General features: G+C 34.9%; 3 protein-coding genes, 1 long non-coding RNA gene, 2 other non-coding genes and 3 pseudogenes across 6 annotated transcripts; all 9 read right to left on the bottom strand.

The window, feature by feature from the left end:
- Positions 1–2986: 2986 nt before the first annotated feature.
- On the bottom strand, positions 2987–8197 carry LOC120132493 (annotated as a pseudogene).
- Positions 8198–10109: 1912 nt separating this feature from the next.
- Positions 10110–12251, bottom strand: LOC120132491 (annotated as a pseudogene).
- A 17167-nt stretch (positions 12252–29418) lies between these two features.
- LOC120132492 (rRNA 2'-O-methyltransferase fibrillarin 2-like) lies at positions 29419–29901 on the bottom strand. The gene is made up of 2 exons (XM_039149239.1): positions 29719–29901; positions 29419–29650 (listed from the first exon to the last, which is right to left on the bottom strand). Exons 1-2 carry the CDS (start codon positions 29884–29886, stop codon positions 29474–29476), a joined length of 345 nt encoding a protein of 114 aa, XP_039005170.1. The 5' UTR covers positions 29887–29901; the 3' UTR covers positions 29419–29473.
- Positions 29902–30185: 284 nt separating this feature from the next.
- LOC120132801 lies at positions 30186–30256 on the bottom strand. Its single transcript, XR_005517043.1, has one exon. It is a non-coding gene; the product is annotated as a small nucleolar RNA snoR60 (small nucleolar RNA).
- Positions 30257–30403: 147 nt separating this feature from the next.
- Positions 30404–31470, bottom strand: LOC120132494. The gene is made up of 4 exons (XR_005517005.1): positions 31436–31470; positions 31164–31293; positions 30999–31076; positions 30404–30894 (listed from the first exon to the last, which is right to left on the bottom strand). It is a non-coding gene; the product is annotated as an uncharacterized LOC120132494 (long non-coding RNA).
- LOC120132802 lies at positions 30463–30535 on the bottom strand. The gene has a single exon (XR_005517044.1). It is a non-coding gene; the product is annotated as a small nucleolar RNA snoR60 (small nucleolar RNA).
- Position 31471: 1 nt separating the features above from the next.
- LOC120132604 lies at positions 31472–31875 on the bottom strand (annotated as a pseudogene).
- A 21217-nt stretch (positions 31876–53092) lies between these two features.
- LOC120132721 (transcription factor LAF1-like) lies at positions 53093–54307 on the bottom strand. The gene is made up of 3 exons (XM_039149417.1): positions 54172–54307; positions 53768–53897; positions 53093–53678 (listed from the first exon to the last, which is right to left on the bottom strand). The coding sequence occupies exons 1-3, from the start codon at positions 54305–54307 to the stop codon at positions 53093–53095; spliced, it is 852 nt and encodes a 283-aa protein (XP_039005348.1).
- Positions 54308–60767: 6460 nt separating this feature from the next.
- LOC120132573 (berberine bridge enzyme-like 18) lies at positions 60768–62500 on the bottom strand. Its single transcript, XM_039149312.1, has one exon. It carries the CDS (start codon positions 62496–62498, stop codon positions 60924–60926), a length of 1575 nt encoding a protein of 524 aa, XP_039005243.1. The 5' UTR covers positions 62499–62500; the 3' UTR covers positions 60768–60923.
- Positions 62501–106263: the final 43763 nt, after the last annotated feature.

The raw sequence follows: 106263 nt of genomic DNA, 5'->3' as shown, positions 1-106263 counted from the left end.
GCCATGCATTCTAGTTCCCATGACCCCACAGCTCTCTCTAGGAGATCAAACTTACATCGGGTGGGTGGATGATTGTGGCTGAAATGGCTAATCGTAGTGTTAATTTGCCTGGCTTCTTGCAGGGCCTGATGGATAAATAGTCCATCACTATCGTTTAAAAAAGCACTTGTACATCTAACATCAAGGTTGAACGATCAATGGTTGCACTTGTAAACGATGAGAGCTATTGACAGCCTCTCACATCCATCGCACACAATGGAGTATGGCAAAATACTAAATCTGAGCGGGTGGGGATGAAGAGCATCTCTTTGTATTAGATGGGGCAACTCGGCGCATGATTTGTGCATAAAAAACCAATAATGATCAACACATATTTTACAATAATACGCAGGACCATGGATAATCTCCGAGCACGCCTTCCAGTACACACTGCCATCCTCTTTCTTAACTTGTATGGGGCTCAAGCTGTGCCAGTGGGGAAAATGTTTCATCTCATCCATTTCACTGCACAAAAAGGGAACAAAAAACAGTGCAAGAGTGAGAAGACTGATTGAAAGTTGACGCGTTTAATATATAAACAATCAATTAATTTTTGTCCGTTTTAGTATCTAATTTTTTTCTTCAAAACATAATGTTAAAATTTGAACGGGGTACTAAAATAAAATAAAAACTAAAATTTAGGTATTAAAATAAACTAAAAATAATAGTTTAAGTACTAAATGCTTCATTTATCCAAAAAATATTAGTATTAACATAAAAAATAATTTTAATGAAATAGATCAAATTTTTTTTAAAAAAATGACTACCTTAAGAGTAAATTCGTTTTGATTAGTGTAATCGTTGAAATTGATGTTGTCTCCGGAGGTTAATACAACTCTTCAATATTAATACACTTTGAATATCGAAGTAAAAATCAACCAGTATTGCTCTTCTCGTAAAAATGGAATTAAGAAATAATATTTCAAGAAACAAAATAAACGAAGATTGTAAGAGAAAAAGAAATTTTTCTCTTTCTTGTATACGGACATGAGAAAACCAAAATCTATTTACACTCAAAGCAGGGATAAAATGATAAAATATCTAATAACAATTATAAAATAATTAATTATCATAAATATTATTTTAATGATTATAAATTATATTAAATATTTTATAATATCTAAAAATATAAAATATAAACAATGGATAAATAATATTTTATCAAAAAGATTGTCTAAAAATATACATAAATTAATCAAATCTAAAAAGTTTATATCCAATATGAAATTCTTTGCACTACTAACATAATTTACTTATTCTAAAGTAGAAGGACGATTATTTTCCTTCAAGTGAAGAAATCCAAAGATTTTATGTTTCTCACTACACAAGAAAGTTATATTATTTTAGGGGGCAAGAGTCAGCTGGAAGCAAATGTGCTGGTTGAAGTCTGAAGGTGGCTTGGGTCTAAAAAATCTGGGCTGCAGGAACAAGGTTTGTTGTTTTTTGCTAATCAGAAACATCCTTGCAAATACTGGGTCTCTCTGGGTGGCCTGGATTAATGAATATGCCCTGAAGGGGGCTACTTTTTGGGAAGCTGGTTATAAGCCTCAGCTCAGCTGGATCTTGAGGAAGCTACTTAAGTTTAGAATAGAGGATGCTGGCTTATTCGGCAGTGTAGTTGACTGGAATTTGGTTAAAAGCTATTGGGTGTGGGAGAAGTTGAGAGACAAGAGGGAGAAGGTCAGTTGGGAACACTTGATATGGTTCCCTCTCCATATCCCTAGAATGTCTATTGTCGCTTGGATGGTTTTTTTTTAACAGGCTGCCAACTAAGGATAGACTTATTCATATGGGGATTGAGTTAGATGGGCATTGTGAGCTCTGTAGTGATGAGGTAGAAAGCAGGGATCATCTGTTTAATGATTGCATATTTGTTGTTAGTCTCTAGAGTAAAATCATGCAGACTTGCAGAATTCCCCATAGGGTGTTGTGTTGGAATGATACCTTGGCCTGGGCTGCTACCAACTTTAAGGGGAAATCCTTGCTAGTCTGCATTCTGAAGCTAGCTTGGATTAGTCTTCTGTACTTTGTCTGGGATGAACGTAATCTCAGACACTTTAGAGGTCATTCTCGGGTGCTTGATGAGGTCTTTGACGTTATCAAACAGACAATCAGTGTTAAGTTGCATGGTTGTAGCATTAACAAAGCTGATAGGGTTAATTTACAACTTTGCCTTGATTGGAACATCGGCTAGCTTGTTGTTTGCTACCGTTCTATTGGTCGCTCGCCTGCAGACATGTGTGAAGCCCCTAAGCGGTGGCTATTCACGGGACGTTTCTTTATCTTATTTTGCAATTTACTGTTTGCTTTTCTTTTAGTTGTCTTTCTTGAGTTGTTTTGCTTAGGCTGCTTGTAGGGAGTTGTTGTTTATTTACTGTTGGTGGGTTGCTTCCTACAGTTGTATCTGGTATTAGCTCTTTCTTTGGGTAATAAAAATCAAATTATCAAAAAACAAAGTTATATTATTTTACTTTGGTAAGGTTATGTAGAAATTTAAATACTTGGAGTGTTTTCTAGCACACAAGAAATTAATATTCTATTATCTTTTCTTCTTTTTGCTTTCTCTTTTTAAAGTTTATAACATTAATTTCCTTGCGATTGGGACGAAGTAGGATTTCATAGAGAACGAACTTGAATTTATAAAATTTTATGGAATTGAAAATAAACTTTTAATAGAAAATATATAAAATAATTTAAAATATATAATAGTTTTGAAATTTTAGTGGGAGCGACTGCCCCTACGCACCTCCTTCTTAAGATACTTTCTCTCACTTTTAGTGGATTTTATTGACTAGATTTAATGATCGGTATTAGTGTTCAACGGAGATCATCTTAGATACGTGCAATTGCAAAACAGATGTTATATAGTAGGGCGTAGTGATGGGGACTTTTAAGAATTTTTTTATAACATACGAACATTCTATTAGGGATATGATCTTGTTGGTCGTGTTTGAAACACTGTTTTTAGCTAAGCAGAAAGTTGGAACTTATTCTTTACGTTACTGTTAGCTCCTTAGACTTGAGTTACATCGAGGCAGCTGGGTTCTTCGTTGTGGCAAGATTTCCATCGTAACTGCATTTTAACGCATCTTGTTTTCTCACTACTCGAGGCCCCACTGGCACCTTCCCAGCTTTCGGACGAATGTCCTGCACATTGTCTCTTTAGAACTTTATATCATGCAAGTCGAGTTTACGAGGCCTGAAAATCTTGAATGATGATACTATGTGTTAATTTTCTGGAGAACGATACCTGGTCGAAGACAGCAGTTGGAATTGCAAGAGTTGCAACGGCGTTTGGTGAGTCTACCATCCCGGAGATCCGTCCTTCGCAAGGGCAGCAGGATAGAAAAAGGTAAATCTGATGATCACCGTTGTTTCTTATGGATCAGCAAAAGTCTTAGTTTCTTCAAGTTCAATGATGAGGCAACATACCTGTTCTTTCGAGTACCCGAACTTGGAGAAGTAGTCGATGGCGTTGAGTACCGCGCGCTTGTATGCAACACTTGCATCAAGGAAATGTTGCCTTCCACTCTCATTCACACTTATTCCTTCGAAAACTAACCATTCCGAGAATCTCGGTTCGACCGGTCCGATCTCAAAGATAGGATTTACATGAATAAGGGTTGGTTTCATTGGTGTGAGGAACTCTTTCATTCCACCTCTTATGATTTCGCACCTGTTATATCACACTCCAATTACTTAAACCACTGAATGCACGAAACAGCCTGAGAACTATTGTTGATTTTAGTCTAAATTATTGTAGATGGAGCTAAATAACTCACTGAAGCTCGAGAAAATCACTCATCTCAATTGCTCCGCAGAATGAGACATCACCGTCACCTTGGAAAAATGCATGTTACCTGTGCTAAGGTTAGCTCCTTCAACAAAAACAGGAAGATATATTTTTGAACCTCTACTGAGGTTTTTGATGTCACAATTTCCACCATTCTCTCTTCCCGGAATAGTCCTCGCCGCCTCGTTTGCGATCTTTTCCCACTCGGCAGTCCCCTTTTTGATCTACAAAATGTCCATTTGTAGATTACATGTTATCATATTATCAATCTATGGTTAGAGATTACATATTTTGAACAAGGAAACTGATGTAAATGATCAATGAAACTTACTTTAAGTCCATAAAAATATATCTAAAGTTTCAATGTTCTAATTTTCTCTCCTTCGACGACTGTCTAATGAAATTAATTTTAAGGTATAATGTTCGCTTTCTTGAAAGAACTTTTCTCAATATTCAAATTTTTGAACAAATGACTACAACTCAAATTTAAGAAAACATCTAATCCAGAGCCTTTAGATGAATTTTTGTCAATTTTTTGTGGGTTTCGTGAAAAACTAATTCGATGTGAAAAGAGAAATGCAAATGTTTTGACATGGATCTTACCGTGAATGAAAACTGATGAGAGATTGACTATGTTAAAATTAATACAAGTAACTTAATATACAAACTAAAGTTTAATGTCAACACCAAACTAACACATCAGCTAGGTGTTAATAGTTTATAGGCTCAATGTTCAATGTTCACTGTTATACCGTCTAAACTTCAATAGCATATGATATAATTATTCTTATATATTATTATTATTTATATGCCAAAATTATTGACAAAATTTGAATTGTTAAAAACATTGATATATTGAAATGTGACAAATTGAGATTAAATATCATATCATGTTCATTGGTCTATATTTAATGCACATTCCATTAAGGCTATAATTTGGCAGTGTTTAAAAGATTGTTTTCAGCTAAGCCAGAAGTGGGAGTTTATCTAGAGGTGGGTATACGGGCCACCCGCTCGTTTAGCCAGTGGGTTTTGACGGTGCAGGCTTAAACGGAGCGGGTTAAAACGCCCGTATTCATAAACGATTTTGAATTTTAAGGTCCGCGGCCCATTCATTTAACCCGTGGGCTAAACGGGCTTACCCGCTGCCCGTTAAATAAAAAAAATTAAATACTTTAAATGCAATAAAAAATAATGTTTTAACTTACTACACCTTTAAAAATGATCGAGCAACTTGAAAAGGAAGATATCACCGTCAAAATAATAAATAATATTTAAATTTTATTTTAAATAGCCGGAAATGATTATAAAATAATATTTTTTTATTTTTTTAATCATTAATATATATATATATATAATGATATAATTACTTAAACTCAAATTAAAAAAACAATATTAACTTATATCACCAAATTGAAAAACAAATAAAACAATAACCACATTATACTTTTATAAAACACGATTATTCAAGGCTATAATATGAAGACACAGAAGTGTCTGAAAGCAGAAATTCAAACATAAAAATTCAACAAAGTCAAACATTATACAAATCTAACAAGAAAGTTGTCAAGTGGTCCTAATAATTGTATTTTATGGATACTTTAGAGAAAGACTAAAACATAATATGAAAATATAAAATAAAATACTTACAATATAAGAGTAAATTTAAAAGATACAGTTATACTAAAATTGGTAAAATATAAGTCATTAATTTGTTAAAATATATTTATTTTGTAAAAGTTTTTAAAAGTTGGAAAGTATATTTTCAATTTTTTCTTTTACTTTTCTTTCTTATTTTTAATCCAAATATTACGTGTCATGTAATATATTATTGGAATATCACATGACTTTTTATAATTAAAGAACAAAATGTATAACATATTTCATGAAAAAAAAATAAAGGTCAAAATTAAATAAAAAATCTTTAAATACAAAAATGATAATGATGTATATTTAAATGAAAAAAATATCAAGCAGCGGTAAAATTACGACAAACGCCCTAATAAATTTAAGAAATACAATAGTTATAAGTAACATCATATATTTATAGGTAATTTATTTTCTTTTTCTATAAAATTCTTTTAAGTTTATTTTCTCTAAAATTTTATGAATTTTAAATTAAGCGGGCTTTAGCGGGTTTCGTGGGTAGCCCGCGGTTATACGCATTAAACCCGCGGGTTTAATGGTCCAGGCTAAAAAGTCCGCAATTTAAACGATCTTTAATTTTTGAGGCCCGAAATCCGCACGGGTCACGGGTTAAACGGGTAGCCCGCGGGCCTTAGCCCATATACCCAGCTCTATGTTTATCCTTTACATCACTTTTGTTTAATCCATAGTTGTTTCCATGTGCATAATGCCCCACTCTGCATAAAAAATGTAAAAACCCTAGATTACAGTTTCTTGCTCTTAGTTTCGTAGGCTTAAAGTTACATCAAGGCAGCTGGGTTCTTCGTTGTGGGAAGATTTTCATCGTAACTGCATCTTAACACATCGTGTTTTCTCACTAACCGAGGCCCGACTGGCACCTTTCCAGCGTTCGGACGAATGTCCTGCACATATATATGCCACTGTCTCTTCAAAACTTTATGTGATACAAGTCGAGTTTACGAAACATGAAAATCTAAAATGATGGTGCTATGTGTTAATTTTCTGGAGAACGATACTTTGTCGAAGATAGCAGTTGGAATTGAAAGAGTTGTAACGGCGTTGTGTGAGGCTACGATCCCGGAGAACCGTCCTTCGCAAGGGCAGCAGGATAGCAGAATGTAAATCTGATGATCACCATTGTTTCTTATGGATCAGCAATGGCTTAACCATTGTTGATTTGTTCGAGTAGAGGCTCGATACCGAGGGATCAACGTACCTGTTCTTTCGAGTATCCAAACTTGGAGAGGTAGTCGATTGCATTGAGTACCGCACGCTTGTATGCAACACTTGCGTCAAGGAAATGTTGATTTCCACTCTCATCAACGCTTATTCCCTCAAACACCAACCATTTGGAGAATCTCGGTTCTACCGGTCCGATCTCAAAGATGGGATTTACATGAAGAAGGGTTGGTCCCATTGGCGTGAGGTACTCTTTCATTCCACCTTTTATGACTTCGCACCTGTTAATAAACCACACACCCATTACTTAAACAACTGAATACATGCAACAGCCTCAGAATTATTGCTGATTTTAGTCTAAATTATTGGAGATGGAGCTAAACAACTCACTTAAGCTCCAAATAACCACTCATCTCAATTGCTCCGCAGAATGAGACTTCGCCGTCACCTTGAGAAAAATGCATGTTACCTGTGCTAAGGTTAGCTCCTTCGACAAAAACAGGAAGATATATTTTGAACCTCTACTGAGGTTTTTGATGTCACTATTTCCACCACTCTCTCTTTCCGGAATAGTCCTTGCCGCCTCATCAGCGATCATTTCCCATTCGGCAGTCCCTTTTTCGATCTATAAATGTGCATTCCCATATTACATGTTATCATATTATCATTTTATGATTAGAGATTACATGTTTTGATCAAGAAAACTGATGTAAACTACCTTCCCTAAATGGTAGCCTATTGTGGATGGAAGATTCGCCAATGGTCGTGTATGCAAAACTTCACATAGTTTTAGGGACTTATGTTTCTCTTCTACTTCTCTTTCTCTGTCATTCCATATATTCAGGAGTTCCATCCACGGCGCCATTCCGATTATTCCCGGATGAGTCAACACCGGAAACCTCACCCCTGCAATTTGTAGATGACAACAGAATCGAAGGAAAGTGTTTGAAAAGCTTATAACTAGTGGGTACGGATCGAAACTTCACCCGGTATATGAGGAGAGTATGCATAAATCCCTTCGAAATACCAAATAGCTTTCGTTGCACATGGGAAATGGTCTGTCAAAAACCCTCCACCATTTTCCCTGTCGTAAGTAGCCGTATAACCCCATTCATCACCAGGCAAAGGACCCAAATTACATATTTCCACCGCAAGAAGATCACCAGGCATGGCTGATATGCCATCCTTGTCTTCAACTCTTATAGGTCCGCTCAGATAATGAATCTGTGCATCATTAATGTGTCATTTTGATCATATAACAGGCTAGTTCAAAGATGATTTAGGGGACATAAAAATTAAAGATCATACATGATTGTTTACTTACAGTGGTGAGGTCCATGAATTTGACATCGGTTGCAGAATCATCATCTTTAATGGCACCTCCAGTCCACCATCGCTACTCTAAAGAGCTCACTGGCCTTAACATGGGAGACCGGAGGGATGTCGAGTTGCCGACGATTGTGAAGAGGAAGAGGTTGTTCCCATGGCCTCTTCTTCAAGTCAATTGGCACCACTAGTCTTGGTGTTGGAGGAGCCATGGATAAGAAAATTTTGAACACGTGTCATAATATTAATTTTTATTTCATTTTGATACCCATGTTCAAAATTTAACGTTAATTTTTTTAAAAGAATTGAAATTTTAGGTATTAAAACATACCAAAACTGATAATTTAAGTACTAAATACATGAAGTTTTTACAATGGGATACTAAAATGAAACAAAAACTAAATGTTAGATATAATTTTAAAAATATTAAAAGTTTAGGTATTAGAACGGAACAAAATTAATAGTTTAAGTATTAGATGCGTAATTTACTCCTTTTTATTTCCTCCACATTAGATTGGAGAGGTTTTCTAACGAGACTTCAACCTATCTTTTTGTTTTATAATTTTCCGATCTTTTGAAAGCTATAAAGCATTCCTTTTAAAAAAAAAAATGAATTGCATTTACATAGATTTCTTATAAAATTAATTTATTAATTTAATTATTATATTATAATTTAAAAATATGATTCTCTACCTAAGAGATTAAATATATCTCTTATCATTGCAAATTCACAAAATAAAATACAAGCTCTATTAGAATTTCTGTATTTTTAATATATTATTGATGAATAGTTTAAATATTTATTATTTTATCTTTAAATACTTCTTCAATTATGTACGTTGGAAATAAAATTATATATGAAACAAATTCAGGGAAATTAAATTGGATAGGCAGAGAATTAATTTTTTTTCAGGGTTTTTCAGTAATTTAAAAAAAAATCTAATTCCACAACTCCCGCCCATAAATAAATTTATTTTTTATATTCATAAATAGGGAGACAAGTGAAGCAGTAAATTGCTTTAAGATGGCTGAAAACTATTTATTTGAAAAATGGAAAGTTATTATTCCTTCTTACCCATCATTCCTTTTTATTATTAGAGTAGGTAAAGGTATTAATTATATGTATCAAATCAATATATAAAATATTCTTCAAGTATGAATGCAATTTTTTATATTCTTATGGAAAATTTTATTTTTAATTGCAAAAATTATGTTACTTTCTCTTAATAGCGAAATTTTTTAACAATTACTATTCAATTTACGTTTAATATCTCAAACAATTACCCTCAAGGCATCTCAATAGTAAATAAATTATTGTTATTCTTTAAGATTTTGAGTTCGAACATAAGGAATGTCAAAGATGTGAGCATGCAATATTAAATTGTTAAGAGTTGTCTTTGAACGGATATTGCATTCTACTTATATCAGATTAATAAAAAAATCTTACAAATAGTTAAAAATATTTAAAACAAATACTACTTGTAATCACTTTAGATTAATAAAAGAATCTCAAAAAATGAAATAAAGAGTATAAATTAATATTTTTTTATTACCAACGGAATTAGTCAAATGATAAATCGTTTGATATCATTAAACGGATCTAGAATTTGAGTCATTGTGTATGCATAAATTCCTCGTTAGAAATCTCAACAACCAAAGGCAGGTGTATGACCCATATCAATCGGGATTAATTAAGATACAACTTCAAGAACCAAAAGGGTAATAAAGAATATTTTTATTAGAAGTAATAATATACAGTTCATATATTCATCATCATAAGTTAATAATAATAGTTTGGTTTTTTAATAAAGAATTAGGTAACCATAATTACATTGCAAGAAACTATGTGGTTTACAAGAGAGTTCCAATCAAATTCCAATACGTAATATTCAAACAACTAGACTTTAACTAACAATAAAAATGCGAAAATAATTATAATAATAAAGAAAATAAAATCCTGGAATTTCGGTAATATAAAATGTGAGAGCAAACTACAAATCATGCTATATCCACGTCAGCATTATACTGAACACTTGATATCACACACAAAAATGAAAAATAAAACACATTCAAGAAAATGTTGGCGCAGAACTTTCCTCATATCCAAACACTTCTCCTACTTTTCTCATATTCATTTTCATACGAGGAAAACGTTAAAAATATAATAACAATTAATTTTATTATTAGGGAGAGAAAACGAGTTAACGCCAAGCAGATGCGACGGTGAGAGTTTGGCCCAGCCACCCAAAGCTAACACCTCCGTTTTCTTCTTTAACGGTGAATCCCGGGTTGACTAGCTTACCTGAATTGAGTTTAGCACACATCGTGTCTGCGATGGTTTGACTCAGCGGCCTTGACTCGAACCCCGCCATGCTCATCCGGGCCCGCCACTTGCCGAAAACCTCGCATCTTTCAACGCGATCCCTCCCCTCACAAGTAACTGAGTTGGCGATTTTGCGTAATAGCCCTTCCTCCATCATCGCTCGTTCCGGGTTATCCCTCGAGACAGTCGACTCAACCGAGTCGAACAACACCCCGTAATATCTGCACGATTCACCCACGCGCGATACGAACGGCGCCGTATTCGTGTTCATTTCTTGCTCCACTAATGTCACCACGAGCGGCGCCAATCCTTTCACTCGACGTAAGAGCTCATCTCTTGGGTTATCAACGGAGACGCTCTCGTCAGGCATCCGATATAGCTTGAACGCGAAATTAACTGCCAATGGCTCGCCTTGTTCAATACCCAGCGAGTCGCGACTCAGATCGCTGAGTTTAAGACTCGACACCACATTGAATTTCAAAGAAACTCCAAATCTTTCTGCGATTTGACTCAACTTATCGCCAACCGTGTTCAACCTTTCATCCCCACCATTATCTGCTATAGCAGTGATCTTTAGCATTGAAGGCTTACCATTCCCACGCTCAGACAGCGCGTGGAGAAGATTCATGTACTGCCCTCCTTGCCCAATATCGAAATCAATTACATGAAATTTATTACAGCTTGGTTGGTCTGAAGTAGCATCGAGGATAGCCAGATTAGCAGCCAAGAATCCAAGCTTAAAACAAGGAGATAGATCATAAAGCATCTGAGTCGCGGCAGCGTGTTCCCTGCTAAACAACTCAGCCACCGGTGGTGGGTTTTCAACTGAGTTAACCCTCGATTTAAGAGATATCAACATGCACTCCATCAACCTCTGCTCTGAGCTCCCTTTCGAGTTAACAGACTGCGTTAATCGGGTCAGGATCTCGTTAACCGCGTCAATTTTTCCCTCGGAAATAGCTGCCGCGCAATCGATTACTGTCTGCTTAGAACTAGTCGAAGCTGGAGAAGCAATTGATGATGTGGAAGAAGACGATGAAGTGGTTGAAGAAGTAGGCGACAGGGAAATCGGGTTGTTAGGGCTGCTGGAACCGATCAAGTTCTGTATAGTTTCGGACCACTCGCTGTTGGTATTGGTAATAACCGAAACAGCGTCTCCTTCATCGTTGTCGTCGTCTAACAGTTGTTTCTCCAGCTCCTGAAGCTGGTTCATCATTTTCTTCTCCGGGTCTTGCGGCTGGGCAACCCGCGTCGAAACCGGATTCATGTACGGCCCGCCTGGTAAATCGGGGTTAACAGCCAGGATTGTAGAGCCGCCGGAGGTGTTGTCGAGGGGAATTTGTTGCGACCTCAATTGTTGCAAAAGCGGTAACCCGTATCGCTGCGGCATGCAAGAAGGAGACGAGAGAAATTAACCGTGACGTCCGGCGACGACAAGTTGGTCGACAAATCGATGGGAGACAAGGGAGAAATTGGAGAAGTGTGCTGGTATGTTCTGGGCTTAACTGAACGGAGATGAAGGTGTGCAGGATGATTGTTTAGGAGTTTTTGCGTTTGGAACTCCGCTAGTGTTCGCTTCCCGATGAGGCCAGGCGCCGGTCGGTTCATGATCTGAGACGTTGGGTCCATGAACATTCCGGAGACCTGTGTCCGGTACGGTACAGTCGCTTGGTTGTTGTTCATGGTGACAGTGGTACTCACAGATCTGCCGGTTAATCCACCGACAAAATCCGGGCCACCGCCCGAGAATCCCGAAGCCATATCCCCTCCCCTCTGCTTTCCCTCTTCAGATAAAAGATCTACAGAGTAAAAGAGAAAGAAACAACGAGTTCAAAGAATTAGCTTCCTGAGAAACGCATGACAAAGGAGAGAGAATGAGAGAGTTTCGCTTCTGGCGAATAAATGGCTAACTGAATATAACGGAGGGGAACGAACGGTGGGCATGGGTTTTTCCATTTAAATTAATGTCAACATACACGATGAAATGCAAGCACCAAATCATGGCCTAACTTATTGTGATTTGGCAGCGTATGCTGATTAAATCTTTTTTTACACTAAATTTAATTACTATAATTTATTTGGTGGAGTGATATATAAATTCTGAAATTTGAGAATATCATAGGAAAACTTTTATTTTTGTTTGAAATTAATGTCTCGAATACAATTATTTGACATTAGATATCTAAAAAGAATAAAATTTAATTGTATTTAAATAACTATTAAATGGGTAGAATCTAAAGGAAAGTGGTTCCACGCGATAAGCGAAGATCGTCGGACTTGAAATTCAAATGGGTGTTTGGTTGGGTACTTGATCACCTGACAGAACAGTAACCAACTGTTTAAAAAAAGACTGCGACAATAACCAAGAAACGCAATCCAGAACCAGAACACAACCCCTCGAGTACGTGGAGCGATGAGGTTGAGCCTTGATGGAAATAACGGCAACCGCCCTGTGAATTGGAAATTTCTTTATCACTTGTTCGCTGATTCGAAATTCCAGTACCTCGGTTTGTCCTAACCTCAACCGACGACTCCGGCTGATTCTGACATGTGTTGCCGACACGTCTGGTTTGGGACCTTACATCTCTGAGTAAAGAATTTCGTTCCATAGAGTTGCCTACGTCGGCAATGGTCCAACCTTAAAACATTCGTTTTCGCACCTAAAAATTATAAAGTTAAATTATTTTATGCATTAAAATCTAAAACAGAATTTATAGCAAAGAAACAGCTATTATCCTCGTTTTCTTATATGACAATTTTGAATACGATAACTATTACCGGATAACAAGAAAATCACTATTTCTAATTATTCAAGACAAATTAAATACTTATAAGATTTAGATTTAACTGTTTTTTTATGTTTACCCAAACTTTTTATGTGTCATAGGTGTAAATTATTATCTAAAGCTTAAAGAATAGAATGTTATTTTCAGAGTTTGACATCCTCATGTACTTAAATAACCTATGATCTTCAACAGTTCCTACCTCTTCAACAGAGTGTGATTTCATCGTAGAACTCATGATTCAATGTTTTTCTTCCTTTATATTAAAGTAAAAGTTGGTAAACACCAGAGCAAGTAATTTGGAATTACAGAGCACGGACCAAACAAATCATACTTCAAACCCTAGATTCTACAGGTATATTGGCTCTAAATATACATAACGACAGCATAAACTGCATTCATTATTTTATTAATTATAATCATATTTAAAAATATTATATTTCGTGGTATATAAATACAAGTTTGAATATTCAGAATCCATATGTCGATTGTATTATATATTCGTATTATATTTAAAATTAGGCTTAAGAGTTATCTTTATTCCTTAATAGATGCAATTTATTATTCTCGGCTCTATCGTATTTTTTCATCAATTTTGTTCAATTACATCATTTTATATCTTATCCCTAAATTATAAACTCTAAGGTATGGCTTAGAGGTAATTGAGTTATGGTTTAGGGTTTAATATTTATAATTTAGGGTTTAAGTTAGGGGTATGGTATAAAATAATACAATTGAACAACTTCAATGAGTAAATTGATTCGAAAATAAGATAGAGGAGAAATTGATATATTACATGGTCACGAATTACCTTTTTACCTTAAAATTATTAAAACTACTAAGAAATTTACTTTTTCAAACGGGGTGTGTTTAGATTTAGGGTTTATTAGTAGTATATTATAGATGCTGTTAATATAAGTTATGTACTAAAATATATTAATTAATAAGACTTCACAATTCCCTACAATACCCAAGTGCTTTTAACACTTTGACAATTTGCAAAAAGGTTTGCGTGTTAGGCAAAATCAGTCACGAAAAGCAAAATTAAAACTGCCTTTTTTTAATCTATTTATATTTTCTTTCGCCAAATTGGATCAAAAACCTTCACGTCAACACGTGTCAAATACAGATCACATCTGCCATTTGTCTGCTTCCCAGCTTATATCTCATATCAACCATTCATCTGTCATATTTGATTAAGAAAACTCCATCATGAATAAAACTATTAATATCTGTCAACACACATTTTTCGTCCTACTAGGATTCAAACTCCTAAAAATATGATAGAATTTTAGGATTCAAACTCCTAAAAATAGGATAAAATTTTGCTAGGATTCAAACTCCTAAAAATAGGATAGAGTTATACTATTATATAAATTCCTAAAGATAGGATCCACAAGCACTATAAATAGCCATTGTAACTCACCATTGTAGGACACGATTTACACACAAAACATAGAGGAAAGCACGAGAAGATACAAAGGCAAAGCTATTGTAAACGATTCGAAAAATAAATAAAAGACAACCGGCAAATTACGTAGTACCGAAAGGGCGGTTCAAGGGTGCTAATCCTTCCTTGACCGTAATCGACTCCCGAATCCGACATATCTTTGGTAAGACGCAGATCAGGTAAGATATAAGGTATCCGATTAACCTATTTATTTTTTAAATAAATAATCGGTGGCGACTCCAATCACATTTTTCAAGTCGAAGCCCAATTCCGGGGCCCAACCGAAAGACGATTACGACAGCTTGGCGACTCCGCTGGGGACACAGGTAAGTGAGTCAGGCTAAGGTAATTTCCAGTTGTCTTTTTAACGAAAAGGGTAAGTTTAAATTTTAAGGTAACCTTTCGATCCTTATTGCTTACTTTTGATTATATTTTTTTTCGAGTAAATAGTTGTACTAACCGTTTTCTCAATGATTTCAGCCCTTAAAGTCTTTTTTCATCTAAAGCTCTAAACCCGAGCTCTGAACCCATTTTAAATGGGGGTGAAAGCGACGCATTCGTGTGAATTTATTCACCGCATATGCCTAGCAAGTAGCCTTCGGGATTCATATACCTTATGTCTTCGTGTGAATTTATTCTCCGCATAGACATAAGGGAATGTATCCTCTCGAGTTTAACTTAGTCCACACAAGCCTGTGATGGGTTTAGGACTAAGGGTCTGGCAAGCCCAATGGGGCACCAGCAAGGAGAACTCGGGTACTGTTTTTATAACCTAAACCGGGAGACTTTGAAGAATTAGAGCCTACCCCAGAACCTCATTTCCAAACCTAGGATGTCTGAATTATTTCATGTTTTACTTTCTGTTCAAAGCATGCGAACTAGACAAATATGCGATTAGGATTTGTTTGAAATTAGCATGCGGGATAGAGATCATGTCCGAGTAGGAATACTAAGCATGTTCGGGTAGATATCATGTGGGGTAGGATTTTTCATTTTTTTTTATTTTGTTTTACTTCACTAATTTTTTTCTCTCTCTTTTATTTTATTTCCATCATTTGCATCATTCGAAAGAGGTGTTGATCCACAAAAAACGTGTTTGTTAAACATGAATAATCTGCATTAATGGACAGAGGGGTTGTAATACAAGAGATGAAAATACAGAGGACAGTCTACAGGGCGACTATGTGTCACATTCAATCCAAAAGACGTGGTACCCGCAATCGAAGAATATGTCACTTTGCTACATTGTAAAGGACTTCGAATGGACCGGAATTTACACTGAGCACACTAAAGTCAAATTTTTTAGAAGAGTAGGGGCAAGACAAGGAAAAAGTTACTGACCCGGAGATTCCTTTCAAAAACTATGAGAACAAGATGAATTCCAGAAACAAGTCGATAAGCTTCAGATGGAGGGCTTCAATGGCACTTTTGTTAGAAACAAGCTCGGCAGAAAGTGAAGGTCGGAGATGCAGTCCTTCGAGACCTTTTTTGGGGCAAACAGCTTGTCGCTTGCAAAGGAGCCTGAACGGTTCGACAGGATATTCAACCGGTGACAGACGAATGCAGAAGACTAGTCAAAATGTCAGAAGCTGTTAGGATATTTTTGTCTCTTAAAAGATAAAATACTTTTGTCCCCAATAAGGATTATTCATAATAACAGGCACATTTTTTGGATCAATGCCTCGAGCATTTCATGCATGATGCATCATGCATTTAGACATATTCTGCATTTTATTATTTTCCTTGCATTCGCATCAACTAACGGAAGAATGTCTCAATAAAGGAATAAATACTGGATACACCGCCTCAAGCGTTGGACACACATCATCCGCATAACATCCGCTTGAAAAAAAAAAGGACAAATAGAGGCCAGAATCGCTCAAATCGAGGAGAACATGACAAGACTACAAAAAGAACTGGAAGATAAGATGACTCAAAACAGTCAGAGTATTTTGGAGTCCATCAAGAAAAACCAGGAATCCTTGGTTGACCAAATAGTGGCCAAATTATCATGTTTACAGCAAGCTAGTGTAGTAGGGGGAAGTCCCTCCGAAGGGGTAACCATATCACCAACCTCACAGGTGATTATGTCACCCGAGATCTTACCCAGACCACAAGAAAATTCTTTTGCTGTCAAAGGAAAAGATTCATCTGCTGTAAAGGTGCAAACTTCCAAAACTAATCCTGATAATCATCCGGGTGATTACAATATCCCGGATTTCAATGAAGATGACAAAGCGAAAAATATGGAAGAGAAAATCAGGATGATAGAAGATCGAATGAAGATGGTCCAAGGGGACCATGATTATTATGGAGTGGACGCAAGAGAGTTGAGCCTGGTTCCAGATTTGGTGCTTCCACCAAAGTTTAAAGTTCCTGAGTTTGAGAAGTTCGATGGGAACAGCTGCCCATCAGCCCATATCACTATGTTCTGTCGGAAGATGACAGGATATGGAGGGAATGATCAACTCATGATCCACTGCTTTTAGGAGAGCCTATCTGGTTCATCTATCCGTTGGTACAATCAGCTCAACCAAACTCACATCAAGACATGGAAAGATTTAGCCAAGTCTTTCCTAGAACAATATAAACATATCAATGATATGAGACCAGACCGGGTTATGCTGCAAAGCTTGGAAAAGAAGCACAACGAGAGTTTCCGACAATATGCACAGCGATGGAGGGATTTGTCTGTGCAGGTTCATCCACCCTTGGATGAAAAAGAGACTAGAAAGTTGTTTATACAAACCCTGAAGACACCTTACTTCGGACACCTGGTGGCAATTATATATGGAGGTTTCTCAGATCTAGTTATGGCTGGTGAGATGATCGAGCTAGCTATAAAACAAGGAAAATGAGGGATATATCAACAATGTCAGCACCTACAACGCCAAAAAAGGTGTTACGATCTCAAGTCCAAAAATTGTTGCAGCTGTACCGTCTAGTACTTCTAAACAAACTCAGAGAGAACCAAGGAAAGAAAGATTTGCATCAGTCCAATCCCAATGACATATGAGGAGTTACTCCCAACGCTAGTTGAGAAGAATCTTGTGACTCCAGTTCAATCCAAACCTAGAGAGGCCCCATATCCTGAAGGTCATGATATTAACGCCGTATGCAGCTATCATTTTGGGAGCTCAGGACACACCACTGTGAATTGTGGGCATTGAAACGTAAGGTCCAAGATTTGATCAATTCAGGGGCATTCACTTTCAATATGTAATGGGCATTCTGATCGAGAGTCAGATGGGGCATCCGTCAGGAATTTTGTTGCATTATCAATCATATCATCTTGTTTGAACTTGTTTTTCTTTCGTACTTCTTATGCGTAAACATTTTTAAGTCACTTGACGTTTAAACATTTTAAATAAAATGCTTCATTCTTAGGAAATGAACAAATTTTAATCTTGAATTCTTTGAATATCACCTTAATTAAAAACTGTTTAATAATTGAGGTTGTAAATCTTTGACAAATGACAAGATTGAACCCGGCAAAACAAATACCCCTTGGTCCTAATTTAAAAGATCATCAGATTACATGTTTTTTTCTCTTACCGAGCTAAGTTTTCTCTTCTCATGAGTCCATCCAAGGTCTGGCATTCAGATATGCATTAAGAGCGAACAGAATGGGGCAACTAACACATGAGATTGCAAAACTAATTGGTTTATACCTTTGTTTATGACGTTCAGTGAAGATAATGATCTTCATAGATGTAATAGTCGAGTAAGCAAATCTAGTTTAGGTCAGTTGTTTGGAAATTGAACTCTAAAGATGAGATCCCTTGACTTTCAAAAAACACCTAGACTATAACAGGTTCTTCTTGACAATCTTAAGAAATTAAATCCGTAAAGCTGAGCTATTCCACTAAGGCAATTGGTTATAGAGGAAACTCGAAAGCCCTGGCTTTATGAATAGATTATGTTCAAACTATGACACTGCTTGGACACTTGGCAATTCGGTGTTTGCTCCACTGCTTTTGTCAGGCCAAAGACTTTGTGATGAGACGAACCCTTCAGTGATTTGTCCCTCTAAAGCTGAGCTATTCCACTAAGGCAATTGGTTATAGAGGAAACTCGAAAGCCCTGGCTTTATGAATAGATTACATTCAAACCATGACATTGCTCGGACACTTGGCAATTCGGTGTTTGCTCCACTGCTTTTGTCAGGCCAAAGACTTTGTGATGAGATGAACCCTTTAGTTAAACCTGATAAAATGATTATAATAATAAGCTATCCCTCTAAAGAAATTGGTTGAACGCCCCGGCTTTATGGATTCAGCTAGCCAGACAATGGCAAAATAAATCAAATTTATCTAAAAAAGAAATTTTCGGTAATAATAGACTAAGGGAGTTGAGAAACACCTGTTATAGTCAAATTCACACGAGCACTCAAGAATTTCATTTTTAGACCGATATTTCTGCACTACCTTTGTTAGAAGAACTTACGAAACTTGAACAAATGGAAGATTTCAGAGAACTGAAACAGAAGTGTTCTGAAAGGTCTAGTCATTGATTATGCTAGTTGTGTCATTTTGTTCGCCTCCGATCAAAATACCAAATCAAGAAAAAGGGACATGCCATGATCTTCACGATAACCAAATCGATGAAACAAACCCACCTCTAAACCAACTTTTCGATCTTGATATTTGTCAAAGATTTGCAGCTATCAAAGATTAAAATAGTGTTTGATTCTTTTGATATCCAATGAACTCATGTTTTATGATTTGCTTCAATTGTGAAACCTAGAAAGAGGTAACATTTTCAAAAAGTTCCTTTTGATATTTTTCAAAATTTTGAAAATTCGAAAGAAGAAAAGCATTTTCAAACAAGATAAGTTCTCTGGAAGCATATCTTGGAATTCAACAAATAATCGCTCCGAAGCTCAAGATCGAAAATGAGGCAAAGGAAACCATTTTTTGGGCAAAATTGGATAGGGGAAGGAAAATTTGTATTGAGGTCTGCAAGAGTACACCCTGGTGGAAATGAAGACAAACTGAGTCAGAGATAGAATGAAGACTACACACGCAACCATTCCCCTCACATCTCAACATATACATCAACATGTACATACATGATGTATGAAATTTACATCTTTGCATTCATCATCATGAGCAATAAAAACCTTGATTTTTTTCCTCTCTTGAGGGCAAATTCAACAGTAAATAAATTTCATCTTGGCATACATCAAACATCCATCATCATGATAGTTACATCCCGATACATTTTACAGATATTTCAGGAGAAGATGGGATTGTCTTGCTTAAGACAGTCTCATTTAATGCAGATGATTATCTCACTTGAGATTGTTTTTCTTAGAACAGACTTTGTCTCACTTAAGACTGTTTTACTCGAAAGAATATTTATTTCCCTCAAGATTGTTTTTCTTAAAACAATATTTTATCTCGCTTGAGATAGTTTCCCTCGAAACAGAAAGTTTTGTCTCACTTGAGACAGTTTCTCTTTAAACATAAACATTGAAAACATTTCCCTTGAAATGAATTTTGTCTCTCTTGAGATAGTTTCCCTTGAAACAAAATTTTGTCTCCCTTGAGACAGTTTCTCTTGAAACATAAACATTGAAAACATTTCCCTTGGAACAAAATTCCGTCTCCATTGAGACAGTTTCTCTTGAAACATAAATATTGAAAACATTTCCCTTGAAATGAATTTTGTCTCTCTTGAGATATTTTCCCTTGAAACAAAATTTTGTCTCCCTTGAGACAGTTTCTCTTGAAACATAAACATTGAAAACATTTCCCTTGAAATGAATTTTGTCTCTCTTGAGATAGTTTCTCTTGAAACATAAACATTGAAAACATTTCCCTTGAAATGAATTTCGTCTCTCTTGAGACAGTTTCTCTTGAAACAAAATTTTGTCTCCCTTGAGACAGTTTTCTCTTGAAACAAAATATTTGAATATGTTTTCTTTGAAACAAATTTCGTCTCCCTTGAGACAGTTTCTTTTGGAACTAAGTTTTGTCTCTCTTGAGACAGTTTCTCTTGAAACAATTTTCGTCTATCTTGAGACAGTTTCCCTTGAAACAAAATCTTTGAATTTATTTCCCCTAAAACAAATTTTGTCTCCCTTGAGACAATTACTCTTGAAACACAAAATCTTCAAATTTATTTCCCTTAAAACATAATTTTGTTTCCCTTGAGATCGTTTCTCATGAAACAACAGATATCTTTGAGATCGTTTCCCTTGAAACGAATTCTATCTCTTTCAAGACAACTTCTTTTGAAGCATCATCTGAACCGTTACACTCAGCTCAGGCACATACTTGAGATGGTCGAGAAGCATTTCTCAAATCAAAAATAGAATGTGCACATCAAATTTGAACATTTGAAGAATTCAAGATCAGGGATCAAAAATTGAAGATTCAAGAATCAAGATTCCAGACAGGCAACTGGAGATCGAGATTTCTCTCCAGAGCCCCAAGATAACATATGTTGCATATGCATTTTAGGCACACCTAAGAGCATTGCATCCATAGCATCACATATATGCATAACTTTTTCAGGTTTTAGCTAGAGTCAATTTCAACTTCGCGGAGAATGATATTGAACTCAAAGCGACACGATTTGCTCGAGAGTGGATTTCAACTTCACGACGAAGGATATCTAGCTCGAAGCCAAACTTCACAATAAAGGGGTCTCCACGTTTTCAACTTCACGGCGAAGGGAATTGTGTCCACCCGCAACATACAATACTTGGATTTCAACTTCACGACGAAGGATACTCAAGTCAAGGCTCAACTTCACAACGAAGGGGCCATATGCGATTTCAACTCCACGACGGAGGATATCGTGGCACTCGAGACAACACAAGTTCAACTTCACAACGAAGGGACGACTGGTTGTCAACAAACAACTTCTCAATTTCAGAGCCAATTTCAACTTCACAACGAAGAATATTGGACTCCAGACAACGCAAGTTCAACTTCACGGCGAAGGGACCGCTGCCTGTCAACAACAACTTCTCAATTTCAGAGCCAATTTTAACTTCACAACGAAGGATATTGGACTCCAGACAACGCAATTTCAACTTCACGACGAAGGGACCGCTGCTTGTCAACAACAACTTCTTAATTTCAGAGCCAATTTCAACTTCACAACAAAGGATATTGGACTTCAGACAACGCAAGTTCAACTTCACGACGAAGGGACCACTGCTTGTCAACAACAACTTCCCAATCTCAGAGCCAATTTCAACTTCACAACGAAGGATATTGGACTCCATACAATGCAAGTTCAACTTCACGACGAAGGGACCGCTGCTTGTCAACAACAACTTCCCAATCTCAGAGCCAATTTCAATTTCACAACGAAGGATATTGGATTCCAGACAACGCAAGTTCAACTTCACGACGAAGGGACCGCTGCTTGTCAACAAAATTTCATTCAGATTCAATTTCAACTTCACAACGAAGGATATTGGACTCGAGACAACACAAGTTCAACTTCACAACGAAGGGACGACTGGTTGTCAACAAACAATTTCCCGATTCCAGAGCCAATTTCAACTTCACGACGGAGGATATTAGACTTGGAACAATGCTACTTACTTGGATTTCAACTTCACGACGAAGGATATCCAACTCAAAGAAGGATTATTGTCGAGTTCGACTCCATTCAGCTCGATAACACATCAATCGCACTACTTTCCGGTTACAGTCGAGGTTTTCAAGTCGAGAAGAGGACCTGGGTTAGCCGTGCCTTAGTGACAAGCAACCATTTTCAAACAGCATAGCTTAAGTCAAGAAAAAGCTATCTGTCAATGAAGATTTCTGAGTTCGATTCCGATCCAAGGTCTTTAAACCGAGAAGAAGACCGAAGGGTAACGGGAAGCCACGTGCTGATTCAAATTCCGAACTACGGCTTTAATTTCATATCATTTCAAGATGAACTCGACTTCACGATGGAGGAGTCATCCGTAACTCAATTCGACAGGGAGTTATTGAAACATCAGAGTTAATTTTTAACTCCACTAAACGAAAAGTGTGTCTTTTAATCTTTGCCCTATCCCCGTTACACGACTATGGGCAAAGAGGGGCAGCTGTCAACACACATTTTTCGTCCTACTAGGATTCAAACTCCTAAAAATAGGATAGAATTTTAGGATTCAAACTCCTAAAAATAGGATAAAATTTTGCTAGGATTCAAACTCCTAAAAATAGGATAGAGTTATACTATTATATAAATTCCTAAAGATAGGATCCACAAGCACTATAAATAGCCATTGTAACTCACCATTGTAGGACACGATTTACACACAAAACATAGAGGAAAGCACGAGAAGATACAAAGGCAAAGCTATTGTAAACGATTCGAAAAATAAATAAAAGACAACCGGCAAATTACGTAGTACCGAAAGGGCGGTTCAAGGGTGCTAATCCTTCCTTGACCGTAATCGACTCCCAAATCCGACATATCTTTGGTAAGACGCAGATCAGGTAAGATATAAGGTATCCGATTAACCTATTTATTTTTTAAATAAATAATCGGTGGCGACTCCAATCACATTTTTTAAGTCGAAGCCCAATTTCGGAGCCCAACCGAAAGACGGTTACGACAATATCAAAATTATGTTTATCAAGTAATTTATTTTTTAAAACAATAAATTGATAAAATGTTTAAAGAAGGACGTTTTTTACAATTAAATTTAATTATGTTCGGCATTAATTCCTTTCTATGTTAATTAATCTCTAATTAATATGGTAAAATTCAAAAAGGAATGATCAATAAAAAAAAACGTCATTTAATTTAATAACCAATGTGGGACCCTGTTTGGATTTTTTTACCGGGGATAGTCTGTTCACGTTGTGGGAATCCATCTGCCGCCGTCTATTAGGTGTTGGACGCGCTAAGCCCACACGTAATCCACGCTCCCGTAAAATGTGTTGTTCGCTCTCACAGACGCCGAGATTAATGTGGACGATTACGTAATTCAGAAACGAACTTAATTTTGATTTTTGAATACTTATAGCATGTATGTCCACGTTATTGAGAAACACAAGAATCCATTGAAAAGGACTGGTCCCATTTAGCCCTAGGATTTATAGACCCAAAAGCTGACCATTTTTCATTAATTTTATTATTTGGAAAATATTTTTTAATTATATTATGTCATATTTGAGGGATTTATGTTTTCATGTTACATAAGTTTATATTATTTTCTTTTTAATATATTTTTATTGTCCATATTATATAAATAAAGACTTATTGTCTTTAAGAAATATATATATGAGCTTGAATTTGAGTAAGGAAAATATAAAGGCTACAGTTAGTTGGAATTGGGGGAGGATCTTTATGAAGGGAAATGGGGTGCAACCCACTCAAAGCCAATTTGAGAAATGATTAAATCAAGTTGGCTTTAAAGGATTCATGTGAATCATCCCACCCTTACAATAAACAATTTTGTTATAACGAGGAAATATTAAATACATAGTTAGGAGAATTTCCTATAATCATTTAAACAAAATTATTAACTTAATATCACAAGGACAAGACGAAGAAAGATTAAAAATCTAACAAAGAAACTCGAAAGAAGATAGACACAAATATATCCAATCGCGTTAGCAAACGAACCACAAAATGATATCAAACTATTGAAAGATCACCTACAAAATCACAAATAAAACTCGAGCAACATAAAAAGCTATCCATGAATGTAAAATATGTATCTAAATCTAATTTGAGGGTCTAAAACAAGGAATATCAACAAAAATATCAGATAAGTGTCATATTGATCAGTCGTGACGATGTCAAATAAACCATTAGAAAAAGACAAATGGAAAAAACGACCAAACGACATAAAAATATACCAAAAGATAAAAAATGTGTCACAAAGGCATATGAAAACGTGTCATACAAACAGACTTATTGAAGATAAAAAAATTAAAAGAAAATAAATATATGATATAAGAAATGAAAAGACAATAAAGAAATATTGACGGTCGGCAACCAACATTAAAGTTTGTGTCAGAGTCGATCAACAAAGATGAAAAATAAAAGAGATGAGTGACACACTAATAAATGAAAACTATGTTTTTTTAAAAGAGTCATATCTATAAACCATAATTCTTTTGAACAATGATAATTGAGTTTTTTTTAATAAAAACATAGGAATGAATAAACATTACGACTCATATAAGCATAAAGAAAAAAATGAGAGAAATAGTTACCAAGAAATTTATACAAAAACCAAAGGAGAAAATAATTTTAATGACCGAAAATGCCTTATAATATATGATTTTAATCAATTTTTTTTTATTTACGAAAATGACCAACAAATTTCGCAACACAGGTTCCAAAATCACAACGCGAATTTTAGTACTGTTTACCTATATCGGTAATTAGCGTACGAATTTGAAAATCGCATTGTGATAGTACAGTTTACATATATCGGTAATTAACGTTACGAATTTCAAATTCGATTTTCAAATTCGCAATGCGATTTTCAATTTCGTAACATTAATTACCGATATAGGTAAACAGTGCTATCGCAATGTAAACAGTACTATCGCAATGCGATTTTCAAATTCGCAACGCTAATTACCAATAAGGTAAACAGTACTATCGCAATGCGATTTTCAAATTCGCAACGTGATTTTCAAATTCACAACTTTAATTACCGATATAGGTAAACAGTACTATCGCAATGCGATTTTCAAATTCGCAACGCTAATTACCGACATAGGTAAACAGTACTAAAATTCGCGTTGCAAATTTGTTGGTCATTTTCACAAATCCAAAAAAAGTTTGTTAAAATCGCATATTATAAGACATTTTCGGTCACTGAAATTATTTTCTCAAACAAAAGTATTAAAATCAAAGATACGACGAAAAATGAAACTTTTCATTGAGAATGACGACCAACATTTTAAAAAGCTAAGTAACATTCATAAAAAAACGTGCATATGTTGAATAAGATATTTTACGAAGTGATAAAGGAGTGGTAGCAAACCAAACTATCTAGCAAACTGTTTCTCTACACAATTTTGATTATATCGGCAAACAACCTTTTATCAAATAGGGGACCTGACTAAACTTGATCACCGAAAAATTAATCAGAAGACAAATATTGTGAGGGCATATGTACGAGCACTAAAACAACTGTAAAAAATGTGAAAAGTGTACCAAAAATCAAAAGGATAGTTTCACAAAAGCATATAAAAGCATGTTACAATAACATATATTCTTGTTCAAAATTAAAAAAAAACTTAAAAAAATAAATGACATAGTATAAAAAATGAAAACTAATAATCAACGAGGACGATACTAATCTTAATATTAGTTGCCTAAGTTAAATCAATTAAGAGAGAAATAAAAACAACACAAAATATTAAGAGGAAAAAAAAGGTAATGTTACATGATAAATTAATACAAAATATTTCATATTCTTCTATTGTAATTAAAATTTATTGTCAATCGGTTCATTTTTTTATTAAGATGAGATAAGTGTAAGGTAATATATTTTTAAATTAAGTTTTTAATCTTTTAACATTAAATGTTCACACCCCTAACATGTATGATGTTCAAACTTTAGTCCTCAATGTAGTAATTAAAATTTATTGTCAATTAGTTACTTTTTTATTTGATTGGTTAGTTTGTATAAATAATCTTTATTCTCAAACTTTTATTTATTTATTTTTAATAAAATTATTTAAGAATCCTTAAGCTTGCAACATCAACTTCTTATGAACTTGCATGTTCTAATTCATTATATTCTTCTTTGCTTTCATGATAGCAAATCTATTAATTGATTAGTTCAATCAAAAACTACTTTTCCCATACTCCATATCCACACATTAAAATGTTTAAAAAAATATTTTAGATTACAATTTAAGTCAAGGATTTTTAAAATATTGTAAAATTGCATCAATACCATTGTAATAAAAACGCTTTATTTAAGTCATGGATTTTTAAAATATTGGTATGTTGGGCTTTTATTTTATTTTGCATGATGTTAAATTTAGTCAAATTTCTTATTCAAACTTTGACATTATGTTTAGGATCACAACGGGTCAAGTTTTTTGTCAATCTGACCTAATTTGAAAATATGCACTTTCCACTCGAATCTGACCTAATTCGAAAATATAATATATTTTATATTCGACTCGGTTTGATCCAAAAAATATATATATATTTTACCTGACTTTGACCGATCTATTTTTTAGAGTATAAATCTGACTCGACTTGACCGTTACAAATTAAGAATTTAATTAAAAAATTAAAAATATTACATTATTATCCTTGGATGGGTCGGGTCAGAGTTTTTTCACCATCCATCCGAATACGACCCGATTCAACCCCTCAAAAAATATGACTCGAACCTAAAATTTTTAAAGAAATATGATCGGATTAGATCAGATCGGGTCGAAACCAGTCACAGTCGGATGCGAGTGAAATTACACATCCCTAATTATGTTAGAGATGATGTGTATGTTTCATTTCTTTTAATATTCAATAAATTTATAAATATATATATCAAAATATTTGATGAAAATACATATTAATTAATATGAAATTTGTTCCTTTACATTACCAACATATTATATTACTTGTTATTTTGTATTTTTATATTGAGGTATATTTATCTAAAATATAGATTTGGGTACGTCAAAAAAGGGAAGAAATTGGGTTACCGTTTACCGGATGTAGCCAGTGAGATATTTCGTGTGGAGAAGGCTAGGAGTTGTCAAATCAAACAGGCTGTAGCAAGTAACCTCAGTAGAGTAGATACAGCTACAAAATATGACCACCGTCTACCTTATTTATTTATTCTAACCAGTGAGCGCCGTAGACGACGGCGTTTTTTCAATGATGGCGGATATTAAATTAATTTTTCCTTTTTTTAACTTCGACGGGTAAAAAACGTCAGTGTGCAGACCACGTGATCTTACAGATCTCAGGCTTGCTTTGCATTTATGAACTGCTTTCCGCTTTATTCCTCCATTTTTAACCTTTTTTTTTCTTTTGGCTTTTTATCGGTTTATCGTTTTTTTTTTGCCCTAAGCTTCACCGTAAAATGAGAATTCGAGTGACTGGAGGCTGGAGCTACCACCGTCGTGGATGGTGCACCGAATATTTGGAAGGAGTATTTGTTATTTAATACAATACATTGAAACATGTTTTCTTTGTTATAATGCATTTTCTTTTTATATTTAATAAAATATTTAAGCAAATAAAACATAATATAAAAATAATACGAATATAATACAAAAGCATGGATATCTGTATACATTAAATATTAACGTCAACGGAATTAATTTAAATGATAAGCAGTTTAAGTAGGTATCGAATTCAAATTTTTATACATGTAAAAAAATCTTTTCAAAAAATTCATTTATTAAAATTAAATATGTAATCTGAATCGATATAAATTAGTAAAACGAAGTCCCGACAACGTACCCAGAGTTGGATTAATGTAAAATTGAGCCGTCCGATTTAAAAGTGGTATTAAATGCACGGGTGGAGAGTGATATTGACATAAGGCTCAGCTTAAAAATCAACAACAAATTTATAATTTTCAATTCCCTTCGCCCATTATTTTCACATTATTTTCAATCCATTTTATTTTATTTTGGATTGGGACGGAACTTGAATTTTTCATCAGAATTTTAACAATTAAAATGACAGCGATTTGGATATTTATTTTTATTTTAATCGTTAAATTTTTAAACTTTGTGTTGGAGACAAAACTTTAATATCTCTTTAGTTTTAATCACTATTTTCTCACAATTGACGTGATATGAACAACTGGATCGGTATATCATGTCATTTTTCTTAATAAATTAACATTCTTTAGTAAAATAACAATATGTGTCATTATATTATTGATAAATAAAAAATAAATCAAATTTTATGCTTGAAGAATTTGAACTGGAGACCCTTTTGGAAGGTTCAAATACTTAATTAACAAATCAAAGTAGACACTTGTTACATAATTGTGATTAAAATTAAATTTACAGTCATATAACAAGTACTCAACCTAATATAGTGATTAAGTATTAGATTCTTGGTAAAATGATCAAACTAGACACTTCTCAAGCATAACAATTTGACCGACTCCAATACAAAATTTAAATGTACCATGATCAAACTAAAAGTATCCTAAAATTCCATGGCTATCAATATGTTTTACCCTAAAATATATTATTTACAAATGCAAAGCTCAAATGATTGTTTTTTGATTCATCTGGGTAAGTAGAAGACGGTAAATGCTCAAAGTATTTGGGTAAATAGAAGACGATATATGTTTAAAAATAATTCTCAATCTTTCAATATTGATCGCTTACGCCTTTAGTATCTATGATGAAAAACCTGAGTACTCAAAACAACAACAATTCATTTATCACATACACCACACTAATTCATTTACCACGTACAGCACACTTGGATGGGTTAACACTCACTCGCATATGCTTTCAATCCTAAATATTAAAATAAGCAGAAAACAAAACAATATTTATGAATACCAAAATCCGGTCTATACATTGTATATTGAGAATTCCAATTCTAGTTCCAAGTACCTTAGAACTTGTTTTAATAAAAAATAAGCCTCTTGGTCCTACCATGGATAGGGATCAAAGCACTAACTAAAAATGAAAAGTAGACCAATTTCGTTTCTTATATCTGTACCATTACATAAAAGGTGCGCCGAATGTAATCTTTTCAACAATCTACGCTAGTAAATATAAAACATATTTTAACTTTACATCCTCTATCTCCGTACGATCAATATTCAAAATAAAACAATTAGTAACTAATCATTTGAACCATAACCCAAAATACATTGTGCTGCAGCTCAGACGAAGGTATGCCTGATCTAAACCAGTCTCAACGAACGGTATTCAAAAACTACATTCTTCAAATGATAATCTAAAGTTCAACCAGAAAACATTGGCTTTAAAAACACATCCCAGTAAACATTATGTTGCAGCTTTCTGTTTCTTTGGCATTCGGTAGCCACCCACGACACAGGCATGGTCACGCTCGAATGGTTCGAGGGTCACTTGTTCGAAAGGTTTGAACTGTTCCTGTTGCAGTTTCTTAACTTCGCTCTGGAAAGCAGCCTCGGCCGGAACAGTTGAGTCGATGCAATTAGCCTGGAAATATTCAATCATGTTTATAGCCAACATGCCAAACGTGAAAGAAGCTTGTGTTACTGGATAACCTTGATTGAAATAACAAAATGACCTCCAGCTTTAAGGAAAAATGATGCATTCAATGCAAGAATCCTTGCCTGCAAAATAAAGTAAAACGAAAGGAGGAAGATTACATCTGTGCTAGTTGGACTTGGTGCAAGTATCTTTTTATAGGTTTCTTCATATCGCATGCCCATTTTGGAACATGCAAGTGAAATCCACTTAAGAGTGACAAGCTGAGTAAAAACTCAGAGTTTTGAAACATAGCATAAATCCGTTCCGTGCGGTGTGCCTAGCAGACAGATAAAAATAATGTGTGAACTAAAATAACAATCTTAAAAGACGTTTCAAAATGGCTAGTATGCAGCTTTAAAAAACAAGAATTTCAAAGAAAAGAATCTATACAATGGCTACTCTATAAGAGAGCAAAGAAGCCAGTGCTTATTGAGAAAAAGGATTGCAAAACACAGCACGGCAACTACAGGTAAATTGAACATGCATCAGAAACTCGGTTTTGCATCACCCGTGATGTCTTGAAGGGGAATCCGAGTACCTCATCATTTGCATAGCGATACCATCAAATAAAATGACAGAAGGGAAAACACGTGCAAAACAAATAGCTGCCTACAAGAGTTTCTGAGAGATAATTTTAAGTTTAAACTACTTGTATTCTTATTAGAAGACTAGAAAGAACAAATTTGCTTTTTTTTAAGAAAATGAATCTTCTTACAAAAATTGAAATTGTAAACTATTCAAGGTTGGTCACTTATTATCGCATCAGAAACTCGAGTTAGCATCACCCATGAAGTCTTGAAGGGGAATCCGAGTAGAGTTCATCATATGCATATGATACTTAAAGCTGTGCCTTAAGCCAGAAATCCAAGACTACTCTGTTTAAAAAACAGCTGGAAGAATCAAAACGGAAGAAAGCAAATAAACAAAACAAATTCAACCAAGAAACTAAAAGCCTATTCCTCCTGATTACATCACCATTCACTATAGGGGGAAAATAAGAAAAAAGAAATCAACAAAGCAAAACAAAGCAAACCTGATAGCAACATTAGAAAATATCACATCCACCATACCAACTAGGATCCTGTATTTGGCCGGATGCCTAGCATCTTCAATTATGGGTATAACATTTGTTTTTGTTCTCTTTTTGGCCATGTTAACCAAATCTCTACCACCCCGGTGAGAAAATTCCACTGCATCAACCACACCAGTCCGTCGAAACCAAAAAATCAATAAACAAAACCCAACAGATATAAGCATACAATTCATTCGAACATTCACTACACTGTATACTTACAGGACCAACAACATCAAATACATGAGAAACAGTTGTACCAGAAGCAGCTCCAGGGTAGAGAACCTTGGCACCAGGTTTCTAGATAAAACAAAAAAACACAGGTGGTGAGAATGTAAATCATGAAACTTCTACAAACAACGACAAAAATGAAAACATATAGCTTACAATCCATATATTGTCAACACCGCCAAGAATGGCGGCTGCCAACTTAGATCGTAACGGATTCCACACCCGGTATTCAACTTTAGCTCCATCTTCATTATGTTAAAGTAGAATCATGAAATAACTTCAATTTCTGTTAGAAAACGTAATCAAATATGTTTGTCCACAAGTAAATGAAAAAATACCCAAGTGGCTAGAACATATTCAATCAATCATCTTTATTCTGTCGTTGGAGAAGCTTAAAATAGAAAAAAAAATGGTAAGAACAATATTACCTGAACGGCAATCCTTTTCTCATTGTAAACAGCTTCACCAGGTACCATATTCTTAGCTCTTGGCCGCAAAAACTCCCTCGTGTCTATGGGGCTCAACTATGACCTTGCTTCCACCCTTCATTCCTCCACCGCGTCCTCTTCCTCCTCCACGGACGCCGCGGCCTCCGCCACGGGATTTCATGGCACTGCCACCCCTATCGCCACCACCTCTTCTTCTTCCTCTAAACCCAACATCACCTCTTCCCCGAAACCCGCCACCACCTCTTCCCCGAAACCCGCCACCACCACCACGTCCTGCACATATCAGTACATTAGGAACACCGTAAGCATAAACTAAACTCATGCAAAGAAAGCTAAGGGAGATTGATCACCTCTTGGAGGTCTCATACTAGGAGTGCTTGAAGTAATGAAAATGAACAACCAGAAACAGAGTGAGGCGAAGCAAAGTTTGCGGGAAATGCTAGGGTTTATGCTTCAGTTATATAGAAGAAGACTAGGAATTATAGCTATTGAGCGGGAAAATAGGTCATGCTGGTAGAAAAAGACAAGTAAAATATGAATGTTATTCGGTGATAAGGGATGATTGTCTCTTAATGATGGTTCTAAAAAATCAATAATAAAATGTAATTGTGTAAAAATTTAGTGATAAAATTGATATATTTCTAAAATTTAATGTATGAAACGACATCATTTTAGGTATTGATAATTGTTATTAAAACGACATGGTTTGTCTACGTCATCACAATGACAAAGATATATTCGTATCATTATATGGTTAAATTTAAGGTTCAAACACATAACTGAAGTTAAAATTAAAATTCAATAATATAATTAAAAAATTGAAAGATCCATTGTACAGATGATGCAAGACGTAAACCTAAGCGATATATGGTGTTGTTTACCCTAAAATTAAACAAATAATTGATATATTCATGTCCCCGATTACACGGTGTTATTTTGTTGAGTTTGTCGATTATTAAAAGTTATAAAATGATCATTTGACTATAAAATATTATTTTGATGAGTCTACTGAAAAAATTATAAAATGATCATTTGACTATTCATACGTTCCAAACTTGTCAATTTTTATTAAAAAATTAATGGATGTCTAAGTTGAACGTTAACTTATTTATTGTGAATGATAAAATCTGATCCACAAAATACAATTCAAATGGTTATCAGAACAAATTTTATAATATACTAGTCAACATATTAACATTTAACTTAAATATTTAAGAAAAAAAATAAGAATTTAGAATATACAAATAGTTAAGTGATTATTTTATAATTTTTAATATTTAATATACTCAACAAAATAATAATTTATAACTGAAGTATTTTATAATTTTAAATCATAATCGACTCAACAAATTAACCTGGTCTTTTTTGTAGTTTACCCTAAAACATTTTGTTTCATTTTTGAGAAAATAACCTCAGTAACCAAAAATGTCTTATAATATACGATTTTAACCAACTTTTTTTGGATTTGCCAAAATGACCAACTAAATCGCAATGCGATCGATAATTCGCAACGCAATCTCCGGTATCGCAAATCAGTTTCCAGATTCGCAACGCGATTCTGACTATCGCATTACGATTTTCCAAATTCGCGTTGCGATTTTCCGACTATCGCAATGCGAATATGTAAATCGTAATGCGAGTATGGCTATCTGTTGAGTTAATCGAATGACGAAATTGGCCAAGAGGGGGGGTGAATTGGCAATAAAAAATTTGTGGAAGCTTTTGCAGAAAATTGAAAGTAATTGCACAGCGATTTACAGTGGTTCGACTTTCTCAAAAAAAAGTCTACGTCCACTACCTTAGCTATCCACACTAAGGATTTTCCAACAAATTCACTAATTTGTTCTTTCTTTTGAGGCCAAAGAGATAACCTTACAATTCCCTCAAGAGTATACCCCAACTCTTGAGAACACTCTTTTCTCAAAGAGAAGATTACAAATTTGCAAACTTACAAGAAAACCTCACAAGGTAAGATGTTTGCACAATTCTAGAACAAAGAAAAAGAACACTCAAAGATGAATACAATTGAGCACAAAAAGTGTTCTTGAAAGCAAAATGAATATTGAATGAAAATAGGCTTGAAATGCTCAAACTTGAGGTTTGATGCTTTCTCTTTGATTCTCTCTTGATTCTAGTTGCTTGATGTTTCTTGTTTTTGATCAATGGCTTCTAAGCTTGCTTAAATACACCTTGGATCACTTCTGAACGTTGGGGATGATTAGAAAAGATATTATAGCCGTTTTAGTGTGAAAACATTTAATAAAACAGCTTGGAGCGTGGGGGAATCGGTTCCCCCTCATAGGGAATCGGTTCCCTAAGTGTAAAATTCAAATATTTCGACCGTTGAACAGGGGGGAATCGGTACCCCCTGGGGGGGAATCGGTTCCCTCCGAGCATACTGGAATTCTCGGAACAAAAATGTTTAGGGGGGAATCGGTTCCTCCTATGGGGGAATCGGTTCCCTCCGAGCATTCTGGAAATCTCGGAGCCAAACCATTCAGGGGGGGAATCGGTTCCTCCTATGGGGGGAATCGGTTCCCTCTGAGCAATCTGTAATTTTTGGCTTTGAATTGGTTCGAAATACTTTGTAAAATTATTTTGAAATTGTTTTATGATTAAAACTTAATTTTACACTTAAGTAAGGATTAAAAATGATTTTTGAAATATTTGGAGTAATGTTTTGATATTCGAATAGTTATATCGAATATACTTAGAAAATCATTTGGAAAATCTTAAAATCCATTTAACTTAATTTGTTATATCGAAATATTAAAATGTTTCAACAATCTCCCCCCTTTTGATATAACAAAACATTTTAGTAATTTTAAGATTTTTGAAATCAAGTTTTGAAATTACTCCCCCTTACTTTAACACTTCTTCAATTTATCATGTAAAACATTTAACACTTATTCTTCTCCCCCTTTTTGTTAAATCAAAAAGACATTGTAAAACAAGGTTTTGAAAATCATTTAGCCAATTGATTTATTAATTATAAGCTTAAGCTGCTAAGATCACAATCAAAAGAGAGGTTAGCCATTAGTTTCATAAATCAATATTCATAAATAATGTGATATGGCAAAATTGATCATATTACTAATGATAATGTAAATGATGCAAAAATGAATAAAACACCAAACATATAAGTTCACACCATTCATAAATCCAAAATCCAACAATCCACAAAATCAAACAATTCAAAATGTTGAAACAATATTCATTTTGTTCAAAGTTTTAAAGATAAACATAAAATTAAGCATCCGGATCGGTAGGAGGAAAACGGGCTCGCATAGCAGCCATCTCGTGTGTGAGTTCATTGATACAAGCGTTGGTTGATTCATTGTTTGCACGCATCTCCCGAAGAATCTCTAATTGTTGAGCTCCCATTGTGGATAAATGAGACTCTATAGAGGAAAAGCGCGAGTCCATGGTAGCGTATCGAAAATCGAATGTCTCCATAAAGGATTGAAAATATGGAGGCATTTGATGCGTTTGTTGTGCTTGCTCCTCGGGCTGCTCTTCGGGTTGTTCAAGTTCTTCTTCAGCTTCATCAATATCCCTCATTAATTGTTCAAACTCGGGATCTTCGTCAGCCTCGGGTGGAGCTTGTGAAGAACTAGCTCCCGGAGTAGAAGAACGAACCCATTCACCGGTTTCTTTGTCCTTTACCCATCCCGCTCTCGTTAAGGAAAGAAGATTTATTTGTTTCTTAAGAGGAAAAACGGCATCTAGACCGACTCTAAGCCCAGCTTTGGAAAACAGATTACTCAAAAAGCAACCGTAAACTAGAGATGAACAGTGTTTCTTGTTAGGAACAAGATTTACGGTTTCAACAATTTCAGCAAAAATAATCTGAGGTAGGTTAATTTTAATACGGTTTTTGAAACAATGTAACCACCAAATATCCAAAGCTCTAAGAGTAGAATAACGACCTCCGGATGGTCGAAACCACTAAGAAATCATTAGATGAAGAAAACGCTCATGTAGGTCTAAGACACTCGCACTATCTCTTCTTTTATAACGAGAACCTAAAATTTGTTTTTCATTCGAAATACCATCATTATCTAATCCAAATGTATTGGCTATATATGCCGGGTCAATATATAAGAATTGTCCTAGGAGGTAGGAACGAATTCCTATGGTTTCGGTTTCAGCTTGGTTTTTAACACATACGGCATTAGAGTAGAATATACGAACAAGTTGATGGTAAACGATGGGTTCAAGATCAAATAGTTTATCAAATTTCCATTCTTGTAAAATGGGAAGATATTTAAAATCGATAGCTAACATAGCTTGACGAGAAGGAATACGTTCTTCCCGGATTTTGTAAGAATCGAAATATTGATAATACCAATATCGGTGATTTCTAGACCCAGGATGATTGAAACACGAATTTTGGATAGTCAAGTTAGGATCAGTGGGATTGGGATTAGAAATTGGAATAGAAGGAGGATTTGGAGGTGGATTTGGTTGACGACTAGAACGACTAGATGAAGACCTAGGACGTTTAGGATTTGACATGGTGAACGAAATCGGAATAGATATAATAACCTGCAATTTTAAAACAAGTGTATGCAATTCAATTAATCCCAAAACTCAAATGAGTCCTCAATATTTCAAGATTCTCTGAATCAATCCTAATGGGCAAAGTTTTTGAAAAACTTTTGAAAAATATGGTTTTGAGAAACAATATATGTATAGTTTTTCATAACAACAACATAATTTAATCAAAACACAATAATTTGAAAAATAACATTTTTTTTATTATTTCGAAAATTTAAAAAAATTGAAAAATTCTTGTGTTTTTGATGAAATTAGTTGTAACATCTAGTTTCTAATCACTAAATGATCAATGCCCGATCACTATTTCAACCTAGAACTAATTGAAACTAATCATATGTTCAAAAATAATGAAATAAAGAGTTTAGAAAACTTTACCTTGAAAGATGAAGATTGAGGGGATTTAGATGTTGTTTGCACGATTTTAATGATTCCAACAGGTTTAGAAGATGATTTATGAAGCAAATTTCGATTAATATTGTTGATTTGAGGCAAAAATGGAGATTTGAGAGATTTAGAGTGGAGAAACGGCGAAGAGAGAGGAAGAGGGTTTTTGAGATTTTGGGGTTGTTCTGCCCGATTTTAGCAGAACCCCAGGGGGTATCGATTCCCCTGTGGGGGGAATCGGTTCCCCTTCAAAGGGGGAATCGGTTCCCTCAGGGGGGATCGATTCCCTCTGCACCAAAATGCTAAAATCCGATTTTTTAAGCACAAAATGCTAAATTAATCTTTTCTAGTGGTATTGGCAACTCATATATCAAAAATTAATTATGTTCAAACAATTAAATTAATCTTTAATCGATTTTTGAACATAAAATTAATTTTCACTAAGAATCACAAACTCCCCCTAACTAATAGCAAGAATGCAATCAAAAATTATTATAAGCATTTTTCAAGATTTATTAAAAGTGCTAAAATTATTTTAAACACTAAGTGAAGATAGGTTGGTCAAACCTAATTCTCTCCTAAGTGTCCAAAATCTTTCCTTGTCTAAGGGTTTTGTAAAGATATCCGCTAATTGGTGCAAAGTATCAACAAATTCTAGAACTACATCTTCCTTAGTGACATGGTCTCTAATGAAGTGATGTCTTATTTCAATGTGCTTAGTTCTAGAGTGTTGGATGGGATTTTTAGTGAGACAAATAGCACTAGTATTGTCACACTTGATAGGAATGGTACCTACTTCAATTCCATAATCAAAAAGTTGTTGTTTCATCCATAAAACTTGTGCACAGCAACTACCGGCTGAAATGTATTCCGCTTCAGTGGTAGATAATGCAACACAATTTTGTTTCTTTGAAAACCAAGAAATCAACATATTTCCAAGGAATTGACAAGTACCGGAGGTGCTTTTCCTATCTACTTTGCATCCTCCATAATCCGCATCAGAAAAAGCATGCAAGCTAAAGCTAGAGTCTCTAGGATACCAAAGTCCTAAACTAGGAGTGTCCTTAAGGTATCTAAAGATTCTCTTAACAGCTAGTAAATGTGATTCTTTAGGACATGATTGAAACCTAGCACACAAGCAAACACTAAACATAATATCCGGTCTACTTGCGGTCAGATAAAGCAATGAGCCAATCATGGATCTATATAATTTAACATCCACACATTTACCTCCTTCATCTAAGTCAAGCTTTGTTGAAGAGCTCATTGGAGTGTTATGAGGTTTCCCATTTTCCAGTCCAAATTTCTTGAGCATATCTTTGACGTACTTAGCTTGATTAATGAAGATTCCATCTTTTCTTTGCTTGATTTGGAGTCCCAAGAAAAATGAGAGCTCCCCCATCATGCTCATCTCAAACTCACTTTGCATTAGCTTAGAAAATTCTTGGCAAAGAACATCATTAGTAGAACCAAATATTATATCATCAACATAAATTTGAACTACTAATAAATCTTTACCTTTTCTCTTTAAAAACAATGTAGTGTCAACCTTTCCTTTTAAAAAATCTTTTTCAATTAAAAAATTTGACAATCTTTCATACCAAGCTCTAGGAGCTTGTTTTAAACCATAAAGAGCTTTTGTCAATTTTAAAACATGATCCGGAAAATTTGAATCTTCAAAACCTGGAGGTTGTTCCACGTACACTTCTTCTTTTATAAAACCATTTAAAAATGCACTTTTAACATCCATTTGATATAATTTAAATTCATTGAAACATGCAAATGCCAATAACATTCTAATTGCTTCCATCCTAGCTACGGGAGCGTATGTTTCATCATAGTCTATGCCTTCTTCTTGAGTATAGCCTTGAGCAACAAGTCTAGCCTTGTTCCTCACTATATTACCACTTTCATCAAGTTTATTTCTAAAAACCCATCTAGTACCTACAGTAGATTTATTACTAGGCCTTTCAACTAATGTCCATACTTTACTTCTCTCAAATTGATTTAATTCATCTTGCATAGCCATAATCCAATGTTCATCTTTTAATGCTTCTTTGATGTTCTTGGGCTCTATGCATGAAATAAATGCAACATAATTACAGATATTTCTAAGAGAAGATCGAGTAGTTACCCCTTTTGATGGATCACCTATAATTTCACCATCCTTGACATAGTTGTACTCTCTTGGAAAAGATACTTCCCTTTCTTCAATGGTTGGATTCTCGAGGGGATCATGAGTTTCCTCATCTTTTGTTTCTTCCTTTGATGATGATTCTCCAACGTCATTTCTAACGTCATTTGCTTGTACAATACCTACATCATCATTAACAGAAGAATCCTTCCTCGGAAGGGGATTATCATCGAAAACAACATGTATAGACTCTTCTACAACTAAAGTTCTTTTATTAAATACACGATAAGCTTTAGAATTTAAGGAATAACCCAGAAAAATTCCTTCATCACTTTTAGCATCAAATTTACCAAGATTTTCTTTACCGTTGTTTAAAACAAAACATTTACATCCAAAAGGATGAAAATAGCTAATGTTAGACTTTTTATTTTTGAGAATTTCATATGGAGTTTTCTTTAAAATTGGCCTAATCATTACTCGATTCACAACATAACAAGCGGTATTTGTGGCTTCCGCCCAAAAATATTTTGGCAAATTATTTTCACAAAGCATGGTTCTAGCCATTTCTTCTAAAGTTCGATTTTTCCTCTCAACAACTCCATTTTGTTGAGGGGTTCTAGGTGCTGAAAAATTGTGGCTAATACCATTAGAATTACAAAACTCAATAAATCCAAGATTTTCAAATTCAGTTCCATGATCACTTCTAACACTAGTGATAGAGTAACCTTTTTCATTTTGGATTATTTTTGAAAATGTGATGAAATTTTCTAATGCTTCATCTTTAGTACTTAAGAATAGAACCCAAGTGTATCTAGAATAGTCATCTACCAAGACAAATGCATATTGTTTTCCTCCCAAGCTAGTAGTTCTAGTTGGCCCAAAAAGATCTAAATGGATCAATTGTAATACTCTACTAGTTGATACATCATTAATAGATTTAAAAGAAACTAGTTTTTGTTTTCCTTTAGCACAAGCATCACAGATTTTATCATTATCAAATTTAAGCTTAGGCAACCCTCGAACTAAATTACCTTGAATTAGCCGTTGCAAAACACTCATACTAGCATGTCCTAGTCTCCTATGCCATAACCAACTATCATGTTCATCCTTAGCAACTAGGCATAAATTAGTCATATCAATAGAATCTAAATGCACTATGTAAATGTTTCCTATTCTATGACCAATAAGCATAATCCGATTAGATGCAATGTCAATAACTTTACAACCATTAATTTCAAACAAGACATTGAATCCCTTATCGCATAATTGACTAATACTTAAAAGATTATGCTTTAATCCATTCACATATAAAACATTTTTAATTTGTATGGAAGAGGTATTACCTATTGTACCAATACCTTCAATGTGACCTTTTGAATTATCACCAAAAGTCACTTCTCCTCCATTTTTGACGTTAAGCTCTATGAACCGGCTTTTGTCTCCGGTCATGTGTCTTGAGCATCCACTATCAAGGTACCATGAGTTTGAATTTGTTTCCCGTGCTTTGTAGCAATGCTCCTTTCCCTACAAACATAGATTAATTTTTGATTTTTGGTACCCAAATTCTTTTGGGTCCATATTCATTAGTTTCCAAAATCCTAGTTCCCTTAGGTATCCATTTGTGTAGGATATCTTTATCTTTAGTAGTAATGAGTCCTTTAGGAACCCATATACTTTTAAAGATTTTACCATTTAAGGTTCGTTGAGGATTTCTATGATTGTAGTTTCTAAAATCTTTTCTAACAAAGTTGGATTTTGAATTTTCTCCTTTTTCAAAACGTTTTGTTCCAACTTTATCAAAAGAAGTTTTAAGATCATCAATTTTCTTTTGATGATCATCATTGACCTTTGAAAGTAAATTTTGCAAATCTAAATTTTTCTTTTCAAACTCTTCTAGTTTGATTTGCAAATCTTTGATTTTACTTTCAAGATCATTGTTGGTTTTGGATATGAGTTTATTTTCATTTTTCAACTTTGAAACATCATTTTTATATTTTAAAAATAATTTCTCATAATCCGAAGCCAACCCATTATATTCCTCTAATAGCTCATCATAAGATAAATCATCAAAATCAGATGAGTTAGAGGTTACCTTAGAATCTTCCCCAAATGCCATTAAGCACAAGTTTGCTACTTCTTGTTCTTCTTCATCGGAACCTTCTTCATCGCTCCATGTAGCCACATGAGCCTTGCGCTTATTTTTTGATTGACCCTTTTTCTTCAATTGTGGGCAATCATATTTGACATGCCCCGGCTTTTTGCATTCATAGCAAATGATTGGGTCCTTCTCTTTTGGTTCATTTTTGAGGCCTTCGTTTCGTTTGAATTTTCTTCCTTGGTAAGGTCTCATCATTTTTCTGAACCATTTGGCAAACAATGCCATTTCCTCGTCATCATCATTAGAATCACTCTCATCTTTTGTGGATTTGAGAGCAACTCCAATGTTTTTCTTCTTCTCCTTCTCCTTTGGTGTCTCTTCAACTTTATCAAGGTCCACCTCATCTTCAAGCATCATCTCATGAGTGAGGAGTGAACCGATAAGTTCTTCAAGAGTTAAGGACGATAGGTCCTTAGACTCGATGATTGCCGTCTTCTTTGATTGCCATGATTTTGGGAGGGAGTAGACTAACTTCCTCACAAGCTTTTCATTTGAGATGATCTCTCTATATGATTTGAGACCATTGACAATCGTTGAAAATCTATCCGTCATAGCTTTGATGTCTTCATTTGGTTTCATCCTGAAATTTTCATAGCTATGCGTTAGAATACTAATTTTTGATTTCTTTACCTCATCGGTACCTTCATGTGTGACTTGAAGCTTGTCCCATATTTCTTTGGCGGTTGTACACGATGAAACTCTTCCGTATTCATCTGGTCCAAGAGCACAAAAGATAATATGGATGGCTTTGGAGTTGAGCTGGAACATTTTTGTATCTCCTTCACTCCACAACCTTGGATGAGTGATAGGCTTAATTTATCCTTCTTCTACGGCATTCCATGCTCCCATGTCACTTGCTTGAATGAAGTACATCATTCTATTCTTCCAATAGGCGTAGTTAGCTCCATTGAAGAAAGGAGGCTTGTTGACGGGCATCGAATCGAGACCGGAGTCGAAGTTTGAAGCGGAGGCCATTGATGACTTTAATAATCGATATAACTCTTCCCGAATCGACTCAAGAGGCGATAAAACCTTCAAATGAGTTAGGCTCTGATGCCAATTGTTGAGTTAATCGAATGACGAAATTGGCCAAGAGGGGGGGTGAATTGGCAATAAAAAATTTGTGGAAGCTTTTGCAGAAAATTGAAAGTAATTGCACAGCGATTTACAGTGGTTCGACTTTCTCAAACAAAGTCTACGTCCACTACCTTAGCTATCCACACTAAGGATTTTCCAACAAATTCACTAATTTGTTCTTTCTTTTGAGTCCAAAGAGATAACCTTACAATTCCCTCAAGAGTATACCCCAACTCTTGAGAACACTCTTTTCTTAAAGAGAAGATTACAAATTTGCAAACTTACAAGAAAACCTCACAAGGTAAGATGTTTGCACAATTCTAGAACAAAGAAAAGAACACTCAAAGATGAATACAATTGAGCACAAAAAGTGTTCTTGAAAGCAAAATGAATATTGAATGAAAATAGGCTTGAAATGCTCAAACTTGAGGTTTGATGCTTTCTCTTTGATTCTCTCTTGATTCTAGTTGCTTGATGTTTCTTGTTTTTGATCAATGGCTTCTAAGCTTGCTTAAATACACCTTGGATCACTTCTGAACGTTGGGGATGATTAGAAAAGATATTATAGCCGTTTTAGTGTGAAAACAATTAATAAAACAACTTGGAGCGTGGGGGAATCGGTTCCCCCTCATAGGGAATCGGTTCCCTAAGTGTAAAATTCAAATATTTCGACCGTTGAACAGGGGGGAATCGGTTCCCTCCGAGCATACTGGAATTCTCGGAACAAAAATGTTTAGGGGGGAATCGGTTCCTCCTATGGGGGAATCGGTTCCCTCCGAGCATTCTGGAAATCTCGGAGCCAAACCATTCAGGGGGGAATCGGTTCCTCCTATGGGGGGGAATCGGTTCCCTCTGAGTAATCTGTAATTTTTGGCTTTGAATTGGTTCGAAATACTTTGTAAAATTATTTTGAAATTGTTTTATGATTAAAACTTAATTTTACACTTAAGTAAGGATTAAAAATGATTTTTGAAATATTTGGAGTAATGTTTTGATATTCGAATAGTTATATCGAATATACTTAGAAAATCATTTGGAAAATCTTAAAATCCATTTAACTTAATTTGTTATATCGAAATATTAAAATGTTTCAACACTATCGCAACGCGAATATGTAAATCGCAATGCGATTATTACTATCGCAATGCGATTCTGACTATCGCAACGCGATTCTGACTGTCGCAATGCGATTTTCAAAGCGTCATTATTATCGCAACGCATATTTTTTTTCAAATTCTAAACACGAATATTAATATATCGGAACACTGAACCGTCCACAGTATATCCCGTAATCGCAACTCATAACCTAAAACCCTAAATCACAACTCAATCCCATCTCCATCTCTCACTCTCTAAGGCGACATCCGTCCCCATCTCCGACGAAATCAGTCCCCATATCCGACGAAATTCGTCTATCTCCATCTCTCAGAGCCACCCTCACAATCATTCACGGTCAGAAATGGAAAATCAACCAAATCAACCACTGAGGGTTAGTTTTTTTAAATTATTTTTATTTTAAAATTTTTGCATTATTATTAGGTTTTTCATATTGAAATTGATGATAAGTTTACTGGTAATTTCAATAATAGATTAACCATTTCATTTAGATTGCTTATTAAATTCATTCGATTGTTGTCAATACTGCTAAATTGTTTAGTCTTTAAATCCTGTGAATTTAGTATTTGTCTTTTGGTTGAAGTAATGCAATCTATTCAAGTTTCAATTTTAGTATTTGAAACCGAGAATCACAACACGAAATGAAAATCGCAACGACAAAATCGTAATGCGATTTTAGTTTCGCGTTGCGATTGTCATTTCGCGTTGCGATAGTCAAATTCGCGTTGGGATACTCAAATTCGTGTTGCGATAGTCATTTTCGTGTTGTGATTTTAAGTTTCAGAAACTATTCTTCTTCTGCAAATTGAAACTTGAATGAATTGCATTACTTCAACAAAAAAACAAAGACAAATACTAAATTCACAGTGTTGCAAATTTAAGTTTGAAGAATAAACTACTACTCTTTATGTTGATTGTTGTTCTTGATATATCTTCACAGTGTAGTTTTTGGTATATCTAACTTGATATGTTTATTGTTTTTGTAGAACTTTTATTCGGCTCAATTGACCTTAAGAAATAAATTAAGCCTGGCCAAAACAATTGCGTCGAAGCTTTCACCTGCACAAAGAAAAATATTTAAGGATACTTGCTTCGGGCCATGGCTGAAAGTACAACATCCGGGTGGAGATGCTATGTTGACCCATCTGTTTCTTCAAACCATGACTAATGATCTACCAGAGACTATACAACGCCGTGTTGAAGAGATATGATTTGATTTTCCACCGGCGTATACGTGTTTTGGGCGGGAGGAGTTTTGCTTAATCACCGGTCTACGCTTCGGACACGATGATGTAGGTCGGTACACTAGACATATTACCCGCCTATCATGGTTATCCCAGGTTTTTCCTGAGCTGTCAATGGAGAAGCCGAATTTACACGTGGAAGACTTGACGAGATTATTGAATAAGAAAGATGGTTTTACTCGGATGGATGAAGTTGATGTTGTCCGAGTATGCCTTCTAATACTTTTGCATGCCGGCTTTTTAGGCAGAGAGGCCAGACAACCTATTCCTAATGATATAATTAAATTGGTAGAGGACCTAAATGCATGGAACCTGTTTCCGTGGGGTTCGTATCTATGGAAAGCTACATGGAATAAGTTGTCGTCTGCCTTTGATGATCGAAAAAGTTTGCGTGGCGATGGTTCCAAATACACTTTGTCAGGCTTTATTTGGGCCTTTAAGGTAAGAATTTTTATATAATGTTTCCAAAATTATAATTAATTATTATTTAACAATTACTAATGTTTGTTATTATATTGTTTGTAGATTTGGATATTTGAGGCCTTTCCCGCCATGCAGACCTATGCATTAAAAACTGCTAATGATATTCCTAGAGCTATTTCCTGGAAGAGGAAACGGACCTTGCAGCAATGGGAAGATTTACTACCGTATATGACAATAAATAATGTAAGTTAACACAAATACTATCATATGTTTATAAACAAGTTATTACTAGTACACGTTTAACTTTGTTTGAGCTTTTATATTGTTAGGAGTCCAACACTCCATTACAGAGGCTGACACCCACGGAAGCTGAGCTTGCCACTGATTGGTGGCAAGCTAGTAAGCATTTTTTTGATGGCACGAATGATGAGAAGCCTCCACTTCGAGAGCCATCACCTGATCGACCCGACTATACACCTCCACAACGAGAGCCATCACCTATTCTGTCACATCATCGAGCCTCTTCTCCACCATCACCTCATGATAGGCGACCGGCAAAGATGCCACGGTGTTTATCTCCCTGTTCTCCACCTCCACCTCCACGGGATGAGTTAGGGGAGTTACGTGATGAGGTCAATGCCTTGCGTGAAGAGGTCGGTACTTTACGCGATGACAATGGAGCATGGCGTGTTGAGATGTCTACTTTACGTGGTGAGGTAGCCGCTCTACGTGAGATGGTAGCATCGTTGCAGAATGAGGTTCATACTCTACGCAACGAGGTAAGTTTAATATTTTTCATATTTAACTTGATGATAAATTTACTCGTAATTTCACTTAGATTAACCATTTCACTTAGATTAACCATTTCACTTATATTGCTTAGTAAGTTCATTCGGTTGCTGCCAATACTGCTAAATTGTTTATTCTTTAACCCTGTGAAGTTAGTATTTGTTTTTGGTTGTCTTTTGGTTGAAGTAATGCAATCCATTCAAGTTTCAATTTGCAGAAGAAGAATAGTTTACTTTCGCAACGCGAAAATGGCTATCGCAACGCGGAAATGACTATCGCAACGCGAAAATGACTATCGCAACTCGAATTTGACTATCGCAACGAAATAATCGCAATGCGAAATGAAAATCGCATTGCGATTCCCTCGTTGCGATAGTCATTTTCGCGTTGCGATAGTCATTTTCGCGTTGCGATAGTCATTTTCGTGTTGCGATAGTCATTCGTGTTGCGATTTTAAGTTTCAGATTCTATTCTTCTTCTGCAAATTGAAACTTGAATGAATTGCATTACTTCAACCAAAATACAAAGACAAATACTAACTTCACAGTGTTGAAAATTTAAGTTTCAAGAATAAACTACTACTCTTTATATTGTCATTGAACCTACACTAAACCTATATGTTGTCCTTTTAAATGTTTATATAAGTGATTACTTCTGGAATGTTATCTGATGCAATTTGTGAACAATGATAGAATAATGACTTGGGTAAATACCGTGCAAGTTTGAAATATATTTGTCTTTGTTTTCACTGTTTAATATCATGTCTGTTTATTTACTGATTTATGTATTAATTTATTTTTATCGGCCCGCTAAGGTGGATGCTCTACGTCGAGTTTTTCTTGCAAGATGAAGTTCACGCATCAGACGGCGTGCACGTGCCATTAAGTCTCCGTTCACCCCAATAGTGCGAAGAATCCGTAAGAAAAAGCCCGACTCACCTGTCATCGTTCAAGAGGCCTCCCCTATCGTTCAAGAGGCCCCTATCATCACTCAAGAGTCCCCTCCCACCGTTCAAGAGGTCACTGTCATCGTTGAAGAGGTCCCTCCCAACATTCTAGAGCCCGATTCACACGGCATAATATATCGAATTATTGAGAAACCCCCTCACGTGCCGGACATGATGGATGACTGTTGGCTTTCGTATAAGTTACCGGCCAGTACCATTCCGGCAGATGAAGTGGAGAGGAAACAACTACCGGAAACAATTCTGGATAATACCCTTTGGGCTAAGACCGCAGTTGATTTTTATCTATATGAGCGGATCCAAGGGTGTTACGCTGACATATACAAACTCAACGATGATATACATTTGTTGATTGAACGGTCTTGGTGGGGTATGTTATTAGGGGTTGAAGACAATGGCTATTTCGATGGGGGGTAAGTCTTATATTTCTTCTTATATTTCATTTTGATTAATTTTTTTAAATTTATGTAATTCACTAATATATGTCTTTTTTTGTAAAACAGCATATTGATGCATGGGTGTCACGTCTTCTAATAGTAAGGGCTTTGAAGAAAAAAAAAATACGCGATATACAATTATGTCGACGCCTTTTCACGTAGTTCACTTGAAGAATCAACGACAGGAATCATATGTGTTGGCTAATGGATAAGCTAAACTTTATCCTGCATGGTGGGAGGTCGATAAGGTTAGTATTTATTTTTAAAAAAAATATTTTAAAGGTGTTCATAAATAAGTGCACAATTTGAATTATTACTTATGATTGCAGGTGTTTATCCCTGTTTTGGAACGTACTCATTGGCTTCTCGACGAGCTTCAGCTCCCATCCCAGAAGACAATAGTATATGACAGCATGATAAATTACATATCATTGTCTGATTTGAGAGATATTATTAAGGGATGGAACTCTCATTTGGCTAAATTCTTGGATGCGATTAATTATTAGACTTATTATGGAAACAAGAAGCCAAAGAAGTTCAATGTTACAGTTATCAGAGACGAGATCGCGCCACAACAAACGCCGGAAGCCAGAGGGGATTGTGGTCCTCTCGTATGCATGTGCTTGGAGCGTTTGACGACAGGAAGTACGCAGTTTCTACCTCATACCGATAGAGATAGAGGTGCAGTAGGCTTGTGGTTTCGGCATTTTATGGCTAGAGCGATATATTCGAGACGCTGCCTACCTGCATCCGCGTTATGAAAGTGTCCATAAACAATTTGTAAGTCAAATGCAAGTGTTGTTAAGTACCTAGAATTCAATAATAATTTGCTGTTTGTTGGTTTTAGATGTGTAGAAAGTGTTATTTGAGCAAATGTTTGGTTTCTGCAGGTTAATCCTGAAGTGAGTTGCGTGAAATTGATGTGCATAAACAACTGTCTGGGGTACACTTTTTTTTATTGTAATTGATTCCTAAAAGTCTGACTTGTTTAATTGATGAGAAAAATAATATAATAAGAGTCGATTTGTTTAATTGATGTGTAAATAATTCTTATTTGTTTAATTGATGTGTAAATAATTCTTATTTGTGCTTGTTTAATTGATTAAAAGTTGATTATTGATGTGTAAATAATTCTTATTTGTGCTTGTTTAATTGATTGAAATGTAAAAGTTGATTTGTTTATTTCAATCTGCATCATATTCGCATTGCGATAGTCAATACACTTTGCAATTTTCTCGTTGCGATAGTCAAATTCCCGTTACGATAATCAAATTCACGTTGCGATTGTCATTTCGCGTTGCGATAGTCAAATTCGCGATTCTGCAGGTTAAATTCGCATTACGATAGTCATATTTGCGTTGCGATAGTCATTTTCGCGTTGCGATAGTCATTTTCGCGTTGCGATAGTCATTTTTGCATTGCGATTATCCAGTTGCGATAGTCAAATTCGCGTTGCGATAGTCATTTTCGCATTGCGATTATCCCGTGCGATAGTCAAATTCACGTTGCGATAGTCATATTCGCGTTGCGATAGTCATATTCACGTTGCGATAGTCAAATGAATGTGTAATAAGTGATAACAACTGAACAAATCATAGCAATGTTCAAACTCAAGTTACTAATATACATGGGCCTAACTGAAAATGTTAAAAGTTTACACATAAAATACACATAATACAACGTTTGCATTTAAAAATCACCTAAGTCAATAGTCTCAAAAGGTGAAGCCGGTTGTGATTGGGATTTTGATTGCGATTTTGATTGCCTTTTGCTTGACACCATATGAGCTTTGGATTTTGATGATGATCCATATTTTGGTAGAGGAAAAGATGATTGTGATGGCACTGGTGATCCACATGTCAACCTTGTATGACCACTTTCCTTGCACCGACTACATGTCGATCTCTTCTTCTCTTCACCCTTAGAAGGTATACGATCGTGACTTTTTGGTCGGCCAGGTAGCCTTCTGTCCATGGCTGGTGGCAAAATTGTTTGTAAGTCATCTGGTATGTCCCACTCAGAAGGATGTAGAATAGGGTAGATAATCTCGGTATAAGTCTGTCGATATACTTCTATAGTGTAGCAATCCATAGCATATGCTCTTGAATCATCTTGGTTTAGATGAAGAGCAACTTTTATAACATGGCCACACGGATAACCAGATGTTTGCCATTTCATACAACTACACGTCTTTGCATTTAGATCAACAAGCCCATTTAAGTTATTATCCAGTACTTCAAACAAAGTGTTTGAACATGGTTCAACTCTCCATGACGTTGACTTCACAACACGTTTCGTTATCTTTTTTTCAGTCCATGGTGTAACACGATGTTCCAATGTTCATGTTAAATTTAAATAAATAATACTTAGTAAAATATATGATAAGTTACGAATTTAAAGAAATAATACCTGCATGGTTTCTTTTCTTGTAGTACCACTGTTGAATAGAGGCTCGAAAAAACTCCATTAACATAGTAATGGGTAATTTCCAGGAATGACGACTTAGAGCGTTGATTGATTCTGCACTATTAGACGTCATGAAACCATATCTTGCTCCAAGTTGATGTACTCTTGACCATCTTTCAAACCCGACATCTTCTAGTGTTCGAGCACACTGAGACAAAACACGTCTTAAACAATTTATATGCTTATTAAAATCCACTTCCCGATAAGCTTTTACAGTCTTCCAGTATGTCCATTTGTGATTTTTATCCCAGCAGACCTTGATTTTAGATTTCTATACAAATGAACACCACAAAGTCCATAAAAAGCATATGGGAAACACCTTCTAACAGCGTTGTCAATTGAGTTTTCCCTATCAGATATGATTGTCAGATTGCTAATAGGACCTATGCAATCCCTAAGATGCCCCATAAACCATGTCCATGAATCAGAGGTTTCAGATTTGACAACCCCGTAAGCTATTGGCAGTATCCCATTGTTAGCATCAATGGCTACTGCTAATAAGTTTACTCCAAGGTATCGACCTTTTAAATGTGCTCCATCAACTATAATAATTGGGCGCATGCAAGTAATAAACGAACGAATCTACAAAATCATATACACAAGAAATATAATCATTTAAATGTGAAATGCATGTAACTAACAAAAATGAGTCAACAAAATTATATTGATTTACTAACTGCAGCACCAATGGCGATAAACAGCAACTCAAAGCGTCCATCTCTATCTGTTTTGATATGAGTTACCGACCCAGGATTTTTCAACTTTAAATTGTGACAATAAGCCGGCAGTTGGGCAAACGATGCTTCTGGCGAACCCCTCAACAATTCCAAGGCATAACATTTGGCTCTCCAAGCTTGAGAATATGAGATACAAATCTTGAACCGAGCATTCATGTCAATCATAATTTCATGTCCCCGATATACCCTGCCATTAAAAAACATTAACTCAGCCAGAAAACCACCCAACACCTTTTTGTTTGCATGTCTATGGTGAGGAAAAACTTGGGTTCTTGAACATGTATGTTTATAAAAAAAAGTCCTAACTTGAAACATTTCACAATCTTTTATCCTCTTTGCAATCATACGCCACGTACAGTTTTTGTCAATCATACACCTTGTTTCGAAACGATCTTTTCTTGATTTGTTAACTTTTAGTTGATAGCCATCTTCCACACATTTTGTATACAAAGCTATCTTCAAGTCTTCATTTGTATCAAAACAATCATCTTTCTTGATACGAATAATTTTTGTGTAACAATCAACTGCTATTTTTACCAACTCTTCTTCCGGTATCTGAAGTAATTCTGGCATATTCCAGTTATATTCCCGTGGCATTTTCTTCGGGGACTTTTCTTCGGGGATTTCTTCTTCTTCTTCTTCTTCTTCAGGGTTATATGAATTACAGAATGGATGTTCAACATGTTCATTCACAGTCGTAACTTCCTCCTCATTATGATCAACATCTTCCTCGGCAGCGGCTGTTTCATCATCAAAATTCGAGTATTGATCAATATCAAAATCATTACACGCAGGGTCTGTTTCTTCTTCTGAAACATCATCAAAATCCGAGTATTGACCAAGATCAAAGTCCGGGTATTGACCAAGATCAAAGTCCGGGTATTGACCAATATCAAATTTCGAATACCGACTAGTACTCACAATTTTTTCTGTTGGCTCATCATCGTCTAACTGGTTAATACAAAAACCGAAATTTGGTGCTGAAAGTTGATTGAGATTTGGATTAGGGAAAGGTTGTGGGTTTTGAGATTGTGTTTGGTATTGGAAATGTGGTGAAACAAAATTTGCTTGGTGATGAAATTGTGGTGGAACCATTAAATTTTGACCACCATAAACTGGGGTTGAAATATTTAGTTGATTACTACCCGCTACTGACCCAACTTCACTACTTCTAGGTTCAACAACATACAATGTAACATCATCTTGCGAAACACTAATGTAAGCAATGAATCGTTCAACATCTTCATTGTCGGTTAACAAATAAACTTTACATTTTCTCTGATAAGATAGCCTAAATCCACTTAAGGGCTCTAAATTCAATTTATTTGCAACACGTAACATTAGAGTTTCATAAGTTAACTTTTTTAATGACAGTTTTAGTTGAAGATTCATGGGTAAAGACATATATTGTAAAACACCATGAACATTCTCTCATGACCCTCCAAAACACAAATCTATCCAAACATGATCGATATTAGATGATTTCATTATTGTAAATTAATTTACTAAACAAACGAGCTGCAAAACTAAAACCTATTATCGGATGGGGAAGGATGTCGTTGGATATAAGAACGGATGTCGCCGGAGAGAGTGACAGATGGAAATGGAATGAGTTGCGATTTAGGGATTTAGGTTATGAGTTGCTTCTGCTGCGTAGTTATATACCCAAAACATTTGTGTTGCGAAACTAAAACCTGTTGCGAATTTGAAATTCAGCATTGCGACAGTCAGAATCGCGTTGCGATAGTCAGAATCGCATTGCGATAGTAATAATCGCATTGCGATTTACATATTCGCGTTGCGATAGCCATACTCGCATTGCGATTTACATATTCGCATTGCGATAGTCGGAAAATCGCAACGCGAATTTGGGAAATCGCAATGCGATAGTCAGAATCGCGTTGCGAATCTGAAAACTGATTTGCGATACCAGAGATCGCATTGCGAATTATCGATCGCATTGCGATTTATTTGGTCATTTTGGCAAATCCAAAAAAATTGATTAAAATAATATATTATAAGATATTTTTTGTCACTGAAGTTATTTTCTCTTCAATTTTCATACATGACACGACAATAGAGTCGTCATTTCGTTAGAATACAAGGGCAAAATCGATAATTCCATTACAGAAGAGTAACCGCGCCAATCCAGTTACGTGCTACCGACGATGTGACCCATAAAGAGGTGGCACTCTGTCCATGACGCCCTTCATCCACTGCTGCAGCCAACAGAATTCCCAAAACACCCCTATTTTAATCCCAAAACAACAAAAAAGAGGAAACGTGGCACACCAAATATCTCTGCCATTTTGCACTCTTGCTTGTTGCTTGTTGTTTCAGTTTGGCAAAACATTGACCATTTTGGGGACATAAGGAATGGTTGTTTCTTTCATATCAAAATAAAAATCTCGACTTCTTATTCGTTCGTGAGAAGCTGAGATAATGTATTGATCCGTTTCGAATTCTCCCATATTTATTTTATATGTATTCTTTGAATTAGAATAAGCTAAATTCTGTATATCAAGTTGGAAAGGTTGAGTTTTTACAATATATATGATTCGGATTAGTTGAACAATAAATCGGATATAGATATTGTTGGCAATAAGAAAAACTGTGAAAATCAAAATTCTATTCATTTGGTGATGTTACCGGGCATCAAACGTGAGAAACAAGATAAAATAAAAACTAAATAATTCTAATTATCAGTTTTTATATGTTTTAATATCTAAATTTTATTTTTATTATTAAAATTTAATGTTTAATTTTAAACGGATATTAAAATAAAACAAAAATAAAATTTAATACTAAAACGGATTAAAATACACGTGAAAATTATGTAAGCCAGAGTTTGTCTCCTTCCTTGGCAAAATGGCAGTGGTCCTCCCATGGACTTCCTTTTTCCAAAGTCAATGAAACTATTTTCTTTTTCTGACACCAAATATTAGGTTGTTATGCAGGTCACAATTATATCATAAGCAGAATCCTGTTAAACCCTTTAATAAGATTAAAAATAGTTTTAATTCTATTTATTCATATCCAGAATGTACAATTCAATAAATTTGATGTTGGAATATCACTAGAAAAGCTAATGAATATGAAAATTTTTCTTGTTAACAGAGAAACATACAATCTGTTGGAAAGATGCCCTTAAATGTATGGTACACCATTGTTCATATTGAAATCACTGGTTATGTCATTCCCAGATATAAGGCCGACGAAGTCGTTTCCGGTTTCGAACTTGAATTGTGAGCTAAACATTTCATTCATTGAGCCATTGTTCAGTCCATCGTGAAAACCGTCTCCGAATGATCCTAAATACGCATTTACGAAGGGGTCCTGGAAGTTTGAACTCCAACCGTGACTAAATCCATCCGAGGTACCCAAGTTCTTAAAGCTTCCGCCTTCTTGATCAACCGAGAGCCACTCTGCGAATATCGGAATCGGGCTTCTGTGAGGCTCTTTAGATAAGTTAAAATGCATCGCGATAGCTTGATTGGTATTTAGTAACGGTTTTTCGACGTGCCGGAAGGATTCGAAGCTCGGCATTTGCAGGTCCATATGATACAAAGTGGAATCCGCGTTTTCTGAACTCGATGTAGTGGTGTATTGAATGTTCCTGGTTTGAGCTTCCGATTCTTCAGCCTTTGCAACTCTTTTCTTCAGATATGAATGCCAGTAGTTCTTGATCTCATTATCAGTTCTTCCAGGCAAACTTTGTGCAATTTGGGACCATCTAGTCAATAAAAAACAACATTATTCATTCGAGTCCGAATTCAAATACGATCATTCGAATATATATAAGAAAAATCTCGGAATACTTACTTGTTGCCTAACAAATGGTGAAGGGATACGATTGTCTGCTCCTCTTGTGCCGAAAACATGCCTCGCTTCAAACCAGGCCTCAGGTAATTAATCCACCTTAACCTGCAGCTCTTCCCATTCCTTTGTAAACCTGTAAATCACAACACATCAGTCTCAGAAACCAGGGTAAGCTCATTTACTTGAGCAGCAAGGTACCGTTTATGGATTCTCTATTATTTAAGTATTTGTATGTATCTAACACGAGTGTGACATATATTCGATCGTAACCGGTGGTATTATCTTCCGAACATGTTTCGAACATATATCTATATCTGATACTCATACCGATCAAGAGCAAAATCAAATTTCAGAATATTGTAGAGGATTCAACATACATCATAAATGATAAAAGGAAAGAAGTAGACCTGCATTGATGGCAACAGTGGTCCAGCAACGATGGCCATGTTTAAGGACATAGGTCCTGAGCTTAAGGTCTTCTTCAGGCGACCATAACCCCTTCCTGTGCTTAATTCTGGGCTTCTCCGATGATTTGGGACCCATTCTGCTCTGCTTCAAGCTTACAAAAGTAGGCTTTATCCGATACAATAAATGATGAACAAAAGCAATGAGGTTAAAGGGCAAGCTACAGGAACAGCAACTAGAGCAATAAATAGGCAATCCCCTAAAGAATCATTAAAGTTTAAAATAAAGCCAAGTTTAGTTAATTAACAAGTTTATCTTTATAATTCCTAACCTCTAAGGTCTTTGGATCACTTACAGGAAAACTTAGCTACTAATTATACATTTTTCTTTTATATATTTAGAAAATTACATCTTACATGTGATTAAATATACATAATGAACATAGATGTTAAACATAATTATTTAAAAAATATTTATTTATTAATCAGTACATAGGAATATATTCTGCAGTTTTGGTATCTTCCAGGTAAGCATAATTTCTTTATAATTTCTTTATAATTTCGTTGAATTTGCTTCTAGCTCTTCAGCTTTTGCAGGCTTTTTCATCATATATATATATATTGAATATATATTTTCTTAGTTATAAGTTATCTATTTAGTTTTTTTTTTTAAATTTGATTATGTTACATTTTTATAATTTAATCACATTATCCTTGTATTTTTGAATTAGGACTGAAAGTTTAAGTTTCAAAAGTATAGGGACTAAATAGCATATTGAACGGTCTACCTCAAAAACAATCAACATTAAGACGATGATTAAATTCTACAAATTGTAATTAACCAATGAAACCGGTTGGATTAAATGTTTAACAAGGTTGGTAGGGTGATTAGTATTTTGCACATCAATCCCTCCACTTTGCTTATTTTATTTAACACGAAATTTTAAAATAGAATAATAAAAATATGTGAACTGGTTTTGGTAATTTATGATGTTCCTTTTCTATACCGACAGTTCGTATTATTGTACAAAGCAATCATTTGAATTCTTATTTTATATTTCGGTCGAACCAATTGGTGCATATATTTGACCATCTAATTATTTAATATTTTTTAAAGATAATCCAATAATTTAATATGAAAACAGTGTCATGCTGATTGACCTAATCATTAATTATTATTTTATTTCTTTGAATTTTCATGAACCATCTGATTAATTTCGTTTTATACAATCATTAGTCGGTTATTGTCAATTATGATTGCCCAAGTACTTTTTTATTCTTAATACACCTTAAAAAGAAAAAAACATAATTAATTTTATTAAAAGTATTCTTTAATACGATTATACATTCATAAATGGAATAGTTTTCTAATTATGTACCATGAAATAATAATTGAAGAATAGGAATATTAAGTTAAGGACACTTGAAAATGTTTTGGCGATGGTTTAATAATATTTTTTTATTAATCTGGGATAAGTACAAGATAATATATGTTCTAAGATAACTCTCAACCTTTTAAAATTCCTAACGTTCTCGGTGCTCGAACCTGGTAGTAGACCCAATTTATCACTTTGCCCCTATCATATTTTTGCATCAATTCAACCTCCGAAGTTACTCAATTGCATGCTTGTATACCCTACCCCTACCCCTAACCCCTAAACTACAACCCCATATCCTATAAGCTATAAACCCTAAATCTAAACCCTAACTCGAGGTTTATAATTTAGGGTTTTAAGTTAGGCATAGAGTATAGAATAATGCTATTAAACAACTTTGAAATCTAAATTGATGTGAAAATGTGATAAGAACGAAAATGATAAATTAGGTCTACTACAGGGACAAAGATGACCCTTAATAATGTGCATATGAGCTAAAATGCATCTTATGAAACATGCTTCACTAATAAATTCGCAACCAACATTTATAAAATCGGATTAAGAATTATTTGACATAATTTGTATATACGTTGCCAAACTGGAAGAAATAATATTTATTTAGAACATTTTTATGGCGCATGGATTAATAGAATTTTAGGAAGATGTTTATATATTTCATATTAATTTAAGCTAAATAAAAAATAAATAAATTCGGCTATGTCAACTTCATCCAACTCTTATGTCCTTTGATTTGAATAATTGACAAACTAAAATCAAGGTTTATCTCCTACTACGCGCTATTATTTTATAAACTATTCCACGAATTTTCTTTTCTATTTTTATAAAATTAAAATAACTTTACACACTTCCACAAAAATACTATTGTTAATAATCTCTATGATTGAATTATTAATTATTAAGTATGAAAATATTTAATTATCAGATTTTAGTAGATGAAAATTCATTTGTTTAGAATGGTTGACATTATACAGATACCATTATAATTAGAGACACAAGTATAATTTTATATTAGGAAATAAAATTTTAAAGAGATAAATTCATAAAATTTTAAGACGAAAATAAATTATCAATTAAATATTTAAATAATTGCAGTAAACTTTTTGTGGGGGTGACATAATTTGCTTATGTCAGCTGTTTTTCCTAGCAAACTTCATTAAAATACCACAAATGATGAAATCTTAAAGAACCTCTCCCATTCCTTTTCCTTTAAAATTTGAGGCAAAGTCAAGTTAGGGGTATGTAACAAGTTTCCAATATTTGTGCACACCAAATTTCAAATCAACCTGGAAATTTTATATTATTAATAAAAAAATATTTTTAACATATATTCAGTGATTAAATATGAAGTTCTATCATAGTAGGAGAAGAAGGGAGACGATGAAACGAGAAAGAATTGGGAATTGAAGAGCGAGGGTTAGGGATTGAAGGGAATGAATTGGGAAATTTACAGAACACGTGAATGGTAGGTGAGTACTAACTTACCCGGCTTAGTTGGAGCAGCCCAAATCCGGAAGCCCAATACCTACTGAAGAGAAGAAAATATAGAGTTAGTTAGTAAAGGACATACACCTGACATCCTTAGATTTTCAGGTACAATTTGTAACTAAATAAGACCTGTATGCTGAGACAATTTCCTCATGACTTGAGTGAATGAACTTCTCATTTCTCTATATTTTTTTTTCTTTTCTGCTAACTTTGGCTGTCCCTTTTTTCCCATATGTATGGGGTAAGGGGGAGGTAAGATAGTAGGCTGCCCCCAACACCAGGTTGAGAGCAGCTTCCGTAGGAGACCTCCCTTTTCTGCTAACTTTCTTTCGATTAATTCTCTCTTCTATTGAGCTATAACAAGTTCTTTCTATCGTATCAGATAAATGAATTATAAAAAATATTACGATATTTGTACATGAATTTGACATAATATTACTCATTAATGATATACATTATTTTAAATGGCTTATCATAATTAGAAGAGGTGTATGTTGAATTGGAACTTGCAATATGTTCCAAAATTATTGGATGGAAGTATATATGTTACTGAATTGACACTAAAATATGTTGATGGTAAGCTGGGTAGTTAGCTACTGACTTTGAAAAATTACGTATTGGGATAAAATAAAATGTGGCAGAACAAGCACGCTGTATTACATATATTGGGATAAAATAAAATATGGTTAAATCAATCAAGAGGAGACTTGTTTTTTTCTTTATATGAAACGATTAAGACAGTTGAGCAGAAGCTAAGCTACTTACAGTGCTCCCTGTCCAAAACGCATTGTGTTGGTTAAGCGACGTACGTATACAGATATTACATGCTCCATACTAATGATTCATTAATAACTCTTACTTATAAATAAAATAATAGAATCCTTGCGTGGGAGAAAGCAAATTTTAGGAAGGTCGATGTGGAGATGAATAATAAGGAAGCGGTTCCGATCTTATCCCTTATCGGATCAGCGTTTGAATCAGTTGTATTTCGTAAAGTTCAGAATTTTTTCGATAGACGATGACAAATCAAGTTTATGCACGTTCACCGAGATGCGAATGCGATTACTCATCTTGGTCACATGACCTTGCTTGATCGAATTGACCTTGACGATCTCCTGATAACATTCATCGCCTTCTCCACCTCGATATGAATAAGTGGAGAGCAGGAATAATTGTTGTTAACACAGTCACTTTCTGTAACAGAAAAAATAATAGGATAAAAATTATACTCTCCGATGAATGATTTCTCGGATAAAATTGTTTCAAGTAGCATATTGAATAGTCTACCTTAAAAACAATCAATAGCAATACCATAATTAAATTCTGCAAATCGTAATTAACCCACCGATTGGATTAAATGTTTAACAGGGTAGGTGGGGTGATTACTACTTTAGTTTATTGCATATCAATCCCTCCCCCTTGCTTATTTTATTTAGGGTAAAATACACAGATGACTCCCAACTATATGTTATTAATTTATTCAGTCTCTCGACTTATAAAATCTGATCTAAAATCTCAAATGACTATTATATCTCAGTCATTATGTTGACACCCAGCTTAAACAATTGCTACTTTTTTAATGAAAAATAATGAATTTGGAACATGATGAATAATTGAGTGACCGTTTTGTAACTTTTAATTGTCAAATCACTTAATAAATCAGTACCCTATTGTCAGGGTACCATTTGTGTACTTTTCCCTTTTATTTAACACAATTTTAAAATAAATAAATAATAAAAAAGATGTTGGTAATTTAGGATGTAACCCTTTTATATGCCGACAGTTCGTGTTTTGTGTACAAATCAATCATTTGAATTCCCATTTTAAATTTCAATGGAATTAATTGGTGCATACATTTGAGCATCCAATTATTTAATATCAAGCTACGTATCTCTGTTTGTTAATATCCAAAAAGCATTGTACTGATTACATAATTAGGCTACGTGCACATACATAAGCATCTCTATGCTACATGCTTCATTTATTTATATATATATACGTACTTGTCCAATTACATATAATTGACCTTTAAAATTGGGGGGTTGATGTTTTGTCTTTTCAATTTTAAAATGCTATTTCAGTAGAAGAACCATAAGGGCAAACATTAACAGCCGATTGAGTTACTAAACCACGATCATCATGAGAAAAAGCAGTAGCACCTACCCCCGAAAAGGTCTGATCAAACCTATGCCAGTACCGATCGAAAAGATGGTCAATCTTCCCACCGAGCTAACACTGAAACGTGTTGCGCCTACGCCCACGACCCCTTGACGAACTACCTTGAGCAGCACCAATCGACAAACCACCTTGAGCAGCACCACGACCACCATAATAAGATACCACTAAACCAGGAGAAACAAAACGACCAGCATCCACAGATGATACACAATCAGGAGACGTATCAATAACCGAAAGCTTGGTCATATTAGCACTAAGCTGAAAACTATCAAGATGCTCAAAATTTCGTTGTTGCATTTCGACATCAATAAGCATCGAAATAACACCCTCAAGAAAGAACAGTTCAGGGCTCGTAATGATGACCACAACAAAAGGTCGATACTCAATCAGAATCCCGTTCAAAATGGTGACAACTTGCTCGTACCGAGAAATCGGAGCACCACACACAACCAACAAATCACAAATCTTTTTAACCTCAAAGATATACACACACACACACATATTTTGCTCACCTTTCCTCACAAGTTTAAGTTTGTACTGGAGATTCATAATAGTGGAAGGAGATTTACTAGCAAAGAATGTCGTGATTCTCGCCCATATTTCAGTTGTCGTTTTTGCTCCGACAAGATGAAGAAGAAGAGAGGCACTGATCGTCGATAACAACCAAGAAGCAAGCGTGCTATCTTGAGCAACAAAACTTTCATAAGCATCATTCTCCACAGAAGATCCATCAGCAAGAGTAACATTGGTAGTAGGAGGTTTAACACCACACCTAAAAAGTTTCTCCAACCGGTGGCTTCGCACAGTAAGCAAAACTTGTTATTTCCATAAAAGGTAATTGAGCTCATCCAAGACAACTCTCACCCGTTTATGAGTGAACATATTGTCGCCGGAAGCGCCTGAGGTTGGCATCACTCACTCAAACTTCAAAGAAGAAAAAAACCAGAAAACGAAGAAGAATACCCAGAAACGCTCGACTCAGATACCATGTTAACTTTTAAAATACTCTCTTTATTATCAAAGAGAGGTACTGAGTATATAAGAAAAAGCAACCCACACACCACCAAACACGTGCCAGATAAGGGCCCCACCTAATAACAAAAGACCCAACAATTTTCAACAAACAGTACACATCACCATCATGCATAAAACGTGAACCTAACACCATGCACAAGCATGCATGCATCAGGTATATGATAACAGTTATTAAACATGTTAAAATCCCGTATTTGATATTTATTATATATAAATATAATATAATATTATTTATTATTTGATTGCATTATCATTATTATCGTGGTCTTTGTTATTTATAGTTGCAACCGTGCCCTAATGTTGACTTTAACATATTCACATGTATAATCAATCTATTGATACAAATATCGGATAAGCATTTGTTAGGAGATTTTACTATTTGGTGACCAAAATAAAAGTGTTTAAAAAGTTAGGTGACCAACTGAATAGTTTATAATACACGTGACATATATAATCAATCGACTTAACCTTTATAGATAAAGGTAGATAAACTTATCTAGGGTTTCTTACATCACTTCCGTTCGGATTTTCATCTAGGAAACTATACCAAGTGCTTAAAGTTTGACATTTAGCACTGAGCTTATTTTTTAAAATACATAGAAATGTCTTTATTGTATTGAAGAAACTAATAATAGTCCCGATGAAGTTTCTTCTCCAACACTAGATTGAAGGTATGCTTTGTTCATGCTTGAAGAAATTTTCAGGATCAACCAACGACTTCACCTTCACTAGTTTCTCAAAGTTGTTTTTAAAATATTTAAAACCCCAAGTGCTCGCTTGATCATAGCTTGTCTTGTCTTCATCATTAACTCCGATGTCTAAGTCCCTGTAATTAATGTAAGCTTCTCGTGGAGATTTCGAAACATAAGGGGTCATATAACGATAAAGTCTTCGGGTCCAATTTATATACTTTTGGAAATCCGAAATCTCTCCCACTTCAGCCGTAACGTACCTGATGATGTAAAGGTTGCCAGCTCTATGGGGAAATGGAGTTTCAGATTCAGGGATTTCATCCATTCTTCCACCGTAGGGGACAAAGCTGATCGTTGCATTCCTTCCTTCTTCATCCTCGAACCACCGCCCCATTTCCTTGAATACAAATTCTGGGATCGGTTGATTTACGTAGTCAGATTTTACTTTAAAATACGATTTTACTGATGCATTTCTGTCCAGTAAAATCTCTACGGGCCCTTGAGGTAATTGAGCCAAGTAAGCAACGGATTGAATCCAACTCATTTCGGTGCAGTCTTGTTTCACTAATCCAAGCCGGGGAAACCTTTCTGCCATCAATGAAACGAGATTATCAACCCTGCCCAGAAACAAACCTATAAAGGTAGCTTGAATTGATCCATTTCCATCACCAGATATGGTGAGGAGAATGGATAAATCTTGGGGAAGATTAGGTGCAACGTATTGCCATTGATGGATGAGTTTGGTTGCATTTTGTTCTGAGGTCTTCGTGAGAGTGAAAACAGTCACGGTTGACGGAACAGGAACTAACTTTATTTTCCAGTCAAGAACGATCCCGAAGCTACCTCCACCACCGCCTCGGATCGCCCAAAACAGATCTTCCCCCATCGATTTTCTGTCGAGAATTTCGCCGTTAGCATCGATCAGTCGAGCATCAATGATGTTATCGGCGGCGAGACCGTATTTTCGACACACAGGGCCATGCCCTCCTCCACTAAAGTACCCAGCAACACCTACGGTATGGCAAGTAGCCATTGGAAAGCCGAGGGCTCTACTTTTTTCAGCAATCCTGTACTGGAGTTCACCTATGGTTGCACCAGCTTCCACCCATGCACTGCCATCATCGACGTCGACGTCAACGGAACGAAGATTAACCAAATCGACCACAACAAACGGGACTTCAGAAACGTACGAAAGACCTTCCATGTCATGACCGCCGCTTCGAGTCCGGATCTGCAGACCGTGTTGCTTCGAGCAACGGATAGTTGCTTGGATGTGGGATGCATGCGAAGGTGTGACGATGACTAAAGGCTTGGCGGTAGCATTTGTGGCGAACCTAAGGTTTTGGATGGAAGATTCCAATATGGATGAGTACGCAGCTTGGCGTTGTGTGTAAATGAGGTTAGAAGTGGAAGATGAATCGTTGGATTGAAGAGAAAGACATTGAAGAAAGTTGTCATGTGACTGAGCTTCGGTCGCCCATGAAAATGAGATCAAGATGATGGCAAAAACCAAGACAGTCGACGAGCAATAAGCGGATTTCATTTTGTTTATAACTATTGAAAAATGGAGTTACCATATTTATACTTCATAGAATGTAAACTTGACCTACCCAACATTTTTTTAGTTTATGTGACTTTGAAAATTATTTACTCGGATTTGATAGATTCTATTCAAACTTAATTCTTCTGGCTTGACTTTTCATTTTAAAAACTTTGGTTTGAATCAATTTTTTAGGCTGAGAAAAAAAACTTGAATCTATTCGATAAGTTATTATAAATATTTTTTTATACATTTAAAGATAATTATAATAATACACATTTATATTTTTCTGAATAAAAATATTATATGTTGGAAATATATAAATCAAATCAAATCAAATATATATTATAATCTAAAAAACTGGGTCAAATTTTAACTCCGGTAAAATCCTCCCAAATATAGATTATTAGGTTAGACGTGGATAGAAGATTTCAACTTACGTTCCGGCAAACAAAAATTTTAACTCCATCAAATAGTGATAATACATTCAACGAATAATTAATTCGGTAACCGAACTAGAAATTTAAATTTATTATAGTGAAGTTTAATTTTTTTTATCTTTCATAAATATAATTTTTTAATTGAGAAAGGTTCGATAAATTTTTCTTTATTTATTTTTAAAAGATATTTTTTTCTATATTAATTAATAATTAAAAATATTATTGACGGGGTCAAGGCTCCCCTTGCCCTGCCCCCGAATCCACCTCTGACTATATTTATATATAATAGATCTGAATTTGAGATTTTTACATTTTTAATAACACAATCTGGCATGTACATCTACGGATAGATCCACGGCCAGGAAGTCATCCCTTAAAAATTTCAAATTTATATATATTTTAAATATTTTTAAAAAAATCTATTTTCTCCTTTTTAAAGTTTTATACGTTTATCTCCCTTTAAAATTTTGTAAATTCACCACCCCTAACATAAAATTCTATGCTTATCCTCGTCTACATCAATCTCCTTTTTATATTAAATTGATATGGCTTTTCATTGAAAAGTGACAAAAATGGGCACGAGCCAAACTATCTCAATGGTTAAAGAAATGATTATTACTCTTAGAAGTTTCGAGTTTGAACACTAAAAACTACAAGATATTTAAACGTTCGTCCATTATCAAATAATTTAAAACATATATTACAACTTGTAATCACTCTAAATTAGTAAAATACTCATAAAATGAAGTTACTTAACGTTAAATTGTAATATGAATCAATATCCAATTTGTCTTCTTTAATTCCGTTGAATTCTTGTCCTTTTACTTTGTATTTCGTTGATTTCCAACTTAGAATGATAAAATTCAAATGAAAAACTAGCCATTGGATTTTCTAGTCATATATAGATAAAATTCTAAATTCTAATGATTATATTTTTTGAACTTTGAATATAAATTATCTGATAAGTATATGACAAATTAAATATTAAAAAAAATTGTTAAAGAATGGTCATAAAAACAAAGGAATATTTGTGGGATTTGTTTCAAAATTTAAAAGTTTAATTTTAGGACCAAAATTAGTAACCACCTTACTAAATTTTGTCTTTTCGAGAAAATGAATAATGGCTTAATAAGATTTCGTTCATATTGATGTTATTGTAATATTTTAGAGTTTGTTGATTTAGATTATAAATTGATGTACGAATTTATGTTAAAATGTATGAATCTTGAAAGATTATATTAGAAATTTATTTTTTAAAATTATAAAATTAAATTATTAATAAAAATACAAAGAACAATATATGATAATTTAAGATTTTTGAAGGTACAATCTTCATAGCACCCTTTTGATTCATTCATGGTTTGAATATCCTTAATTATACAATAACTTTTAATATGAGAATGTAAATATTATGGGTTGAATCAAATTAACTAAATGTGTATGTGTATGTGTAAGTATATATATAAATTTTTATTTTAAAAATGGAATCAAATTTGAAGCCAACGAAATATTCTTAAATATGAACTAAACTAATTGATGAATGAATAATGCAACATTTGAATTAGATAAACCAAAAACTTAGTCAAGTCAACCCACGACTATCCTTCATTTGGATTAATTGACTATATCCTTAATTTTTTTTAAAAAAATTCTAGAATAAACGCGGTTCTAATTTAAATATTTTTATTAAAGAAATATTAAAATATACAATGGCCTATAAATTTGTTTACTTTGGTTCTTTCATTGCCGTTTTGTCGGTTTATTTCAAACAATAAATAATAAAAATATAAACTAAAATGACTTTTAGTATCATCTATTATAATCACCTATATATAATGAGATTTAAATTAAAATAAATATTGAATAATAAAATTGACTTAATAAAAGCTTATTTAAATATAAAATAAAATGACTTTTAGCATCTTCTATGTATTGATATTTTTTCACAATAAATATAATTTTATTAAATAAAAATAATTTTATTAAATAAAAATAATATTAATCGAAGATCAATAAATTATCAATTATTATTCTAAAAAATAAAAAAGCAATAACAAACATCATATTATATTATAAATTTTATTGATGTTAAATTATAAAATTTTAGAAATGTAAAGTTGGATTACTGATAAAAATATAAAAAAAATTTACTTAAAATATATGAGAATTTAAAATTTTAGGAGGTACGATCATCCTAGCACTCCCTTCATTCATCCTTGGTTTGAATATCTTTAAGTATACATTAACATTTAATATAAGAATCTGTTGAACCATGTTTTATAATATTTTTGATATAAAAAAGTAAGGCAAAAATGTTTTTGGACTTGATTGAATTTGTTCAAAATTTTCAAAAATAATTCAAAGTCCATTAAACTATAATTTGAGCACAAAACTGTTTTCTGGGTACGTAGTACCGATATTGTTCTTACAGTATCGGTACTACATGAACAATACTGGTACTGTTCATGTGGTCCCGATTCCAAAGGTAAGAGAAGTATCGATACTCTCTAAGTAGTATCGATACTACCAGATGTTTTTGAAATGACTCAAATTATAGAATACAAAATAGGTACCGATACTACTTTACACAGTAGTATCGATACCATGAGCATAGTATCGATACTGGTCAAGCCCAACGGTCTTTAACGACTAGTTTATTTAAAAATTACAAAGGTAGTACCGATACTCATCAAAGGAGTACCGGTACTCTCTGTTATAGGCAGTTTTATTTTGCAGAAAAATAATCCCCAACGACTCCAAAACATCCCCAAAGGCTTGACACGACCACAAACTCATTCTAACATATAAAAACAGGTTGAGGACACTTGAAGAATGTTGGAACAACTATTCAAGCAATCAAACATAAGAGAAAGGTTTTTTATTCTTATTTTCCTCTCTCTTGTAAATATATATTAATGTTTTAGTGAGCTTAATTTTTGTAAACATATTCCTTTTAAGAGGTTTTCTTGTTTACATCTTATTTTCCTTACCCTAGAATGTAAACTTGAAAATTTTATTTTTGTTCCACAATTCAAACATAACTTGCTCTCAGTCTTTAGGCTTACTCGTGTCCTTGGTTGTTTTCTTACCTTTTACCCTGATTTTTGTCTCCTACAGGATCTCTCCACTGGAAAGATGAAGAGGATTTTTAGGGAATCCAAAGGCTTATATTTTTTTGAGTCATCTTGCTTAGATTCTAGTTTGTTTGCTTTGGACCATTCTTTGTTATCTACTGATGCTTCTTGTATGACTTCTGCCAGTTCTGCTAAATTGGATTTTGAAAAGCAAAATGAAACTTTGAAAAATGATTTTGAACTTTCAAAAACCAAAATTAAATATTTGGAAAAAGAAAATCTTAAATTGAAAGTTAAGCTTGAATGCTTAACAAAGGAAAAAGAAATAATTTCTAAAAACAATTCATCTATGTTAAAAATGGCAAAATGCTCACATTATCGTTTTCATGGTCATATGGAACATACTTTTCCTATAAAGAAAAGAAAACGTTTTAGAATTAGACAAGTATGGGATCCTAAGGGAACAAAGGGCATTAAACTAACACTCAAGGATCCAAAGCAATTTGGATACCAAAATCCACTTAAATGTTTCTTGTAGGTGTATGGGAGCAATGGTAATAAAAGTGAAGATATTCAAATGCTCTAGCCACACTTGATATGGAATGGGTAACCTCTAAGCTTATTTTGATTATCTTGCATAATTTGTTGCTCATTTAGTTTAAGCATGCATGAGTTTTGATTTTAAATAATTTTATGTTTTCTATCTCATTTATGTTAAAAATATGTTATGGTGAACATTTTCTAAAGTTTTAATGTTTTTTCATAAATGTTTGTTCATCATAATGAATTTTGGTCAAAATTGGTTTTAATGCTTTGTTTTTACAAATTTTAATTTTTGACCTTAATTTAAATGTTTATACATGTAGTTTATTGCAAATGATATCTCTCTAACAATTGATATCAATTTTTCAAATGCATAACATTTTTTGATAGCTTTATGCACATGCACTTAAATACAAAAATTGGTATAACATAAAGTATATTAGACTTGGATATATTGAATTTCTTGTGCTACTAACTTGTTTGTTCATCTTTGTTGAAATTCAATATCTTTTAAGTGTCATACCTTTAAAGTCATTTTTTTTGTTTGGAATGCATTTATTGAGGGGGAGCTTTGATTTTTCAAATGATTTTATGCTAAATTTTACCACTTACTCTCCATTGTTATTTTTGAACTTTAAAGTTGAATTATTTTTGATATAACAAAAGGGGGAGAAATATATGTTTGAAAAATTCAATTTCTCAATGAAAAAGGGAAAGCTTTAATATTTTCCAAATATTTCTCTTTTTCATGAAACATTTTATTAAGGGAGAGTTTTGGCAAAACAATTTTCAAATGTTTTGTTATATCAAAAAGAGAAGATTGTTTAACCATGTTTTATAATATTTTGATATAACAAATTAAGGAAAAATGTTTTTAGATTTGATTGAATTTTTTCGAAGTTTTCAAAAATAATTCAAAGTCCATTAAACTATAATTTGAGCACAACATTGTTTTATGGGAACGTAGTACCAAAACTATTAATACAATATTGATACTATATGAACATTACCGATATTGTTCATGTGGTACTGATACCAAAGGTAAGAGAAATATTGATACTCTCTAGGTAGTATCGATACTACCAGATGTTTTTCAAACGGCTCAAATTCCAGAATGCAAAATAGATACCGATACTCAAGGGGATATCGATACTACTTTACACAGTAGTATCAATACCATGAGCATAATATTGATATTGGTTAAGCCCAACAACCTTTCACAACTAGTTTATTTAAAAATTACAAAGGTAGTACCGATACTCATTAAAGGAGTATTGATACTCCCTGTCCTGGGCAGTTTTATTTTGCAGAAAATTAATCCACAACGGCTCCAAAACATCCCCAATGGCTAGAAACAACCACAAACTCATTCTAACATATAAAAACAAATTGAGGACACTTAAAGAAGGTTGGAACACCTATCCAAGCAATCAAACACAAGAGAAAAGCTTTTCATTCTTATTTTCCTTTCTCTTGTAAATATTAGGGTTTTAGTGAGCTTAATTTTTGTAAACAAGTTTCTTTTAAGAGGTTTTCTTGTTTACATCTTATTCCTTTTGTAAAAGGGGATTGGTTCTAGTTTATCCTTTGAAAAGCTAGGGAGTTGTAAAGGTTATATCTTTATCCTGAAAAAAAGAACAAATTAGTGAATTTGTTAGAAAATCCTCAGTGAGAAGCTAAGGTAGTGGATGTAGACTTGGTTGAGATGTAAACTTGGTTGAAAATTTGAACCACTATAAATCATTGTACAAATTGTCTCATCTTTATACTCCTTACTCCCTAATCTCAAAAAGCCACTTCAGCCCCTCTTGGCAAATCATTCGGTTGATCAATTTGAGCTTCATCGAAATCCTAACAGAATTTAAGAAGGTTTTGATGAAACTGAAGGAACCTAGGTTTAGAAAGAGGCTTCACGAGGCCATCCACAACCTGACGCAAAGAAGGAACATAACAGACACATAAATCTCCAGAACGAAATGAACATCTAACTCAACATGCTTAGAACGGGTACGGGTAAAAGGGTCCCCAAAGATGAGTAAAAACCAACTAAAAGGAAGCACTATAAGTAGTATGATAACCATTTAAAGGTAACCGATGACTCTTACCTATTTGGAAAACAACACAAATAGTTTTATTTGAGGTATGATCGAGGACAACATTACAAGAACGACTTACTTACAACACAATAAATATAATTTTATTAAATAAAAATAATTTTAATCGAATATCAATAAATTATCAATTATTATTTTAAAAAATAAAAAAAAACAATAACAACCATCATATTATATTACTTGAGGATTGTGTCAAGATACTTCGAGAAAACGAGTTGTACGTCAGAAGGAAAAGTGCACGTTTGCCACCGAGGAAGTACACTTCCTTGGACATGTAATCGGCCACGGGAAGCTATTAATGGACAGAACAAATCAAGCCATAACCGAGTGGGAGCCGCCGACCAAGGTAGTGAGATGAGTCCTTCCTTGTCTAGTAAATTATTATCGTCGGTTTATACAGGGCTACTCAGCGCGAGCATCACCATTGACGGACCTACTCAAGAAGGGGAAGGCATGGGAGTGGTCTGAACAATGTCAGAAGGCCTTTGAGAACCTGAAGGCAGCATTAGCCAAGAACCTGTCTTGGCCTTACCCGACTTTACCATGCCATTCGAGGTGCATACCGATGCATCCGACTTCGCAATCGGGGGATTAATGCAAGAGGGGCATCCGATAGCATTTGAGAGCCGCAAGCTGAATGACACCGAGAGGCGGTACACGTGCAAGAGAAGGAGATGACAGCCATCATCCATTGCTTGCGGGTATGGATACATTACTTCTCGGCGCGCACTTCACCATCAAGACCGACAACGTGGCGACGAGTTTTCCAGACCCAGAAGAAGCTATCACCAAAACAAGCTAGGGGCAAGACTTCCTAGCCGAGTTCGACTACACGTTGAATATAAGCCGGGCAAAGCCAACGTTGTAGCCGATGCCTTAAGTCGAAAGGCGGAGCTCGCCGCGATCTCTCTAGCCAAGGGAACCGTGTTGGAACGCATCAAGGAGGCCTTGAGCAAGATCCAATGGCAAGAGAATTAGTAAAGCTGGCTAGCGATGGCAAAACCCAACGGTTTTGGGTAGAGGACGGTCTACTCTACACCAAGGGACGACGAATCTATGTTCCAAGTGGGACAACTTAAGGCGAGATCTTGTCAAAGAGTGTCACGACACCAAGTGGGCTGGTCATCCGGGTCAAAAGCGCACTATGGCATTGCTAGAGACGGCATACTATTGGCCCCATATGAAGGATAGCGTGGAGCTTTACGTGAAGACTTGTCTTGTGTGCAACAAGACAAAGTGGAGAACCGACAGCCGACGGGATTACTGGAACCTTTACCAGTTCCCCAAAGACCTTGGGATGCGATCACCTTGGATTTCATTAGTGCATTACCCAAGTCCGAGGGATACGGTTCGATCATGGTCGTCGTGGACCGATTTTCTAAGTATGGGACTTTCATACCATGCCCCAAGGATTGCACTGCGAGGAGGCCGCGCGAGCATTCTTCAAGAATGTCGTGAAGCATTGGGGCCTACCAAGGAGCATCATCAGTGATCGAGACCCTCGATTTACCGGACGCCTTTGGACGGAATTGTTCAAGCTCCTTGGCACCGAGTTAAATTTCTCCACAAGCTTTCACCCTCAACTGATGGCAGACCGAACGGTGAACTCCTTGTTGGAGTGTTATTTGCGGCACTTTGTGAGTGCTAACCAGCGAGATTGGGCTAAATTGCTAGACGTCGCCCAATTCTCTTATAACTTGCATCGAAGTGAAGCCACAGGCCGAGTCCGTTCGAGCTTGCGACCGGACAACAACCGCTCACGCCGCACATTGACAATGCCACTTGACGGGTAAGAGTCCCGGGGCCGCCAAGATGGCTAAGTCATGGGAGGAGAATGCCGACATCGCCCGCGCATGTCTGGAGAAAGCACGAAAGAAGATGAAGAAATGGGCGGACGAGAAAAGGCGACATCGAGAGTTCTCGTTGGAGACCTAGTCCTTTGTGAAGCTTTTGCCACACAATTCAAAGCCCTCCGAAGCGTTCACAAAGGACTAATACGAGGTACGAGGGACCATTCCAAGTACTTGCCAAGGTGGGAAAAGTGTCTTATCGCTTAGACTTGCCAAGTACACTTAAGATTCATCCGGTCTTCCAGTAAGTATGCTCAAGCCATATCATGCCGACAAGGAAGACCCAAGCCGAGGTATTCGCATCGAGCACCTCCCGTAGTAACCAAGTCTTATGACAAAGAGTGGAAATGGTGCTCACAAGCAGACGGTCCGCAAGAGAGGAGTCCCACCGCGTACCGAGTATTTAATCAAGTGGAAAGGACTACCAGAGTCTGAGGCAACATGGGAGCTGAAGACTTGTGGCAGTTCGAAGAACATCTCAAAGCGTACGAGGCGACGAGGACGACGCCAGAATAGGTGGGGGAAATGTCACGAAATTGGGCCTTTTCCCCACACTTTGGCTATGTTGGGCCACATTTGGTCTTGGAGGTTGATAGAATAGTGTAGATTATTCTAGAACACTCAAGACTTGTACATATTTTAGAAGCATTCTAGAGTCTTCCATGTTAGGTAGGAAATAATGGAGAATTCTAGAGAATCTCTCCCTACCGTAGGATCAAATCAATCTCCACCGTCCATTGAGGAGGTGGGATGCTATAAATAGGTGTAGAATCCTCATTTGTAAATCATCCAAGAGTTGTAAGCATTCAAGCATTCAACAAGCTTTCTCTCTAAGTTCTTTCCTCCCTTCTTTGTTTCCTTGCCAATCCTTTCTCTAGCACGAGTTCGAGTGAGGCTGACTTAGCTATCGCGAGGGGCGAAAAGGAGCTAAGGCCGCACGAGGCTTATTGAGCGATTAAGTCCGTGACATTACGCTCAAGGATCAAAAGCAATTTGGATACCAAAATCTACATAAATGTCTCTTGTAGGTGTGTGGGAGCAATGGTGATGAAAGTGAAGATATTCAAATGCTCTAGCCACACTTGATATGAAATGGGTAACCTCTAAGCTTATTTTGATTATCTTGCATAATTGGTTGTTCATTTTTTTTAAGCATGCATGAGTTTTAATTTTAAATAATTTTATGTTTTCTATCTCATTTATGTTAAAAATATGCTATGATGAACATTTTCTAAAGTTTTAATGATTTTTCATAAATGTTTGTTCATCATAATGAATTTTGGTCAAAATTGGTTTTAATGCTTTGTTTTTACAAATTTTAATTTTTAACCTTAATTTAAATGTTTATGCATGTAATTTATTACAAATGATATCTCTCTAACAATTGATATCAATTTTTTAAATGCATAACATTTTTGGATAACTTTATGCACATGCACTTAAATACAAAATTTGATATTACATAAATTATATTAGACTTGGATATATTGAATTTCTTGTGCTACTAACTTGTTTGTTCATCTTTGTTGAAATTCAATATCTTTTAAGTGTCATGCCTTTAAAGTCATCTTTTTTGTTTGGAATGCATTTATTGAGGGGGAGCTTTGATTTTTCAAATGATTTTATGCTAAAATTTACCACTTACTCTTCATTGTTATTTTTGAACTTTAAAGTTGAATTATTTTTGATATAACAAAAAGGGGGAAGTATAAGTTTGAAAAATTCAATTTCTCAATGAAAAAAGGGAAGATTTAATATTTTCCAAATATTTCTATTTTTCATGAAACATTTTATTAAGGGGGAGTTTTGGCAAAACAATTTTCAAATGTTTTGTTATATCAAAAAGAGGAGATTGTTTAACCATGTTTTATAATATTTTGATATAACAAATTAAGGTAAAATGTTTTTAGACTTGATTGAAATTGTTCAAAGTTTTCAAAAATAATTCAAAGTCCATTAAACTATAATTTGAGCACAACATTGTTTTATGGGAACGTAGTACCGATACTGTTATTACAATATTGCTACTATATGAACAATACTGATATTGCTCATGTGGTACTGATACCAAAGGTAAGAGAAGTATCGATACTCTATAGGTAGTATCAATACTACCAGATGTTTTTCAAACGACTCAAATTTCAGAATGCAAAATAGGTACCGATACTTAAGGGGGTACCAATACTACTTTACACAGTAGTATCAATACCATGAGCATAGTATCGATACTGGTCAAGCCCAACGGTCCTTAACAGCTAGTTTATTTAAAAATTACAAAGGTAGTACTGATACTCATTAAAGGAGTAGCGATACTCCCTGTCTTGGGCAGTTTTATTTTGTAGAAAATTAATCCACAACGGCTCCAAAACATCCCCAATGGCTAGAAACGACCACAAACACATTCTAATATATAAAAACAAGTTGAGGACACTTAAAGAAGGTTGAAACACCTATCCAAACAATCAAACACAAGAGAAAAGCTTTTCATTCTTATTTTCCTTTCTCTTGTAAATATTAGTGTTTTAGTGAGCTTAATTTTTGTAATCACCTTCCTTTAAGAGGTTTTCTTGTTTATATCTTATTTCTTTTATAAAAGGGGATTGGTTTTAGCTTATCCTTTGAAAATCTAGGGAGTTGTAAAGGTTATCCCTTTATCCTGAAAAAATAAAGAACAAATTAGTGAATTTGTTAGAAAATCCTTAGCGAGGAGTTAAGGTAGTGGATGTAGACTTGGTTGAGAATTCGAACCACTATAAATCCTTGTACATATGGTCTCATCTTTATAATCCTTACTCCCTAATCTCAAAAAGTCAATTCACCCCCTCTTGGCAAATCATTCGGTTGATCAATTTGAGTTTCATCGAAATCTCAACAGAATCTAAGAAGGTTTTGATGAAACTGAAGGAACCTAGGTTTAGAAAGAGGCTTCGTGAGGTCATCCCCAACCTGATGCAAAGAAGGAACATAACAGACATATAAATCTCCAGAATGAAATGGACATCCAACTCAACATGCTTAGAACGAGCATGAAACACAAGACTTGCACACATGGTAACGACACTCGTATTAACGCTCCAAACAACATGAACATCGACCCATACCTCTTTCATTTCATGAATTAAACCACTCAACAAAGTAACCTCAGAAACTGTATCAACGACACCATGATATTCAACCTCAGTAGTTGATCGTGACACTGATTTTTATTTATGAGAACACCAAGAGACGAGATTGCCACCAAGAAAGATACAATAACCAGAAACAGAACGTCGACCATCCGAATTACTTTCCCAATCATCATCTGAAAAAGCATGTAACTGAAGATCAGACGATGATACATGAAAGATCAAACCATAATCCATAGTGCCACTCAAATAACGAAGAATCCGTTTAACTGCTAACCAGTGCTAATCACAAGGACGATGCATGTATTGAGCAACCCGTCCAACACTAAATGAAATATATGGCCGAGTATGACTCAAATAAAGCAGCGCACCCACCACACTTCGATAAAATTGAGAGTCATATATAGGGAAGCGGTGGCGGATTGATGAACGTTGCTCTTGTTGAAGAATCAAACCTAGAAAAGATCTAGACTCGATGAAGAACAATAAGGGATAAATGGGGAAGGTGTCGGTAATAGATAGGGTTCTTTAGGGTTTCTTTTTGGTGTTGGAAACAAGATAAGAAATAAGATTAAAACAAGATAAAGGAATTGCAAATAAAATAAGATAACCAAGAAATCAAAAGATCTCTCTTATGAAGGTGAACAGTAAAGATGATTGATGACGTGGATGGATATGTGGAAAATTGATGGATAATGTCCCATTGAGCCCTCCTAATTGCAATGAAAAGGCAAACATGATAATATGGCTCTACTCAACACTCCTAGTCGCGATGAAAAGGAAAATTGGAGTGTGAAGATTAATCTCCCTTACAAGAACTTGAAAGAACTCAAGGAGAAGAAGCTTCGAAGGCACAAGGCAATCAGCACTTGCAAAAACGAACTCTCGTTGTATTATTAATCAAAGAAATCTTGAATTGCAAAATTGAATGAAGCCTCCTTTGTATAGGGGCTGAGTTCTAAAGGTTCTAAATAACTAATGAATAAAATAATAATAAACTAAACATGTCTTAACTCTAATTCCTAATAAAATAATAATAACTAAAAATAATATTTTAACCCAACCTTAATTCCTAATAAAATAATAAATCTAATCCTAAAAGATAATGCATCATCCTATATTAAGTTATATTACAAATAATCAATAAAAAAAATTGAAAATTCGTAATATTTACAAAATCCCGTATTAATCTCGTATAGGATTTTCTGCATGCACCGTCTTCAGTAAAATAGCCATATCTTGAGTTCCTGATATCGGATTGATGCGATTCAAGAAACGTTGGAAATATAAGAGATAGACGGTTGTATTTACAGAAGACATATTGACTAAATAAGATCATGATCCCATTCAAAAAGTCATCAGAAGTCTGCTTCTGTTCTAATATTCTTTTCCAATGCTTGACGAGTGGATCATTTGGAAGAGTTATTACTTCTTCCTTTGATGTGATCCTTGTGATGCATGTATCATCCTCCCTTTCTTCAAAAAGATTCAACCTCGAATCTGAAACATTAAAGGGAGAAACATTAGAATCGTTTAATGATTCATTCACATTATACTTACCAAATAGATATGCTTTGAATCTTCGAGACTTTGTTCTTCTAATAGGTTCGAGTAGAAACATTAGTCCAAAGAAGCATGTATTATGGACTATGGTGCATGTATCATTCCCCCACTCCTCAAAAGGATTCATCCTCGAATATGAAAATCCAAGAGAAAGAGACTTAGATGTGTTGAAAGGAAAACTTGTGAAACATTTACCAGGATCAATGTGATGTGTCTTTATGCGTTTCAGTCGAGGTTTCTTCTTTGTAGGAACTGATTTCTTGTAGTCTTGAAATCCTCTTTTGCATACAAGTCTTGTAATATGATGTTTAGGTTGAAATTCAACATGGTGTCGACCACTGTTTGCTTTCTGTATGATTGCTTCAGATAATTTCTTCATGGTTTTATTCGTGTGTGGCGAGAATGAGTGTTTAAAAACCATGTCAACTGGTTTGTTAAAGTAATCCCTTAAGTCTCCTAAGTATGGTTCATGAATTAATAATTCTCGGCAGGAGATTTGTGGATTGTAGAACCTGTTTAGTTGGCAAGGAAACTCATATACAAATAAAACTCATTAAAAGAACTTTTAAAAGTATGGGTAGAAATATCATAAATATCCGAGTTATCATGATATACATCTTTTATATGTTCAATTCTTGGAATGGTAGCATGCTTAAGAGTATACCTTCATGGTAGTCCATCGTCTAATGTGTTTTGCTTACCTCGGTCACCTACGCACTTAAAGGAGTTGTGTTTAGTATGGATGACAACTTCACGAGCCTTACCTTGTAAGAAGGAGAAGAAGTATGTTACAATGTCATTAAAATGAGTAATAAAATACTTACCTTTGGACTCCCGTAAATCGTGACTCTTCATTGATATGGCATAGTGATTAGGGCTTTCAGGTGGTAACCCGTCAGGAGGGTCAACTAATATTATTCGACAATTCTTGGCTATGGAAGAGATGATGTGGGCCAGTCTCGTGTTGCTTTTACTATTTCATCATTTACATGGATTTCCTGTGCACGAACTATAAAGCCTATAGAGTTGTTCAAATCATGTTTCGTCATTAAGATGGCGTCACAACTAAGGCTTTCCTGGATGTAGCCTTTTTGTAACAAATCCAACTCTCTGGTTTCTTCGAGATTATATGTTTGACGAGGTATGATGGAACCTTGAATTAGATTGGTTTGGCATTATTTTCCTCTTTTCAGTGGTAGTTCGTTAGGTAGATCACCTAACACTTCTCAAAAATCCTGTAAAAGAGATGAAAACACACTAGAACAATCCTTGTTAATGTTAGAAATCGAAACAATTGATTCCCTAAAGCGAACAATGATGCAAGGCTGTTTGTAAAGAAGGTTATCTCTCAATTCTTTTGTGCTCACACATAGATTTTGAGTCATTCTTTTCTTCTCACATTTAGGTTCACTCACCTCCCATGAGTCATTATTCTTTTGGCTTTTATAACTAGTGACCTCTTTTGCTTTTGCCTCTTTCTCAACTTTTTCTTTTTTTGCTTTCCCTACCTCCTCACAAATTATCATTTGATCTTTAGGGACTGGAAGTGTGTCATTCTTTGCTGGTCGTTCTTTTTTCTTGTCAGGTTTGTCATCTCTTGGCTTTTTTTTAGAGAAGATGGAGTAGAAGTTGAGGAAGGATTTGAAGGATTACTTTGGTAAGAGAGGATGAAGTACCTTGGTAATGTTCACTGAATCGAGATCTCCTTTGGATTTGCGCTTCGATTGTCATTGCTTTCTTTAGTGCGTCTTCAAGGTTTTCGTACCCTTGTAGATCAAGAAGATCAATGATATTTGAGTTTAAGCCGACGATGAATCTTGACACGGTGACCTCTTCTTTTTTGGTTATGTTAGCCCTATTGAGTAAGGACTGCATCTTCTTATAGTACTCTTCAACTGAACTTCTACCTTGTCGAAGTCGGTCTAGTCGTAGTTTAACTTCTCGTGTATAATGTGTCAGTAAGAATCACTTCCTCATGGTTTGTTTGAGGTTGGTCCAAGAAGTGATTGTTGGAATTTGGAAGTTCTGGATCTTTTTCCTTGTCTACATCCACCAAGTTCGAGCACATCCTTCGAATTGTGTGGTGATGAGGTGAACTTGTTTAGCTTGGGGGCAGTCATGGTATGCAAACATGAGATCAACTTTTCCTTCCCATTCGATGTACCTGTATGGATTATTGTCTCCTTTGAAAGACAGGATCGTGAACTTTGGTTTTGCAAAGAGTTCGGGTGCTTGAAAACTTGGTTGTTCTCTCCCGGGTACCAAAAGTTCAGCATTGTTTGGTCTTGGATTCTGGTTTGGTAGATCCAATTATGGTTTTTATCGTTCTCTCACGATTTCATCAAATCTTTCAACTTGAGTCGTGAGTCGGGCAACTGTGGCTAAGATAGCCATTAGTGTCTTGTTGTTATTGTCGCCCATCCTGAAATCATAACACTCAAAAGAAAATTTTAAAGTAAAATAAAAATAAAAGGAAGAAAATTCAACAAAGCAAGAAACCTCACAAGTCACTCCAAGATCTTGTACTCTTTAAAACTCACTTTACCAAGTAGTCTTCCACAGTTCGTATCGGAGTTTGATTACTAGCAAAGGCGATAAGAAAAAACTTAAAAGTTCTAAGAGGCCAAACAAGGGTTAGATTCCAAGAGAACGAGAATGAAAAGAAAGAAGAAGTATGAAAACTCTTTAGTCCTACTAACACAAGAAATATAATGTGTTAGATAATGCACAAGAACAATAAAAAGAAAAAACAAAAGAACTTAAAGTACTAAGAGTCAAAGAAAAAAAAAAGAACCAACCCAGAAACCTGGAAAACGCTGTATCAACTTGAGAAACGTTTTTGAGGGGGTTACCGGTGTCCAAAATTTTTTGGAAAATTCTTGAATGTCTTTCGATGCGTAAAAAAACCACCTGTAAAATTTCAAAACCAAATACCTTCAGTAGTATCCAGTGGACTCTGTTAAACGATGAGTCCTCAAACAATATATTTTTCTTAATCACTTTGTTCAAAGGTGTTCTTGATATCCAAATATTCTTATTTTTTGTGTAAATTATTTTCAATATATGAAGTTGCAATATGAAAATTTTCATCACGAAATTCCTCCTGTAGAATTTTCAAGAAATTCGACAAAATCCTAGACCGAATCTGTCAATGAAATTTGAAGAACATATTTGAAGGCTCTAATGAACTCCGATTTGGGTGAATTTCAGACTGGAGATTTATATTAGGATGAATATGATATCTGGAGAAAATAAAAACTAAATACCTTCGTTTGCAATTTTTTTTTTAAATTTTGGCTTTTTTGTTTTTTTGCCTTTTTTTGTTTTTTTGGTAAAAAATTAGCAAACTAACAAGAAGGATTTGAATCTAAATTAAAATTAAATAAAAAGAACCTGAAACGATGATTCTTTTCTGGACTAGCTCCGTTAGGATTCCTTGACGGTTTTGTGTGCAAGAACATGCAAGATTGCTTGCTTCTTTCCAAGAATCGACCCAAATCTGATACCAATTGATAGGGAAGCGGTGGCAGATTGATGAACGTTACTCTTGTTGAAGAATCAAACCTAGAAAAATATCTAGACTCGATGAAGAACAATAAGGGATGAATGGGGAAGGTGGCGACAATAGATAGGGTTCTTTAGGGTTTTTTTTTTTTTTTGCAGGAAACAAAATAAGAAATAAGATTAAAACAAGATAAAGAAAAGATAAAGGAATTGCAAATAAAATATGATAACCAAGAAATCAAAAGATCTCTCTTATGAAGATGAACGGTAAAGATGATTGATGACATGGATGGATATGTGGAAAATCGATGGATAATGTCCTATCGAGCTCTCCTAGTCACAATGAAAAGGAAAACACGATAATATGGCTCTAACCAACCCTCCTAGTCGCGATGAAAAGGTAAATTGGAGTGTGAAGATTAATCTCCCTCACAAGAACTTGTAAGAACTCAAGGAGAAGAAGCTTCGAAGGCACAAGGCAATCAACACTTGCAAAAACGAACTCTCGTTGTATTATTAATCAAAGAAATCTTGAATTACAAAGTTGAATGAAGCCTCTTTATATAGGGGCTGAGTTCTAAAGGTTTTAAATAACTAATGAATAAAATAATAATAAACTAAACATGTCTTAACTCTAATTCCTAATAAAATAATAATAACTAAAAATAATATTTTAACCCAACCTTAATTCCTAATAAAATAATAAATCTAATCCTAAAAGATAATGCATCATCTTATATTAAGTTATATTACAAAATAATCAATAAAAATATTGAAAATTCGTAATATTTACAAAATCCCGTATTAATCTCGTATATGATTTTCTGCATGCACCGTCTTCAGTAAAATAGCCATATCTTGTGTTCCCGATATCGGATTGACGCGATTCAAGAACCGTTGGAAAGATAAGAGATAGACGGTCGTATCCAGAAGACATATTGACTAAATAAGATCAGGATTCCATTCAAAAAGTCATCGTAAGTATGGTTATGTTATGATCTTCTTTTCCAATGCTTGGACAAGTGGATCATTTGGAAGAGTTATTACTTCTCCCTTTTATGTGAGCCTTGTGATGCATGTATCATCCTCCCTTTCTTCAAAAAGATTCGACCTTGAATCTGAAATATTAAAGGGAGCAACATTAGAATCGTTTAATGATTCATTCACATTATACTTATCGAATAGATATGCTTTGAATCTTCGAGACTTTGTTCTTCTAATAGGTTCGAGTAGAAAGATTAGTCCAAAGAAGCATGTATTATGGACTCTGGTGCATGTATCAGTCATTAAGAGGCCGACCAACATCTTGAACCAACTTATACACAGATACCATGAGAGTGGGAACCGAACGTGCACCAACCATATCAACATGTTTAAGCAACTCCCGAATATATTTCCTCTAACTTAAAAACAAAACACCATATGCTCGAGTAACCTCAAGACCAAGAAAGTAACACAATTCCCAAAGATCTTTCAATGAAAACTCACGACCAAGAGAAGATACAACTTCTTTAATCATCTCAACCGAATCACCAATGACAACAATATCATCAACATATACTAGAATATAAAGACAATGTCCACCATCCCTCCGAATAAACAAAGATGCATCGGCCTTAGTTCCTGTGGAACCAAGAGACAAAAGAAAATCCCGAAGCTTAGAATACCAATTATGAGGCACTTGTTTCAACCCATACAATGCCTTTTCCAATATGTACACAAGTTTACCACCATCGGTGGACTCTTATTCAAAGCTAGGTGGTTGAACCATATACACCTCATCAACAAGATCACCATTGAGAAAAACATTATTGATATCAACTTGATGAAGCTTCCAACCATTCTGAACTGCTAAAGATAAAATCACATTAACAGTGGAAGACTTCACAATCGGGCTAAACATGTCTAAAAAATCATGACCCGGAACTTGAGAAAAACCTTTCGCAACAAGCCGAGCTTATGCCAAACAATCGAACCATCATGATTCTTTTTAATACGAAACAACCACTTACAACTGATGGGAACAATATTATCAGGTAAGAAGACCAATTTCCACATACCATTTCGAACAAGAGCTTCGTATTCATCATGAACGACTTATCTCCAATGAGGAGAAACCAAAGCTTGTTGAATCGTAAAATGTTCAACTTCACCTGCACCTAAGCTCTCTACGTGAAACAACTTGGGTTTAAAAATCCCAAGTTTACTTCTAGTAACCATGTGATGATTTATAAGAGAGGATGATCCACGCATATTAGCAATTTGACTACCACTTGACACATCCTCTATAGTAGAATATAGACCATCATCACCAATTGTCTTTTGAACAGGTAAGGACTCACCCACCAAATCACCACCAAGATGGTTCTGCATAAGACCTAAAGTACCAACTACCAAACCCTCTTCACATAGATTTGGACCCAAAAAATTATCAAGAACACGATCTTGGGATGAGCATAGCATAGGAGTACCGTCAAAAGTAGTTTGACTAGAATCGATAGACACATCTAAAGCACCAGCATGTAACGATATTTCACCCATATGTGCATCATCAGATTGACCAATAGTCTCAGTCCAAGGTTCACCGAGAGGCTCAGACCCCGAATCAGTAGACAACATCGTACGATCATTGACCATATTATCAGAACCAACAATTTTACGAACATCAGGAACTGCAGCACAACCATGTCCAATACGATCAGCCCCAGGAACAACAAAAAGGTTTTCATAGGAGCGTGTTAACTTGTCAACAAAGTCCTCGGAGCAAGACTCTTAAGAAAAAACCTCTCATAAAAAACATGTCGAGAAATATAGACTTTACAATCTGATGCCATATAAAAAATAACCTTTATGTTGTCCACTATAACCAAGAAACATACAAGGTTTAGTCTGAAATTCAAACTTTCGAGTGTTGAACGGACGTAAACATAGAAAATAATGATATCCAAACACCCATAAGTGATCATATTGAGGATCGAGCGAGAAGATTTTCAAATGGAGACATACCATCCAATACCTTAGTAGGCAACCGATTTATCAAATGAGCAGCCGAAACCATCATATACGACCAAAATTTCAATGGTAAAGATTCTTGAGCTAATAAGGTAAGAGCCATGTCAATCAAGTTGAGATGCTTACGTTCCACAACACCATTTTGTTGGGAAGTATGTGGACATGTGACATGATGAATTATCCCTTCATTTTGAAGCATCATATACAATGTCCGAAACTATCCACCCCAATCACTTTGAACATACTTAATAAAAACTCCAAATTGAGTAAACACCAACTTTTGAAACATCTTAAAAGATCCCAACACTTACTTATCACGTAATAAGTACAATCACACGTGACAAGTGTAAGCATCCACAAAAGAAACATAATAGGCATAACCATTGGAGGAAATATGAGAGGGTCCCCAAAGATCAATAAAAACCAACTAAAAGGAAGCACTATAAGTAGTACGATAATCATTAAAAGGTAACCAATGACTATTACCAATTTGGCAAACAACACAAATAGTTTTATTCGAGGAATGATCAAGGACAATATTACAAGAACGACTCACTTGCAACACAATATCATGAGCCGGATGACCTTAACGTCTATGACATAAATCATAATCCTCATTGGGCACATAGGCCACATTAGATTCAACTAAATTATTAAACCAAAGACGAATAAAAAACTTATAAACCGCCATTCTCAATGTTCCATATGAAACTCCAAAAACACCCTATTATCTCTGGCAAGCTTCGACATCAAAAGTAAGTTTTTAGTAATATGAGGTACATGTAAGAAATCATTTAAGCGTAATTTATGTGAATAAGTAGGCAAAATCGAACGACCAACACAATCAATAATTAAACCTTTACCATTTCCAATAATTAACTTACATGTACCATGGAAAGTATAATCTTCCTCTACCACATTCGAATTAGCCTTAACATGATGAGAAGCCCCGAAATAAACAAATCATTGCCCAAGACGATTACCAATATTGCCACTATCTTTGCCGCCACACCCATACATCTCATTTAAGGCACATCCACCTTGCTTAGATCTCTTAGCACACGAGCAACCAATATTCAAAGTAGAAGAACCATAAGGGCAAACATTAACAACCGATTGAGTTTCTAAACCACGATCATCATGAGAAAAAGTAGTAACACCTACCCCCGGAAAGGTTTGATCAAACCTATACCAGCACCGATCGAAAATATGGTCAATCTTCCCACAGAGGTAACACTGAAATGTGTTGCACCCACGCCCACGACCCCTTGAAGAACTACCTTGAGCAACACCAATCAACAAACCACCCTGAGCAGCACCACAACCACCATATTAAGATACCATTAAACCAGGAGAAACAAAATGACCAACATCCCCATATGATAGACAATCAGGAGACGTATCAATAACCGAAAGCTTGGTCATATTAGCACTAAGCTGAAAACTATCAATATGCTCAAAATTTTGTTGTTACATTTCGACATCAATAAGAATCGAAATAACACCCTCAAGAAATAACGGTTCAGGGCTCGTAATGATGACCACAACAAAAGGTCGATACTCAATCAGAATCCCGTTCAAAATGGTGACAAATTGTTTGTACTGAGAAATCAAAGCACGACACACAACCAACACATCACAAATCTTTTTAACCTCAAATACACACACACATATTTTGCTCACCTTTCCTCACAAGTTTAAGTTTGTAGTGGAGATTCATAATAGTGGAAGGAGATTTACTAGCAAAGAATGTCGTGATTCTCGCCCATATTCCAGTTGTCATTTAAGCTCTGACAAGATGAAGAAGAAGAGAGGCATTGACCGTCGATAACAACCAAGAAACAAGCGCGCTATCTTGAGCAACGAAAATTTCATAAGCATCATTCGCCACAGAGGATCCATCAGCAAGAGTAACATTGGCAGTAGGATGTTGAAAATTCAATATTAGCCTAAATAAGTTCACACCTAAATTAATTTGATGTCATTGCTTACATCAATTTAGTTTTGATGTCATTGCTTACATCAATTTAGTTAGGTGAAAATTAAGTATTTTTCTCATGTTTTAATTTCAATGGTTTAGATTATTTAGTGCTTATTTTAATGAGTGGTTTAGATTGTTTCTTGTAACCTATAAATACCCTACTTGTATTTGAGTTTTATCATCCAACAATCAAAGCTTAATTGTAAGCATTTGAAAGATTTCTTAAGAGTTATTTCCTTTTGCAATTTTGTGAGATTATTCTAAAGAATTTTTTCTTCTTCTCGATCAATTAGAGTTTTTACTCTATTTTGATTCAACAATTGGTATCAGAGCCACGTTTTTAAGGTCTCTTGAAATTCTGAGTATGCTCTGTGGCTGCAGTTTTTAACTGATTTTCCACATCAGAAAATATTCCTTGAGTTATTGTCGGGGTTATTACAAGCCTTGTCGAGCTTCTTTGTGTTTAGAGTAATTTAGTACTCTGCACGTTTGTTACTCAAGCTTGTTCGGTGTAGTCAAAGCCTTGTCATTAAGATGGGTGATCTTCAAGTAGTTGGAGGGATCAAGAAGCTCAACAACAAAAACTACAACACGTGGGCAAAATGTATGGAGTCATACTTACAAGGTCAAGACCTTTGGAAGGTTGTCGGTGGTGGTGAAGTTACACAACCGGCGACAGAAGATGCCAATGGAATCTTTCGAAAGTGGAAAATTAAAGCAGGCAAAGTAATGTTTGCTTTAAAGACCACAATTGAAGAAGAAATGTTGGAGCACATTCGGGATGTTAAAACACCAAAGGAAGCATGAGACACTTTTGTTACACTCTTTTTGAAGATGAACGATACAAAATTACAACTTCTCGAGAATGAACTTCTATCAATGGCACAACGCGATATGGCGGTTGCCCAATACTTTCACAGCGAAATTTCAGAATTAGATCCGACAGCTGCTATTGGGGAAGCCAGGATAAAAAGAATAATTGTCCATGGTTTGAGACCCGAATATCGAGGGTTTGTTGTCGCTGTACAGGGATGGCCGACACAGCCATCGCTTTTTGAGTTCGAAAATTTGCTTGCAGGTCAAGAAGCCATGGCCAAGCAAATGGGAGGAGTCTCGCTAAAGGGTGAAGAGGAAGCGCTCTACACCAGCAAAAGCAGAGGCACTTTTCAGCGGTATACTGGCAGTGGATCTAAAAAGGATGGTGACAAGGTGAAAAATTACCAAGGAAAGGGAGGCCCTCATTCAGGGGGAGCATCCAAGAATCGCGGTAATAGTAGAAAGTTCGATGGCAAGTGTTATAACTGCGGGAAGATGGGTCACATGGAAAAAAACTGTTGGACCAAGAAAAAGCCTGTTGAAAGTAATACTGCTACTTTTTGTTAGAAGGAGAATAGTGAAGATGGTTGGGATGCTGAAGCATTTTTGCTACGGAGGAAGAAGAATTAGCTCTCACGGTAACAACACCAGAACGGATTGACTACAAGAATGATTGGATCGTAGATTCTGGCTGCTCAAATCATATAACGGGTGACAAACAGAAGTTGCAAAACCTGTCTGAGTATAATGGAGGTCGTGTGGTGGTGACAGCTGACAACTCAAGGTTACCGATAACTCACATCGATAAGACAATAGTTACGCCTCGATATAATACTAACCAGGTGCAACTCCAAGATGTTTACCATGTCCCAGGAATGAAGAAAAATTTGCTATCTGTGACTAACATCATCAGGCCATTATATCTTATTTGGTCCCCAAGACGTGAAGGTTTATTGTGACGTCAAAATCTCAGAAACACCAACAATGGAGGGACGACGTTTGGAATCAATTTACGTGATGTCAGCAGAGTCTGCATATGTAGTCAGGACAAGGAAAAATGAGGCATCAGATCTATGGCACATGCGGTTAGGTCACGTTAGCTATTCCAAGCTAAGTGTGATGGTGAAAAAGTCAATGCTTAAGGGGCTTCCTCAACTAAACGTGAGAACAGACACGGTCTGTGCGGATGGTATGGTAAAGCACACCAATTACCATATGACGAGTCGAAGTTTAAGCAAAAGAACCGTTGGAGTTGGTTCACTATGATGTTCGGACCGTTAAGCAACAATCAATTAGCGATATACGGTACATGGTAACATTCATTGATGACTTCTCCAGGTATGTGGGTTTTCTTTATGAAAGAAAAATCTGATACTTTCTCAAGTTTAAAGAGTTCAGAGACTCAGCTGAAGGAGAAGTGGGAAAGAAGATATGTTGTTTGCGCATAGACAACGGAGGAGAATATAGATCAAACGAGTTCTCTCAATACCTAAGGGAATCCCGAATACGTCATCAGTACACTTGTGCCAACACGCCACAACAGAATGGTGTAGCGGAAAGAAAAAACCGACATCTTGCAGAAATTTGTCGAAGTATGCTACATGAAAAGAATGTACCTGGAAGGTTTTGGGCTAAAGCAATGAGGACTACAACCTTTGTGATCAACAGACTTCCTCAACCAAGGTTAGGATTTGTTTCACCCTTTGAGAAACTATGGAACATAAAACCTACAGTTAGCTACTTTCGAGTATTTGGCTGTGTATGTTATGTGTTTGTTCCTGATCATTTACGGAGCAAATTTGATAAGAAAGCTGTTAGATGTATCTTTGTGGGATATGACAGCCAGAGAAAGGGGTAGAAATATTGTGATCTAATTAGTGGAAGATGCTACACGTCACGAAATGTGGTATTTGGTGAAGCATCTTCTTAGTGGTCCTCAGAGAAGGAGGTGTTGCTAGATTCGAGAGAATTTGGAGACAAGCTACAACAAAATATGAGGAAGCATGCTGTTCAACTCCAAACAAGTTCAGATGAATCAAAAGATCCAAATGGTGATGATATCGAACAAAGAGTGACTCAGAATCCTTGGCAAACTGGCGTGTATCAACAACTAAACGAAGAAGGTGGGCCTAGTGAAACAGAAGAATCAATTCCACAATCTCAACTCTGAAGGTCAACAAGAATACGAATGCCAAATCCCAAATATGCCAATGCAGCCATAATTGAAGAAGCAACGGAGCCTGAGACGTTCGAAGAAGCATCGAAGAGTTCTGAGTGGATGACAGCTATGAAAGAAGAGATCGATACTTCAACAAAATCAAACTTGGGATATTGTACCAAAGATAAAAGATGTGAAACCCATATCTTGCAAATGGGTTTACAAGATAAAGCGCCGTCCAGATGGGTCAATCGAGAGGTACAAAGCGTGATTGGTAGCTCGTGGTTTCTCTCAACAGTATGGACTAGACTATGATGAAACATTTAGTCCAGTGGTGAAACTTACAACCGTACGAGTCTTACTTGCACTTGCAGCCAACAAAGACTGGAACTTGTGGAAGATGGATGTGAAGAATGCTTTTCTTCATGGAGAACTAGATCGAGAGATCTACATACCCAACCAATGGGTTTTCAGATCAAATCATCCTGAAACAAGCTAGGAATTGCTAACGAAAAGGGATTCAGTAATACCTGCAGATTCTAGCTTGTTTGTCAAAGCCAATGAAGGTAAGCTAGCTATCGTGCTAGTGTATGTGGATGACTTAATCATAACCGGTGATGATGAGGCAGAAATTCTTTAGACGAAGGATAATTTATCAGTTCGTTTCCAGATGAAGGAACTTGGACAACTTAAGCGCTTCCTTGGTCTAGAGGTTGATCGCAAACACGAAGGAATATTTCTATGTCAACAGAAATATGCTAAAGATTTGTTGAAGAGGTTTGGAATGCTCGAATGCAAGTCAACTTCAACGCCAATGGAACCAAATATCAAATGTGTGCACATGAAGGAAAAGATTTGGAAGATGCAACAATGTATCGACAATTGGTAGGTAGTATGATCTACTTAACCTTGACCCGACCTGACATTTCTTATGCAGTTGGTGATGAGTCGGTATATGCAAAATCCAAAGAAGCCTCATGGAAGCAGTTCGACGAATACTGAGATATGTGAAGAATACAATTGACTATGGTCTTTGTACAAGAAAGGTGAAGACTGCAAGTTAGTTGGTTATTGTGATGCTGATTATGCAGATCATGACACCATGATCAACAACCAACTGGATGTGTTTAAGCTTGGCTCCAGAACAATTTCTTGGTGTAGCAAAACAACCAACGGTATCATTGTCAACCACTGAAGCTGAGTATCGAGCAGCAACAATGGCAGCTCAAGAGAGTACATGGTTGATACAGTTGATGAATAATCTACATCAACCAGTAGATTAGCAATTTCGTTGTATTGTGACAACCAATCGGCAATTCGGCTGGCGGAGAATCCTGTCTTTCATGCAAGAACTAAACATGTGGAAGTACATTACCACTTTGTTAGGGAAAAAGTTTTGCAAGAAGAGATTGAGATGAGGCAAATCAAGACAGATGAGCAAATTGATGACTTGTTTACAAAAAGCTTGAGTGTTGGAAAATTTGAACATTTCCGTCGTCAGCATGGCGTGATTCAAAGAATGGAGGCTAACATTGAGGGGGAGTGTTGAAAATTCAATATTAGCCTAAATAAGTACACCTAAATTAATTTGATGTCATTGCTTACATCAATTTAGTTTGATGTCATTGCTTACATCAATTTAGTTAGGTGAAAATTAAGTATTTTCTCATGTTTTAATTTCAATGGTTTAGATTATTTAGTGCTTTTTAATGATGGTTTAGATTGTTTCTTGTAACCTATAATACCCTACTTGTTTTTTGAGTTTTATCATCCAACAATCAAAGCTTAATTATAAGCATTTGAAAGCTTTCTTAAGAGTTCTTCCCTTTTGCAATTTTGTGAGATTATTCTAAAGAGTTTTTTCTTCTTCTCGATCAATTATAGTTTTTACTCTATTTTGATTCCACATAGGAGGTTTAACATCGCAGCTAAAAAGTTTCTCCAACCGGTGGCTTCGCACCGTAAGCAAAACTTGTTATTTCCATAAAAGGTAATTGAGCTCATCCAAGACAACACTCACCCATTTATGAGTGAACATATTGTCGCCGAAAGCGCCTGAGGTTGGCATCACTCACTCAAACTTCAAAGAAGCAAAAAACCAGAAAACGAAGAAGAAAACCCAGAAACACTCGACTCAGATGGCAAAACTTTCGAGATAATGTTCTCGAATTTTTTATTTAACGATATATCGTACTCCTCGCTGCATGCTCGCATGCTCCCCACTGCAGGCGACCTCTTCCGACGTGCATGGCACATGCAAAGCTTCATCCTCTCACCACAGCTAGTAGCAAAGCTTCATCATCTTGCCACAGCTCGTATAGAACACTTTTGTCGTGATTTCATTGCTACATGCATGAGGGAGACAAGGGTGAGGGAGGTAGAGCCACCTTTGTCGTGATTTCAGCAGAATCACGGAGGAGTTCGAGCCGCTTGCATGGCGACCTACAATGTCGCACCGAGTGTATGGCGACCTATGATCTCGTTTGGCTTGCATGGCGACCAATTCATGCACTATATAATTCACACTATTTGAACAATTATTTCTTAGACAGTATTATCACGTTATTTTTTTTTTCACGGTAATATCTCGTGAGTTTTGCCCGACTCAGATACCATGTTAACTTTTAAAATGCTCTCTTTATTATCAAAGAGAGGTACTGAGTACAAGGAAATGGCAGACTATATAAGAAAAAGCAACCCACACACCACCAAACACGTCCCAGCTAAGGGCCCCACCTAATAAAAAAATACCCAACAATCTTCAACAAACAGTACACGTCACCATCATGCATAAAACGTGAACCTAACACCATGCAGTAACCCATGCACAAGCATGCATACATCAGGTATATGGTAACAGTTATTAAACATGTTAAAATCCCGTATTTGATATTTATTATATATAAATATAATATTATATTATTTATTATTTGATTGCATTATCATTATTATCGTGGTCTTTGTTATTTATAGTTGCAACCGTGCCCTAATGTTGACTTTAACATATTCACATGTATAATCAATCTATTGATACAAATATCGGATAAGCATTTGTTAGGAGTTTTACTATTTGGTGACCCAAATAAAAGTGTAAAAAGCTAGGTGACCAACTGAATAGTTTTATACACGTGACATATATAATCAATCGACTTAACCTTTATAGATAAAGGTAGATAACTTATCTAGGGTTTCTTACATCACTTCCGTTCGGATTTCATCTAGGAAACTATACCAAGTGCTTAAAGTTTGACATTTAGCACTGAGCTTATTTTTTAAAATACATAGAAATGTCTTTATTGTATTGAAGAAACTAATAATAGTCCCGATGAAGTTTCTTCTCCAACACTAGATTGAAGGTATGCTTTGTTCATGCTTGAAGAAATTTTCAGGATCAACCAACGACTTCACCTTCACTAGTTTCTCAAAGTTGTTCTTAATATTTAAAACCCCAAGTGCTCGCTTGATCATAGCTTGTCTTGTCTTCATCATTAACTCCGATGTCTAAGTCCCTGTAATTAATGTAAGCTTCTCGTGGAGATTCGAAACATAAGGTCATATAAAGTCGGGTCCAATTTATATACTTTTGGAAATCCGAAATCTCTCCCACTTCAGCCGTAACGTACCTGATGATGTAAAGGTTGCCAGCTCTATGGGGAAATGGAGTTTCAGATTCAGGGATTTCATCCATTCTTCCACCGTAGGGGACAAAGCTGATCGTTGCATTCCTTCCTTCTTCATCCTCGAACCACCGCCCCATTTCCTTGAATACAAATTCTGGGATCGGTTGATTTACGTAGTCAGATTTTACTTTAAAATACGATTTTACTGATGCATTTCTGTCCAGTAAAATCTCTACGGGCCCTTGAGGTAATGAGCCAAGTAAGCAACGGATTGAATCCAACTCATTTCGGTGCAGTCTTGTTTCACTAATCCAAGCCGGGGAAACCTTTCTGCCATCAATGAAACGAGATTATCAACCCTGCCCAGAAACAAACCTATTAAGGTAGCTTGAATTGATCCATTTCCATCACCAGATATGGTGAGGAGAATGGATAAATCTTGGGGAAGATTAGGTGCAACGTATTGCCATTGATGGATGAGTTTGGTTGCATTTTGTTCTGAGGTCTTCGTGAGAGTGAAAACAGTCACGGTTGACGGAACAGGAACTAACTTTATTTTCCAGTCAAGAACGATCCATCTTGCCACAACATTCTCATTTGTACATACCATTACTAACTATACTTAGGTGAAATAGTAAATTATTGTGATTAAACTTATAAATTTCCTCCAATCCCTATGGATACGATACTCACTCATCACTGTATTACTTGTTCGATTGTGTATACTTGCACATATTTTCGCGACCATATATAGTAATCACAATTCGCGGACAAATACTGAAACTGATGGGGTGCCAGACACCACTACTTCGTGCTCAGATGTTCCTAAACCGAGCTTAGCACAATCAATACCGGTTAATGTACATGTTGCCTCGTCTGAGTTGCCTAGTGTTGATCAGTCTCAACATGCTATGGCAGTTATCGAACATGATGTTGGGGCTCATTCCCTGTCTGATGGGCAAACAATGACTACGATGGGTAATACTCACCCTATGTTGACACGTAGTAAGTGTGGGGTATTTAAACCAAAAGTCTATACTACGTTCCTTGATGATGTTGTTTCATCCACTGTTGATGAAGCATTTCAGTCATCTCCATGGACTGCTACATTACATGCAGAATATTTTGTGTTACTTCAAAATAAGACATAGGCTCTTGTTCCCTTGTCCGCTGACAGGAGCGTGATGGGGTGCAAGTGGTTGTTTAAGCTCAAGCAGAATACTGATGGGTCTGTGCATAGGTACAAATCTCGTATGGTTGCAAAAGGGTTCACGCAAATCCCTGGACATGATTTCAAGGAAACGTTTGTCCAGTTGTGAAGTTTTGAACGGTGTATGTTATCTTGGCCATGGTTGTTGCCAAAAGTTGGGTCTTGAGACAAGTAGATGTCAACAATGCGTTCTTGAACGGTGATTTGAGTGAATACGTTTACATGAAACAACCCCTGAGGTTCAAACAATATGCTTCAGATGGTTCTCTGTTGACGTGTAAGCTACAAAAGGTGCTTTACGACCTTCTTCAGGCACCACGCAACTGGAACGAAAAACTTAAAGCTAGGTTTTTAGAGCTCGGGTTTATGGAATTGAAAACAGATGTGCCTTTATTTGTTCGGTTCAAGGGTATCTGTTGTACATACATTCTAGTGTATATAGATGATATCATTATCACCGGGACCTCTACTGCAGATATTACACAGGTTGTAGAGATGCTGACTTGTTGATTTTCGCTTAAGGATCTTGGCGAGTTATCATACTTTCGGGGTATTAAGGTGAAACGAGTTGGTGCAGGTTTGGCTCTTAGTCAACGAACATACATTTATGATTTGTTGAAAAAAACAAACATGCTTCAAGCAACTTCAACTTGTACTCCGATGATTGCTACTGCAAAGCTTGCTGATCAAGTCGGTGCTCTGTTGACAAATGCTCATGAATATCGCAGTATTGTGGGGGCTCTCTTGTATATCTGTCACACTCGGCCAAATGTCGTGTTCGCGGTTAACAAAGTAGCTCAGTTCATGCAGGCTCATCGTGAAGTTCATTTTGTGGCAGTCAAACGAATATTGTGTTATCTGGCGGGTACATTGGATTATGGGTTGGTGTTTTCAGCAGAAGATGCTAGGTTAAGTGTCAAAGCATTCTCAGATGCTAACTGGGCTGGTGCTAGTGATTACATGTCCATGTCTGGACATTGTGTCTTTCTTGGGGGCTGTTTGGTCTCCTGGAGTTCGAAAAAGCAAAAGACTGTTTCTCGTTCCACAATGGAAGCTAAGTACAAGAGCATTGTTGATACTGTAGTAGAGGTTACATGGCTTACTGCTTTGCTACGTGATCTTGGTGTCTCTCTACCGGATGAACTTGTCATTTGGTGTAACAACACAAGCGTTGTTGCTATGAGCGTCAATCCGGTGTGCCATGCTCACTCCAAGCATGTTGAGTTGGATGTCCACTTTGTTCATGAAAAATTTGTTGCTGGTCAGCTTCGTGTTAGTTATGTTTCAGTTGGATTTCAAGTGGCTGATGGTCTGACTAAGCCACTATCTAAGGCAGCGTTTGAACAGTTCAGAGAAAAAAAATACAAGTGTTGCCTTGTTGAAGAAGAGAAGAAGAAGCGGGGAGAATGTTGAGATAGTTCATGTACGTGCCTATTAGGGCTAACCGTAGTTTATATGCTGTTGTAAAACGGTTGTAAAGCTGTTATGAATTCTGTTACAGCTGAATGATAAGGCTATAAGAAGCAGTACACTGTAAATGGAATGGATATACACAATGAATTTCTTTTATTCATTTCTTGTTTCTACTAAAGCTTACAGGGGTTAGGAGATTATTGAAGTATTCTAGGACTAGAAGTTCTGAAAGCTACTGTTTGTGCGGTTAACTAGTTATGCCTGCTAGACCTAATTTGTTAGCGTGAATAGGATTGGTTGTTGCTTGTATCTGTGTATAAATATAAATATTTAAAACCCAAATTCTAACTTTAATTAAAATTAAGACAAAATCAATCGTTAATATACCACAAATTAAATTGATTTAAAACGAATATTTGAATACTTTTTCTTTTGTTACAAATAATGGTAACAAATCAGCGACTGTTCCTCCTCCAAATGTTCATGTCCATCTGAAGCGCATAATATATTTCATTAGAAGGGTTGATCAAGTCTGAAAGGGTAGTGGATGTCGAGCGAGTGCATCAACCACACGATTTGTCCCACGATTGATATGAGTGATTCTGACGCTCCAATGGCATTGGAGAAGGCAGCAGATTCTACGGACTAAGATCGGTTCAGAGGAAGGATAAGGAGACAAGAAAATTTTTACAGCTTCGTGGCTATCTATCTTAACATCAACACGACGATATCTCTTATTCCAAGCAACATTTAAACCATCAATACTTTGATTGTAATATTGCTTTCACTTTCTATATCAATTTCTGAAATGTTGCATTAACAACATTGAAAAATAAATTAGGGATGAACTTAAATTGTAAAATTTTATTGGAGTCGAAATATATTTTTTATCATTGTAATTTTACCATTATTATTATTATTTATAGGACTAATAATTCATCATAAATACATATCGTAAGAAAGTTACTAAAGCTCCCCAGATAATTAGCCACATTTATGTTTTCGTCCTTTAGGCTATAAATATATTTATGATATTGAATGCTCATATATTTATGGTTTAGTCCTATAGGGATCGATTTTTGTTTTCTTTAAATTTGATGATACACCATAGATAATATGTTTTTTGTTAAAAAAATGCATGCATTCAACCATCAAGTTTAAGTTAAGATTAATTGAGTTAGGAACTTAGTATCTACTATTTCGTATAGATAAATGGGGTGTGTCAGATTTTTCAATATCTTGATTTTTTTTATAAAATGCGTATATTATATCCAAAGAAAAAACAATCTACATAGTATCAAACAAAACCAGATACTCAACTCCTAATTCCACATTCTATACAATTTTGGAAGTTCATCCTATCTCTACATTTATCATAAATTTTAGCCTGAACTGTAATACCCCAAATTTTATCTAGCGATTAAAATGTAAGTTTTAAAAGTTTGGTGGTTAAACTTAAACTTTGAAAAGTTTAGGGACCAAAAATTTAATTTTGAAAAGTTATATACTTTTGCTCGTAAATAAAAAGTTTGGTCTAAAACAAGGATTTCAGTGGGAATTAGATTTTTCGGTACGAGATTTATGTTAAAAGCTATAAAGTGTTAAACTTCGGTATAGAAATCAGATAGTTGGATCGAACCTTAATTATACGAAAATTTGAAGCATGTTAGAAAATAGTTTAAAATATTATTTCCATATTTTATATTAAATAAATTTCCCTCAGAACAATATATTTTTTCATATTTGGTCGAACAGTGTAATTTTAGTGACTAAAATAGAATTTTTGAAAATTGCATGGTCAAATTAAAAAGTAAAAGCCAAGTTGATTCATCTTTGACCAAAGAATATTTTAATTGAAAAATAATGTAATGGCATTTGGTAATTTTTCATGTTTTATTAATGGTGTTTTTGGAAATTCTCATTAATTGAATTTTAAATTCAATTAAATTATATTAAGACAAGTGTTAAAACAAGTGTTAAGTTTTATTTAACTAGAATAATCAAGAGAATTAAGCATCATTTTCAGCCAATTTCCTTCATTAGGCCGAAACATACAAGCTACAAAGGTAAGAGATTTTGCTTTTGTTTTTAAGCTTTCATGATTGATTTTTGGAATAAGTTGTAAAATAGAGAATTAATCTACATGAAATTTTCTATCATTTGGTACCAATATTTCATGGTGAAGAAGCTTATATGTTGAGATTGAAAGTTAGATTTTATGTAAGAATTTGTGGTTTGAAGAATTGATTAAGGATTTTTATGCTTTTGATGTTGAAGATTAATTTTCAAGCATGTGTGATGTTTAAAATCATGTGTAGAGGCCCTCCCTATTCTTAATGCATGAGTAACGAATTCTAAAGGCATTTGGGAAGAGATACGAATCAAGCATGACAAGGTACCTTGGTACAAGCTTATTTGGTTTCCCCTTCACATCCCAAAATTCAGCATTATTACTTGGTTGGCAATCCTTGATAGACTCCCAATAAGGGAGAGACTTATTCGTATGGGAATTACCACTGTCGGTTCTTGTGTATTATGCAATGATGCCCTTGAATCGAGAAATCATTTGTTTGCTGACTGTGCAATAGCTGCTTCTCTATGGAATGGAATTTTAAATGTCTCTCACTTGGCCAAGCCTCCTATGTCATGGGATATCATGCTTGATTGGACTTCTTCAACTTGGAAAGGTAAATCTCTCCTTACTTCCATCATGAAGATTGCTTGGTGTACTTTCATTTACATTGTTTGGGAGGAAAGAAATAGACGACTATTCCAAGGAAGAGTTCGAACCGTAGAAGATATGTTAAGTTCCATTAAGGAGATTATTGGTACTTAGAGATCTTAATAGACTTGATAATGTTAATACACTTCTTTGTAACAACTGGGATATAGGCTAACCATTTTTTGTTGTAAATAGCATATCTTTGATCCTTGATTGGGATGTTTTGTACTGAACTCTTATTTGGATAATAAAAAAAATCATGTGTAGAGCTTTGTATAGGATTCGAGCATACCTAGGGTTTTAGGATATTGGTTGAATTTGGTTTAATTTGATGTTGTGGTGGTTAGAATAGCATGAATTTAATGCAAGGAAGATGAATTCATGCTTGAAATTGAATGAAAACCTTGTCCTAAAGTACTATGTAGGTTCGGCCATAGGGAGGAAATTGGGGAAAATTATTGAAAATTTTCCTATGGTCTAGAAATGATATTAGAAGTGTTTTATTTGATTTTGAGATCAATTTGGATCAATTTAGAAGCTTGAATAAGAAAAAGGGCTAATATACAAGTTTTGAGAATTGTAGGAAATTATTGAAAGAATGTGATATTGGAGGGTTCAATGCTGATTTCAATAATTGTAATGCAGGAAATGTTATTTAGTATGCTAAATTTTTGGGTTTAGTTATTAAGTTGGGAATTGAATTGTAAGTTTATAAAGGTTGGTGGTTGAATTCGGAAAGTTTAAGAAACTTTGGGATGGAATTACAAGTTTTTGAATGTTAAAGTATTGATTTGATTATTTTATTAAGGTTCTGGAAATTTTAGTAATTAATGAGTAATGATCATAATAGTGAAGAGCTATTTTGAATTTGATGGAAAAGTTAAGGTGAATTCTATAAAGAATTCATAATTAGTGACATGATTATGCAATTGATAAAAATTAAGGTTTAATGTTGGAAATAAATATTTATGGAATTTTAAGATATGTTGAGAAGTTTGAAACTATGATGGAAGTATGATTTAGTTTTATATCAGTTAAGTATCGATTTTATTTTTCTAGACTTTATATTTTAAGTTTAGATTATGTTAGTTCGATACTATCATATAGTTTAAATATGTTATATTATTATGTTACACTGTTAGGTTATGAAAAATCTAGTGATTCGAACGATACAAAAGTAAAGGAAAAAGCTCATGATTAGGAATATCACATAAAAGGTTCGGTAGTGAGGCAAAGGTGAGTGCAATTTATTTATTTAATTATTATGAGTGATGCCAACTTGCGATAAGTTAACCTCATTTTATTTACAGGTATGATTTATAAATTTTAATTATGGACGATTTCCATAATATATTTTCAGAAAGTTTTATGAATGATTTAGGGTATGAACTATCCAAGTACGATTTTTATGATGATGATTTTTTTAAAGGCTCATGAATTTTAGGCGTTGAATAATTAATGATTTTATTATGATAGATAATTCCATTATATGTTGCATTGAGATTCATAGGCATATTTGGCATGTCATAAGTTGAGTAATTTTCAATTATCGGTTCAGCTATGGTACATGTATGTACTCTATGATCAGCACCGTTGGTGCACAGATTATGATTGCATTAAAGTGCATCATATCTCAGTTTCAGTTATCAGTGGCACCGTGATGTGCCTAGTGCGCACCTTACTCACGTATCGTGTGTTTTCATAAATATGCATTGGACTATGGAAATGAATATGAAAGTTTTATATAGTTATATATTGAAAACATTTTGATGTTTCGATATAACAAATAAAGTATAAATGAATTTTAAGATTTTATATTCGATGTCAAAAATAATATTCGATTAAATTATTCGAATATAAAAAATATTACTCCAAGTTTTCAAATGTCAATTTTAATCCTCACTTAAGTGTAAAATTGTGTTTCAATCTTAAAATATTTTTGAAACAATTTTTACAAAGTATTTCGAACTATAATCGAGCCAAAAATATTTTTTATAAAGGGAGGTACCGATACACGGTACCGATACACTCCAAGATATATCGATACACCCAAATTTTGAATGAAATAAGGGTACCGATACATAGCCAATGTACCGATACACTCCAGGCTTCGAAAAACATCGAATATAATTAGTGTACCGATACCCCTGGGATGTACCGATACACTTGGTCAAATAATGGTCGAAATATTTGAATTTTACACTGAGTGTATCGATACCCTTTGATGGTGTACCGATACACCTACGCTCCCAACAGATTTTTTAAATGAAAAACATACAACAACGGCTCTATTGACTTCACCAATGATCTCCAGCGTTAGGAATTGATCCAAGGTGTATTTAAACAAGTTCTGAAGCCATTGATCAACTAGAATTAAGAGAGAATCAAAGAGAAAGCCTTAAACATCAAGTTTGAGCAATTTAAGTCTATTTTCCATTCAATATTCATTTTGCTTTCAAGAACACCTTTTGTGCTCAATTGTATTACTTTTTAGTGTTCTTTCTTTGTTCTAGAATTGTGCAAACATCTTGCCTTGAGAGGTTTTTCTGTAAGTTTGCGTAATTTGTAATTTTCTCTTTGGGAAAGAGTGTTCTCAAGAATTTGGGGTATAATTATTGAGGGAGTTGTAAGGTTACACTTTGTCCTCAAAAGAATGACAAATTAGTGAATTTATGGAAAATCCTTAGTGTGGATAGCTAAGGTAGTGGACATATACTTTGTTTGAGAAAGTCGAACCACCCTAAATTGTTGTGCAAATATTTTTAATTTTCTATCAAAGTTTCTACCAAAATTTTAATTTCCAATTCACCCCATCTTGGCTATTTTGTCGATCGATTAACTCAACACTATAAGTCGACAGAAAACAAGTTATGATTATCTTATCAAATATTATTTATCAGTATTTCATGAATTCATGAAATAAGATGAATTTCATGTTACAGTGAAGAAATTTACTCAGATAAGTCGGTTTGTCAATTGAATGTTTTATTTAAATTATTTTATTTATATTTATGATATTTTCATGTTCTATTTCACCTTAGCTTATCACTGTCTTACTAAGTTATACTTAGCGCGCGATGATTTTCATGCGTAGGTTTTAATAGAAATAAGAACGAGCAATGAGGAGCCTCCCGAGCATCTTTTTGGAAGTCACATCTATCATCAGTATTAGTAAGACACCTACGATGTTACTTTTGACTTTTAGTGGTATGTATTGAAACCCTCTCAGACTGATACGGGTAACCCGATCCGATCTGAAGTGTCACATTAGGGCCACTAGAGCGACTCACTGTAAAAATAGCGAAAAATTTAGTACTTTTGTCAAAACATGTAACTTATAAAATAATCTATCAGTATGCAGAAATAAAACATATTTTCAGACTCGTATATAAAACAAAATACAATTACATGCCCCCTAATCACATGTACCATACTCTGCAATCAACCTCGGAAGAGTTCCCTTACTGAAGTCGATAACCGTACTGGTATGATTCTTTTAACCTGAAAATGTGAGTAACAGAGTGAGCTTCGGAAAGCTCAGTAATACAAAACTACCAGATGATGATGAACAACGTGCAAATACAGATAAACATATATTTCCTTATCAGTTCAGACATCTACAGATCTTTATGTTGAGCAGAGATCCTACGGATATTTCAAGTAGTAACAGATAGCAAGCGTTTAGTTCAGGGAAATATTTCAGATGTCTAGGTTCAGGAGATCAGAATATGTTATCTAGTGTGTTCCCGTAAAACCAGTAAAAAGATACAGTTTTTTTAAAACATATATATATACCCCCATCCGTTCATATCATAAATGTGTAAGTTCCCCAGAACCATACACCCAATCGTACATGCCATTTAGACCGTGAGCACAAAGCTGAGGAGTCTGCAGATAATCTTCCTCCAACAATAAACCCCCCAGATAAAACATTTCTCCGTCGGTAAACGGAGATATCAGAAATCAAAACAGAATTCAGATAAGATATCATAACAGAATCCAGATCAGAAATCAGAATGAATTCAGGTAATGTATCAGAACATAATTCAAGTCGGAAATAAGATAAAATATTTATGTGATTAGGGAACACACCAGAGTTTACAGATATTTTTCAGAGGTATTGAATAATTTTAGCAGACAGAGAAATACGGATTTTCAGTATACCGATAGAATATCATAAGTTAGAAATACTATTGGAAAAGTTCATTAACTGACGGAATCATCAGTTATTCAGAATGTGAATTATCAGGATCATATCTTATTCGGACAGTTTTTAGAATTCAGAATCCTTTACAATCTATATCGACTGGTCAATTCATTTTCCTCCCAAGGTATTTACTCTTTAATACCACAAATTCTTGTCCATAGATCATCTTCAGAATCATCGCTGAATAGATCTTCCAATGGTCTTTATTTCATTTCCACGCTTCCATGTATCATGAAATGCTGACGTGCTTGATTTGTAGTTTATGTTCCATAAGGACAGTACATCTTATAAACTCATCAGAGTTTCCAGACTTATCCACTTCACTTACTTAATCCTTAGTCATTGAGTTTACTTAGCTCATTTAACAGTCAAGTTTATTCCAGTTACTTCAGGGTTTTTCAGAGTAATTCAGGCGTTTCTGAATTACTTATACATATTGTACTTCCGTTCAGTTCAATTCGATCTTCGTGGTTGATTTCTCGAACAAATATCCAATCATTAATACTGAATGCGATCTAGAGTTGAGTTGAGCTGAATACTTCCAAAATTATCATCGAGTCAAACTTGAGTAGACGAACACGTATTCAAGTAATATTTATGTCGTTCAGGTACTGACATATCATTAAGGTTGATCGTCTCACTTAAGTTGTGTTCCATAACTTTTAAAGGTAGTCCAACACCTATGTTTATTTGGATTCCTTAATTAATCCAAGACAATTACTTAGTATAGGCCATAAGGGTATTTTGGTAATTTTGGTGTTCAGTTTTATTCCATTCATTTCAGAGCTTGAGGATATCCAATCATTCTTGAGCTTGGTGATATTCTTGGGTCATTTCCATTATAGGGGTATTATGGTCATTCTACAGGTTCGATGTATTTCAATCATTTCCTTCCATCCTGTCTTATTATTTAATTCCAATTTATCATCTATTTCAGTCCATTCAAATAATTCTGATAAAAGAGCACCCCGATAAATTATTCTTCAGGTATTTACTCGTAACTTGGATATTTTTGGGTCAAGTGCCTTCTCAGATTTTTACTAACGGAATATCAAGAATTTTTCTGCACTAAGTCAGGATCTTAACAATCAAATTCGTACTTAATCGAGTTAAGTAAAAATCCTCAATGTACTTTCTTATTCAGGGTCAACTCAGACTATTTTACCTCTCAAGGGTATTTTCATAATTTCTTAACCAGATAATCTCGATATTAGCTCTTAACGAAAATAATTATAATTTAAAGATCATATGGTCAATTGCTTTCCCGAACATTCTCTGATCTTGAAATTATTCCTTAACAAACTTCTAGCATCTTGCGCAAACCCTTTTTGGAATTAAAAACCAATTATCCAAATTTTCTAAACAAAACTATTATTTCTTATGCACATCTGTAATTATATCGGATCAATATGTCTTTTCAAAGTTATTAACCAACTTCCAGGGACAATTCTTGTCATCCTAAAACATAAGGATATTTTTGTAATTTTACCCTACCGGAGTATTCTCATAATTTCCCATCCAAGTACCTTTAACATTTAACCTTTGATGATATAAAATATAAGTTACAAATCCAGGGCTGATTTCTTTATCACTAATCACAAACTTGTAATTTAATTCTAACAATTCTTCAATCTCTTATATTAGTCATTCGATCTGTATTCAGTTACAGAATTTCTACCACATTCATATCGAGTGTATAAATTATTCAACTCCACAAAAGTGACCAACATTATCTTATTCATGCATTTATCAATATAAACATGTTCCATAAAGCATAAAGAGGTAATAAAGTATTATCTCGATTTTTGTGCCATACTGATCGACCATTAAATTCCATTTGAATGCCCTCGATCTTGAAATCAAATTCCCATAATAACACATAATTTACAAAACAGATCGAATCGGGTAATAAATTAGTCAAAAACATCTTATCGATTTTGAATTTGACAAAACAGACTTCGGATTCGGATTTAGGACGTCGAAATACCTAAAATATGACTTTTCAAAAATTTTGACTTTTCGGTCAAAGTCAAAATCAAAGAGTTTTACTAGCAATTTCGAGGTATTCGGGCCCGAATTTTGAAAAACAGACTGTTGAATCGGACTTAGAACGTCGAAAAACATCAGAATATGTATACCCGGTCAAAGTCAAAGGTCGTTTAATGCCCGATCAATGTCGGTCAAAGTTCTGGTCAACGGTCAAAGCCGATCAATGGTCAACAGTTGACCGTATTACACAAATATCACCCTAACATAAATTAATTACATTATTAGCCACTTTCTTCAAATATTTACAAAACTAACACCCAAATTTTACACAAATAGCACCCAAACAGAAATTAATTACAAAATTAACACCCTACGGCCAGACGATGCCCACTCTCGGGAGGTGGCGCGTGCGGAGTGTGAACAGTGATACGGTGACGGAAAATTCCCGGAAAAATTCCTAAAAATTATTTTAAGGCATTTTGAGACACATACCAAGCTCGGTTCACAATTTTGAATGACGGAGAGCTCGATTATGAAACATCGAAAACTTTGACTTTCTCACCCCTTCACGCGCTGACGAAGATGAAAAAACGGAGGACACCGGAGGATGCGGAACGATGCAAGGAACACGATAGTGCGGGAGGTATCGTAAACGAATGTCCGAATCGACATAAATCGATGAAAAATCAACTGAAATCGAGTTAATACCGACGATACTTCTGACTGAAATTAATGATGAACGAATGACGATTCACGACGAAAGGTTTGAGGGGTTTTGTTCTTCGGTCGACAACGAACACGATGGCAGTTTCGGTTCGTTGATCGGAGGTCATACAACGAGTAGATCGGAGTTGAAAGGAGGGTTGATGGAGAAGGAAAACTGGGAAGAAATCTGGAAAATCATACGAGGAGGGGGATTATATTTTCAACATATAAGAAAATTGGTCAAATTCAGGACTAGGTCACTGAATTCCATGTACTTCCAAAAATGGTCTGCAAACTTTAAAATTTTATAATTTAATCCTCAATTTCTTCCAAAATACTAATTAAATATATCACTTTAAAATTCTTAAAATTTAGCCCCTAAATTGGGGTGTTACAATTCTCCCATCCTTAAAAAAAAAAATCATCCTCGAAATTCATTCATGTTACAAAAATACAGAAATGAAACTTTCATATGTTCTTTCATATCTTTCATGTAGCTCTTATAGAAATACAGATCCTCTACTAATCCTTAACCAGTTGAGTATGCATTCTTATCAGAACTCTCCATCATTCCAATAAAAGAATCCGAACGAAATTTTCCTTGAGTAATCAATTCAGTCTTGGTTATGAGAATAGGCTCATAGAGCAGTAGCATATCCAAATTTCATTTCCGGATTTGAATCGAAATTTCTCAGATGAGTAACTCTCACATGTTTCATGAGATACTTTACAGAGTTTAGACAGATGTTATTGATATTCCTTTTTGTAAAGGTAGAGTCTTAACGAATAGAAAACTTAGGTTTACTCATTATAGATAGGGACTCAACCTTGGAGTTCCGGCTCAGATAAGTACGATTGTAGTCTATAGGCATGTACTGATCAGACATCGTTTTGAAATTCGATCGGCCGGTCTATCTTGAAAATTTTGACTCAACCATAGCTCTGATACCACTAAATGTATCACTCTCAGACCAATATGGGTAACCCGATCCGATCTGAATTGTCACATTAGGGCCACCGGAGCAACCCACTGTAAAAATAGTGGAAAATTTAGCACTTTTGTCAAAACATGTAACTTATAAAATAATTTATCAGTATGCAGAAATAAAACATATTTTCAGACTCGTATATAAAACAAAATACAATTACATGCCCCCTAATCACATGTATCATACTCTACAAGCAATGCCAGAAGAGCTCCCTTACTGAAGTCGATAACCGCACTGGTACGATTCTTTTAACCTGAAAAGGTGAGTAACAGAGTGAGCTTCGGAAACCTCAAAAATATTTTAATGGAAAATAAGGCAATGGAATTTGGTAATTTTCAAGTTTTATTAATGGTGCTTTTGGAAATTCTCATTAATTGAATTTTAAATTCAATTAAATTGTATTACGACAAGTGTTAAGTTTTATTTAGATAGAATACTCAAGATAATTAAGCATAAATTTTCAGCCAATTTCCTTCGTTAGGCTAAAACATTTAAACTACCAAGGCAAGAGATTTATTTTTTATTTTTAAGCTTTAATGATTGATTTTTGGAATAAGTTGTAAAATAGAGAATTAATCTACATGAAATTCTTTATCATTTGGTATCAATATTCCATGGTGAAGATGCTTATATGTTAAGATTAAAAGTTAGGGTTTATGTAAGGTTTTGTGGTTTGAAGAATTGATTAAGGATTTTTATGTTTTTGATGTTGAAGATTAATTTTCAAGCATGTGTGATCTTTAAAATCATGTGTAGAGCTTTGTATAGGATTTGGCTATACATAGGGTTTTAGGAGATTGGTTGAATTTGGTTTAATATGATGTTATGATGGTTAGAATAACATGAATTTAATGTAAGGAAGATGAATTCATGCTTGAAATTAAATGAAAACCTTGTCCTAAAGTACTATGTAGGTTCGTCCATAGGGAGCAAAATGGGGGGAAATTATTGGAAATTTTCCCGTGGTCTAGAAATGATATTAGAAGTGTTTTATTTGATTTGGAGATCAATTTGGATCAATTTAGAAGCTTGAATAAGAAAAATAGCTAATATACAAGTTTTGAGAAGTGTGAGAAATTATTGAAAGAATGTGATATTGGAGGGTTCCATGGTGATTTTCAATAATTGTAATGCTGGAAATGTTATTTAGTATGCTGAATTTTTTAGTTTAATTATTAAGTTGGGAATTGAATTGTATTGAATTCGGAAAGTTTAAGAAACTTTGGGATGAAATTGTAAGTTTTTTAATGTTAAAGTATTGATTTGATTATTTTATTAAGGTGCTGGAAATTTTAGTATTTAATGAGTAACAATCATAATAGTGAAGGGCTACTATGAATTTAATGGAAAAATTAAGGTGAATTCTAGAAAGAATTCATAATTAGTGGCCTGATTATACAATTGTTAAAAATAGAGGGTTTAACATTGAAAATAAATATTTATTGAATTTTAAGAGTACATTGAGAAGTTTGAAACTATGATGGAAGTATGATTTAATTTTATATCGATTAAGTATCGATTTTATTTTTCTAGACTTTATGTTTTAAGTTTAGATTATGTTAGTTTGATACTATCATATAGTTTGAATTTGTTATATTATTATGTTACACTGTCAGATTACGAAAAATCTAGTGATTCGAACGATACAAAAGGAAAGGAAAAAGCTCGTGATTAGGAATATCGCATAAAAGGTTCGGTAGTGAGGAAAAGGTGAGTGCAATTTATTTATTTAATTATTATGAGCGATGACGACTTGCGACAAGTCAACCTCATTTTATTTACAAGTATGATTTATAAATTTTAATTATGGATGATTTCCATAATATTTTCAGAAAGTTTTATGAATGATATAGGGTATAAACTATCCAAGTATGATTTTTATGATGATGATTTTTTTAAAGGCTCATGAATTTCAAACGTTCAATAATTAATGATTTTATTATGATAGATAAGTTCATTTAATGTTGCATTGAGAGTCGCAGGTACATTTGACATGGCATTAAGTTGAGTACTTTTTAGTTATCAGTTCAGTTATAGTACATTCATGTACTCTATAATAAGCACCGTTGGTGTACATGTTATGATTGCACTGAAGTGCATAATGTCTCAGTTTCAGTTATCAGTGACATCGTGATGTGCCTAGTGTGCACCTTAATCATATACCTTGTGTTCTCATAAATATGCATTGGGCTATGGAAATGAATATGAAAGTTTTATATGGCTTCAAGTCGACAAAAAACATGTTATGATTATCTTATCATATATTGTTTATCAATATTTCATGAGTTCATTAAATAAGATGAATTCCAGGTGACAGTGAAGAAATTGATTTGGATAAGTTGGTTTGTTAGTTGAAAGTTTTATTTAAATTATTTTATTTATATTTATGATATTTTCATGTTTTATCTCACCTTAGCTTATTACTACCTCACTAATTTATACATAGCGCATGATGATTTTCATACTTAGGTTCTGATAGAAATAAAACGAGCAATGTGGATCCTCCTGAGTACTTTTCACTTTTAGTGGCATGTATAATTATGTCAGTAGTTTTAATTGTCGGATTAGCTTTTAAATGGTATGTAATAGTAAGCTATGACTATTTTAATTTGTCTAGTATAATTTTATCAATATTTATGCATAAGTAAAATATATATATATGTTTTAAAATTATTTACGAAAATACACTAAACTGCCTAATCATTGTTTAACAAATAGATTTATTTTCTACAA

This window comes from Hibiscus syriacus, unplaced genomic scaffold (genome assembly GCF_006381635.1).
Source record: "Hibiscus syriacus cultivar Baekdansim isolate YM2019G1 unplaced genomic scaffold, ASM638163v2 tig00110569_pilon, whole genome shotgun sequence".
Lineage (NCBI taxonomy): Eukaryota > Viridiplantae > Streptophyta > Magnoliopsida > Malvales > Malvaceae > Hibiscus > Hibiscus syriacus.
This window is presented reverse-complemented; position numbering and strand designations above follow the sequence as displayed.

Excerpts from the sequence above, each read along its gene's own strand:
- LOC120132492 (XM_039149239.1), bottom strand. The coding sequence starts at position 29,886 with ATGGGCATGCGATATGAAGAAACCTATAAAAAGATACTTGCACCAAGT. Across the intron at positions 29,651-29,718 it reads ATTTTGTTATTTCAATCAAG|GCTAATTGCATCGACTCAAC; the intron begins GTTATCCAGTAA and ends GAATATTTCCAG.
- LOC120132721 (XM_039149417.1), bottom strand. The coding sequence starts at position 54,307 with ATGGGTCCCAAATCATCGGAGAAGCCCAGAATTAAGCACAGGAAGGGG. Across the intron at positions 53,898-54,171 it reads CACTGTTGCCATCAATGCAG|GTTTACAAAGGAATGGGAAG; the intron begins GTCTACTTCTTT and ends TGTGATTTACAG. Across the intron at positions 53,679-53,767 it reads CACCATTTGTTAGGCAACAA|ATGGTCCCAAATTGCACAAA; the intron begins GTAAGTATTCCG and ends TTTATTGACTAG.
- LOC120132573 (XM_039149312.1), bottom strand. The coding sequence starts at position 62,498 with ATGAAATCCGCTTATTGCTCGTCGACTGTCTTGGTTTTTGCCATCATC.